Raw genomic sequence first — 118,378 nt, 5'->3', positions numbered from 1 at the left:
TAAATGCTAATTATCTACCCTACGGAAGGAGTTATGGGAAAAATTTCTACAGACAGCTTTCCAAAAGTCATATGTGTAGATTTCAAATATGCCCTTGGAATTGACCTTTGACCTTTATTTCAAGGTCAAACAGGCCAAAATTTTCAAAAAAATGAAATTTTTTACGAAAAAAAATTTTTTTGCCCTGTTATTCAGACACCACATAGACTTTACCAATGATATTATTGGAAAGTGTTACCCTTCGGGTCATCTTTCATCTCCGTGAATTTGGGGTCAATCGGTGCATTTTCACGGGAGTAGCGGCCATAAAGTACCTAAACTGAAAACTGTCTCTAATTTGGGAACCGTTAATGCTAGAGACCCATTCTTTTTTGCATTTTGTAGAGCATGTAAAGCCCAACACTGGAGGTGGTCTCCGTTTTTTTGTATTCCATACGGTTTTCAAGTTACGCTGTATAAAAAAGTACATATTGGTGGTGAAAGCAAAATGTGCAGTACGGTAATGGATAATAAATTTTGAACTCTGGAAAAATAATACAAAAGGCTTGGCAAAGCAGACAACTTGTGGTCAAAAATGACATTATTTAATCAAATTTGAACTTCTGGAACTTCAGAGCACCTCTTATTTTAAGAATTTTGACCAAAGTGATGTTTTCTTTATTTTAATTAATTTTTTTCTGTAGGAAATTTATGGCACATTATGGTAACTCCAAAATTATAACAATTAGTCCCTTATATCTCCAAAACTGGCAGAGATAGGTCCATAGTTACTATTGAAGTTGAATAGGAAGTCATATAGTGGCAATCTTACTGTGACCTTGAAATTGACCTTTGACCTACTTTTCACCATGAACTGAACTTTGCAAATTTTGCTTCCCTTTTATCTCCAAAACTGGCAGAGATAGGTCCATAGTTACTATTGAACTTGAATAGGAAGTCATATACTGGCAATCCAAATGTGACCTTGAAATTGACCTTTGACCTACTTTTCACCATGAACTGAACTTTGCAAATTTTGCTTCCCTTTTATCTCCAAAACTGGCAGAGATAAGTCCATAGTTACTATTGAAGTTGAATGGGAAGTCATATACTGGCAATCTAAATGTGACCTTAAAATTGACCTTTGACCTACTTTTCACCATGAACTGAACTTTGCAAATTTTGCTTCCCTTTTATCTCCAAAACTGGCAGAGATAGGTCCATAGTTTCTATTGAACTTGAATGGGAAGTCATATACTGGCAATCTAAATGTGACCTTAAAATTGACCTTTGACCTACTTTTCACCATGAACTGAACTTTGCAAATTTTGCTTCCCTTTTATCCCCAAAACGGGCAGAGATAGGTCCATGGTTACTATTGAACTTGAATAGGAAGTCATATACTGGCAATCTAAATGTGACCGTAAAATTGACCTTTGACCTACTTTTCACCATGAACTGAACTTTGCAAATTTTGCTTCCCTTTTATCTCCAAAACTGGCAGAGATAGGTCCATAGTTACTATTGAACTTGAATGGGAAGTCATATACTGGCAATCTAAATGTGACCTTAAAATTGACCTTTGACCTACTTTTCACCATGAACTGGACTTTGCAAATTTTGCTTCCCTTTTATCTCCAAAACTGGCAGAGATAGGTCCAAAGTTACTATTGAACTTGAATAGGAAGTCATATACTGGCAATCTTAATGTGACCTTAAAATTGACCTTTGACCTACTTTTCACTATGAACTGAACTTTGCAAATTTTGCTTCCCTTTTATCTCTAAAGTTACGCTGTATCAAAAAATACATATTGGTGGTGAAAGCAAAATGTGCAGTACGGTAATGGATAATAAATTTTGAACTCCGGAAAAATAATTCATTAGGCTTGGCAAAGCAGACAACTTGTGGTCAAAAATGACATTATTTCATGAAATTTGAACACCTGGAACTTCAGAGCATCTCCCATTCCAAATATTTTGACCAAAATGACCTTTTCTTTATTTTAATTAATTTTTTTCTGTAGGAAATTTATGGCACATTATGGTAACTCCAAAATTATAACATTTAGTCCCTTTTATCTGCAAAACTGGCAGAGATAGGTCCATAGTTACTATTGAACTTGAATAGAAAGTCATATGCTGGCAATCTTACTGTGACCTTGAAATTGACATTTGACCTATTTTTCACCATGAACTGAACTTTGCAAATTTTGCTTCCCTTTTATCTCCAAAACTGGCAGAGATAGGTCCATAGTTACTATTGAACTTGAATAGGAAGTCAAATACTGGCAATCTTACTGTGACCTTGAAATTGACCTTTGACTTACTTTTCACCATGAACTGAACTTTGCAAATTTTGCTTCCCTTTTATCTCCAAAACTGGCAGAGATAGGTCCATAGTTTCTATTGAACTTGAATGGGAAGTCATATACTGGCAATCTAAATGTGACCTTAAAATTGACCTTTGACCTACTTTTCACCATGAACTGAACTTTGCAAATTTTGCTTCCCTTTTATCCCCAAAACGGGCAGAGATAGGTCCATGGTTACTATTGAACTTGAATAGGAAGTCATATACTGGCAATCTAAATGTGACCGTAAAATTGACCTTTGACCTACTTTTCACCATGAACTGAACTTTGCAAATTTTGCTTCCCTTTTATCTCCAAAACTGGCAGAGATAGGTCCATAGTTACTATTGAACTTGAATGGGAAGTCATATACTGGCAATCTAAATGTGACCTTAAAATTGACCTTTGACCTACTTTTCACCATGAACTGGACTTTGCAAATTTTGCTTCCCTTTTATCTCCAAAACTGGCAGAGATAGGTCCAAAGTTACTATTGAACTTGAATAGGAAGTCATATACTGGCAATCTTAATGTGACCTTAAAATTGACCTTTGACCTACTTTTCACTATGAACTGAACTTTGCAAATTTTGCTTCCCTTTTATCTCTAAAGTTACGCTGTATCAAAAAATACATATTGGTGGTGAAAGCAAAATGTGCAGTACGGTAATGGATAATAAATTTTGAACTCCGGAAAAATAATTCATTAGGCTTGGCAAAGCAGACAACTTGTGGTCAAAAATGACATTATTTCATGAAATTTGAACACCTGGAACTTCAGAGCATCTCCCATTCCAAATATTTTGACCAAAATGACCTTTTCTTTATTTTAATTAATTTTTTTCTGTAGGAAATTTATGGCACATTATGGTAACTCCAAAATTATAACATTTAGTCCCTTTTATCTGCAAAACTGGCAGAGATAGGTCCATAGTTACTATTGAACTTGAATAGAAAGTCATATGCTGGCAATCTTACTGTGACCTTGAAATTGACATTTGACCTATTTTTCACCATGAACTGAACTTTGCAAATTTTGCTTCCCTTTTATCTCCAAAACTGGCAGAGATAGGTCCATAGTTACTATTGAACTTGAATAGGAAGTCAAATACTGGCAATCTTACTGTGACCTTGAAATTGACCTTTGACTTACTTTTCACCATGAACTGAATTTTGCAAATTTTGCTTCCCTTTTATCTCTAAAACTGGCAGAGATGGGTCCATAGTTATTATTGAACTTGAATAGGAAGTCATATACTGGCAATCTAAGTGTGACCTTGAAATTGACCTTTGACCTACTTTTCACCATGAACTGAACTTTGCAAATTTTGCTTCCCTTTTATCTCCAAAACTAGCGAGATAGGTCCATAGTTACTATTGAAATTGAATAGGAAGTCATATACTGGCAATCTAAGTGTGACCTTGAAATTGACCTTTGATCTACTGATTATCATGAACTGAACTCTGCTAATTTCTTTCTCTTTTAACTCCAAACCTGGCAGAGATAGGTCCATAGTTACTATTGAACTTGAGTAGGAAGTCATATACTGGCAATTTACTGTGACCTTGAAAATGAGCTTTCACCTACCTTACAATGAACTTAAATTTGATTGTACCATTTTTAGTTTCATATATTTTTTGCATATATTGAAAATTCTTGTTGATTGCATGTTTACAGCTTGTCAAGCACAAGACTGGGGGCTGTGTCCCTTATTTTGTGTATGTGGGGTCTATACGAATGCGCTTGCTCCAGCTGGTGGTACAATATTCGGAGGCGGTATCGCCTCTCTGATCCTCTAGTTTGATATTCAAATGCATTTGGAACCTTGCTTTTCTGAAGTAAAGCCATGATGTTAAAAAAAAAAAACACTTAGGCCTATCAGCAAAAAAGTAATGTGCATAGCAACATACAAGCAATCTTATTTAGGCCACTGAGAGCCAGTCAATCTTGCCATCTTGAACTATGTTGACTTGACAGGTGTTGCACATTAAGCATAATTACTGTACATGAAGTCTTGCAACAGTGAGCACTCTTGGCAACCCACACTTTCATGTTTCATTTTCTATAATTAAACATAAAGCAGAGTTTTTTTTTCTAATTTTAAAATACTAAAATGGGATATTTACTAAAAAGACCTCATTTTGCAGTTAGTGGAGAGGATCACCAATAAGAAGTATTCTATGCAAATGTCATCTCTTAGGTGTCTAACAACTAAACTATTTACAGATTATCATAACACAAAGGGATTTTTAAAATCCAGTTTATTTGTAACATAATGGAAGACTTACAAGAAAAGAATAAATCATATTGTGCCATATTGTTATCACAGACATACAAAATTATCCCTAAATATATGTGAAATCATAGGGTAACTGTTTCCTCTCTTCAATTAAACAATACTAAGATGTATAAACTTGGCATTAGTGACATGAACATTATACTTGGTCCAGTGTAAAAAAAATGTTGCCTTAACTGGAATTATTACAGGAGCTCGCAAGTCAAAAAATATATTATCTTTCTCCTGACAGTAACAATAAAATAACAGTACTGAAATGAAGACTATTAGATAATTTATCACAGATGATGCAAAGGATTTTGTTATTTGGTCAATTGTATATCTTTACTCAACTAAACAGAACACAAATGATCAAATGCATGAGAGGGAAAAGGCCACCTGGCAACATCTTAAATATTCTACACATTTTACGTTAAGGGCGCATTCCCATAGATTTTAGAGCGATCTATCCCCGTGGGGAGTCTCACTAGATTACTGTCAGATAATCAGGCTGAAATATCCGTCCCGCCTACTACAAGCTGTAAGGGGGTAATTTAACTTTCATGCCCGCTCGGCTGACAGCTATTTAGCGTGAACCCCCAGGTCGATCTAGTCGGATCGATCTAATCTCTGGGAATGGGGTCTTAGCAATATAACATGTTAATTCAACTTAATTCAACTTTAACCCAGTATTTGAAAATGCAATTTTAACAAAAAGTTAAATTTTCCATATTTAGTGAACAGCCTTTGGTGAAGAATTCTAACAAATATCACAGAAGTTAAATATTTATCAGTGTTGAATATATGTATAATTATAAGGTCAACTCATTTTGTCAGTATATCCATTACCAACTCTTGTAATCTTGCACTTACCTCCTCTGTGCATGACATCAATGGGACCTTCTATAAAAATAAGATCAACACAAATCTGGATTTCAATACATCGGATTGCCATCATAACTCTTCCCTTTTTTCTTTTAGAGATATTCTAGCACTATGTCTAAAGGCATGCTGCACCACCATCCAACAACGTAACAACTTACATATTTAAAGGACCACCCTTTGGGATTTGCCTGCCAAAAATGAATTGTTGGAGGTTGTCTCCAAGCATTTGAAAACGTCCCACAGTCATATTCTTCCTGTAAAGCTTCTTGTATTTCCCAATGCACATTCCAGAGACAATAAAACCTTTTAAATAAAAGTTGAACTGGAGTGTATAATTATCTTCTCAGACTCCTTGGGTAGACATTGCCAGCTTGCAACGTCTGCATTATACAGGCACAGGGCAACAATACAAAACATTTTCTTGTGTGAAAATGAGGCAATGTGCATGACAGCAGATGTCATTTATAATATTAAACTTGAGTATTAAATTAAAATTGGAATAGAACAGCGAATCCAAGTGCAAGTACAGAGCAAGCGTTTATTCCTGATTAGGAGAAAAATTGCTCTTTACCCTGGAAAATTCATTTTTGGCAAGGAAATTCGCATAGAGTGACCCTTTAAGTAAAGTGAAAATGCATAGAATTGTTCACGCAGCATAAGCCACATAAAGAATTTTGTGGTCTTAAAAATGCATATTTGTAGGAAAGTTGTAAGTCTGGAACTCTAAAGAGAGATGGTCTGTATCTACTAGAAAATTGAATTAGGCCCTTGAATTCTGTAAGTTATTCGTATTTTCTAACACAATTAACCCACACAGAGTCCCTATAAAGAAATGTTTCATATTATAACACATCATTCAGATTAAATATATTTCAGCACCTATCTGAATTGCGACTGTTCATACAATAAAGGGTGTCAAAGATTATGAACCAATACATGTACTAATATCAAATTTCTTTGATGGCTATGTGGATAACTCTGTGTGGATAACGCTATACCTTTGAATCAATCCACAGCAGCTACAATATTAATAAGGCCTTCAATTACAAGTTATTTTGAGAAAACTGACAGTGCAATTAAGAGAGACCATTTTTTATAGAAAATTCTTTGAAGGTAATTAACCCTGTGTTTAAAGCAAAATGCTGATCATCATCTACATTCTGTGGTATGTACCAAGGGTGCGGTTGCAGTTTGGACAAAAGTGACGTGCATCCTTTAAATCTTGTATGCAGAATGGGATCAAACAACACCCAAGCCAGCATCTTAAATAAATGAACAAAAATATATTAAGTACAGAGATAAATAAATAATGTAATGATTATAGTTTGCCTTGATATGTATCAATTAATAAGATATACACCCAGCTGTTGCATCAAACATCTCTCTCAAAATCAGTTATAATGTATTTCCACTTAGTTTTTATTCTATTTAACTTTTTTTTTTCAATTATCATAAGCCAATTCTGCACCATACAAAATGTTAAATTAAATGATAGGCAAGCTTACAAGACAAAGTCAGATCTTTAAAGAACCTACCCAACAAAAAGGGTAATTCCAGCAACCAGCCAGGTAGCCCCTCCAGAATAATATTCCACTGAAGTAGTGACATGTGCCTGGCAGTATGGACACTGCATCTGCTTGGAATTGGGCCCAAATGCAGGCGCATTCACATATACCACAGTTGTTGGCTGGGCCACCACTGGAGCTGAAAAAGAGTTTTATATCTATATATCTGCAGTACTAGTATATCATAATTGCTTATAGTAGCAGGTACTAAATATCTTCCTTTCACCATAAGACTTAAGACTACCAAAGCAATATAAATATCATGCTTGAACCTGGATATCAATGGATTGACTGGATAAATGCTAGAATGCATATATAAATATTCGTTAAACAATTCTAAATAGACTGACTGGCATGACGATAAACCAAAAAGTCTCAGGGTCATGGAATAAATGCATTTTAAATGAGTCATTTCAAAGATATGAAATTGTTACCAGTAGCTTTCTCTTACCAGCTTGTGGTGGATAAGTCCCCTGCTGATATCCTGCATATCCATCCTGCTGGGGTGGGTATCCTGCCCCCTTAGGAGGCTCATACTGGGGAGGCGGCTCTGCAGGGTAGTTTCCAGAGGCTGGGGCATTTGTCCCATAATTTTGTTTTTCTGACATGGTCAACAATGGATAGCCTTTGAAGGACCTGTAATTTTTATTCTTTTAATTTTCCTTCTGTAAAATGAGACTTTGTTACATCGTGTATGTGTAACCTCTTTTGGGGTATTTCCATCAGTACATACTACCAGCGTCTTGAATTCCTATTTACATTTATTTATTTATTTATTTATTTATTTATTTATTTATTTATTTATTTTTTATTTTTTTAATATAAAAAACAGGTGTTGTGTTATTTGTGCTAACATCTGAATGTGGAATTGTCAGTGCCCAAAAAAATTAGTACCCCTGTATATAACTCAACCTAATCGGAATCAGCATGTTGCAATTCCTAGATAGAGAGATTCTACCACTTCTTTGTAGGTACCAGTTTGTTCAAGCCTTGAATCAAGGAAGTGAACTTTGTCACTGCGTAAAATAATCGTAGATCTAAATACCATGTGTGCTAATGCTTCCAGTCAGGTCAAACGAAAGATACTTTTCTCATTACTTTAATGAAAGCATCTTAAATATAAAGTTTATCAAAATTTCATTTTTTACCTTTAAGTTACTATTTTCGCAAATTTCTTGAGATGGATTTCTCTTGTAGACGACGCACAATCTTCTTCGGCCTCGTTTTGGTAAACCTTTAACATGAATCCAATCAGCAGATTCAAGGAGAAACAGTTTCATAAAATGGGTAGAAGACTGATGTTTTTGGCGAATACAAATTCTATACAAGCAAAATAAAAAAGAATAAATTTAAGTTAAAAATAAATATTAAGTTAAAAAATACTAATTAATACAAACGATTGGAAAATACGGTGTCAGCCTAAAACAGAAAAAATATAAATACAGACTTGGGCTAGCAACGTACCCTAAGGTGAAAGGCCGTGAAGATGAAATCGGTCATGGAACCTGTAAATGCGTAGTTAAAGCATCAGATCGATGCTGTTCCATGTTTGATCCTAGACGTCTCCACCCATACCTGCTGGCTTCTGGTGTGACTCGTTTCCTTGCATCACTCTTTTCTACTAAGAGCGGTTCTTGGAACCCGAACAGTAATACTGCAGGTTTGTGCTCAACACAAATAAACTACCGGTACATGTACTTAAAAACAGTAGTAGTGTAGTCTGCAGGTCGCAATAGCCCTATCAGTAAGAAAATGGAAATTTAGAATCGCCCATCACCTACTACAGGTAGTGAGCACAACATTTTCAGAATTGTCATTTATTGAGGGTAGTGACAAAATTTTTCAAGCTGCACTCCCACACCTACACTGTACATGAATGATGAATATTGCCTCATGCAGTTACCGCTGGTAAGGGTACCGTGAGCAAGTACGGCAACAGAGGCAAACATGAATATCACCTCCTAAAATAAGTATAGTCAATCGTAATACTTTTTTCACATATCATGTCTTATGCCAAGAAGGATTTGAAACTTGTATTGGTCATACTAATACAGTCACCCATTGATTGTTTACTTTTAATTATTAGTCTTTTGAATGTCTCAGTTATCTATAAACCATAGTGATTATTTGACAGCTGTGTTTATCAATAAACAATCAATTGACAACTGAAACTGTAATATTTATTCCAGGTACCAAAATGATGGCAAATCCTGAGAAACTTATTCGGGTGTTCATGGTCGGAGACGTGATGCTTGGAAGAGGAATAGACATGATATTGCCTCATCATTGCGACCCTAAGCTGTATGAAGGCTATGTAACAGATGCCAGAGATTATGTTAAGTTGTCTGTGGATCAGAGTGGGGCTTTACCAACTGAGCGAGGAATGAGATATGTATGGGGAGACGCCCTGGAAATCCTGGAGGAGAAGAAGCCAGATATAAGGCTGATAAACTTAGAAACTTCCATTACAACCAGTGAGACTCCCTGGCTTGGAAAGGGTATCAACTATCGTATGCATCCTGGTAATGTGGAGACTTTGAAAGAAGCCAAAATAGACTGTTGTGTGCTCAGTAATAACCATGTCCTGGACTGGGGATACCCTGGGCTGGAGGAAACACTGTCCACCCTGAGGAGTGCTAACATTACCTATGTGGGTGCTGGCAAGGACATCTCAGAAGCACAACAACCAGCTGTGTTTGACCTTCCCAACAAAGGCAGGGTGCTCATCTTTGCAGGAGGTCATAGGTCGAGTGGAGTTTTTGATGAGTGGCAGGCAAGGAAGGGCAAATCTGGGGTAAATATCCTTAACATTGACCAGCTGTCGCATACAGTTCATGAGCTGTCCCAGCAAGTCAAAAAAACAAAAAAGCCTGGAGACATTGTCATCCTTTCTATCCACTGGGGTGGAAACTGGGGTTTTAAAGTCCCAGACATGTTTCAGCGCTTTGCCCACAGTGCTATTGACAGCGCAGGTGTAGATGTCATCCACGGGCACTCTTCTCATCATGTGAAAGGGGTGGAGGTCTACAAAGGAAAACTGATCATTTATGGCTGTGGAGACTTTCTCAACGATTATGAAGGGATTTTTCATCCCGACCATGTACCATATCGATCTGAGCTGAGTCTGATGTACTTGGTTGACCTTGACCCAGAAACAGGCGACCTTGTCAACCTGCTGATGGTTCCCACCATGACCAAAAAGATGTGCGTGAGGAGAGCTGAGGAGGAGGGGGTCAAGTGGTTACATGAAACTATGCACATGGAGTGTAAGAAACTAGGAGGAGGGGTGAAGAGAACTGGAAATGAGCTCCATCTTTTGTTGCATGATGATGATAAGTAGCTGTGATCAGATGACTACTGTACTGTTTTTTACATTTATTGCTTTTTCCACTATGCAAGCTTGTAAATGCCATTAAAATATAAAGCTGCAGTTTTCATTTTTGTACAACTTTCATTTTTTGGTTTATATCTTGAAAATACTTTGTTGCTTTTTCATTATTTTTCTTTTGTATTAGTTGAGCAAGTGATGAAGCTATATAATGGCTAAGGCTAAATGTAATAGAAAGCATAAACAGTCATATTTGTGATTGGATTATGTTTCTTCCAATACTTCCAAAGGATTTAACTGTGATTTTTTTTATCTCACAAGTTTCAGTAATAATTGAATTGATGATTTTACCATATTAGAAAAGTTCCTTTTGTAATAATTCAGTGAGACCTGTAACAATATTGTGGCATTTCAATATCCTGTTGTAACTGCCAAAAATTAAGTCACACACACACACACACACACACACTTGTTTGAACCCAAGCAATAACTTATTGTTTAAAAAATAAATAATCCCATTTGCTGTAAAAAGGCATGGTTTGTTTGTTCGTTGGTTGACAATTTGGTTACATAAAGGTTTTTGAATTTTTATGCCCATGATCAACAAATGGTGGAGTCTGGGCAATTTTGCTGTCCACAGCTTATATGTTTATTAAGATTTTTTTCACTGAATCCCATTTGTGCACTATTAGCTAGGTGTATGTAATTCCTTTTCAGTGACAAGATGTTGAATTGCTATTGTTAATTGATTTTACCAAATTACGAAAATAATCTTTTTATTTTCCTTGTTATATTATTTCCATGAACGTGATTGCATTGCATGTTATGGTAATGATCATAAGAGCTGATGCTGTAATGAAATTTAGTGATATTTAAAAATGCATGTTCTTTTAAAAAGGAAACTCTCATGCAGCATTTCACGCTGTACCACTCAGGTCCCAGGTGCTGCAAAACCCCCACATAAAAGAAATAGTAAACAAACTAAGCTATTGTGATATTGAACTCTGTTCAAACAAACGTGCCTCAGGCCCAAGCTGCATATATCATATCAGTAGTCTTTTACACTAAACCACCAGACTGGTTGAGAACAGGTCAGGAGAAGAGCACCCAACTGACTTTTTTTAATACCAGCACTTATTGTTATAACAATATTTTAGGTCGCAGACTTATCAATTAAATCAATATCCACATTACTATGTTTATTTTGAAGACATTAAAGGCCTACTGCGCTCTAGGAACACATAGCGTTCACTGCTTTTTTTACAGTATAAAAACTATAAATCCACGTCAAAAAATTGTTCTTTTTAAGTTTTAGAGAGAAAAGATGAGATTTAGATGAGAAAATTCTGATTGGTCAGTTTCTAGTGACGTAACCCGTGGAGTAGCTTCCCACAGCTGTACTAGTAATAGTATATACTATGCAGTAGGCGACTAAACATCCAGGTGTCAGAAAAACAAATGCCGCAAAGTTGTGTTGCTCCCGGGTGCCGTAATGTAGGTTACAATAAGAAAGACATCTGCTATTATATCCTGCCTGCGGATGCCGCTAAACGTAAAATTTGGCTCAATTCTCTGAAGTTAAAAAATCCCAGCACTGTGTCAAAACACGCGGGGATCTGTAGCGACCACTTCGAGCCGGAATGCTTCGTACGTGACCTGCGAGCTGAATTGTGCGGTGGAAAAGCACGGAGAAAACTAAAAGATGATGCTGTACCCAGTATATTCGATTTTTCGGAGTACCAAAATGCGACAGTAAATGCCAGAGCGCTGCCGACGAGAGTCTTACCTGTAGGATGTGTGCATGATGCGGCCGTCGAAAGGAAGAAGAGAGCAGCTTCTAGAGCCCAAAAAATAGTTCGTAGCAGAATTACGTTGTCGAATTTTTTGGTTATGTTAGTGAAAACGTTAATATTAACATGATAGTGGAATCAAATTTTTACTCGACATACTGCTGCACTGATCACGTGTAAGGCAGAAGTAGCGAGGTAAGTTGCAGAGGTGTGAAATGTAGTGTCCGATGCGATCAGTCCGATATCTTTGGCCTTTTGTCCACTGACCTGGCTCTCCCGGAATGACACTGGTAAACTGCACGGGTGTGAAAAATAATGTTAGCTGTCACACCTGCATGTATTAGGTAACTTTCTCTTATCAGTCGGGATAAGAACGTTCAGCCGACGCGACAGATGGGCAATGTGTGAAAAACTGTGTTCGCTGCCCTGCTTCCAAACCTTTACTGTTAACATAGTTTTGGTGTATTTTGTTGGTTAATAAATGATAACCACGTGGGGAATTAATCTTCTTTTGTGTATCTATCTTCAAAAGTTTGAATTTATAAATGATCATGTAGTGATCAATTGCGTGTATCGTTTTAGTTTGCACTGCTAGCAAGCGGATAGCTGAATCGAATATGGCTTTCTGAGCCTTGACGCTAGTGACGTCACTCGCCTTAAAGCGCCACCACGCGGGAGTATCATAAACTACATTCACACCTGCATAAAATCGGCTTTAAAAACTAAATAAACGTAAGAACTTTTTTTTCATTACTCAAAAATGACTTTTGGGCACCTAACGGATAGTTTTAACCCGTTTTTTCATCACAGTATACCTTTAAAACATCAATAACTGGTGAATATTAATATTTTTATGCAAAATTAGTTCTGATATTATTTGGAGATTGCAAAAAATATGGAAGGAACTTTAACAAGAAATAAATCAACGGCAATTTTCACTAACTTATAAAGATGTAACAAGTAGCAGATTAAGTCCACTGCACATATCACTTAATGATATTTACATTCCCATGAAGTAATTCAAACCATTTTACTACAAATTATAACCTTAGTCTCACCATGCTATCCCAAAATATGGTATTTCCAAATTTCAAGGACAAAAAAAGTTGCCCCATGTATGAATTCAAACTTTGATGGACTTGAAGCCTAAGGCTCCATTCAGAATAGAAGACTAAATAGTCCGAGGGTCAAATATGGCGACCCACTACAAAGCTTGCCGTCTAATCCGCTAATACCGCTAATAGACACTGAATAGATAGCCCGTGGGGAAGTATTCAAGTGGGCCGGCCATTTTTGAACTTCGGACTAGTTGGTCCCCTATTCTGAATGGGGCCTTAGGGACCATTCCCACAGATATTTGGATTGATCTAACTCCCTGTAGAGTCTCAATAAATTACTATCAACCTAACCGGCTTAAATGTCTGTCACGCCTAGTAAAGCTGTTAGGGAGTAATTATCTTTACCCTAGCTGATTCGGTAGGCATGACACATTTAAGCTGGTTAAGCTGATAGCAATTTAGTGAGACTCCCCAGCAGGGAGTTAGACCGGTCCACATCTAGGCATGGGAACCCAATCTTAGGCTACTACTGTAGTAGGTACTTACTCTGAATGTGCTTGTTAACTTTGGTAAAATGTGGTGGTGATAATACTGTTAAGTATACAAAACACCAGCTTTTATCATATTTTAATCTGGTCACAACAATAACTAGACAAGGCAGCAAAGCTGCCAAATGTACAAGAAAAAAGCAGAAAATAAAGAATCTGATGCAGAAAATAGGTTAATTTGTCAATTTTGATGCAATAATAAATAATTATGGAATAACAGCACAGTCAATCAACACTGAATTTTAAGCATACACAACAGGTAATATGGTCAATAAGATTACAGTTTCAGGACCATGAGATTTCAAATACACATAATGAAAATCTCAATATGTGAAAAATGATGACAGTGCACAAAAACATATTACATAATGTTTAAAGACAAACACCAATACGACTGCTTATTTAGAATACAGAAATTGTAGTTCAGGTGGATGGGAGTAAAAACTCACACCTTGAAAATGCCAGTGTTTGAAAAATAAAAATTAAAAAAAAAACATAACAAAAAATAATCCAGTAAAGCTGCTATTCAAACTTTAAATCTAACTGTATTAACATGATATTAATAGCCCCACTGAGTTTGAAGATAATGAGGCACTGTTAAGTGTTATTCATCTATATAGCATTTATGTTGGCATTACACAAAAAAAAATTCTGTTGTAGCTTATTTGCAATATTAAAAAAACATTTACCTGCATAATTATCACCTATTCCTAATTTTCTGATACTGTTAATTTAAACTTTTACAACTGTATCTAACCGTATCTTGTTACTTTGTACCCCTGTGGACAGTTTCTGAAAATTTCATTAAAATCTGTCCAAACTTTCCCCATTATGTTCTTAACAGACAAATGGAGTCAAAAACGATCTACTTTGCGGAGGTACATGTAATACCCTGGTACATGTAAATGGCAATGCACCGTAAAATCTGATCAAGTGCTCTAATGTAAAAATTTGCATAGCTACACTGTACGCCACAAATAACGATTATTATGCACAAAATTGCAAACACATAAACACTAATTTTAATTAAAATTCTTTATGCAGTTTTATTGTAAACCACTTCATATTACATACATTTTACATAAACATTTTACATTTTACATTTCAATTGCTTATTTCCTATACAGTCTAATTCTAAACTTTAGTCTTTAGAAAGTTTGAAAGCACAATTTCACCGATTTCTGAGTCCAAAACTGCAGACAATTCTCTCTATAGTGTGCCTCTCATACACTAGAAGGGTGCCGTGCTCCCGTGAGAAATCTGGAATCCTGACCCATCTTATTGTCTTTCATATCGCTCTGCATTTTCTTGGCAGTCCCAAAGTCACCAAAAACCAAACAAAATAAATAAACTAAGCAATAGTTATAAGCAAAACACTGTCACACGATCTGAATAAAAAGCATAGTATAATACGAACAGTTTTCTTACAAGCTTTCTTTGCAGCACGGCACAACATTGTCAAACATTCGACGAATAACTTCTCATTTTAGCCAACCTTTTAAATTGAATATACACCGTTAGGCACCATTCAGACATTAAAACTGTTCAGATCGTACATTAGAGGTTATAGTATATGGCATCACACCATTCATGCCTAAGATAGGTTCAGACTTGCTTCGACAAAAGCACTGGCAGCAAAACAAGACCATGGAGAGCACCAAACAAAATTACCATGAACATGAGTTTGAAAAACGCTCTGAAAATATACACAGACAATGCACTTAAGGCCAGCACACCTAGTATCGTGGACAGAGCCCCCTGAAGAATTGAAAAACCAAGGGAAAACAGGGAGGAAGAAAGTTTTTTTTCTCGGTGCAACCGTTGGCGCTAATATATGCATATGCAATGTGTGCTGAAAAATCAACAGAAAACCCAATACACATAATCAGATTAATCATAGAGACAGAATCCAGATTAACATCCCACCACACCATGTAACCCACAACACCTGCCTCTATTGATGCCACCGACAAAGTAACCCATAGTGAACAGATAGGATTGGGGATCAAAAGTAGTGAAATAACTACCATTGAACCAAGAGCAATGCCGATATTTTGTAGAGTATTGGGTATGATCGCTACGTATTGATCGTACGAAAGGAAGGCAGGATGGAAGACAGTAACACACACGAACTGACTTGACCATTGTCAGCAAGGCACATGGCAAGTAGAACCAGTTCCTTTTCTCTAGACGCATCAATTGGTGATTCGAAGCCATTATATTATCTGTGGTATTATCTATGTGTATATCTAATGAAAACTTTTCATTCCTAGGCAAAAACTCACGTTTTAGCACATTAACAAAATTGGTTTCATTAACTGTCAAGTTGTACTGCTCTACAAAACTTGAAAAGTCTTGCAGCCAAAATACCGTTGTGTCTTCCAATAAAAACCATGCTGGCAGCGAAAAAGGTTATTTGGAAAAAGAAGTCAAAGAGCACAGCAACACCTAAAAGAATAAATAGTTAAACTGACGGATATACAATTGAAAATAAATAACACTAACGAAGTGTATAATAATGGTTTCGCGAACATCGTTTCAGTAAAATGAAAATTAATGCAATGCCTCTATTTATCAAAATATTCCATGGATTTATGAAGTATTTCGAAAGCGTTCTGCACATGGCAGCCATAAATTCTATCAAAAATGAATTCATATTGAAATAATTGAAACATTGAAATTGTATACGTATAACCACAAGAACTGTTCATTTCACCCAGAAAGAGCGAAAGATCGAAAAGTAAAAAAGGCTTATGGCACTCTTCAACTTGTGAATAAAACTTTAATCGCCAGTTGATCCTACCTGTGTTTAGACAAAATAATCTGATAGTAGGAAAATCAGCAATGGCGCCAATACCAAAAGAAAGACCGTCCGTAAGCGTAGTGATTGTGATAGAGATAGCTGCTTCTGAAAATGTCTCCCCCATGCGTTTTTGAACGGTGTCTCGTGGATTGGTCTGCCGCCATGCGGCTATCATAATAAACATATCGTCAACTCCGATTGCTGCAAACAATAAAAACTACTTCATTCAAAATTGCAGAAATGTTTCATATATGATAAGAAAAAAAACGCATTTAACCAAAGCAAATCAAGTTTGGATTTTATGAGATCATGCAGTTTTTAACCTGTAAATTCTGACCTGTAAATTAGAAAGCTTATTACGCTAAAATTCAGTAAACAATGCATTGCATCCAATCGGGATAGGGCACAGACAGATTTTGAATCTACCTGAATTTGGACTTGGCTTGCGACATCTTTAAACCGAAATGAAAGCCATAACAAACACGATGGCCCCACTTTCCTTGACCTCCACTCCACATTAGCCGTTTTGAACAGCGGAAGTTCGATAGAGGGTGGGTGGGGAGGTGATGACATAACACTTGTAGCATCATTCTATAATGTAGTTGCCGTGTTAGATACTGAAACATTGAATTGGTAATAACTAGCTTTGTAAACTTTATCATGACAAGTATAAAACGGTGTCCTCAAAGACAACACAACGTACAGTAAATCACACAGCACAGCACAGACAGTTTTTTCCAGGCAAAGGAAGCCTTCCATGTATACTTCCCAGCAAAAAAAAAGTGTCACCCCTAACGTAATGCGTAAAGTGATACAGATAATCACGTCATGAACCAATGCTCTTTATTCAACTTCTAAAAGAAAATTTACGTATTTTGTACAGCTGTAGAAATGATTGATGAACGAATTAAAAAAAACAAAAAAGTAATGCACAATAGACGGTTAGAGTTGTGCATAAAAGATCTGAGCAAAATGGCTGGCCCCGTAACTTTAATATTGTTGCAAATCAAAATTTTCCAAGGGAGAGTAACTTTTGAGGATACGGGGTTTAAGGCGCAAACAAAAGGCCCAAAATAACCGTAACTTTCTGTCCTAACATGGCAATGCTCCACCTCACCGTACTGGCAAAACACAAATTCTACAATGACCAGGAAATTGAGCAAGTAGTTTGGCCTCCTTTTTTCCCTAAGAACACTGTTGGGATACTCAATCCTACGCTGTAAAGAGGAGAGAGTCCCAGTTGCCGAGTACACTGTTTGAGCTGAGACAGGTTCTTGTCGAGCGGTGGGCTAAACTGAGCCAGAGATACACCAGTAAACTGGTTAAGTCAGTGCCTTGAAGAATAGCCTGAACGGATGAAGCCAGCCGGGCTTGCAATCCCTGCTTCATTGAATCTGACATTTGCTTTTTTCTTTAAATTGCCAATTATTTACAAAAAGGAATCCAAATGTAAGAAAAAAACAACGAAATTTACTGCAATTCAAAGGTAGAAAATGAAATTATAATTAAACACTAAATAGTTTGTTGGTTGAATAATAGAATTTGTCTTAGAACGTACATTCTGTTGGGATAATATTCCATTATATTGAGCAAGAGTATAAGTGAAATATGGACTTAGTCTGGAAATACAAAAACACTTACAAATGTGTAGTTAAAATAAAACCACTAAGACAATTAAACACACAATAAGACAAACTCAACTCCAAATTGGCTCCCAAGAAGACATTGCAATGCCATGGTTCCCTTGATGACACAGAATGCAAAAGGATTGATCTTGTCAAGGCTATCACCTTACCATTAACTTACAGTCTTTATTCCTATAGCTTTATTTCCTCAAAATCCTTGAATGTATACCTTTCAGTACTCTTAACAAAATCTCCTACCACTTTTTATAAAACTGGAATATTCACAATCGCTAGGTGCATGGGAGCCGCTGTATTCTTTTATTAATTTATTATTAAAGTCGCTATTGGGAAATCTGCCCTAATTGTCAGGGCACTGGAAAGCTAGCTTACTATCTATTCATAACATTTTATGGAATAGCTTTACCAGTTTGGCTGATATGGGTTATGTGTAAAATCAAGATCGAGCTGACATAACTGAAATCTAGAACCTAGGGTAGGGAAATCAGGCCTTGACGTAAATGTAAGCCCTGACGAGCGCAAAATAGCATAAATATCAGGTGAGGGCAGACTGATTCTCTTTGAGAGAGTCGAGTGGCAAACACGAAAAAAAAATAGTAACTTGTCTACAGCTGGTTTTTTACAGCCATAAAACATTTAGACCGCCCCTTTCTTTAAAATTTTGGTCAGAAATTAAACCTACTTATGTGATCTACTTTTTTTTTTGTCTCCTGTATATACAGGATAGTAAGCTAGCAGAAAAATCCATTCAAATATCATTTTCGGTTAAACAGTGTATTTTGGCAATTCTCTAAATTATACTGTTTGAAACTACACACAATGGACAATGGAAGTGTCACCCCCTGAATCAGAGTAATCAAATAATAATCAAGTAATCAAAGTAGGCAGATCTTGAGTAGTTATAATGCCTGGTCTACAATTTGTGTGTGTGTGTGTGTGTGTGTGTGAAATTTGATGTTAATAAAATGATACCAGGAGCGTATCATTCCACAGTCATTTATCTCCCCAAAGAAATGGTTCAGTAGTGGTGACACTTCTATTGTCCATTGTGTATATATATGCTGGTATTTGGTTGGTTTTTGTGGCAAAAATGACTTTGTATGCATCTTTAATAGGCCTATTTTAAATAAGCACATCCCAGACCCCACAGGAAGGTCACAATTGACTGCATTCACACATCCCTTCATCTTTTGTAGAGATAAATCATCCCTTGATTTATCTCTACAAAAGACTCCTTGGCTCATTATGAAAACAACAACAACAGTGCCAAGGGGTGAGACAGTAGGTACCGTTTATTAAAGACTGATATGTCCCCGGTCGTGTTTCAACCCACGTCCTACCGCTCCAAAGGCTGACACTCTAACCACAAGGCCATCCGGTCGCAATTGGTTTGCAAATAACAATAACAAACATTCTGTATATCTGGTAATAAAAAGCATGACACACACACACACACACATACACACACACACACACACACACACATATATATATATATCAATGAGTGAGCAAACCTCCCCAGTGAAATGCATTGGCGGGTCAAACCTACAATCTGGAAACAAAATTTGCTGACCTGTATAGCAACATATCACATAAAGGGTGTGGGCAACTGAAAGCCCGGGCCAGTAATAAGTGCACGAGTTCTGCATGCAGAAACACACAGAACTTGTTCATGCATTTAACCAACTATGGCCAATAATGTAATATTCATACTGTCAAAGGATGATGAAAACTGTTCTCTCCTCGCCGACTGCTCACTGCCATCACAAGTACTGAAACGAGGCTTACTCAGTTACTGTCCAGCGAGCGAAAAGAGTCGGTGAAAGGGCCAGCCAGACACTGGCCCCCGGTAACTTGACTCTGATTTTAGAGTCAGATTGACTCCATGAAGGCCAGGGGGTGATTGACTCTGATAAGAGTGTCTAAAGACTCTGCTAGTGGGGTAATTTGACCCTTATATAGTAATCTAATTAACTGCATGAGGGTCAAGGGGTGCTGGACTCTGACTAGAGAGTCAAATGAATCCAATTTTATTCTCAATGTTCCTACGTTACAATGGAAATGTTTTATTGTATTATGAGACACATTAAAGAAATATTAGCGTGCACAAACATTGATGCAAGTTCCTCTGTTTTCAAGGTTATGTATTATTTAATCAGCAATCTCCTAGATGTTCTTGATCATTAAGATACCAGAAGATACCAGACCGATACATATGGTACCAATATAGCAGAAAATAAGCGCAAAACCAATGGGATTACTTTTTAAATGTTAGCTCTGTATAGTAAAACGTGTTTATTGGGTGCCACTGTTTCAAATGGAAACGACTTGTCCTTTTGAAACAATCTGTTCAAGTCACTTGTGAATCAATCTGTATAATAGGTAGCTGCTCATTCCCTTGGTTCTGTAAGTAATCTGCTATTAAAAGTGCTCTGTGTGAACCGGCAATCTCACCGTGCAACCTAAAATTGTTCCTAAGGTGCCCCCTATCAATGGTCTAGTGGTTCCCAGATTATTTCTTTATTTGATTTGGTTCAGGTTTTCGTCGATGACTACCATCGGTGTTTTGGCACCAATGTGGCATCAACTCCATATACTGACGCTGTTAATGACCTTAGTCACTTTAGACGAGGCACACGCTTCGTCGTTAACCTCTTCTGGATGTCTATAAAATCTGTTTTGACTAGTTGAGCGGTACAGATGAAATCTGACCTCAATAAAGAAAGCCACGAGGTTTCAGTGTTCAACCCAGAAACGGTCAAGGTCCCCAATTCATTAGAGAAACATACAACGATGGTTTGCTGTTTACAGTGGGTTCCTCGGAGGTCGTCTGGTATTCTAAACTGCTAAAACCAGGTTGGTGTTCGCTAAGGGCCTTGAAAAATGCGTTTTGGTGGCAATTGACCCCTCATTCTGAACGGACTGGGTGGTTTTTGTTTAGTTGCAACAGCATATCCCGACAGTGGGTCCTGTACCCTGGTGGTAAGATTTCAATACATTGGGTGTGGCCTCTGTGTAGGTACATCAGTCTGGGCATTACTCTGTAAAACTGTGCGGACCGTTTCGTTTGGCGCAATTATCTCTCTGGCAATGTCTGTCTTTTTCGCGCCATTCTGCCACAGATTAACAAATTTGTAAAGCACTGCATAGCTCATTATTCAAACTGCAAAACCGACCACTTGCATGCAAAATTTCAAATTACTCTATGCAGTAGTTGCCGACATATGGATACTTTTTTGACAGAACCATGCTTTGCCAAAGCCAAGCTTTGACCTGCCCAAAGGAGCTCTACCCAATTAAATCACTGCATATTACATAATTCAGCAGCGCAACAAACCTGGTATTCAGTTAATTGGAAGCGATGCACCTGGCTACACACTTCTCCATTCACATATCATATATGAGATTTGAGTTTTTTGAAAAAAGAACGCACATTTACCTAGGCATACCTTCGAAACTGAAATATTCCATATTAAATGTCAAGTCTGTATATAGCTTGCGTTTACTTTAGAGGAGTCGCCGGGTTTTTAACAACTGAAAAAAAAATCGTTACGGCCAATGGCGCAAACCATTATTTTTTGCTGCTTGATGTTTTTTTTGCTTTTGAGCCATTAAAAAAATCTTCAACTCAGTTGCATCCATGATTAGCTTGACGAAATGGTGGCAGGACACAGTTGCTTGTTTTATTCTTCAGAGATCGTGAAATTGGGACAAAAGTTTTGAGCTGTTCAAAATTTTGGTCACACTGCTGAAAGGACTATGTCAGGAAGGGGTATTGTTTTCCCTCACTCCAAGTTCACGTGGTATTCCAGTTTGAAACTTTTTCGTCATTGGCTGAGCCTCAGATATTTTTATAACGTTACTCCTAGTCGGCTATTTAAAATTCTTTTATAAAAACCTGTTTTCTACTTCCAGCTTGTCACTTTTTTATAAAAACCTGTTTACTAACTTCACCTCAGACAGACGGGCTTGGTTAATCGTAGCCGTATCTGAATCAGTCAAACTCAAGGTAAGTTTTATAACTTAAAGTCTTACAGATAAATGGTCTGAACCTGTTAAATTTTCTATAAAACAGCATGTAAAAGATGGTATTCTCTGTGCCAACTTAAACGTGGGAAACTGCCCCCATCAAATTTTGTTCAGGGATATCATAGAACTCTGCAACTCATTCTTCGGGGAAATGAAATACGTCAAAGACCAGCTGAATTGCCTTTTAACCTGCAAACAGAATAGAAAACTAAGGCATAGCCAATCAAATTTTAGTGACCAAAATTCAGAAACCAAAACGTTTTAAAAACACCTTTATCCCTTTTCTGTATCAACATTTAAGTGGTCTGTGTTCGTTTTTTTTTAAACTCATCTTGGTGTTTATTGTATATTCTTTTTTTATCCCCGTTTCTTTTATCAAACATTTAGAGGTTTGTGCTTTATTTATTTATTTGCGAACTCATTTTGATCTTAATGTATACATTCTATTTTATGTAAATATTTTATGAATGTGAATTTGTTAATTTTAGTCTAATCAGTTTATGTGCAATCTAAGCAACGTTTTCGTGTTAGAAAGGGTATTAAAAGCTTTGAATATGTTTCATTGTTCTATTACCGTTATTTTACTGGATGACGGACATGTCAAAGCTAAAACAGGTCAATAAACATGAATTCCATCGTTCATTCTATCGCCATTGCATATAGTAGGTAAATGGTTTTGGGCAGCAATAAGTCACATTCAACCCTTATTTACTTTAGTCTATTTTCCTGTTGCTTCATTTACTCCAACGATTGAGTATCTGTCAGCTTAATAAAATCCCTTTCTAGCCTTTTTCCTATAAAAAGCCTTCAACTGGAACTTTCACAATCGCTAAATTTAATGGGCGCCGCCCTATTTTGTTTTTTATTCTAGGTCGCTAAATATTATGAAATCAGGTCGTGACGTAAATGTTAGCCTTGGCAAGCGCAAAATAAAACCAGTAAAAATATTGCGTGATCGTAATAGAAATAATGATGATAAATTTATTTTGAGTCTAAAATCTAATATAACATGTTCAGAAGACTTTACATATACATGAAACAATTACTTAAGAAATAAATTATTAGGAATTGATAAATAAAAATTACAGAGCTTAACGACAAAAATTTAAGAGTATTCTAGATAGAACATAGGGATTTTCACATAAAAGCACATACAGTAAATTACTAAACTATGTTTGTAAAGCTGCAGATAGGTCTTAATAAGACTAAAAGAATCATTGAGTGTTCATCGACTCCACACAGGAGATCACCTTTTATTCTTAGCAATGTATCAATGTCTAGAGATGGCTTTTTAGTAGGGGTTGAACCACAGCTTTCTTGAGTTGATCAGGGAAAGAAACAGATGCAAAGCTAGTGTTGATGATGTGCGTTATCAGGTTGATGACAGCAGGGAGTATCTGAACCTTGATGATGTGCGTTATCAGGTTGATGACAGCAGGGAGTATCTGAACCATGAGCGCTGTCAACATTGGATCAAGCTTGTACGTAGAATGATTCTCTTTGAGAGTCGAGTTTCAAACACAAAAAAGGTAGTAACTTGTTTCACAGGTGCGGAACCATTTCTTCAAGCTGTTCTTTAGGGACCTTTAATTTCGTACTGAGGACGGAGTTAGTATTATAGTCCAGTAAACGAACGAAATTTGCCCATTGAAGTTAAACAAATATGTTAACACAAGTTTCTCAACAGAGGCCGAGTATACAAGGTCAAACCTAAAAATATCGTGTAATACACATCACTCTATTTTTTTTTACAAAAATATACACTCTTTATAAAATGATTGAATTTTCCAACAGAACTACATCCGTGATTTCAATAAGGTTTCAGTATGGTTTCAACAAGTAAGACAGATGCAACATTCAACCAGACCATTAGTGTTTTTATTATAATTATCATTATTTCATATTTTAAATTCAAGTAACGGTATTTTTGTTGAACTTTTTCCGTTTGAGTTCCTTTTGGCGATCAACTGTTCATTAATCACCAATTTCTCAAAAAAGTAATTGTGCAGAATCCCAGTGTCACCAATGCAGAGTTACATGTCGATGTCGTAAACCATATCAGGACTCACCGACAAAAGGTTAATGATGGTGGATCCTTATCAAAGGCCACCGACAAAGAACAATAGTAGTTGTGTTAGGGAAACGGTAGGGTCGGCTCCTTAAAGGATAATCAGGCTCAGATATCGATTTGATGATCGTAATCGCTAAGATATCTTAAAGAGTATCAAGGAGAAATGTCCAGAAAGGACGTTTTGGCAGACACACAGTCGCCAATAGTTTAGCGGTCTTTACGACATCAAACGTATCGAAGTCTGATGAAACTTTAACGAGCTCTCCCCCATCAAGTATAAAAGGTCGTCTCATTGCTGGATAAGACAGATTGAGAGGGAGAAAGGACATACGAAGCCGACAGAGTCCCTAGATCAGCGAGCGACTGTAAGGCCGACGCTCAGGCCGCCTCTAACCTGCATAATAAACGATCAGAGTAACCATCTCGGTTGTTGCGTTTTGAGTCCGTCTCCGGCGAAGGCGCACGACACCAAAGCCTTCACGAACCTCACGAGGGATAGAAATACCTTTAACTTGAGGGTTACACATAGAATAGGCAATGTGTTTTTGTTTGCTTCTCTGGCGAATTCCATTAATGAACTGATGTCAAAATGACATCAAAGAGATAATTCAAATTTATTAAAACACGATTTTAAGCCTTGTTTTCATTAATCAGTCAGCAAAATAGGAAAGAATTGATGAAAAATGATTTGGAAAAAATATTCCAAATTAAATGTCAAGTCTGTATGTTCCTAGGCCAAAAATTGATGGAAATATGAAATGTTATATATTTTGGTACCTAATTTGCCTAATCTATGCTAATTTATACTTCGATAGAGGGTGTCTCTACGCATAAAAAAATCTTTTGGCCCAAGGAACATTCATGCCAAGTTATACATTTGTACTATAAAATGCAGCGTTTGACCCATTAACAAGCCTACTACAGTTCCCAGCAGTCAAACCAACTACTGTTGCTGCATTCGAATCCCTGCTTGTTCGCTGACAATTTCACAGAGCATGATCAATATAATGAACAGTGGATACACGCACAGTTACTTGCAGAGCAATTTTGGCAGAGGTGGATTAAAGAATGCTTATCAGTGCTTCAAGATCGTCAGAAATGGCTCTGACCAGCAAAAAAACTTTCAAAAATAAAATGCCTCATGTACCAATTGCTGTAGTTGAATTCCGAAATACGCTATAAATTAAAGGGATAATAACTCTTCGTTTTGGCCAAAAAAATGAATTTTCCTGGAGTAAACAACAATTTTCCCATACTTACCAATGGTTAATGAATCCATTTTTACATTCAAAGTTAGTCCCTGGTTTTTTTCTAAAAGGTTTCGTTTTTTTGTTAAAATCTCTTAAAAGAGATAATAACAGAGTATAGCCATCAATGGAGGTCACGTGATCTAAAGACAAGCTCAGATATCAGAATAATAGCTATAACTGCTGTTTTTGTCGTAAAACAGAATATATTATATTTCTATGAGTTATTCACAATGTTTTTATTGTGAAATATAGATCTCATACGAAGAGTTATTATCCCTTTAAAGGAAAACAAAAATGCTTGTGTGACAACAAGTTGAACGAATATATTACCCCCTCTGTGTTAACATTACAGAGTTAATACATTATATGGAATATTATTTTTTTACGAGTAAATTTTCTACAAAACATTTATTTTAAATCTGAAACTGAGGTGCCACTCCCTGTGTAGCCAGGTGTGTTGCCTTATTACCACAAAACACTTGAAATAATTGATGCATGCAGTTGCATGTTCTGTGGTCAGAAATGTGAGAGGTGGTCTTTTCGGCAATTTCTGTCTTTGTATAAAAACGCATTACATGGGTTTGGTCAATCTTTGGAGTACGTGTTTTTCAAGAAGCAACAAAGGGATCGCCCTGAAATTAGACAGGTATCTTAGAGAAGATGTGGTTTGACTGCTAAGCAACGCAGCTTACTAATACTATGGGATTCTTGCCCTCAGAGAAAGTGGCATAAACATTGCCTGGCTATTCAACATTTAAGCCTCGGTCACAACCGTCCGCACGAATTTTAAGACCCCACGTCTCCTACGAAGTTTGGGTGTAGTGGAGGCCGTGTAGTCCGTAGAGCTACAGGAAAGGTTTTAATGGAAAGGCGCAAGTCTGCCTTACGATGTCATTGCAAAGAGGGACGCTAATTGCACGGTGCGAGGGAAGGGAAAATTGTATCCATTTCTTGAGTTAAACCCCCTTTACACTGGACGGCGTCCTTTCTGCGTCCTTTGTGCGACCATGAAACTGGTATCGCTTTAGTTGCAAAATGAATACTGAGTGGTCGGCCAGTTGTCGACACGTAAAATTTTATTGTTTTTTAACTCCCAAACAGGGCCGTACAACGGGATGCAGAAAGGACGACGCCCAGTGTAAAGGGGGCTTTAGTTTTGCTACCTGTGTACGTGGCAAGCACTCACCACTTACAAAGAGAATGCTACGCACGGCGAAAGTAATTTCCTTTTGCTTCACACTTGCCTCACACACTTGTAATAGCGTACTGACCGCGTACGTCAGTTTTGAGTCTTGTGCTCCCCTTCTTTCTTCTTCCTCCTCCCTTTTTTCTGTTCTCTAAGCTTCTTTCTCTTGCCTTTTGGAGTCACATTATAAGTTTTTGAAGTTTTTGAAAATTGTTGTACACGTTGCACAATCGACGTTCATTTTCGAGACACGAGCGTGCGTCGTGAGCACCTTTTATATTGCAGGCGTGGGAGTGCTCAACACAAAAGGCACTTGCTCCTTCATTGTTTGCGATATGCCTCTTGGACCACGCACGTCTCACTTGCAAACTCTTTACGAATAGAGCAAGTTACGCTTGCGGCCTTGCTGTTCGCAGATTATTCGTAGAATCTTTTGGACATGTCCAATATCCTCCGTACGTGCTTACGGGCTGTCTGAGAACTCGAAATTTCGTGAGAAGAACTTGCGTGGGACGTGACATTCTGCTTAATTATGTTTAATTTTTCTGTAGATATGCCTCGAGGACGCAAAAAAGAACCAGGCCAAAAGCCTAATTGGCTACCTGAAAACAAGAAAATTGCAATCGTTGGAATCGGCTGTCGTTTCCCAGGGGAAATTAATAACGTCAAGGACTTTTGGGAGGTATGTGTATTTTTTTTTAGGCATTAACTAGGTTTCTAATATGCAACAATAGTTCCAAAAAGTGAGTAAAGTTTGAAATATCATATCTTCTAACTGTCCTTTGAAAATAATTACAACATATGGGAAAATTAAAAGTGCAATAATAGACATCAAAATAGGGAGCCGCGACTGCTGGAGTGAGCTATTTTCATTAACACCTGCAGCAATTAAGTGCCCTTGCACGCACTGCTACATGTAACAAAGGCGTCAGAGACTTCTTACTACACGATTTTTTTTTTCTATTTATTGACAACTATGATATAAACCATGGTCATGATGGCAAATAAACAATTTTATGGCACGTGTAAATGGACCTCGGCTCCTGGTTATTTCTAAATCATTTTTCTTTGATTTGTTCCTACTTTTCCGACTTATAAATGAAAACAAGGGTTTAAATAATTTTTGATACACTTTTCTAACCTAATTATGACTTCAGTTCTTTAATTGAATTTTCACCATTAAGCAAAGAAAAATACATGCCTGAATCTAAGTCAAACAACAACCATTAAAAGCGTTATTATGGTCTGCATATTTTCCAAATTATCATCTGTGAAAGAGTTAAATGCTCCACATCATTATCGAGTCACAGCAATGGTTAGTGGTGCATCTGGCCTCATACTACGTAATTGGTGTCCACAGGGTATAAAGTCCCATGAAATTGTGTCCAGGGGGATGTGTTTCTGAGAATAGGAGACGTAGGACATACAACTTATTATGACAATGCATACCCGGATACTGGCCTAGTATGTATTTAGTCCAGGGTTTCGAAAAGTGCAAATAGATGATCTACACGACGATAAGTTTGCCTGAACTAAATTAAGCTTTTTAACTTAATTTTTCCTTTTTGTATGGAAGGTGCTTCTTAAAGGCATTGACTGTACCAGACCACTACCAGATGACAGATTTGATGTCAATCATTTTTATCATCCTACACCGAAGACTCCAGGCAAGCTGTACGTGAGAGGAGGGGGCTACCTAGAGCAAGACCTACTGTCCTTTGATAGACTGTTTTTTAAGATGTCTCCAGGTAAATTTTGATATTGCAATTTTGTATAAAGATATTTTACAAACTTTTTAAGATACATGTATATGAGTCGTTTGAGGGTCAAACATACCACATAATGCAAAGGGATAACAGCTCTTCATTTGGGCATGAAAAGCAGAATACAGGGGAGAAACCACCAAAAAATTTCCCATTGACGACCATTTTAAGAAATGCCTGCAAACCTGCATAAAGAAAATTACTCTGTGAAACATTCCCCATCTCCATGGACAGCAGACACACTGACATAACTCCCAATGGCAAAAAATACACTGTCATCAAGTCCACTGTCTTACCGGCATCACTTGAACATGTGCACCCCTCTGTTTGTAAACAAACCACTGCACCACTCACAGTCAGTAGCCCCTTCCGCCAGAGGTCTCACGACTGCACCTGTGCCTGGTCCTGAAAAAAAAAAAAAAAAAAAACAGGCAGTAGTTTACACCCTAGTCTGCTAGTTGATACCAAAATAAACCCTAGCAACACACAAGAAATGCCAGGAACAAAAATGGAAAAAACACTCATTTTCTCTCACTGAACTACATTCTGATTGGTTGATTTAGTGGTTTCTGCCCTTTAAAACAGATGTTCCTGGTATGAATATCGATCTTCCCATACAGGGTAATTACCAATGATTAATGAAATCGTTACATCAAAAAAAAAAAAAAAAAAAAATACTGTAGTGACTACTAAATCCACTGCGGTCACTCTTCTCTTGGTGTGGTTTTCTACACTCAGACTTGCCCAAGTAATTTTGCCTGTGTGCCTGTTTGGAATGATCCCCTACGAAATTTTGTCTCATGTAACGTTTACTTATGGTTTTCAATCTATTCTAGAACATTTGGTGTATTTTTTTACAGTTCTAATGTTGTTCTGTAATGAATGTAACAGCTCTGTTTTGGGAAGCCCTTCAGAATGTTCCAGAACATTTTTCATTAAAAGAAAAAACATGTTCAAGTGTGTTTCAGCATTAGTTCAAACCTTTCCAATGTCTTGATTGAATGTTGTTACATTGTCTTTTAGTTTGTTTAGCCAACAGAACAATAATTATACCTTTAACCAGTATTTATTATCAGATATATTATCAGTATTATAGCTAACCAATTTTCCTTTACATAATCTTCGATGTCTTATCTGCTTATATTTTGGAAACTGGACCTACACAGAAAAAGATGTACTTGAAGCATTTAACAAGAATAATAAAAGATTTAAATGCTTGAGCATAAGATTGTGTATGTTTTTTAGTGTTACACTACATTTAAACAGATAAGTAGACTGACAAAATTCAATATATATACACTGAAATTCAATGAACTGTTTTCAGATGAAGCAAATCACATGGATCCTCAAGTCCGTCTCCTCTTAGAAGTGGTGTGGGAGGCCTTTGAAGATGGTGGAATTCCAGCAAGGTCCATCAGAGGGACTAACTGCGGTTCGTATAGTAAACATTTTCAAAGCACCTGTACTGGAACCCTAAACTGTCTTTCCACAGTAAATGCTCGATTGAACCAGACCCCTCACTAAGACAACATGTTAATCCATTCTTATTCTTCACTGCATGTGCTTGATTTGTTTTGATCACTGTGCCTGCCCATTCCATCTCCATTACCATCCAACACACCTGTGTTGAACATGTAACATGTATGATAAGGTTTATTTGGGTGCAAAGCTGAGTACTGTGGACTCTTGACTGCTCGCTTGCAGTAAGGAATGTTTGGTTGGCTGCGGTGTACCTGTACTTGGGTAGGATGGTGACTGCAAAGTTCTGTCATTGAAGTTGCTGTTGCCCATGTCAGCTGTGGATTTATTTTAACAGCTTTGTCTTCACAGATGTGTCTGTACAGGTACATATAGCCATCAGCTGCGTCTGTCATCGCTGTGCACTTTCACCAAAAACACAATAAGTGGAAAATGATTTCATTTTCTGGCTTGAAACTTACAGAACTGATGAATATTCATAATATACAGGTCAAGTTTAAAAATCAGCATGAGCGGGCCGTTTTTATCTAAGTTATGCTTTTTTTTCACTTTTTTCAGCATTTATGCAACACCGATAACTTGATAAGTGAAAAAACATTTTACTTTTTTGCTTGAAACTTACAGAACTGATGTTTATTCACAAAACACAGGTCAAGTTCAATAATTAGCATGATTGGGCCATTTTCATAAAAGTTATGTTTTTTTTTTCACCTTTTTCAGCATATATGCAACACTGATAACACAATGTGAAAAACCGTTTTACCTTTTGGCTTGAAACTAACAGAACTGATGGATATTTATAATACGCAGACCATTTTTTCAAAAGTTATGCTGTTTTTTTTTTTTTTTTTTTTGCTTTCTTCAGCATATATGCAACACTGATAACGGATTTCAAGGAAAACTGATAATCCTATTGTTTTGTTACTCACAGGAGTGATCAATCTTACTAAAATACAGGTCGAGTTTTAAAATCAGCTTGATTGGTTCAGGTTTGATGAAGTTATGCCTTTTTTGTATAAAAGTGTTTTTTCCTCAGATTTAATTTTTAGGCATGTTAACAGTCTCATTTTTAACTAATTAGATATGTAAAGGTGTTCTGTTGACATTTTCTGCATCTTAACAATATTGTTAGTTGATTATATAAAAATGATGGTAAACCTGCTATTGTGTATTGTGTAATTAAATATCAGAAAAGGAAATCAACTCATATCTTTACAGTTTTTCAGATTCAATCATTCACCACATTCAGAATCTCAGAATGGAGCAAATTGGACATTTGACATTGTTCTATTGATGATTTTCCTATGTCAACAATTTTCTTAGTGGATCATTTAAAAAAGACAGTAAATTGATTATTCTGTTTTATGTAAAAAAGGTGCTGAAAATGGAAAGGAAACCATTTCAGTACAGTTGTCTTTTGTTTACATTTTGGCATTTTGAAGGTGTGACTCTGAACTTCCTTCCCAGCGGGCAAATTATGTTGTTTTAACGTTGAAACAACATTGAACCATAACATTGATAAGACATTGGATAAACGTTGGATTTGAAAGTTGGATCAACGTCAGATAACAACGTTGTATCAATGTCAGATAACAACATTGTATCAACCCCAGTTGTTAGACAACATTCTTGCATGAAAAGACATTAAAATGACCTGAAATGTTTTTAATTTTGGTACAAAAAACAGGTACACAATTGTAACGTACATTGTAAAAACATGTTAACCTAAGCTTGGTACACCCTTTTAGCCTGGTTGTGTTTAGCAGTAGGACATGTTTGATGGCTAAATATATGTAGGGTATATATGTATGGCCTTTAAGTTAGGATTTCCAGGGTTTAGTTTTATATACTTATATATATATATAGTTATTTTCTTATATAATATATATGGCTGGATCAATGTTGATTTTATGTTGAATTTAGGTAGATCAACGGCAATTCAATGTCCCAACCTGTTTTCAACATTGATCCAACATCACTATGCCTGCTGGGATGGCCTTGAAGACTTTAACATCTCTCATTTTCTTAATATCCATGATACTTTAATTTTATTATTAAAAATTGATGGTCATTTTGCTGTAAAGCATTATGTAATTTTGCATCAAAATTACAGACAACCTTATTTTGGGCACTGCCTCCATAGTGACCCTTAAAGGAAAACCATGTCACTTACCCTTCCCAAACTTTTACTTTATTATTAAAAATTGATGGTCATTATGCTGTTAAGCATTATGTTATTGCATAAAAGTTGAAGAAAACCCTATTTTGGACAGTGCTGCCAGGATGACCATTAAGGGAAAACCACATTACTTATGATACTCAAACTTACTGAAAAGTTTCATAGGACTGAAGTGCAGCTTCATGTTAATACAGCTAGATTAAAAGTTTGAATGATGGCTTTATTGGAATTTTTGGTTATGTTTTATTTTAATTTTTTTTAAATTATTTTTCAAACACTAGCATCTTCAAGATGTGACTTTTAACTCCCATCCACCAGAAGCTCTGTGCATTTTCTGTATTTCCACATAAGCAATTGTATTGTGTTTATGTCTTTAAACATAATGTAATATTATTTTATGCACTGTCATAATTTTTCGCATAGTGGGATATTCATTATTTGAATTTGAACTTTCACTTATGGTCCTGAAACTGTAATCTTATTGACCATGTAAGCTGTTGTGCATGATTAAATTTTAGTGTTAATTGACTATGCTGTTATAAGCATTATTTATTGTATCAAAATTGACAAATTTTTCTGCATCTTCATTTTCTGCTTTTTGTCTGTACATTTGACAGCTTTGCTGCCTTGATCCCTTTTGTGGTCTTGTCTTCTGACATCTCTCTTAAGGACTGGTGGGTACAGGAGGTTATTTCCTCAAAAAATTAATTTTTACTTGTACTTTTGTCTAAATTGTACCTATCTATTTTTACCAGCTCCATGTTATATTCAGATTGTATTTATAGATTTAGATTGTATTTACAGTTATTGTAATTATACAATTTGCAAAGTAATGAGATGTTGAATGTGTGATTTCAGGTGTTTACATGGGGGTGACAGCTAGCGAATACACAACCTTAACATCTGGAAGATGTGACACTATCAGTCAATACTCAAACTCTGGCACTAACAGTTGTATGGTTTCCAACCGTATATCATACGAGTTTGATCTCCATGGACCTAGTTTATCCATTGACACAGCTTGTTCCTCTTCATTGTATGCTGTTCATCTAGCTTCAGAAGCCATCCGAAACGGTGACTGCAACATGGCAGTGGCAGGGGGGGTCAATCTTATAATGATGCCAGACACCACTATTGGATTTTGTCAAGCTGGTATGCTGGCACCTGATGGTAGGAGCAAGAGCTTTGATTCCTCTGCTGATGGGTACTGTCGAAGTGAAGGGGCTGGAGCAATTATCTTGAAGTCACTGGACAAAGCTGTTGAAGATGGAGACCGGATTTATGCAGTCATCCGCGGTGGTGCACTCAGCAATGATGGCAGAACTCCGGGCATTACCAGCCCAAGCTATTTTGCACAAGTCAATCTTGTATATCGTGCATGCCGTCATGCTATGATAAACCCACAAGATATACAATATATGGAAGCCCATGGGACTGGTACACAAGTAGGTGATACTACCGAAGCAAGTGCTCTTGGAGAAACTATTGGTCAAATTAAAGATGCAAAGACTCCACTTTATATTGGTTCAGTTAAGTCAAACATTGGTCACTGTGAAGGGGCATCAGGCATTGCTGGGGTCATCAAGGTTGCTCTTATGATGCACAATGAGTTGATACCCCCAGTAGTTCATTTCAGGTTGGGCAGTCCAAATATAAAGTTCAAAGAACTGAATATCAAGGTACCAAAGGAATTGATAATTTGGCCTTATGAAGAAGAAATGCCTTTGATTGCTGGTTGCAGTTCATTTGGTTTTGGAGGTGCAAATGCCCACATCATATTTGAAGCCCCCCCTTCCATCAACGATGCACCACTGCAAATACATGAATCAGGACCACCAGTTAAGGTAAAGATGAAAACATTCATCATATAGTGGGTGGCTAGATTAAATTATATATTTTATTATATATCACATAGCCTAGTGGTTATTATTAAACACAATTTTTCTTTGTATGGCATGGATTCTGGCACATCAAATCTTATGAAATAAGTTACGCCATGTGGCATCTAATGCAAAAATGCTTGGCCAATTATTCATTGTCAGTATTTAACACTTTAATGTCTGCTGGATAATGTAACCTAGCTTCCCTAATGGTACGTAATGCACTATATGCTGTATCTTTCTAATTTACAGCATTCCATTAAGAAAAAATGTTAAGGATAGCTTTCCTTGTATTTAAATTGGAAAATGATTTTGTTTTCTTTTGTAAACAGGTTGTGTTGATATCTGCAGCAACATCTACAGCATTGTTGTCACGCGTTGAGGACTTCATTGAGTTGTTTCGCAAGATACAGGATCAAGAACCAGAGAAGTTCTATGATGTGGCAGCTACTACTTGCCTGCGCTCACATCATCATCAGCATCGCCTTGGTGTTCTTGGGAGAGAAGCATCTGAAATTTTGCATTCTTTGGAGACTTTCAAGACACAGAAAGTGGCTGCTGGTTTTGTTTCAGGTGAAGCTGTGGATTCCATTACACAAACACCATTGGTTTTTGTTTTCAATGGCATGGGAACACAGTGGTGGGGAATGGGCCGACAGCTTGTTCACCAAGAACCAACATTCGCCAAAACAATCCAGGTATGATATGAATTATTTAGTTCCATTTATGAAATATTAATCATGTCACTATAATATCTTGCTGGACACAGCCAGTGTAAAAACTTGACACTGAACGTTGAATAATTGTTTTCCAAATAATTTTTCTTCAATTTTTCCCTATTTTTCTGATGGATAAATGAAACAAACGTTCAAATCATGTTCTAGAAACTTTCTAACTATCTCTTTAGTGTCATTGTGGCATCACTTACATAACTTAATAACCCTATAGCTAAACAGACAAAAAAACATGGCTGATTTCTAGTCATACAACAAACATCAACATTGTTAGTGGATCTTCGTACATTCTAAATGATCATCTTTGAAAGAATAGCATGCCCCACAAAGGTTGCTAATATCAGTGTTTAGTCCAAGGTTTGCCAAAGGTGCTTCTGGTCTCATCTGGCTGCTGCCAGGTCTCTTAAGCAGAAAGGCATGCACATTCCTTCTGACAGGTTTTCTAGAGTTTCATCAGGAAGAACTTTCCAGGTATTGGAAAAAATTCAGTTTGGTTCAGATTTGTTGTAGGACCAGTAGACCATTGATTTGGCAAATATTGACAACCCACAGATTGTATTTGGCTCAAATCAGGCCCCTGGTCTTGCAAATAAAATTGTTCCTGAGGTGCCTTCTAGCAAATGGTAAGCAGGAGATTCCCAGAAAAGCCAAATATTTGACATGGTTCAGGTTTCCATGGATGACTGCTAATTGGAATTTTACTACAAATACCAATGCTGTCCAGTAACTCTAAGTCATACTTTGTTGTATTAGAAAAACACTTACTAGTTGCAATCTGGCCCTCATGCTGAAGTGAACAGTTGCATTTGTTTGTTACAAGGAGCAAAACCATAAGAACAATGGGTCCTGTTTGCTGGTGGTAAGATGTGGATACCTCTGCTTAGGTAAACCCTTCTGGGCATTACTCTGCAAAACTGTACAGACAGTTTCTTGTGACACAACATTTTGTATGGCAATGTTGGCAGTGTTTTGGACCATTCTGATAGAGTTACAGTGCTGTGAAACACTGCTTCGCTCAATACATCCACAGTTTGGCCAAATTCACAACAGAAGTTGATCTATGGACTGACTGATTTGCAGATCAAATTTTGATGACCCATTTGAAAGCTTACCACCTAGCCCCATGGGGATTCTATCCAGTGTTTATTAGGGGATTATACTGCAAGCTCTTAAGTGGGTTGCCCATATTTGATCCATGTATCTGTTAGTCCGCAAATCAACTTGTTCTGAATGCTCCCTTTAACTGACTAATTGTATGCAAAATTTCAAAATTATCTGTGAAGGTATTATCAAAATATGGAGACTTTTTCAAATAGAACCATGATCTCTCGTACTCATATAAAGGCCAGTCAAGAGTACCTCTCAAAAAAACTATTGTATATTATGTAATGTTACAGACAAGGCAGTTAATTAATAAATTTAGTACTTCTGACACACCTTAATACCACACATTTATATATTCACATATCTCATAATGAAATAAAAGTTTTTAAAAACAGTATGTTTTATACCAAGACATACCTATTGAACTGAAATATTCCATGTTTACAATGTCAAGTCTGCACGTATTGTTTTGCTCAGTGATACTTTTTAAATAAAATTATGTGGTTGGTAGTACTGGGGTGGAGCCCATTGCCAATGACAAGTTCTAATTATTATTAGCCCATAAGAGTCCCAACTTGGCCTTTTTTCTTATTACAGGAGGGAGACTATTGTTTAATCAAAAATGGAATCAGTGAAATTATTATTGTCTTCTGTAAAAGTAGGACCTAAATTGGTATTCATAATTATAAGTGATTTTTAGTAATATTAATCTTCCAAATGCTAAATACCTCAACATCAATAGAGGTATTTTAATTATAAAAGCCAATAACTTTCTCTATTCAGAACTTTGATATCTGCTTGAAAAGGTGTGGAGCAAAGTGGTCAATGCAGTGGCTACTAATGAACAATCAGGATGAAGATTTGATAAATCAAACTGGTAAATATACCATATATCTGACAATTTGTTTTCATTTTGTGGCCAATATGTGTAAATCTAGCTTACAGAGTACAAAAGAGATATCATGAAGACACCAAGAAGAGGTCTCATGGCTTCAAGCTTTTGTCTCTTTAGCAGTAGGCCACTCCAACTTTTGTTGCTTGTGATGATCACCTGTTAAATTTGTCCACTATAAATATATAAATACAATATAATACTTAAGAATTCCAGAAGACTACAAGCACTTTTATTACAGAATATGCCCAGCCTGCTATCTGTGCCATTCAGATAGGTCTTGTTGAAGTCTTGCGGAAATTTGGTGTCCGGCCAGATGCTGTGGTAGGTCACAGTGTAGGAGAGGTGGCTGCAGCTTATGCATCAGGTATGCTATCATTTGACAGTGCTGTGCTGATTATTTACAACCGTGGCAAGCTACTGAAGAAAACCAGTGGCAGTGGGAAAATGCTAGCTGTGTTACACAATACAGATGCAGCTCAAGAAAAACTGAATGAAAGCAAGCATTCTGTATATGTTGATGTGGCAGCCATTAACAGTCCTTCACAAATAGTTTTCTCAGGCTCAGCATCCTCAGTCGATGCCCTAGCTGAAATGTTTAACCAAGAAGGGATTCGAGCTGTTCAGTTGAAAGTAAACAATGCATTTCATAGCTACCAACAAGAGCCACTGAAAGAGAGATTTCTCCAAAAGATGAAACCACTAGCAAAACAAGAAGTGGTCGATGCTGTCCAAGTTCCCATGATTTCCACTGTTACCAACAATTACAACCATTGTGCAGATGTAAATGATGGCATGTATTGGTGGAAGAATGTTCGACAACAAGTGAAATTTCAAAGTGCTGTGGACACTCTTCTTGATGAAGGCTATTCCATTTTTGTTGAGATTGGTGCTCATCCAGCTCTTAGAGGTCCAATGAAAGATATCATTGGAGCAAGAGCAGAGCCAGTGAAAGTAGTGGTATTAGAGACACTTAAAAGACCTAGAGCTTCATCACCAGTCTTAGAAGATTTGAAAAATGTTGTGAAGACCCTGACTGCCCTCCACTGTGAAGGATACCCTGTCCACTATGAAGCCATGTTTCCATCTGCTTACAAAGTGATGCATTTACCCCTCTACCCTTGGGAACGTATCACTTGCAGTGGAATAACAGATTTTGTGAGAAGAGAATACCTTTTTCCTGTCCATAGCCATCCATTACTGGGAGAAATGCAAGAAGATATCAGCATGTATATCAATGAACCCCCCTTCAAATTCCACTGGAAAAGCAAGATTTCAAGAATAACTACACCTTGGGTGAGTCACCACATCATCCAAAGCAGTGTCATCCTCCCTGGAACAGCCCACATAGAAACAGCACTGGAAGCTGTCAATGCAGTGCGCCAAAAAAGAGAAACTATCACATTGGAAGAAGTGGACTTTAAACGCTTTCTCTTTCCCAAGAATGGAGAAGCAACTATACATACAATCTTTCAAGGAAATGATCAGACAACAAATATCAAAATATGTAGTGGTGACCAGAACAACTACACAGAGCACATCAGCTGTAAAGCCGTGGCTTTGGAAGAAGATGATTTGAAGTCTCAAGAGGATATTGTGAGAGAAGCATTTACTCTTCCCCAAGGAAAACTGGAACATATACAAGACTCTCTTGATTTACACGTTAGTTCTGAAGAATTTTACAGCAATCTGGCTGTGGGTGAAATCCAACTAGGATCATCCTTCAAAGCAGTTCAACAGGCATCCTTTAACAAAAGCTTCACAAAGTGCCTAATTCAGACAGAAGCACCAGATGAAATTTGGAAAGAATTTATGCTGTACAACATTCATCCAGCTTTCCTTGATTGCGTGATGCAGAGCTTTGGTGTTCTCCACTTGCTCCGTACTAATTCTCCAGCACTCCCATCTTCACTAAAGCGCTTTACTTACTATAGCAAGAAAACACCCAAAAGGGTAGCTATATACATCAAAATGCTGAGTGCCACTGATGAGGATCAAAATGAGGTTTTGGCAATTGATGCAGATTCTGGAATTGTATGCTGTAGGATAGACAACCTGTCCTTTCAGTCATTGGAAGGGGAGCATTCTAAGGATCCAATGAAGGTGTGGAGCATCTTCTGGGTTGAAGCGGCATTACCCAAACAGAATGATAAGAAAGAAGAGACATCCCCGGTATTCTACTTAACCAGTGACAACAAGGAAGATTTGACTGTTCTTCAGAGTTCACTGACAAAGCTACATGGAATGGTGAAAATACTTGACCTCCAAGAAGAAAGAAAACCAAAAGTGGATGATATTGTCCTGATACTCATTTCCCAAAATGAGAGTCATATTTCTGGGCCAACAATTACAACAAAAGAAGATGTGTGGAAGCTTATAAAAAGCAGTTCATCATTTGCAAGGGATGTTATCCTCAGCATTTTAAAACTTGGAGATGCATTGCCAAAGCTATGGATCATGACTGTCAAGGGTTTTCAGGTATCACAAGGAGATCAAGTATCACCTTTCACTGCCTCTACCTTTGCAGTTGGTTTGAGTACACTCCATGAGTACCCTAGTGCCAGGATTTATATGGTAGATATTTCGAGCTTGAGTGACATCTCAACACCAGAAAATGAGCTCATGAACCTACTCCGTTCTCCACCTTTTGGGGAAAATGAGTTTGCACTTCGCCATAAAACAGCACAAACACTACAGTTATTTGTGAGAAGAGCAAAGTTCCAATCACCTTTGACTAGAAGACATCCCATTGTTGCTCACCAGTTCAGGCTGCATCAAAACAAGGCAAAGCAGGTAAAATTTGTGTATGAAGCAGATACAGTCACAGATGTTCAACCTGATAACTGTTTCAAGATATCCATTGAGCACTTTCTTGCAGATGGCTGCTTTGATGACCCACACTTCATTTGCACAGGGCATGTAATACAAGGTGAAGGCAGCAGAGGTAATTTACAAGATGGGCAAACTGTTATTGCAGTTTTTAAGGGATGCCTCAAATCTGAAATTTTGATCCCTCAAGAAAATGTCATGCCACTGGGAAATTTTGAAACTTCTTGCAGTACATTACTCTCTCTGGTGAATGATGCTTTAGCAAGTGTAATTATGGTCTACTCTGCCAAATCTGTCCAAGAAGATGATAGAGTGCTGGTTTGTACTTGTGAAAAATCCAGGAAAGGATTGGTCACTGCACAGATTCTCAAAACCTCAGGGTGTAATGTTACCATTTTAAGCTACTGTTGCAATAATGACTGCCCAGATCATGAAAAACTGCCATCTGGACAGAAAATCAGTGATTTTGTGAAAGATCAAGAGGTTCTCCGAGAGGATGCTTTGCAGAATATTGGAAAGTTCAGTGCTGTTGTTGCAACTGGCCAGTATCTGATAAACAAGAAGGGATTTTTCCAGTGCCTTGATTGCCTCTCAGATTTTGGTGTGTTTGTTGTTTTCACTCAGACCCCATTAAAGCTCAGGAATTTTAATGGCATTCGTGAAAACATCCAGTTACTACCAATTAGTGCCAGGGTGAAACTACTCCTCAAAACACCACAATATCTTGCTGAGATACTGAAGTTTGTTGATGCATTACCTAACAGGTTGTGTTATTTACCAACCATAGGCTGTGCTATGCTAGCTTCGAAAATTGAAAATAAGAACCTGCAGGAATGCATGGGTAGGGTGATTCATCTTGATAGACCTAGCATGGGAATGATTTCTACCTTTTCAGAAGACACTTATGAGCCTAATCCAGAAATGACACAGTGTATCACTGGAGGTGCAAAGGGTATGGGTCTGGAAGTTGTGAGATGGCTTATCAGAAGAGGGTCAAAACATGTTGTCATACTTACTCGAAGCAATCCAACAACTGCAAATCAAAGTGTCCTTGATCAGCTTGGTAAAAATGCAGACATTAAGCTGTATATTTGTGATGTCAGCGATGCCAGTGCTGTAGATGTTGTGTTTTCAGAGATAGTGGAAACTCAACCCCCAGTGGAAAACATTTTTCACTGCGCAACAGTTTACTTGGATAATTGGATGACCAACATGTCTGAGAAAGACTGGGAGGCAGTAATATTACCAAAGGCATATGGAGCTGTTTTATTACATCAAATTTCATTGAAATATGTCATACCTCTGGCAAATTTTGTGATGATGTCATCTCTAGTGGCTTTGATAGGAAATGCTGGACAAAGCAACTATGCCACAGCAAACTCCGTGTTGGTGTCATTAGTAGAGATGCGAAGAAGTATGGGACTGCCTGGGACTGCAGCAAGTTTTGGAGTAATATCAGAGGCAGGGTTTGCAGCTGACAACAATTTAGTGTCAGTATGGAAGGAGAAAGGCCTAGGAAACATTTCTCCATCCCAAACAACAGCAGCTTTGGGAACAATGCTTGAGCTTCAGTGCAGTCACTTAGGTGTCACCGGTCATTTTGACGAAGCATTGTATGCACGTAAACATCGTTCAGTCATCACAAAAGGTGCAGTAGAAGGTGATGTAACATTATCAAGGTTGCAAAACTTTTTTAGCACGAAAACATTGCAAGAACTCGCTGTTGGCAAATATTCAAGATCACACCAAACAGAGAGTAGCATTAAAGAAAAGCTTGAAAATTATCTGTTGCAGACCTTAGGTATAGTTGACATCAGTGAAGACACATCTCCAGTTGAAATGGGACTGGACTCCTTGATGGCTACAGAGTTAAGAGCATTCATTGATAATGAATTCAATGTATCAATTCCACCAGTAGACCTTCTGAACAGCAGCACGACAGTTGCGCAGCTAGTTTCCACAATCTACATGCAACTGCATTCCAAAGGAGATAATGCATCAACAGAGGTTGTCAAGGGTTCTGACCAATCCAAAGAGGCAAAAACTTCTCTCTTCATCACAGAGAAAATTCTGGAAAATACGCAGTTCCAGCTTTTTTGTTTCCCTCCATCAGGTGGGGGACTGACATCATTTAATGGGTGGCAAAAATATTTTTCAAAATTTCACACTCAGGTCTATGTGGCTCAACTGCCTGGCTGGGAAGGAAGACGCTTGGAAGAACCTATGAAGAATATGTCAGAAGTCATTGGTATATTGGCCTGTGAAATGAGACCACTTTTGATGCATGGAAAGTTTGCCTTCTATGGTCATAGTTTTGGAGCCCTTTTGTCCTTTGAACTGGCATACTTTTTGAGTGAGCAAGGGGTTCTTCCAGCACACCTTTTCATGGGAGCATGGTTTGCACCACAAATACCATACAAAGAAATACCTACTTTCAGAAATAAAATCCTAGACAGCAACATGGACAATGAGGATTTTGTGAAAGAGGCACAGCAGCTGACATTTTTGGATGGAAAAATCATCAACAATCCTATGACCCTTCGACAGTTTGTTCCTGTTCTCAGAGCAACTCATGAAATGAGCAAAAAATATGAATATACACACTCAGCCAAACTCCCCTGCCCCATGAAGATATATGGTGGGAAGAAGGATGCATTTGTTGCAAGGGAAAAGCTAATTGCTTGGGAAGATATACGGCACAAGGATTTCAGCTTTGGTATAAGAATGTTCAACAGTGGACATTTATTTCTCCATGACATTCATATCCGAGCTGTACTTACCCAAGACATTGCAAAAACATTGAACCTTGTTTGATGCACTTTGTTGCTCACATGTCGAACTTGTATAAATTTGACCTATACATACAGTAATATTTGCAACTGAAGTGAAACATAAATAGCCTACAACCTATAGAGCTTCTGGCAATGTTACTAAAAGTCAGGGAACTCTATGTCAGATTGTATCATTTACAGGAACATAGGCTGGGGCATGTAGTTAGCATCTAGATTAGTACCAAAGACTAAAGAAATAACCTGCTTGCATGCATATTGTACATCGTATATGGCCTTTAACTGCCCCCTCCCCCAGAATTATTCTTAGCCCACGGCTATGATTTAAAACAATTTCCAAATCAATTCTGCCTGATAATAGCTATATAATAGCTATATTTTGAAATTATTATCGATTGAAGTAAATCACTGTATTTTTAATGACAAAGATTATAGCATACCCTGTCCTAAATGGGCATTTGTGCTGTAACTGTAGGCCTAGGGGTTGGAAATATTATGTGGCATTTCTAGTGGATGTCTTGGTTTGAGTCATTGCTACCCAATGTATTAAATGGCAAATTTGGATACATCCCAACGTAATGAATTGATCTTTTCAATGGGCAAAATTATTAAACTTTCCAAAACATAAATTTATAATCACTAAAGTATATATTTCTATATAGCCAGTGTTTGCCTCTTAGGAAAATTAATTGCTGGACCAAACACTAGTGGGCCTGATTTGATCTTAAAGTGCAATTTCAGTCTAACACTAGACTGAGCCGGTCTTAAAAATCAAGGAGGGACTCTTAATTTAGTCTTAAGACTAAAAACAAACTTAAACTGCAGTGAGTAAGACTATAATTGGTCTAAATTCAACTGAAGTGGCAAAGCAATTATCTCCCCACACACATTCAGACCAGACTTGGACTTATTCTCCAGCCAGACAGGTGAAGATAGCAATCAGGTAGAGGGCCATTGTGTGAGTAGCAAAGGGTGGTCTCTTGGCAAGTAAGCGCTAATTGACTAATTGATAAGGGTGATTCAGATACTGTCTCAGATAATTTCTAAGGCAAGGAAAGACTTGGTTGTGGAAGTACTAGTGCAGCATACTTTTAAAATTGTTTTGAAGGAAGTCTTCCTTTCTTTGTTTTCTCTTTCTTTGATTTTGATTTATATCTAAAGGATGAATCAGATACTACCTCAGATAATTTCTAAAGCAGGGAAAATGTAGCATACATTTAACAATTTTTCTTTATTAAAAGGTTTTGACATTAAGTATTTGTTATTGTCCCAAGAAATGTGAATGCAAGGCAGTGAAAAACAAGGTACAGTTATTTTAATTGTAAAGCAAGTTTCCTTTTATTTGTACCAAATACTCATATACAATTCACAAAAAAAAAAATTGAAATACAAAATTACTTTTTTACTTTTAAAACATGGTAACACTTTAATTACAGGCACATCAGTATTCACAATTATAAATGAAATCGTATCAATTTCACATTTATCTTGTTTGTGACAAATAAAAGGCCATGTCTAATTTTAAAATAAATGTACCTTGTTTGTTAATGCTATATTCCTAAGCTCTCCTGTCAAAACATTAAAAGTATGCTGCACTAGTACTTCCACAACCAAGTCTTTCCTTGCTTTAGAAATTATCTGAGACAGTATCTGAATCACCCTTATCAATTAGGTAATTAGCACTTACTTGCCAAGAGACCAGATAAGACATGCCTCTCTTATCTAATGCATCATGTAGAATATTTCACTTTTATAATGATATACTTTGATATGTCATTGTTTATTTCTATAATACCTAATGTGCTTATCTTATCTAATCAGATTTTATTTATTATAATCAAAATTTAACCTAGGCACATGCATTAAGACTAAAGGATATGGTAAGGGTTTATTATCATCCATACACCGAAATGAGTTTTTCCTGCACTAAATTATTCAATAATGCATGTACCTTTGTAATGATTTACAACAATATAAATCCCCTAAAAAATTTCAAAAATCAGCGTTTATATTTCTCATTGCTATGTATTTGCAACTCAAAGGCTTTTATCATCAATTATTTAACACATTATTTTGATGTGAGATAGTAATGGGTATGGGACATAACTCCATCCCTAAACAAAGATTTTATCACATAAACTGACACAGCTAACCATAAGTGCATGGGCTTCAATACCATCGATGTCATTTTGGTTTAAATGTTTTTATTATGGAGTTGTGAGCCCCTAATTATAGATTTTTATTAATCAAATGTGTATTTTGCTTTATCAATGATAAAATCTGAACTAAGGCATTTAGGAAAATTGCTGGCAGGATTTTGGAGTACTAAATGGTCTCATTAAATTGGCATTAAAAATGATGTTCTCATGTGCTCCTGTAAAAGAGAAATTTGACAAAATGATTTTTCCATTTTTACTCCTAAATCACAACTATGATGTCACCCTGAATACTAAATATTTATCTGCTATATGCAAAGGAATGAATGTAAGGAAGTAGATAAAGAGTTTTTGGCAAACGCTTGTAGTATCCTTAAGAGTGGATTTATGGCTGCATAGTGATAACATACATGCAAATTATACTAGTACATGGGATTTTATAATTAAATTGTTTGTTAGTACTATATAATCATTTTTGCACTACAAGTTATCTAAAGCTTTCAAAGGTTGTATGATTCAATAGATTTAGTACCTATGTAAAGGTAGTTACAAAGAAAGATGCAATGAAATCAAAATCTGATGGACCTTTTTGCTAAATAAGTAGTTTGTAGGTACAGCCTGTTGTAAACATAATTAATGCATGTATTAATCAAGAGGATCATGTACTGACAACCATCCAGGCAGGTGCACAATGTCCATCATTACCAAATTTGGAAACTTAGTAAGCAAACGAAAAGTTTTTGATTTGTAAAACTGTACATTTATGAAAGATATCTTAGACAAGATTGCAAATATACCTGGATTAGGTGGATGCTATAAGATGCAAAACAGAGAATTTATGAATAATTCTTTTCACTAAGAAATTGTCAAATTATTACTTTTGCAATACAGGAAGAAAATTCAAATCTGGGTCAAGCCAATATATTATGAAGGCTGTTTTAGTATTTCATCTGCTTGATTATGTTGATGTTCTTTCATAATGTGGCAGCACTCGTAAGGAAAATAATACTTTAGAGTGGAATGGCCTCACATTAAATAAGACATGCATGAATAACTATGCAACTTTCCCTTAATAAATATAGTTGGTTTTAATGCATCATTTTAAACAGTTTTATAATATACAGTCGACCAAAAAGAGAAATATAAAGTTGTTTTTCAATAATAAAACACTATGTAAATTAGTGGGAAAACGGTCAGTGTATATAAAAAAGTAATGATTGGTGGGTGCATTATTCATCAAAATTTGGTTAAAAATTTACTTTTGCTCAATATGGTTATTTTATAATTATCAAAAATAACATTTCCAAACTTTTTTGGTCGAGTGTACAGATCAACAGTACAGTATGTCTAATTGTTTTGTTTTTTTTTTATTTTTGGGTATCTTAAGGGGATAACAACTCTTCATCTTGGCAGGAAAAGTGACATAAAAATTTTCCTTGGGTAAACATATGTATATTCCTATACTTACTAATGGTTATTGAATCCATGCTGACATTTGAAGTTAGTCAGTGTTTTTTTTTTAAATCTTTTAAGAGATAATCACAGAGGGTAGCCATCTACAAAAGTCCGTGTGATCCAAAGGCAAGCATATATTTCAGAATAATTGCGATAAGTGCCATTTTGGTGTTAAAATGAAATTTAGTGGACTAATATCTGTGTTGTTTCCAATGTATTTATTGTGGAATTTTGAATCTGATATAAAGAGTTGTTATCTCTTTAATTTGCACTTTATAAAATGATTATACAAGTCATTACACTGATTACACATTTCGGTTTCTTGATTAAGGATTTTTCTAGTGAAGTGTGTATTTTCTGTTAGCAGCAATAAAAGTTTGTCTTGAAATAATGGAATTTCTGTACTTGCTGGCAATTGCTCTACCACTACTTTTATTTTAGACACTTTTTTCTGCATAAATAAATAAATAATACTGCAGTTTTCACTAACTTATAAAGATGTAACCAGTAGCAGATTAATTCCACTGCACCTAACACTTAACGATATTTACATTCCCATGAAGAAATTCAAAACATTTTACAACAAATTATAATATCAGTCTCACCATGCTATCTCAAAATATGGTATTTCTGAATTTCAAAAAAGTTGCCCTATGTATAAATTTTAACTGTTATGGATTTGAAGCCTTATGCTACTACCATGGTAGGTACTTACTCTGAATGTGCTTGTTAACTTTGGTAAAATGTGGTGGTGATAATGCTGTTAAGCAAACAAATCACCACCTTTTAATATATTTTAATCTGGTCACAACACTAACTGGAAAAGCACTCCAAGAACGCAGGCCTCTGCAATGCCAGGCCTTTTCTCAGCAATTTTTACTAACTAATGAATGGCCACCAATGTTTTATCACTTGTTACTTTGTTCCCCTGTGGACAGTTTCTGAAAATTTCATTAAAATCTGTCCAAAACTTTCCCCATTATGTTGCTAACAGATAAATGGAATCAAAAACTATTTACTTTGCGGAGGTGATAAATGGCAATGCATCGTAAGATCTGATGAAGTGCTTTATTGAAAAATTTGGCATAGCTACTGTACGGCACAAATAACGATTATTATGCACAAAATTGAAAACACATAGACAGTAATTAATTTTCTATGCAGTTTTATTGTAAACCAGTTCCTATTACACACATTTTACATAAACCTTAACATATTAATACCCTATACAGTTAAATTCTAAACTTTAGTTCGTAGAAAGATTGAAAGCATAATTTCACCGTTTTCTGAATCCCAAACTACAGACAATCCTCTCTATAGTGTTCCTGTCATACACAAGAAGGGTGTCGTGCTCCCGTGAGAATTCTGAAATCCTGAGCTACATGTATCTTATTGTCTTGCAAACTCACCAAAAATCAAACAAAATAAACTAAGCAATAGTTATTAGCATAACATTGTCACACGATCTGAATATGAAATATAATATTTTACCAACAAAATTTTACTACAAGCTTACTTTGCAGCACGGCACAAAATTGTCAAACATGCAACTAATAATTTCTCATTTTTAGCCAACCTTTCAAATGGAAAATATACCATTAGGCATGGCCTTCATAATTTTGCAAATCTTCACCATTCAGCCATTAAAACTGTTCAGATCGTACATTTAAGGTTATAGTATATGGCATCGCACCATTCATGCCTAAGATAGGTTCAGACTTGTTTCTTGTCTCACAACTATGGCCATTTGTAACTCCATATAAACTAGGCCGGCTGACCTCGTTCATCCACTTTCTTAATGTGGGTGAGAAATCACCTTTACTTCTTTGAAACTCCTTTTTTTGTTTTGAATTTGACTGTGAAATATTAGGCGCCCTTTTGGTGCCAGGCATTACTATCGACAAAAGCACTGGAAGCAAAACAAGACCATGGAAAGCACCAAACAAAATCACCATGAACATTATTTTGAAAAACGTTCTGAAAATATACACGGACGATGCACATAAAGCTAGCACACCTAGTATCGTGGACAGAGCCCCCTGAAGAATGGGAAAACCAAGGGAAAACAGAGAGGAAGAAAGTTTTTTCTCGGTGCAACCGTTGGCGCTAATATATGCATATGCAATGTGTGCTGAAAAATCAACAGAAAACCCAATACACATTATCAGATTGATCATAGAGACCGAATCCAGATTAACATCCCACCACACCATATAACCCACAACACCTGCCTCTATTGATGCCACCGACAAAGCAACCCATAGTGAACAGATAGGATTGGGGATCAAAAGTAGTGAAATAACTACCATTGCACCAAGAGCAATGCCAATATTTTGTAGAGTATTGGGTATGATCGCTACGTATTGATCGTAGAAAACGAAGGCAGGATGGAAGACAGTGACACTCAAATCGACATGAGCATTATCAGCCAGGCGCCTGGCAAGTAGAACCAGTTCCTTTTCTTTAGACGCTGTGGTGGTTTGAACTGATTGTACCAGAAATCGGGAGGCCACTATATTATCTGTGGTATTATCCATGTGTATATCTAATGAAAACTTTTCATTCCTAGGCAAAAACTCGCGTTTTAGCACATTAACAAAATTGGTTTCATTAACTGTCAAGCTGTACTGCTCTATAAAACTTAAAAAGTCTCTCAGCCAAAATTCCGTCGTGTAATTGTCAAATATATTCCTTTCATCCTCAAAAGATTTTATTAAATGAAACAGTTCTGTTTGTACGGTACCATCCCAATAATCCAACTTCCCTTCTAAGATAACCGATATTTTTGGACCAAACTCTTTGAAGTATTTTTCCTCTAGGTTGTAGAAAGAACTGGCATAAGAAGCATCATCGGCCAGGTTTTTTAGTTTGAGGCCTTCTTTCATTCCTGTGATTCCCCAAATAGCTATGCCTAAGTAAGAACCGTATACTAAAATCACAGAAACTTTGGTCGGAATTTTATTTAGAAAAGGGCCATAATAATCTCGAAAGAATTCCATCATGACATGCTGATTCAAATCTTCACCCTCTTTCTTCTTTGACGGCGTTCCACCGGTGCAAAATATTCTGAATATTTTGGAACGATTTTCTGAAATGTCAATGTGAAGCATTTGCATGTATTTGTACACATAATTTGGCTTTTTTTATTGAAGGTGTTTATTGCACTGCATGTCCTTTTATATAAAAAATATATCCGCTTCTAATGAATAGAGGGCCTATACGTATTTGTGCTAGACAAATAAAAATAAATATAATAAAAATTAAATAGTTAATAATAAAATAAAGGCTTTTAAATTTATATAAATAAATATCTTCAAATGTTTGATTTGTAAAAGGCTTACTTTCAAAAATATGTTTTTCGATTAGGTCGACCTTTGCGGAGTCTCATAGGTACAAAATAAAAATAAAATGTGCACAGAGTACCTAGCATTTTTCAATGGAAAAATATATTACATAGCAATGTAGCAACCTATACCTGCTTCATCCGTGGGTATAACCTTTGTACACACCATGCAATGCCTATTTGCCGCCTCGCGCCTTCCAATAAAAACCATGCTGGCAGCGAAAAAGGTTATTTGGAAAAAGAAGTCAAAGAGCACAGCAACACCTAAATGAATAAATAAATAAATAAACTTACGGATATACCAATGAAAAAATTACAGTAATGAAGTGTATAATAATGGTTTCGTGACCACCGTTCCAGTAAAATGAAGAAAATTCCTGCAATGCCTGTATTTATCAAAATATTCCATAAAATTTATGAAGTGAGTATTTCGAAAGAGTTCTGCACACGGCAGCCATAAATTCTATCAAAAATGAATTCATATTGCAATAATTCAAACATTGAAATCGTATACGTATAATCACAAGAACTGTTCATTTCACGCAGAAAGAGCGAAAGATCGAAAAGTAAAAAAGGCTTATGGCACTCTTCAACTTTAGATAAAACTGTAATCGCCAGTTGATCCTACCTGTGTATAGACAAAATATTCTGACAGAAGGAAAATCAGTAATGGCGCCAATACCAAAAGACAAACCATCCGTAAGCGTAGTGATGGTAATGGAAACGGCTGCTTCAGATAATGTCTCCCCCATGCGTTTTTCAACGGTGTCGCGTGGATTGGTCTGCCGCCATGCGGCTATCATAATAAACATATCGTCAACTCCGATTGCTGCAAACGATAAAATGTACATATGATCAAAAACCTTTTCATTCAACATTTGAGGAAATGTTTCATATGTTCTAAGAAAATAAACTCATTTAACCAAAGCATAATTAGGCCTAGTCTGTATTATGTATGCAGCATTTAACTGAGTTTTTACCAGAAACTGTTTTATAATCCAACCAAAGCTTGTTTGTAAATAAAATATTTTTCCTACCACTCATTCTCTTTGACATGACGAAAAATGAGACAATGTGTATTTTAATATCTTTAAATGACGACAGATATATGTATCTAATTTTTTTATTTAGGAAATGACAATTTAAATGCAAACAAACTAATAGAAAAACAGAAACGTTCTTTATTTTAAAAAATACTATGATCATCATGATGTGAGTTTTCAATGAACGGAAATCCCCAAATCTGGATTCTACGGAAAGAGATATTGACAGTACTCAATAAGTTTGACCCACAGAGCAAAAGTAATTTTTCCTGTAGATTTCAAAAAGTTCATCTCAATCACCAAGATATATCATGGCCCTATCATGCAATAACTGTCTAGTTTTTTTAAGTTTCTGAGTCACTCTTGTAATAGAAGTACTCTTGATTGTTACGAATAAGATATGTAAACTCGAAAATGGGTTTATATATTGTAATTTTCTCATCATTTTTGGAAAAGTTATACCGAGTAGGTTTGCTGTAATCTCCAGGAAAATTCCCTTTTTTTCTATTGAAGTCTAACGTGCATTTTATGCCTTTAAGCGAGTTATTCTCTAGTTTCCTTATTCAAAACTCATAGCAAAATACTTCCCAAATGCCAATCTGAACATGAAGAAAGATAAGCCTCGATGATGACATTGAAGTACAGTTACTTTAACAAATCTGTTATCTTTAGATTTAAGTTTATTCACTTAAGTTGCTTGGGCATTACTTCAAACAGCTTAAAGATAGAACTCACCTAGAATAAGAAAGGGCGTTGAAGCTACTATGTCAATAAAGGGCACCCCTGCATGAAGCATAAGTCCAAATGAAGACACTATGGCTAAACCTGCGGAAACAACGCCTATTTGACCCAACCATGGCTTACTTCGTACCCAGTCCTTCATGATACAAGTAATGACGGAGAAAGTTATCATCACTGTAAATGTTACACTGAATAAAGGTATGATTGACTTGGCGTTTGCCCCAAGTTCTTTCTCCAAGGTCTGGGAGGAGTAATATGCCACTATTATGTCTTTGAAATCCATGTTTTTCATTGTATCCAAGAACGACGATTCCCACATTTCTGCCAATAGTTCATTTTGTGAATCTAAATAATATACTAAATTAATAGCATTTGCGGAGATTATCAGATTTGATTCGTCAACGATGACGCCACCGATAGAACCTCCAAGGAAAATGGAGGTTAATATTTGCGTCGGTAGACCATTTGCTCCCATCGTGTGTGTTATCACTTCTGTAGTCGGATATGTAATGTTCAAACCAGCTATTTTTGAAGCATTATTTCCTAGTAAGAAAAAAAGAGGGTTAGCTATTGCGCAAGAGTCCTGCCACGTGGCACAGACGTCGGCATACGTGTATGCTCCCCCCTTATCATCATTCACCGACATTTCTAGCACACGGTTGTGCAAATCAATTATTTCTGTGAGATAACTGAATTGCAGAATGTTCTCTCCATCTAAGGATGGCACGATGATTAACCGTCCATATTTTCCCAGCGTGGTCATTCTTGTGGCATCAAATGCTCCGGAATCATTGGTCGAAAATAACCTCTTAGTTGTACGTTGCTCCTCTTTCGCTCTTCCGTGTTCTGGCGTAAAAAGATATTCCACATCTGACATTTTTAAGGAATCGAGTCGATACATTCCTGAACCCAGTGTAGCAGCCATTAAAATAGGAATCAGCAGGAAAGGATGTGGGTACCTTGCTACAAACCTCCCATACCGACCAAAAGCCCTGCTCAATGGTCTTTCGATACAGTTCCAAAGGCACCTCATTTCTGGAACAACTGGAAGAACGAAAACCTTCGTTAAAATTATTTGTATTCAAATACATCCCATAACATCTACCCGCTGTGTGTGTTTTACTTGCAGATTCTATTAGGTAAATGTGCGCATTTGCAAAATTGTATGTCATACACAAAACAGGTTTATGATATTCGCCATTTTTCAATATCGCAAATCAATTTTTTCGGTATCTTTGAAGGGTGGGAACGCCTAGTCCTAAGGCCCAAGGGAGAGTGACTTTTGAGGATACGGGTTTTAAGGCGCAAACAAAAGGAAAGACAAAAACACAAACAAACGTGCAGTTAAGACAAAATCACTAAGACAATTGAACATACAATAAGACAAACTCAACTCAATATTGGCTTCCAAGGTTCCCTCGCGGACAGAGTGCAAAAAGGATTGCTCTTGTCAAGGTTATCACATATCAGTCGCTGTTGGGAAATCAGGTCGTGTTACTTAAATAACTAACAGTCTATTTTCATGTAGCTTTATATACTCAAAAGCCATGAATGAATACCTATCAGCACTCTTAACAAAATCTCCTCCTACTGCTTTTTATATAAAAAAGCCTTCATCTGGAAAATTCACAATCGCTAAGTGCATGGGCGCCGCCGTATTCTTTTATTGATTAATTCTAGGTCGCTGTTGAGAAAACAGGTCGTGACGTAAATGTAAGCCCTGGGGAGCGCAAAATAGCATAAATATCAGGTGAGAGCCGACTGATTCTCTTTGAGAGAGTCGAGTTGCAAACAAACAAAAAAAAAAAAAAAAGCTAGTGACTTGTCTCACGGTGTGGGACCATTTCTTCAAACTGTGTTGATATAGATACCTTTACTCGGGCTGAGTTGAGTTTGGGAGAGTTGAGTTTCAAACACAAAAAACTAGTAACTTGTTTCACAGGTGTGGGACCATTACTTCATCTTGTTGATAGGGACCTTTTTTCGTGCTGAGAAAGGGTAAAGTATAATTATTTAATACGCTATCCACTTAGCATTGTACTATATTGTATTGTATTTTATATGTACCTATTCACGTCGACAGCTACGTGAAAACGTCGATAGCTTGCGTCTACTGTACTTTCGATGAGTCGCCGGGTTTTAAACAATTGAAAAGAAAAAACAACTTCGTAACGTCTTATGGCGCAAGTCATCATGTTTTGCTGTTTAATGTTTTCGTTATTTTTTAGCCATTACAAAAATCTTCAGTTGAGTTGCATCCATGATTAGCTTGACGATATGGTGGCAGGGCACAGTTGTATGTTTTATTCTTGAGAGATCGTGAAATCAGGACAAAAGTTTTGAGCTGTTCAAAATGCAAAAAATCTTGGCTAATTAACAGGTCCTGGGTACATTCTTAGATGATTCCTAGTACATTGTTAACCATTCTTATGTATTCACTGAGAATTGTTAAGCATTCGTCAGCTGACTACGATTTGGCTATGAAAAGCAGGGGTGAAAGTTTTTGTATACCTGTCTTAAGGGAATATTCCTCTAAATTTCAAGAATAGTTAAAATCACATTTACAGAATGGTCCATTAAAACGACCAACTTCCATTCACCCAATTGCGCCATAAGAATTTTATTTTTTTATATTCTGCAGAAATTGGAAACCTTTAAGGTAGTCAAATTTCAAAATGCTTCCTCTATAAAGACAATGAGCGACGGTAAATTGAAATTGCAATTAGCTAAGCGGTTTGGCTCTGTTGAGGGGTCTCACATGTCCTTTCCTTACCTGTCAGATCTTCACATCGCACACTGCTGAAAGGCCAATTTTACCGTCGATAGCGCTGTGAATAAGGTAGGAGACAGACTTTTATCTGGTCTTCTTGTTATACAGCGCCATGAAAACACACACCCGTTGCTCGTTATTATTAATTGATCGGTATCAGAATGCAAGTTATGTCAGGAAGGGGTATTGTTTTCTGCATTCAAAGATCACGTGATATTCCAGTTTGGCAATAACTTTTTCGTGATTGGCTGAGCCTCAGATATTTTTATGCCGTTACTTCCTAGTCGGCTATTCAATTCGTTTCTAAAAAAACTGTTTTCTATTTTCAGCTTGTCACTTTTTTATGAAAACCTGTTTTCTAGCTTCATCTCAAACGGACGGGCTGGGTTAATCGTAGCCGAATCTGAATCAGTTAAACTCAAGGTAAGTTTTATCACTTACTGTCATACTGGTCTAAACATGTTGACATCTGTCGGTTATATTTACCCAGTTACGTTTTTGAAAATGTTAAAAAAGATAACCCATTAAAAGCTATGAAAAAACTTTGGTTAAACATACATCTAAGCAACGTTTTTGTGTTAGCAGGGGTATTAAAGGCTTTGAACAGGGGCGGATTTAGGCCGTCTTCTGGGTCTTCCGGAAGACGGTCAGATTTTCAAGTTTACATTGAAGGGTATCTAATTTTTTTCTGTCGGAAGACGGTCAAAAATGGAAAATAGATAACCAAATATAATATGGAAGACTGTCAGGAAATATTTCTGGATCCGCCCCTGTTGAATATGTTTCATTGTTCTATTACTGATAGGGTCTAAAACGCTAAAAAGGCATCAAGTCTATCTTGATTAAAACCATAGCAAACTGAAGAAAACAATTATGATTGGTGTCCATTTTCATGCCAGTAAAGCTATTAATTGCTCATTTCAATGGTCGTACCTATTGAGTGATTACCCTAGAAGTTTGCACTCATTGAAACTATAGGCCTAGGCCTATATATTTTTTATTTCTTACTGGATGATGGACATGTGAAAGCTAAAACAGGTCAATAAATTGTTTATTCTCTCGCCATTGCATGTAGTAGGTAAATAGGCCTAGTTTTGTTCATCCTGACATCTCACTCAGAAATACTGATATATATATATATATATATATATTTAACAAGATTACAAAAACAGCGAAACACAACAGTAGCCTAAGTCAAATTTAACCCTTATTTACTGAAATACCTTATAGTCTGTTTTCCTGTTGCTTCATTTACTCCAAAGCAACGATTGAGTATCTGTCAGCTCAATACAATCCCTTTCTAGCCTTTTTTCTGGAACATTCACAATCGCTAGATTTAGGTGCATGGGCGCCGCCATATTTTGTTTTTTATTCGCTATTATGAAATCGGGTCGTGACGTAAATGTTAGCCTTGGCAAGCGCAAAATAAAACCAGTACAAATATCGGGTGATCGCAGACTGATTCTCTTTGAGAGTCGAGTGTCAAACACAAAAAAAGCTAGTAACTTGCTTCACAGGTGCGGGGCATTTCTTCAAACTCTTGTTGTTTAGGGACAAATATTAACACAGTTAAAACAGGTTTCTCAACAGAGACCGATTATACAAGGCCAAACCTAAAAATAGCGTGGAATACACATCACTCTACATTTTTACAAAAATACACTCTTTATAAAATGATTGAATATTCCAACAGAACATTACATCCGTGATTTCAGTAGCCTAAGGTTTCAGTATGGTTTCAACTTGGACATAAAAAGATCTTATTATGTCCAAGGTTTCAATAAGTAAGACGGATGCAACATTCAACCAGACCATTAGTGTTTTTATTATAATCATTATTATTTCATGTTCTAACTTTAAGTGACAGTATTTTTGTTGAACGTTTACCGTTTGAGTTCCTTTTGGCGATCAATTGTTCATTAATCACCATTTTCTCAAATAAATAAATAAATAAATAAATAAATAAATAAATAAAAGAGGAGTTGTGCTGAATCCCAGTGTCACCCTATTATTCTCCAGTGCAGACTTACATGAAGAATGTCGTGAAAGCCCTGCTCAAGTTCTAGAAGTACTGACTTAAACTGTACGATCGACCCGTTTTATTTTGGTGTGAAACATTGTGTGAAACATTGTCTAGGAGAAAGAGAAATCCTAAATTACATATAGGCCTACAAATGATAATTCACCATTTTACAATTTCTGCATTATCACTGGTCACGATCGACCCGTTCCTCAACAAACGCCTTTCTCAGTTTGTCCAATAGTTTTCTGTATCTCTCCTTTTCAAACACCCCAGTTTAGAGTATCCCAGCATTGCCCTATGGGACACAAATCAAGAGATTAAATAGGCCAGGCAATCCATTTGCTCAACTTCGTCTCAATAAAAAGTGGTTGTGAGCAATTGTTTTCACCACACAGTGTTCAGGAAACGTCGTACAAACATTACATTGAACACGGGGTTAGCCATCAAAACAACAAACTTCAAGAAGGAATCTCAATTTATCCGAAAATGAAGGAATTGACTGCAATTAAGTTGATGGACCCATTCTAAGCGCGGTTCTTTCTTTGCAGTGTCAAAAGAGAATTCTTGAACGCTGTGATTTACCCGGGGGCGTCTCGATAGTCCGAAGGTTCATTGGTCCGAAAAGTGGTAACATTTTCATCGATTTTTTAATCAAGGGTTCATTGGTCCGAAGGTTCTATAGTGAACATTCGGACCAATGAACCTTCGGACTATTGAACCTTCGGACTATCGCTACGGCCCCGATTTACCCTAGGCCATCACTTAACTGGGGAGTGTAGGGTTTAGTTTGCCTTTTATTGTGTTAGAGGAGCAGGCTAATACATCTAACACAAGAAGTTAATCATTTGCATATTTGATAACTTTTCAATCAGGGTGGTACCCCATTACCCTAGGTTCTAGATTCCGGTATTGCCAGCTCGATCTTGATTTCATATATAACCCATATCAGCAATACTAGTAAAAGCGACTCCATCACAATGTATATTTTACAAGCTAGCTTTTACGTTGCTCTGGGTATACCCCATGAGTTTGTAGGCTACATTATTTCATTTCCACCCAGCATTTCATTGCAACAGCAGCAAAGAGCATTGAAAGAGATCACACTCAATCAAGAAATGCCTAAACGTGAGTATTTGTATTTCAACAGTGATCCTGTATTATACCCAGTTTTCATCAGAAACTTTAAAACTAATAGAGAACAGACAGTACCAGACTTGAAGCCAATAATAATAATAATAATAATAATAAATAAATAAATAAATAAATAAAAAATAAATAAATAAAAATAAAAATAAATAAATAAATAAATAAATAAAAAAGCTATGTCATACTGGAACCAGAAGCAAGTTATTTCAAGGCTTGAAACTCATTACAGACTCATTTCGGACAAAAAAAAAAGAAATCATCAGAAAAAGATAACCATTGTTGCTGCTATTGAACAAATGTATCATCAAGTGGAAGTACATCCTGATGATCGTGATGCCCTACGATTCCTATGGTGGATGGCAGATCTCAGCAAACAACCAGAAGAATAACAAATGGCAGTGCACACGTTTGCCACTACTAATCTGCAAGTTGTACAGTCTACGCTCCCCCTCAAAATGCAGAAAGGGAGCATTGATGAAGCTGAGAAGATGATCATTCAGCTCACCACGCTACTGCATAAAGGTGTATTTCATCCATCAGTCAGAAACAAACATAGACAAACAGCCAATAGGACATGTATTAGGCATAAAGTGGAACATAGAAAATGAAAACATTTGGATACTTTGTCCGTGAGAGGGATGTAAAGGATACTCGAATAAGTATTTTGTCATTTATTGTATCAATTTATGACCCAATGGGCTTTGCAGCATCTAAATGCATGGGCACAGTGGAGAGAAGGTTTGGACAATTTACAATTGAAGTCGCAAGATGTTAGAAATCAACTTATTTAGCAGATATACAGTCCCTTGAGCCATTGCCTCATTATCTGGCTACATACAGCGTTGTTTTCTACCTGCTGTTTGTTGATATTAACCAGCAAGTATATTGCAACATAGTCTGTGGGAAATCACATGTATTGCCTCTGAAAACAGTGACTGTTCTATGAATGGAGCTGACAGCTGCAACATTGCCTGCGAAAGTTCACAAACAAATCTTGGAGGAGCTTCAAGTGCCCATTGATCATGATATTCATCGCGTTATTTTCTGGACAGATTCTATGATTGTTCTCCAGTTTATTCAGAATTCTGCGATCAGATTCCACGTTTTTGTGTTTGTTGCCAATCGTCTTTAAATGATACATGATGTTTCATGGACACCTTCGCAGTGATACCATGTTAATTCTGATCATAACCCAGAAGATTACCTTTCAAGGGGAATACAGCTCAGAAGTGACAGTGGTGAAGACATACAGCGTTGATTACATGGCCCAGCTTTTTGTACCAGCCCGAGTTATACTGGTCGAAAAAAAAAAAAAAAAAACAGATAATCTACCCACTACACGAACTTCCAGGAAATGATGGAGAAGTTATGAGTAAATCAGCTCAGGTACATGCCATTGCGTCTTTGGAAGTATTTGATGGTGTAGAGCAATTGTTACATCATTTCTTTATCACTTCTCCAACATTCAGTGGTATCTCAATTGCAAGCCATGTGCAAGCCATGCAGGTGGCGTATGGGAGCGTTCAATCAGACCAGTATGGAAAATTATGCGTTCTATCTTGGGAAATAAATTGGTGGATGATGAGACATGACTTATCGTGCTTGCTGAAATTGAGAAAATCGCAAATGATCGCCCATTGATACGCAAAGCAGACCATCACTACGACTTAGAAACCTTGTCACCCAACCAACTACTGTTGCTGCGTTTGAATCCCTCCTGCTTGTCTGCTGACAATTTCACAAAGCATGATCAATATAATGAACAGTGGAAACACGCACAGTTACTTGCAGACCAATTTTGGCAGAGGTGGATTAAAGAACAGCAAAAAAAAATTCAAAAATGAAATGCTTCATGTAAATTACTGGAGTTGAATTCCAAAATACAATAAAAAATCAAAGGAAAACAAAAGTGCTCTGTGTTACCTTTATGTTACCAATTTATTTAAAATTGTTTAGTATGGCACTCAATACTAGTATTTTGCCAGAAGCATGACTTGAGTGCACTATTATTCCAATCTATAAGAATAAAGGAAATATGAATGATCTGAGGAACTAACGACCAATTACTGTACTTAGTTGCCTGGGCAAAGTATTCACTCCATATTGTGTAAAAGATTAGCCGATTTCTCTAATAACTTTTTGACATATAAAAAGATAACCAAGGTTTCCGAGCCAACTATTCAACCATTGATCACATATTTACTCTAAAAACTTTGACATAGATATCTTGATCTCATTTAAATTTTTTTTGCTTTCATGGTAAGGCTGCCTTCGATAAAATATGGAGAATAGGGCTATGGTACAAACTAATGGATCATAATATAAAATTGAAACCTTCTTTGCAAATATATATATATATATATATATATATTCACGTGTATGCCCTTATCATTCTTAACTTTACTTAATTGGTCATTCCAAACGATGGCATGTGATGACCTATTGGTCCTAGGTCTGCAAGATAATGTCAGAAGGTCATTGATTACTATGGGGAAGATGGAAGCCAAGTGTTAACTTACATAGAGCTTAAAAAACCTATAAAATTCCTAAAAATTCAAATTTTTGGTGGTTTGACAATCATATTGCCTTTTTAAATGAGATTGTTTTTGCACTATGTTTTTTAATTGCCCACTTTCCAGGAAGGTCCAATAATGATTAATAACAATTGTGGACCAGACACTGCACCATAGGGTAGAAGAACTTGCAATGTGATCATGAATTGGATTATAATTAGGCAATTTTGAGTTTTGTTTCGTGCACCCAATGAGCCATGTGTAGGTACCCAGAGCAGAAATCTACTTTTGTATTTGTCACATTTTTCTCTAGATATGCCTCAAAGACGCAAAAAAGAACCATGTCAAATGCCTACTTGGCTACCTGAAAACAAGAAAGTTGCAATTGTTGGAATCGGTTGTCGTTTCCCAGGGGAAATTAATAACGTCAAGGACTTTTGGGAGGTAAGTGTATCTTTTTTAAAACATTAACCAGGTTCCGATAATGCAACAATAGTTCCAAAAAGTGAGTAAATTAAGTTTGTAATATCATATCTTTATCACAGCATGAACTGTCCTTTGAAGATAATTACAACATATGTGGAAAAATTAAATGTTCAATCCCTTACGAAAATTTCCTATAGGATTCCTATAGGAAATTTCCTATAGGATCCTATAGAATTTCCTATAGGTTCCTATAGGAAATTGGCCCAATTTCCTATAGGATCCTATAGAATATCCTATAGGATCCTATAGAATTTCCTATAGGTTCCTATAGAATTTCCTATAGGTTCCTATAGGAAATTGGCCCAATTTCCTATAGGATCCTATAAGATTTCCTATAGGATCCTATAGAATTTCCTATAGGTTCCTATAGGAAATTGGCCCAATTTCCTATAGGATCCTATAGGAAATCTTATAGGATCCTATAGGAAATCTTATAGGAACCTATAGAAATTTATATTAACTGTTTTGAATATTTTTACAGCTTTTTATATATTGTTGGAACTTAGGCAAAATTGGTTATAGGCACTGGTCCCTCAAAACAAAAGAGAGTATCATGTTTACATTCTTTATTCAATATATAAAAATGTATAAATGTACATATTCCACAGTATGCTATGCAACCAGCTTACTAGAGAATTGTTTCATAGATTTTTGCAAATTTAACGATGCTGCTACTGCTTTTGAATTATAAGTTCTATAAGTTATCACAAGGATCAAATATGTCTTGTCAAGCTGTGGCATCACTGTCTTTTTCTTGTGTGCGTTCGAACTCCTGCCAGAATGAGTGGCTAAAACCTCCCTTGGCCAGATTGTGTACATTGTCAGCATACTGCTTTAGTCACTTAATAATTGAAGAATTTTAGACAAAAGTCTTTTGCACATTGGTCAACTTTACTGTGATAGTCTTCTTAAACTCCGTCTAAGTTGTGTTGAACCATTTGCAGACACAATCTAAAAGAAAAACATTGTGAATTTCAATTAATTGTACATGTCTACAAAAATGCAAAATGATGAAGGAAAAATTTTCTAATGAGATCAATAATAATCATTGCACCAATTTTATTTTGAGCATTTCATAGCCTTTATTAGTTAACTGTTTTTTTCAAAGACAAGGTATTAAAGCTGGATAATTTGTAAAAAAAAATTTTTAAGAACTTGAACATATTTCATAGAACCAAGCCCACAGGAACAATCAGAAACGAATTTTAAAATGCAGAAATCAGCAGTGGAGAAAACTCTACTCTGGTTAAATATGCAATTGGGCCATTACAGAGCTGTCAGGGCCAAGGGCCAGGGCCAAGTCTCAAAAACTCATGGAAAACTAATTTCCGAGGGTAAACAGTAATTCCCTATATTCTGACCAGTCTTTGCTTGACTTAAATCATCAGTCCAAACCACAAAAAAAGCAACTCCAAGTTAAAATTTATAGCTTCCGTGTAAGCAAAATGGTCAGATTTTCACAATGCACATTTCATTTCCAATATGTATAGGTAAGCAAAAAATATTTTTAAACAAACTATGGTGTTTACCTCACATTTATGGTTGAAAAGAAATTAAATGAAAAGAAAACTTGGCAAATAAACAATCCTGAAGAACATGTGAGGTAATGAAATTTGCCCTGACAGCCTCTCTAACATGTTAATTGTATGTTATTTATTAGCATAGGTCTTTCTCAGTTATATATCATGATGGTTCCTTTGAGGCAGTTGTGGATAACATTAATAGATAATTTTTAATAAATCACAAACCAAAAGTTATATGAAATGTAATTTTTTTTTTAGATTCAACTGCATTTATAGAAATATTTTGATGAGCAATTGATCACAGTTTTATAAGAAATAAAGAGAATAAACAGTATTTCTTTGTTGGCTAAAAGGGAAGCTATATTTTATAAATTATAACTTGTTTAATGTAATATAGATATGATGTTTACAAGGTACACTACAAATTAGATCAATCATCTCATTTTCAATTTGATTAAATGCCCAAATGATCCAATGCATTACTGTTATACATACCTTCCTCAATCGATTTTTCTACACTCTGTACCCTTCCACTATGCTCCTGAATTTAAACTATAGCTGTACACTCATTTGCTGCTTGTCTCATATAAACAAAGACTTAGACAGGATACCACACATCTGATAACACCTAATAGGTGGTTACTGTTACTAGTGTAACAATAGCTACAGGAGTAGTGACCTAATAATAGGTGCCAAGCTAACAAAAGAAATTCACAGTTGTTGAATCTATGGTTATGGTTGGTGGAGTAGGGCATTCTCTAGCTAACATCAGTTGCAGGCCCGTAGCCAGCAATTTCAAAAGGGGGGTTCTTTTTCTGAAAAAGTGGACCTTTTCCCATAAAAATGTCATGTACCTGGATCAAATTTTACCCAGAGTGGACCTTTTTCCAGCATAAGGGGCGGTTCTTTCGAACCCCCCGAACCCCCCCCTGGCTACAGGCCTGAGTTGATTTCCTATAAGATTTCCTATAGGATCCAATAGGAATTTTTGTAATGGTCTGAACATAAATTAAAAATCAAAATCATATACTAATATTTAAACCAGATTCATTATTTTTCATTCAACCTGGCTTATAAAAATTCCCTAAATGAATTATATTAGCATAGGATTTTCTATAGGTTCCTATAGAAATTCCTATAAGATTTTTGTAATGGTCTGAACATGAATTAAAAAAAAATCAGCTTCAATGATTTGGTACAAAAACATTTCTAATGATAAAATATTTCTCTATAAAAGATTACTTTAAAATGATCAATTTTTTTCAAAAATTCTTTAAAAAAGAAATTAAAGAATTTCTATAGAATCCTATAGAAGACTATAAGATTGTGCATTATAAACAATAAAAAGCATTTTTGCTTTAATAGTGATATATAATTGACAATTCAACTGATAAAATGGACCTATATCAAATATCTATTGTTTAGAATGATATATGTTTATAAGATATGCATTTTTCTCAAGATTTTAACTTACAACAATTTCCTATAGGATCCTATAGGAAATCCTATAGGAAATGTGCCCTATAGGATCCTATAAGATTTCCTATAGGACCCTATAGGAATCCTATAGGATCCTATAGGAAATTTTCGTAAGGGATAATAGCCATCAAAACAGGGAGCCGTGACTACTGGGGTTATATATATATATATATTAAAACTTACAATGACAATGCATACCAGGATATTGGCCTAGTGTGTATTTGGTGCAAGCTTTCAAAAAGGGCAAAATCGATGATCTACACGATTATAACTTTGCAAGAACTAAATTTAGCTTTTTAACTTTGTTTTACTTTTTGTATCCAAGGTGCTTCTTAAAGGCATTGACTGTACCAGACCACTACCAGATGACAGATTTGATGTCAACCATTTTTATCATCCTACACCAAAGACTCCAGGCAAGCTGTACGTGAGAGGAGGGGGCTACCTAGAGCAAGATCTATTGTCCTTCGATAGACTGTTTTTTAAGATGCCTCCAGGTATATTTTTACATTGCAATTTTGTATGAAGAAAACATGTACTGAGGTTGAAACATACCACATATAATGTGCAATAATGCAAAGGGATAACACTCTTCATTTTGGCAGGGAAGGTGGAGTAAAACAGATGTTCGTGGTGTGAATATCTATCTAGAATACTTGCCAATGATTAATGAATCTTTTTCAAAATAAAAAAATATTGTAGTGACCACTAAATCCACCGCGGTCACTCTCTCTTTCTCATGGTGTGGTTTTCTTCAGTCGGTCTTGCCCAGGTAATTTTGCCTGTGTGCCTGTTTGGTAATGATGTTGTCCCATATGTCTCAAGTGCCTGTTTGGAATGATGGTATCCCTCTGAATGGCTCTCACGGAACATGGTCAAAACTACCCTCTTTATCAACCGCTTGGTAAGAAACGTATCCCTCTCACTTAGGAGCTGCATATTAAAAAATAATTGGTGTTGAAGTATTTCAATGTTTAAGCTAGGTAGGTCAATATGTTCTTCTACTGGCATCTCTAATTTACACAATGATCAGCTTCGTAATTGTTATGTAATAGTACAGTTAAAACTATGGGTACCCTTGTAGCCTGTTTTCTGGAAAATGTGACTTAAACAAGAGCATAACAGACATCTTCTCCCAATTTTCTCAGTGTTTAATTTATTCCGACCAATGAGAGAGCGGTAAATAGGCTCCATTTCCAGCCGTTACATCACCTTCACATGTATCTCCTACTTGGTTCACAAAAATAGCTACCTTGGTCCAATCTGCAGCAGCTTTGATCTTGCTACGTGAGAATTCGTTATCACTTATCGTCATGTGTTACATTTTCAAAGTAGGACTGACTTGGGTCACTTCCAAAGTTTTCTTATTTAATAATTTCTCATTATTTTTTTTCCTCAGTGCTTGTAGTTTCTTAAATTTGCTTTATACGATTTATGTTATTTCTTTTATATTATGAATATTAGGGAAGTGGTTCCTTTTAGTTCATTTTAAAATTTCTTTTAAGTATATTTTTCTATATTTTGTTTATATTTTGCTGTTTAATATTATATACTGGCAGGTTTTATCTGACCACATGGGACCCCGTTATCACTCGTCAATGCGTCGTACGTTTTCAAGGTGTTTTTAAATAAACCATCCTAAAACCCACATGTAAATGGTTTATATCTAAATGAGCTCGTGAACAATTAATGTAAGTTGTTGCTGATATACCTACAAGACCAAGAGTCAGTTGATAAACCAGACACTAAATCATACATCTTAGACCCCATTCCCATACCTAGATCAATCTAGGTATGGGAAGGGGGTCTTAGAAGTACAACAGTCCATTAGGCATGTTGTGTTAAGCAGACCTTGCTGATGATGTCTGATCTACTTTTATTTTGTAAAGTGGACATACACAGAATTAGAAGTACTTGAAACAGTTAAAGTCATAATAACACTTCGTTTTGGCCAAAAATTGGATTTTCCTGGCGTAAACGGCAATTTTCCCAAATTTACCAATGGTCAACGACCCCATTCCTGCATTCAAAGTTAGTCCAGGGTTTTTTTCCTAAACGCTTGGTTTTTTGTTAAAATCTCTTAAGAGATTTTAACTGACGGAGCCCTCTCTAACATAGCCTATCGAGCGGGGTTTTCTGATGACCTACTTAAAACCGTGGGAAAAGCAGACAACAACAACACTTTATTACAATAAAATAAGATTCATACGATATAATCGTCTTATTGCTCAGAATGCATTTATATCCACAACGTGTGCAGTTCTGGGCTATTCGTTATCCGACACACCGTACAAAAACTCGCAACTTACGTCTGAGAATTGTGCTATATCTCATCCCGCCACATGTTATTTTTGTCTCGAATGCACGCGAGAATCCGCGTGATGCGCCAAAATCCTTGGCAACGAATGCCTTGATGACCGGGAAGAAAGGCACCGAAAGCCCTATTGACAAGCACAGTTTTTAATTTTACTACAATAACAGCCGTTTTAGTGGTGAAATGCAATATAATATATTTCCGTGTGTTGTTTAGAATGTATTTCTTGTGGAATTTTGAATCTCAAAGGAAGAGTTATTATTGCTTTAACAAGAGTAATAAAGGGTTGAAACGCTTGAGCATTAGATTTTGCACCATTTTTAGTGTTACAGTACAATAATTTAAACAGATAAATAGACTGATAAAGTTCAATATTCAATGAAATTCAATGAAACTGCTTTCAGACGAAGCAAATCACATGGATCCTCAAGTCCGTCTCCTCTTAGAAGTGGTGTGGGAGGCCTTCGAAGATGGTGGAATTCCAGCAAGGTCCATCCGAGGGACTAACTGCGGTAGGTGTAGTAAACGTTGCGAAGGCCACTTGTACTGCTACCCTGAGCTGTCTTTGCCTTTCCAAAATAAATGTTTACAGGTGGAGTGGGTTGTACAGTTTGGTAAAATGTCAATATGGACTTAAGTGAATATCATAAACATTATCACTGCTGATCCAAAGGTGTTTCAGCATTAGTTCAAACCCCAACAGTGTCTTGATTGAATGTTGTGACGTTGGCTTTTAGTTTGTTTAGCCATCAGAACATGAATTATACCTTTAACCAGTATTTATTATCAGAATTATTGTCAGTGTTATAATCATAACTTACCAGATTTCCAGTATGTAATCTTCGAGACAAGAAAAAAAAATGGCTTGATTGAACCAGACCCCTCAACAAGACAACGTTTTAATCGATTCTTATTCTTTCAATTTTTAATACAGGCACTGTATGTGCTTGATTTGTTCTGATCACTGTGCCTGTCTGCTCCATCGCCATTACCATCCACCACACCTGTTGAACATGTTCACTGATAAACCATATTTTGTTTTACTAAAAAAAATAACTGGACAACTTTGATAAAAAATTTCCTTTCAAAAATCTGCATAAGTGGATTGCCTTTTTCAACACTAGTTTTTTTTGCGTTAATATTGATAACTTTCGCCAAAACTCAACATAAATTGTAAAGATACACGAGTTAACACATCCTTTAAGAATAATACCCCATCGATACACAATATGTAAGAGCCAGCTTTCTCAGATATTTTTAACAATGGCAATTCTTTTTTTCCCTTTTGTGGTCTTTTCTTCTGAGATTTTTCTTAAGGACTGGTGGGTACAGGTGGTTATTTCCTCTAAAATTTAATTTTTACTTCTACTTTTGTCTAAATTTTACCTATCTATTTTTACAAAGTGCATGTTACATTCTGATTGCGCTTATACATACAGCTAATGGAATTATATGACTTGCATTTGGTAATGAGATGTTGAATGTGTGCTTTCAGGTGTTTACATGGGGGTGACAGCTAGCGAATACACAACCTTAACATCTGCAAGATCTGACGCTATCAGTCAATACTCAAACTCTGGCACTAACAGTTGTATGGTTTCCAATCGTATATCATACGAGTTTGATCTCCGTGGACCTAGTTTCTCCATTGACACAGCTTGTTCCTCTTCACTGTATGCTGTTCATCTAGCTTCAGAAGCCATCCGAAACGGTGACTGCGACATGGCAGTGGCAGGGGGGGTCAATGTTATAATGATGCCAGAAATCACTATTGGATTTTGTCAAGCTGGCATGCTGGCACCTGATGGTAGGAGCAAAAGCTTTGATTCCTCTGCTGATGGGTACTGTCGAAGTGAAGGGGCTGGGGTAATTATTTTAAAATCATTGAACAAGGCTGTTGAAGATGGAGACCGGATTTATGCAGTCATCCGCGGTGGTGCACTCAGCAATGATGGCAGAACTCCGGGCATTGCCAACCCAAGCTATTCCGCACAAGTCAATCTTGTATATCGTGCTTGTCGTCACGCTATGATAAACCCACAAGATATACAATACGTGGAAGCCCATGGGACTGGTACACAAGTAGGTGATGCCACTGAAGCCAACGCTCTTGGAAAGACTATTGGTCAAATTAAAGATGCAAAAACCCCACTTTATATTGGCTCAGTTAAGTCAAACATTGGCCATTGTGAAGGGTCATCAGGCATTGCTGGGGTCATCAAGGTTGCTCTGATGATACACAATGAATTGATACCTCCAGTAGTACATTTCAAGTTGGGCAATCCAAAAATAAAGTTCAAAGAACTGAATATCAAGGTTCCAAAGGAATTGATAATTTGGCCTTATGTAGAAGAAATGCCTTTGATTGCTGGTTGCAGTTCATTTGGTTTTGGAGGTGCAAATGCCCATGTAATACTTGAAGCCCCTCCTTCCACCAATGATCTACTTCTGCCAGAACATGAATCAGGACCACAAATTAAGGTAAAGACAAAAAATTTCATAATATATTGGGTGGATAGATTATGTTTTCAATTTTATTATATATCACATAGACCAGGGGTTACTATTTAACCCAGCTTCTCTATGTATGGCATTTATTCTGGCATACCAAATCTGTGAAATAACTTATGCCATGTGGCATCTTATGCAAAAATGCATGGCCAACTATACAATGTCAGTATTAAAAACTAGTCTCCTGGATAACGTAAATCTTCTCTCATGCTTATACACCAAAGGCTATATCTGTTTGACTCCAACACCTTAACAAACAAACAAATAAACAAACAAACAAACAAAAACACACTTAGGACAGCTTTGTATTTAAATTGGAAAAAAATTTGTTTTCGCGTGAATAGGTTGTGTTGATATCTGCAGCAACACCTACAGCATTGTCATCACGCGTTGACGACTTCATTGAGTTGTTTCGCAAGATACAGGATCAAGAACCAGAGAGATTCTATGATGTGGCAGCTACTACTTGCCTGCGCTCACATCATCATCAACATCGCCTTGGTGTTCTTGGGAGAGATGCGTCCGAAATTTTGCATTCTTTGGAGACTTTCAAGACACAGAAAGTGGCTGCTGGTTTTGTTTCAGGTGAAGCTGTGGATTCAAATACGCAAACACCACTGGTATTTGTTTTCAATGGCATGGGAACACAGTGGTGGGGAATGGGCCGACAGCTTGTTCACCAGGAACCAACATTTGCCAAAACAATCCAGGTATGATATGAATTATTTATAAAATATTAATCTTGTCACTGTAATGCTATAGCTGTTGGACATATAGCTAGCATAAAAACTTGGCACTTACTGTTGAATATTTTTTCCAAATCATTTTTCTTCAATTTTTTCCTATTTTTCTGACGGATAAATGAAAAAAAAAAGGATTCAAATCATGTTCTAGAAACTTCTAACTATCTCTATAGTGTCATTGTGACATCACTTAAGTAACTTAATTACCCTTACTAAACAGACAAAATACATGGCTGATTTTTAGTCATACAACAACAATCAATAGTGTTAGTAGATCTTTGTACATTCTAGCTGACCCACCTGAAACATTATGACCTAGCCCTGCGGGGATTCTATCTAGTGTCTGTTAGGGTACATGTATATACACCAAGCTTTTAAGTGGGTTGGTCATATTTGATCCATGTATCTGTTAGTCTGCAAATCAACTTGTTCTGAATACTCCCTTTAACTGACTAATTGTATGCAAAATTTTTTAATAATCTGTGAAGGCATAATTGAAATATGAAGACTTTTTTTAACAGAACCATGATCTCTCATACTCATATAAAGGGCAGTCAAAGAGTACTTCTCAATGAAACTATTGCATATTATGTAATGTTACAGACAACACAGTCAATTAATTAATTTAGTACTACTGACACACCTGACTACACATTTATTTATTCACATATCTCATATGAAATAAATGTTTTTAAAAACAGTATGTTTTATACCAAGACATACCTAGTACCTATTAAACTGAAACATTCCATGTTTACAATGTCAAGTCTGTACATATTAGTTTGCTCAGTGATACTTTTTAAATACAATTATATGGTGGATAGTACTGTGGGTGCCAAGTTAAAGCTTTTTTTTAGAATAGTGAATTTGGGATCTGTGTGGAGCCCATTGCCAATGACACATTTTAATGTTTATTAGCCCATAGGAGTCCCAACTTGGCATTTTTTTCCATGTTACAGGAGGGAGACTAGTGTCTAATTAAAATGGAATCGGGGATTTTATTGTTGTCTTCTGTGAAAGTAGGACCTAATTTGCTATACATAATTATAAGTGATTTTTAGTAATATTAATCTAGGATATTTCCAAATGTTAAATATCTCAACATCAAAAAGGTATTTTACTTATAAAAGCCAATCATTTTCCCAATTCAGAACTTTGATACCTGCTTGAAAAGGTGTGGAGCAAAGTGGTCAATGCAGTGGCTACTAATGAACAATCAGGATGAAGATTTGATAAATCAAACAGGTAAATATCTGGCAATTTGTTTTTATTTTGTGGTTAATATATATGTGTAAATCTAGCTTACATAGTACAGAAGAGATATCATGAAGGCGAAGACATATCAAGAAGAGGTCTCATGGCTTCAAGCTTTTGTTTCTTTAGTAGTAGACTCCTCTAACTTTTGTTACTTGTGATGATCACCCACTCAATTTGTCTACTACAAATATATAAATACAATACAAGAACACCAGAAGACTACAAGCACTTTTATTACAGAATATGCCCAGCCTGCTATCTGTGCCGTTCAGATAGGTCTTGTTGAAGTCTTGCGGAAATTTGGTGTCCGGCCAGATGCTGTGGTAGGTCACAGTGTAGGAGAAGTGGCTGCAGCTTATGCATCAGGTATGCTATCATTTGACAGTGCTGTGCTGATTATTTACAACCGTGGCAAGCTATTGAAGAAAACCAGCGGCAGTGGGAAAATGCTAGCTGTGTTACACAATACAGATGCAGCTCAAGCAAAATTGAATGAAAGCAAGCATTCTGTATATATTGATGTGGCAGCCATCAACAGTCCTTCACAAGTAGTTTTCTCAGGCTCAGCATCCTCAGTCGATGCCCTAGCTGAAATGTTTAACCAAGAAGGGATTCGAGCTGTTCAGTTGAAAGTAAACAATGCATTTCATAGCTACCAACAAGAGCCACTGAAAGAGAAATTCCTCCAAAAGATGAAACCACTAGCAAAACAAGAGGTGGTCAATGCTGTCCAAGTTCCTATGATTTCCACTGTTACCAACAATTACAATCATTACGCAGATGTAAATGATGGCATGTATTGGTGGAAAAATGTTAGACAACAAGTCAAATTCCAAAGTGCTGTGGACACTCTTCTTGATGAAGGCTATTCCATTTTTGTTGAGATTGGTGCTCATCCGGCACTTAGAGGTCCAATAAAAGATATCATTGGAGCAAGAGCAGACAAGCCAGTGAAAGTAGTGGTATTAGAGACACTTAAAAGACCTACAGCTTCATCACCAATCTTAGAAGATTTGAAAAATGTTGTGAAGACCTTGACTTCCCTCCACTGTGAAGGATACCCTGTCCAATATGAAGCCATGTTTCCATCTGCTTACAAAGTGATGCATTTACCCCTCTACCCTTGGGAACGTATCACTTGCAGTGGAATAACAGATTTTGTGAGAAGAGAATACCTTTTTCCTGTCCATAGCCATCCATTATTGGGAGAAATGCAAGAAGATGTCAGCATGTATAACAATGACCCCCCCTTCCAATTCCACTGGAAAAGCAAGATTTCAAGAATAAACACACCCTGGGTGAGTCACCACATAATCCAAGGCAGCGTCATCCTCCCTGGTACAGCCTACATAGAAACAGCATTGGAAGCTGTCAATGCAGTGCGCCAAAAAAGAGAAACTATAACACTGGAAGATGTGGAATTGAAACGCTTTCTCTTCCCCAAAAATGGAGAAGCAACTATACATACGATCTTTCAAGAAAATGATCCGACAACAAATATCAAAATATGTAGTGGTGACCAGAGTGACTACATAGAGCATGTCAGCTGTAAAGTTGTGGCTTTGGAAGAAGATGAATTCAAGACTCAAGAGGTAGATATTGTGAGAGAAGCATTTACTCTTCCTCAAGGAAAACTGGAACATATACAAGACTCTCTTGAGTTACACTATAGTTCTGAAGAATTTTACAGCAATCTGGCTGTTGGTGAAATCCAACTAGGATCAGCCTTCAGAGCAATTCAACAGGCATCCTTTAACAAAAGCTTCACAAAGTGCCTAATTCATACAGAAGCACCAGATGAAATTTGGAAAGAATTCATGCTGTACAACTTTCATCCAGCTTTCCTTGATTGCATGATGCAGAGCTTTGCTGTTCTCCACTTGCTCCGTACTAATTCTCCAGCATTCCCATCTTCATTGAAGCGCTTTACTTACTATAGCAAGAAAACACCCAAAAGGGTAGCTGTATACATCAAAATGCTGAGTGCCACTGATGAGGATCAAAATGAGGTTTTGGCAATTGATGCAGATTCTGGAATTGTATGCTGTAGGATAGACAACCTGTCCTTTCAGTCATTAGAAGGGGAGCATTCTAAGGATCCAATGAAGGTGTGGAGCATCTTCTGGGTTGAAGCGGCATTACCCAAACAGAATGAAAAGAAAGGAGAGGCATCCCCGGTATTCTACTTAACCAGTGACAACAAGGAAGATTTGACTGTTCTACAGAGTTCACTGAAAAAGTTACACAGAGTAGTGAAAATACTTGACCTCCAAGATGAAAGAAAACTGAATGTGGATGATATTGTCCTGATACTCATTTCCCAAAATGAGAGTCATATTTCTGGGCCAACAATTACAACAAAAGAAGATGTGTGGAAGCTTATAAAGAGCAGTTCATCTTTTGCAAGAGATGTTATCCTTGGCATTTTAAATCTTGGAGATGTATTGCCAAAGCTATGGATCATTACTGTCAAGGGTTTTCAGGTATCAGAAGGAGATCAAGTATCACCTTTCACTGCCTCTACCTTTGCAGTTGGCCTGAGTACACTCCATGAGTACCCTAGTGCCAGGGTTTACATGGTAGATATTTCGAGCTTGAGTGACATCTCAACACCTGAAACTGAGCTCATGAACCTACTCTGTTTTCCGCCTTTCGGGGAAAATGAATTTGCGCTTCGCCCTAAAACAGCACACTCACTACAGTTATTTGTGAGAAGAACTAAGTTCCAATCACCTTTGACGAGAAGACATCCCATTGTTTCTCACCAGTTCAGGCTGCACCAAAACAAGGCAAAGCAGATAAAATATGTGTATGAAGGAGATACAATCACAGATGTACAACCTGATAACTCTTTCCGGATATCCATTGAGCACTTTATTGCAGATGGCTACTTTGATGATGACCCACACTTCATTTGCACAGGACATGTAATACAAAGCAAAGGCAGTGAAGCTAATTTACAAGATGGGCAAACTGTTATTGCAGTTTTTAAGGGATGTCTCAAATCTGAAACTTTGATCCCTCAAGAAAATGTCATGCCACTGGGAAATTTCGAGACCTCTCACGCTGCATTGCTCTCTCTAGTGAATGATGCTGTAGCAAGTGTAATTATGGTCTACTCTGCCAAATCTGTTCGAGAAGATGATAGAGTGCTGGTTTGTACTTGTGAAGAATCCAGAAAAGGATTGGTCACTGCACAGATTCTCAAAACCTTAGGGTGTAATGTTACCATTTTAAGCTACCAGTGTAATAATGACTGCCCAGATCATGAAAAACTGCCATGTGGACAAAAAATCAGCAATTTTATGGAAGATGAAGAGGTTCTCCAAGAAGATACTTTGCAGAATATTGGAAAGTTCAGTGCTGTTGTTGCAACTGGCCAGTATCTGATAAACAAGAAAGGATATTTCCAGTGCCTTGATTGCCTCTGCGATTTTGGTGTGTTTGTTGTTTTCACTCAGACCCCATTAAAGCTCAGGAATTTTAATGGCATTCGTGAAAACATCCAGTTTCTACCAATTAGTGCTGGGGTGAAACAACTCCTCAAAATACCACAATATCTTGCTGAGACATTGAAGTTTGTTGATGCATTATCTAACAAATTGTGTCATTTACCAACCATAGGCCATGCTTTGCCAGCTTCAAAAATTGAAAACAAATATCTGCAGGAATGCATGGGTAGGGTGATTCATCTTGATAGACCTAGTATGGGAATGGTATCTACCTTTTCAGAAGATACCTACAAGCCTAATCCAGAAATGACACAGTGTATCACTGGGGGTGCAAAGGGTATGGGTCTGAAAATTGTGAGATGGCTTATCAGAAGAGGGTCGAAACATGTTGTCATACTTACTCGAAGTAATCCAACAACTGCAAACCAAAGTGTCCTTGATCAGCTTGGTAAAAATGCAGACATTAAACTGTATATATGTGATGTCAGCGATGCCAGTGCTGTAGATGTTGTGTTTTCAGAGATAGTGGAAACTCAACCCCCAGTGGAAAACATTTTTCACTGTGCAACAGTTTACTTGGATAATTGGATGACCAACATGTCTGAGAAAGACTGGGAGGCAGTAATGTTACCAAAGGCATATGGAGCTGTTTTATTACATCAAATTTCATTGAAATATGTCCTACCTCTGGCAAATTTTGTGATGATGTCATCTTTAGTGGCTTTGATAGGAAATGCTGGACAAAGCAACTACGCCACAGCAAACTCTGTGTTGGTGTCATTAGTAGAGATGCGAAGAAGTATGGGACTGCCTGCCACTGCTGTAAGTTTTGGAGTAATATCAGAGGCAGGGTTTGCAGCTGACAACAATTTAGTGTCAGTATGGCAGGAGAAAGGCATAGGACACATTTCTCCATCCCAAACAACAGCAGTTTTAGGAACAATGCTTGAGCTTCAGTACAGTCACTTAGGTGTCACCGGTCATTTTGACGAAGCAGTATATGCACGTAAACATCGTTCATTTATCACAAAAGGTGCAGTAGAAGGTGATGTAACATTATCGAGGTTGCAAGACTTGTTTAGCAAGAAAACATTGCAAGAACTCGCAGTTGGCAAATATTCACGATCTCATCAAACAGAAAGTAGCATTAAGGAAAAGCTTGAAAATTATCTGTCGCAGACCTTAGGTATAGTTGACATCAGTGAAGACACATCTCCAGTTGAAATGGGACTTGACTCCTTGATGGCAACAGAGCTAAGAGCATTCATTGATAATGAATTCAATGTATCAATTCCACCAGTTGACCTTCTAAACAGCAGCACTACCGTTGCACAGTTAGTTTCCACAATCTGCAAGCAACTGCATTCCAAAGGAGATAATGCATCAACAGAGGTTGTCAAGGGTTCTGACCAATCCAAAGAGGCAAAAACTTCTTTCTTCATCACGGAGAAAATTCTGGAAAATCCAAAGTTCCAGCTTTTTTGTTTCCCTCCATCAGGTGGGGGACTGACATCATTTAATGGGTGGCAAAAATATTTTTCAAAATTTCACACTCAGGTCTATGTGGCCCAGCTGCCTGGCTGGGAAGGAAGACGCTTGGAGAAACCTATGAAGAATATGTCAGAGGTCATTGGTATATTAGCTCGTGAAATGAGACCACTTTTGAAGCATGGGAAGTTTGCCTTCTATGGTCATAGTTTTGGAGCCCTTTTGTCCTTTGAACTGGCACACTTTTTGAATGAGCAAGGGGTTCTTCCAGCACACCTTTTTATGGGAGCATGGATTGCACCACAAATACCATACAAAGAAACCCCTACTTTCAGAAATAAAATCCTAGACGGCAACATGGACAATGTGAATTTTGTGAAAGAGGCACAGCAGCTAACATTTTTGGATGGGAAAATCATCAACAATCCTATGATCCTTCGACAGTTTGTCCCTGTTCTCAGAGCAACTCATGAAATGAGCAAGAATTACGAATATGTACCCTCAGCCAAACTCCCCTGCCCCCTGAAGATATATGGTGGAAAAAATGATGCATTTGTTGCAAGGGAAAAGCTAACTGCTTGGGAAGATATACGTCACAAGGATTTCAGCTTTGGTATAAAAATGTTCAACAGCGGACATTTATTTCTCCATGACATTCACATTCGGGCTCTACTAACCAAAGACATTGCAAAAACACTGCACTTTGTTTAATACACCTAGTTTGTCACATGTAGGACTTGTGTAAATTTGAACTTCACATGAAGTATTATTTGGAAGAGAAGTATGAAGAGCTTACAAGTTTAAGAGCTTCTGGCAATGTTAATGAGAAGACGATGAACTCTGAGCTATGTCAGTATCATTTACAGGAATGTAGGCTGGGGGAGGAGGGGGGTACAGTTAGCATTGAGATAAGTGCCATAGGCTAAACAAATAACCTGTTTGCAGGTGTTGTACCTAGGCATTTAACTACCCCCTTCCCCTCCCCCAGTATTTTGTATTTTTTGTTTTTGTGATTTTCAGGTGTAATATAAGTAGCCAGGATCAAATTTGTATCATGTTTTTCTTCACTAAAAGATTACACGACTACAATATAATACAATTAGTGAAGTGTTTTACCTATAATATAGTAAGTGTATAATGTGGAAAGAAGAGTAGAGAAGAGAAAATGGTTGATAGATTATAATTATTATATATATACTTATAATAGGACATTTTACAACATCTAAATGTATAAACTTAAAGAGAGAACAATGTGTTAAAGATAGATTTATTACTCAGAGATTTGTTGGAATCCCTCAGGCTTAGTATGGAATATGACCTTTTTGCATATTGACACATGCATCACTGGATTACTTCTTGTGAGATTCGTTCCACTCCTCCAGGAGTACCTCCAGCTGGTGCCTGTTTATATAATTAGGAGATGGATTCCTTTACATGGTCTGTCTGCCCAAAAAGACCTGGTCCCTAGGTATTGCAGGCAGATGTGCATATCTTGGTGTAGGGTACATGTAGTTGGACTTGTGAATATGCTTAGGATTAGGCAATAAGCATTATCCTCTTTGAATCTGGGAACATTCTCAGCACTGTAACAGCAATGGTATGAGGACCCTTTTTTATGACCATCCTGACCCCCACAATAGATTAAATAACCCTTTATAATAAACCCCCCAGGAGTTGGGCACAATGGGCTCACGTCATTGAATAACTGTAAAACTGCTATGGAGATTCCCAGATTCTATGTCTTTTCTCTGTACACAGAAAAGAATGAAACAACTCCATGTTGTAACTGCGTTAAAAGTTACATGGTACAAGCATCATCCATTCTCAGCTTCAATCCAATCATATGAAGTGTATATAAAAAAGTAGCAATTAGTGGGTGCATTATCCATCAATATTTGGTTAAAATATTTACCTTAGCTCAAATGATTATTTTATATTTCTGAACTTTTTTGGCAAAGTGTACATATTAGCAATACGGCATGCCTGAATTTTTATATTTTGGGTATCTTAAAAAGACAATAACTCATCATTTTGGCAAGAAAAGCACGATAACTGCCATTTTGGTGGTATAATGGAATTTGTTAGACTATATTTCTATGGGTTGTTTACAATTTATTTATTGTGAAATTCTGAATCTCATATGAAGAATAAGTTTTCCTTTTAATTTGCATATTATAAAATAATGATACTCGATATCTTGATTAAGTGTACATTTTGTTGGCATGTCCTGTTGGCAGTAATAAAATTTTGTCTTGAAATAAAACAATGATTTTTTTTTGTACTTGATGGCAATCGCTTTATCATTTATTTTAAGATATCTACACATTAATTTCAGATGCTTTTTCTGCATAGTTTCATTACTTAGTTCTTGAACTATAAGTCTTCACACTGCACCATAGATAAGTATGCTTCAACACTCTTTCGTCTTTATATCACGCTCTTTACTAAAAAATTGACTTGCTCAAAAATGTCTAAAGCAATAAAGATAAAAACTTTTCACAGCATAACCAAAGTCACCTCTGCTATAATGGTGATTATGTAGTGTAAATATCGGAATGGTCTAATCTTTTATGAACAATCTAACATATTTGAATCAACTTTTTACATCCCACATCCTTAAGGTGTTAATTTAACTGATTGCATTCAGCAAGAGTCCCTGTGGAATTGGATTGATCTACATAGAAGGATAGATTCATTGGGAACGAGTCCTATACTCATCCTGTTTTTATATTGTGCTGAACACAACTTATTGTCTCTGTATCAGAGACTATCAAATATTAGACACAAAATGGAGGAAGAAACAAGGAAATGATAATGAAGCAAAATTATTTATAGTACATTCTTCATGGACTAAAAAAAATATGACCAGTTGGTCAATAGTTTACATATACTAATTCCCTGGGCAGTGTGTATGATTTGGCAAAGAAAAGAGGGAAAAGAGGAGGCAGGCTGGAATCTTACAATATTTATTATGAAAAGCTATTTAAATTAGCACACTATCCCAGTGTTTATTGTATTTTCAAATACTTTACAACATTTACATTCAAACAAAATAGATAAAGGCATTTCATACAACACGAGGCAACCAACATGAAGATTATATGTCTAACACAGTAAAAAAAAAAAAAGTATAAAAAGCTCTCATATTTAATTCTTCATCTTGAATAAGCATATAATACTATTAAATTCAAATTTCATAAACCAATCTTGTAACTTAAAATCAACAATTACTTAGTATCACTTTTTTGACATTATTATTAACTGTTAAATCAGTGGTATACTTATAGTCACATTATTATAAAAATCTACCACACCCAATTATCAAATCCATGGATCATTTTGTTTTATTCAGAGCATGAACTTTATAATGACTAAAATGTGGACAAGATAATTATCATCTTCAAGTAGTTGAACATGTAAATCGCTGTGACATAATTAACACTGAATTGTTTAAAACATCTAGATTATCAACAAAGTGCAATTATGAAAGTCGGGGATATTTAAGATTTTAAGCACTTCATATAAAATGTCCTTTTAACTGTTATACAATATATCTATGATATATGAATATGCCCAAATATTTTCCATATACTGTGCTCTACAAAGCAATTAAAACAAGGATATTTATTTTATGTTAATCATAACTGAAAAGAAACACATATCTTGAGTACTGTAATACAAGCAATTAAATGAAGACTGGCACACACCAACAATATACAATCAGCATGGAACACGACACATGGACAGACAGGGCATTTGACCTTATGAGAGTGAAAGAGAGAGAGAGAGTTCTTAACATTTTGTTCAGTGATATACGGATGATATTTGAAATCTAAAAAATTGTCAATTTATCATTTAAAAATAATAACTAACCATTTCAAAATGATAAACTGTAAGCATAGTGTATAGCAACATATTTAATGGGCAAAACTTTTTCCTAAAAATAATTATGGATGTATCTTGTACACAATACTAAACAGTTTAAGTTAAAACCACAGATTCCCCAATTTGAGAAATATATAGTGCCCATAAAACTCCAAATATGGTTTTCCTGAACACACGGACTTAGGGTCCAGATATCAATAGAAAGCATGTTCATTTTGATCAAATAATTATCAAAATACAGTAAAACAGTGACCTCTGCTGGTAGCTTCAACATGATTGGCAAACATCCCATTTGATTAAGCCAATATGAAAAAAAAAATTCGATACAAAAATTGATATGATTTGTATCACACTTATTCCTTAAAAACTCAACCTTGTAGTCCAGAGCTACAGCAAATTGAATACCAATACTCTTTATCACAAGCATGAAGGAACTTAATACACATTCACAACTTCTGAAGTTCTTTGGTTTGATTTATCGAGTATCCTTTAATTATCAATAGCTTCAGTCCCATAGAGATTTTTTCACATAATACTCCCAAGCCACTTCCTAGGACTTTTTCCTGAGCATGACTTTTCTCAGGGAAAAAAAAAACCTATGTCAACTTTTGAAATAATACATACACATGTTGAAATAAGTTCATCTGTCTGGTAACTGTAATAGATCTTGCATTTTGTTTTTTTCCTCTTTGTTATGTTTGTGGAAATAAAAAACCTATAATCCTTGCCCAGTGGCCAGCTTGCAGTTTCACACATACTGGTAGTTGTCTCTTGCTACATTAAACTTTGCTGTCCTTAAGGACTTTGGAGGGGCATTAGGAAGTTCAAACTGTTTCGACCAGTCTGTTGGATCAGGACGACACAGACCCATGCATCGCCATCCCATCACATCAATAAGGTTCTTGATGACACCGCGACTGAAGAGGGAAAAAAACAGCTTTTAGTAATTCTCATTTTCATTAATTAGAAATCCTCTGTAAATTAAGTCTTCTTACACTGCGAAATGAACAGTGGGAAAATATTTATAATAAAACATGAAAGGCAAAAATTGAATTTATTTGATGTCGAAAGGCATGGTCTATTATCTAAGTTTGGTTAAGACATTATATACTTTACAAAGATGATAAGTCACCTGCTGCATAAGGTAATTCATGCAAGAAGAGCTCGATGTAAAACAAGTCATGTCAAAACATCACCATCTTAATCCACATATCAAGGACAGAAAATATGGTGTTTACTGCAAATTCAACTTTCATGCAGCATTTCAAAATGTTTACAGTATTTAAGTAGAACTCATTCATTTTCATTACTTAGTGCATCAAACTATATTTGTTCACTAAAAGAAATATTCAGTGTAAATACCACTCAGCAATTATTGCCAAGCATAAAGTATCAAATAAACATAATAAAAGAAGCAAAAAAACAAACATGATATCTACATGACACATTATAAAAACAATAATGACCTTGCAAACTAAGCCCCATAATTCATATACTATGAAAAGTAAAGAATGGCATTGATCATTTGCAAATCAATACCAAAATTCTCACAAATTCCTAAAAGTACAAATTCTTTTTTTAGAATGAGAACTAGAATATTTCCAAAGATTATTGCCTAAGTGTAATTAGTGATCTTCTGAGTTGTGGTTCAAGTTAAGAAATATTCCTTGTATTTCTTTACACAAACCCACTACTTCTTCACAAATTAGCAATTAGTACGACTATGCCCCAGCAGACTGACCCTTTGTTAGAAATTCATATCCAGATGCCATCTTAATATGAACAAAGCAACAAAAAAAGTACAAAATATGTTGCCTCTTAAACCCACCAATGATTTAACATCACAGTCTAGATAGGACAATCCAGTAAGTGAGTAGTCTTTTTTAAGGCATGTTTACAACGTATTGTTTAGAATTTTAAAGGTCAAGTGTCTCAGATTATGAAATTGATCAAGTATGTGTATTCTCTATTTTTTCTTTAAAAAAATTCAGGGGCACCATCTCAAAAAAAAAAAAAATAATAAATAAAATGTTGAGTGGGAGGATGGGGTTACGTTGTTTTTTTAAATTACTTGCCTTTTTCTTTTTGTACATTTCAATAGTATAACAATATAGCACTGTCACTTCTAATGATCATACTACAATTTCATTAACAATTTTTCATTACAATTAAGCAAATTTAAACTGATTTATTTCACAATGGTTTTCTACATTCCAACATATCATTACTGTATAAAAGCATGAAAACTTATAAGAAATATTTAAAACATGTTCCAAAATGAAATGATATGTATCAAAATCAAATGCACAGACGTACTATGGTCCAACATGCATGTCAGGTTGAGAATGTCCTCAAATAAGTTCTTACATGCATGGAAATGTGACAATGCAACAATGTTTTCCTAACTGAAACTGTGCATAGTGCATTGTACATTATGGAATGGAATGGAATGGAATGGAATCAATTTCATTACAGTTAGAATATTAGTTAAAACTACAACATGACCAACATTACACAATACAAATTAACTGCCACATAGGGATCTAAATAAAGCCAATTTTTTTATTTATGCCTGACTTGTATCACTAGAGATCAAAACAGTTACAATCATGCTTAATGAAGAGGAGAACTATTTGTCGATTATTGTGGAGCACTGAAACAGGAGTCTGACCAAAGGAAAAGAGGGAGGTTCCATGAGTTTTGGAAATTTTAACTTGTACTCAGTCAGTGTAAGCCAGGTTGCATAGTGGACAACAAAATTTTAGGAGGGTACACATAAATGACACACTTAACCAGTTTCATTAAAAAAAATGTGCACAGACTTCATATAAACTTACTCTAACCTCTGTCTCTGACAATGCAACATCTGCTCAAAGCAATCTGAGCAGAGCAGCCTCAGACACAAGGTAGCATTTTGTTTACCTGTCCATCTTTATTTCATTTTTCAATTTAAACTGTATATTTCATGTGTAATTAGAGGAACATCACATAAGTTGGGTATGTCAAAATACCTCCCAGGAATTTTTTGGGTCGTCCACCTGCACTGGCAAATCAAGCCATCACATCCCCAAAATTTAGTACCATTAAGTGAGTAAGCTGTCTAGCCATCATAAAAAATGAGTTTCCTGAGGAAACTGGCCGTCCAAATGATGACTGGAAAGCTCTTCAGGGAAAGCCTTACATTACATCTAACTTGTCAATTGCCTCGTTTGAGAAAAAAGGGACATTTTGAACAAGTGTTTGGTTGAGTCTGACAGTATTGTTTGTGTTTCTATTCTTGTATAGCCCAACAAACACACATGGTTAGGAAGCAGTTAATAATTACCGCGGTGGCTTGTAAACAAATGAATCCTCCTCATCCTCATCCTCATCACTGTAGAAACATTCAGTCAAGAGAATTAAATCCTTGGATCATAATTTCTAATTACTCTTACATCAGAACAGAACTGAGCTGCTGAGATCTGTGAAATTTGTGCATATTAAGCTTAAGTTGAAGATGAAATATAAAAAATACAGAGAATGACAAAAGAGGGTTGGAAGAAAACTGACACATCTAAAGCCAAGAGAGTTAAATTAAGACAAAACCTAAAGAGACAAAATATATAAGAAAGCTGAAATAATCAAATGAAAAACCTGACGGGTAGTATTGTACTTACTCGAACGGGCTGACAAACTGTCCTTTCTTTTCTGTATGGAAATGTTTATACCTATTGATATTTAGTCTTTCATTGGTTGTTTCACCCAGCCAAACGGCCTGAAAAAAAATCCACAAATTGGGATCATTTTTTCTGATATCCATCAAATCAACATTCTATATAATTATAACTGATATAAAACCAGTCTCCAATTTTACAATTACTGGAGAGTTTTTAAAATGTCACTTTAATTTTGACAGTTACATGTACACGCAGATTTAAATTTCGGAATGGAACAGGTTCCTCATTAAGATATCAATTTAGCATGTTGCAAGACTCTTATATCTTACTTTCTCCCTTGTAAGAAACAAATAAACATATTCTCCTGTACATTCCCTCTAGATCTACCTGGTAGAGCTGGCATATCAGCAGCATCCCAACCCAGAGTACATGAAACATTGCATTCATAGCTATCCAGAACACCCAGGGAGACGCCTTCATCAGTTTCCAGGCTATACCAGTAATCCCATCATCTTCCCAGCTGTACTTCACATTGTGATGCCAGTCTAAAAACATCCAAGTTAGGAATTTAATACACAGGCATTGTATATAAATTTTCACAATGAATAAAATCAAAATTTTACTGAGAGCAGTTTCGGTATGATTCTTGTTGGTTGACAAATGATTCGGAGTGTTCATAAGTGTTACAGGTTACAGGAAGTTACAATTGAAAATATGGGTTTCCTTAATCAAAAGCATGGTGAATGGTAGTTAAAAATGTAGTATAAATGATACTTACAGAGTCCACAGCCAAACAAACACCAGGAGATCATCCCCACGAGAAAGAAGAGATAAGAGATAAAATACTTGTGGTTTCTTTCACCTGGAATAAATTCAAAATAAAAAAATTAACAAGACAATACAAACTTTGAGGAAAATAGTAGATAATTTCTAAATGTGACTGCAAAGTTTATTTCTTCCAATAATTGTTCTGATTTTATATTCATCATCAAGGAGAATATTCAGCATTTGTCAAGTTAGGACAGATATAAGACACTCATAATTAACAGTGTACATGAAGTTCACAACATCAGCAGTATCAATTCAGGGCTAAGCACAGATCACACCAACAGATATTTCTTGCTGTTGTATTTTTAACAAATGACTCAATTTTCACCGATTAAATAACCAACTTTTAAAACAAAAATCACATTTACTTCTTTCACTTCCTTTAGATACAGTAAAACATGTAAAAGCATGCACTAAAATGTCATTCGGTAGTAAGTACTTGACAGAAAAATGAGTAAATGATATTAATCATATCACAATATACAATCACAGTATACATACCAACACAGTTGTATATCCAAGGGCAGTGGTGGTCAAATTTGCTGACACATTTATCACATATAGAGCAGTGTTTTGATCTTATTGGCCGCCTCTGTATACATGTGGCACAAAACTGATTCAAATCAAAGGCCTGCAGCTCAGAATATTCTAATATTACCTGAAGAGTAACAGGTATTTAATATATTTGTTAGTAAATAAATATCATTAATATTCATAAATATTACAGATCATTTTAAAAAACACAATGTAGCTATAGATCTTATGCAAAAATAAATATTTATCATAGATACATATGTTTAAATGCATTCAAAGGAATTATGATAGAAAATGATGCAAATCAGACTTTAGCTTCCAAATTGTTTGTAATCCTTTCAAACAGAATAAGACACCTTGGTATTCAAATATAATTTAAAAAAATTTATGACAACACAGATTTTTTATCATTACCCTGATCCTTTCTTCCCTGGTTGACTTAATAATGCCTGGGTCTGTCCTTACTGCTTTCCAGAAGTAGTATGTCAGAGCCAGTGTATTACAGGTGAACATAACTTGTATTGTGAACCTGTTCACATGTGCGAAAGGTTAAGAAAATTGATGCATTTTCATTCATTCATTACCTTTTGTGATGTTACAGTATATAAGATTTCTAGCACATTTTTAAGTAAATCATTTGTGGAAAGAGACGTATTGTTCAAATTTATTGTTTCCTGTTATCTTAATTTTTTTATTTATTTACATGCTGTACGTCTAATATATGATCTACAAGTACTTTTACACCGGTAAATATGGTCAATTATTCTATATCCAGGGCATCATGTTAAAATATACCTTCAGATAAAAGGGAAATGGGAAATTAAAGGAAAAAATAGAAAGGAGAAAATAAAAAATTTTCTTGTTTAAGTACAGCAAAGTTATGAATTATCTTGTAACAAAGATGGCCTGGCAACAAAGGATGGATTAAACAGAACATTCTCCCTCTCATTTAAAATGCACACTTTCCATGTAAATATACCTTAGTCCTTACAAAGCAGTTTAGAATAATACAGTAACCACTGTACATAGTAAATATCTTAACACAAAGGATATATGGCCAGAAGTAGACAAACCACGTGACATGCATCCACAGCTTGGTTGCTAAGTAGACAGCAACAGGTGCTTCTATTGTCCATGCACGGTCATCAAAGAACAGGCTGAAATACAGAAAGATGGTTGTTCAGGCAAAACTTTGCTGTAAGAGTCAGTGACATAGTCTTGATCAAGTAGTAATGCATGTATCATTCTTCAAATAAATACAACTATTCTGTGAATTTTTTTGTCCTTTGTTTTTCTCCAGTCAAGGCTCAGATGCTTACAGCCATCACAAATTCCATATTCAGATAAATTTTCATATCATCTCATTTACTTTCAAACATCAAGTTAAAATTTTCTTTGAAAAAAAAAAAGAAAGAAAATGAAAGTCGATTCATATGCTACAGTAGGCCGTGTTCAAGTTATATACATACCTAGTTACGCCTTTATAAAACAGAAATGTAAGTATGCAGAAACCCAGTTTCAACCACCACGAACAGTCCAGTTCAAATATGGCACCTCCAAGGAAGAGCATGATGAAAGGGAATGTCCAGATCACACGTCTTCTTGTAGCCTGAAATTCACAGATTAAAAAAAATAGAGCATTATCTTCATGCCTTGAACTTCAGATCCCTGCACAAAACCTAGATAATAAAATAGCTGCTGGCAACAACTGCTGATGAAATGATTTGTAATTAAAGCAATAAAATTGACTGAAGGATTGGTGAAATTAATAAAGTGTGAAATATAATGAAGTTTAAAAAGGATTAGACTCTGTATTTTTACAGCTTTTGTTTTTTTCAGTCATCTCTCCTGACAACATCTACTTAAATCTCACCTTATCATGAACATATGTCTGTATACAATTTGATTTATCATATCCTCTTTCTATTCTTGCCTTACGAAGATTCTTCACCAGCCAGTGGTTCTTTTTGGTAATTGCAATGTCTAAAGCTGTTTCTCCCTTCAAAAAAGCAGTATTTACCTTTAATTTTTAATCATACAGTATCTTAAAGCAAAACATTGGGTAATCTTTATTACACACATTCACAAGTTTGAGCTATGTCTTTCCTTAACCCTTGTCACATATTAACAGGTATGATTTTAAAAAAGTCAAGCTTTGGTAGTTCATGACACATAAATTTATAATTATCAAAACATCCTATTTCAAACCTTAGCATTGACTGCATCTAGATTAATCCCAGCCTCTACAAGGTGGTTCACCACCACATTGTTGCCTATCATGACTGCCCAATGGAGGGCAGTGTTGTGGTGAAACTTGTCTGTTTTATTCACAGACGCATCAAACTTGAGCAGTAGCCTAGTGGGATCAGGCCTGAAATGAAGGACATTAATTTGCATCGTTTATGTTTTTTCATGATATTTACTTCATCAATACTAATTTTTTTCCAACACGGTGAAATATTCTTATAAATCATAAAAGATATAAAAATTTAACTTCCAAACAATACTTAAATAGCTACTTATTAAAAAGACCAAAAAAATTTTTACACATTTTGTTTAGCAACTGATCATGACATCGGTGTATAATATCAAGCACTATAGTGTTTAAACCATCATATTGCACCATTATAGCCTCATGCCCATCTTGGCTCATAAGGAAAATATTTCATTAAAAAAATAAAGTTCATTCCACTATTATAATAACTATTTTCTTTCACTTACCCAATAACTCTGTAGGCTGCCCACATTAAAGCTGTCATTCCATTCTTATCTAACATGTCCACATCCTGACCCTTGGCTAGCAAGTAGGCAACTAGACTGCTGTGACCAAACTGGGCAGCTAAATGTATACAGCTACAGCCTGAAATAAATCATTTACAATCATGTAAAAATTCATTCCATCTAGCATATTCATGAACAAGATGGCAAAGCATAAAAAAAACACTAGTAAGACAAAAAGAAATGAAAGCCCTATAGGCTTAAAAGCCCTTATCACTGCATTGCAATTGCGGTCCTTTTCCAAACACTAAAAGTTGTTTTTACTTCTTATAACTTTTATCGACTGTTTTTAAAGTTCCACATCTCTACACACCTTCTCCATCCCTAAGAGATGGGTCTGCGCCATATGACATCAATTGCACCATCATGGGAAGATGACCCTGTCTAAAAGAGAGAGATTAATTTTTTTCATTTTTTTAACTTAAACTTTATTATATGGCAGTAAAAACATGGTAAATATAAAACTTATCTTCCCCATAACTCTCATAAATTGTTGGTAAAGTTAAAATATATTCAAATTTTGATAATTGCTCTCCAGATATTATGTGAATATAATTTATAAATAATAAAGCAGTCTAACTACAATCTTAGCGAATATATAGTTTTATCCCACTTCACCAAAAAATATTACAGGCTATAATTTTGATGTTTCAATCTCACTACTATATCTTCATTCCCATCTCACCTTGTGGCCCAGTGTAGGGGAGTAGAGTTCAGATCACCACCAAATTTATCAATGATGCACCCTTTGGAGATATAATATCTGAAAAGGTCACATGAATAATATCTTGAAATGTAATTCCTATGCATAAATGTTCATACTTAATCCTTAAAGGTGTTAGCTGACAAGCAAACTGAAGTATAAATCCAAGATCGTCACTATTATGAGGTGGGCCCAGACTTCAATCTAGTCAGTACCATGAAGAAATTTTGTAGTGCTCTCTCGCAAATTAAATCTACCATATTATAAACACCCATCTACTATGATCTACATACTTGGCGAGTTCCTGTCTATTGTTGATTGCTGCCCAGTGCAGGAGAGACACGTTCTCCCTGTCCATTTGATTGACATCAAACCCTGCCTCCACCAGCTCCTTGCATCTCTCTATCACACCATACTGGGTTGCCTTGACGATGTCATATTTCATCATCTCATCCATGGTGGGTTCTGCTTTAGGGGGTACACTGGGCATACTGGGTGCCGCCGCCCCCATGTCTGGTTGGGTGGGATATGGCTTGAATTCATCTTCATCATCTACCTGAAAATATACAAGGGGTACATTGTTATGGACATGAACAGAACATGAAACAGCTAATCAATGTACACCAGCAATAACCAATAAAGATCCCCATATTTGAATCATCATTTTCCAAAATATCAAAGTCAACTCTTTTCTGGTAAGTTAATTTATATTAAATATCAATGCAATCAAAACAGGAGGGATATTTAATCATTGTGTGTGTAGGCGGAATAGTCACCATATTCATTTCTATACATCTGAGATAAGTCTACAAGAAAACTGCAGTACATTATAATCAATCTACCAGTCCCGATACTCCATTAGGCTCTGCATTGATCCACAGGATTATGCATCCTGCCAGTTGGTGCCACTGCAGGGGCTTAGATAACATGTGATGCACAAGAAGTCTTAATAATTAAAGCCTGGTAATGCAATTGAACAAAATCTTTTGACTTTTCTTTGTAAACCTGTTTTTGTTATGACATTGTTCTTTTTCAAACTGATTCATTTCCTAGGGGAGGATACAATCCAAGCTGCACCACACACTGTACAGTGATTGTGATGTTCATATTTTAGCACTACAGTTAATTAGAGACCAGAGGCAAAAACTTTGAAGCATTTTGGAATTTTGGGAGTGGATTGATCAGGAATGAATTTAATAAATTACACACATCCAGTTTGAGGCCGATTTATTCACAAGCCATTGATGTCGTTCAAAGGTCTTAACTGAAGTGAGTTACTAGGGGTACAGCGTTATCTTGATAACAGGCAACACCCATATCCTGGGACTAAATGAGCCACACCAGCACAGTGTAAACATTGACATTGCTCAATCTACCCCCATGACGATTCACCTTACCCGGCAAATAGATCAATCTGGCTGATCTAATATAAACCATGATTTTTTTAACGAAGGATAATTGAAGAATACTTTAAATTCTTTAATCAAAATCTTAATTAGTCGACGCCTCATACCTGTTGAAGAAGCGGCTCCACAGGATTACAACTTGGTTCCCTCTCGTCCATGGCTAAATGATGTTGTAATCACGCAGAAACGAATACAATCCAAATCCTATTGGTTCGTGTGGGGACATCCAATATAATGCCCTGAAATGATCTCTGTTACAAAGTAATTATATAGTACAATACTGGAGAATACGAGATTCATGATTTCACGTTAGTTGCTATGATAATTGCATTCATTTTACAGAGAAAACTAAAGCACCTCTAATTAAACACATCCGGGTGTTCCGAGAAGCGCACCTGCTGCAATGATAACGGTGTCACAGTCAAAATCAATAGACCGCGGCCACAGCTGTAGTTGACGAGATTTTGAGTTGACGTAGACTTGGAAGTGAATGCAAGCAGATCTCGGTAAGTGGGCGCTGCAGCTGACATGAATTATTTGCTGCAGTGAGTTACTTGTGTCCATGCAATTTAGATATGTAAGAATAAGGGGAATAACCTGAAATACAAACTAGTCATTATAATTGCTAAATGCTTGTGTCGGAAGTGACAAATTGAAAAAGGAACGCAAAAATTCCATAACAATGAAAGTTGAACAAGACAAACACTGCACAGCCAGGATTGCGTTCCAGTTCAACTGACAGCTCTTTGCGTTGTGGTGATTTAGTCCTAGGACCATTGACGTTGTCTAACGATAGAAATTAGAAATACACATAAATCATATCAGTTTCCCCTCGTCACATCGACGGATTCATTCTTTGTAACAGCATGAATCTGAATTCCTTTCTATATTTTGTGAGGTACTGCCAACATCCAGCTTTGTGCCAGATAGGTGGGATACTGATATATGGGATTTTTGCCAATGGCAGTACATCCATCTTGCTGTAGGAAGTATCTAGTTTATCTTGCTATAACCGTGATACATGGGGATCAGCAGATATTGCACCGAGACAAATAAGATACTTTATTAAAATTTATTTCCTGAATATTTACATGTTAGCAGTTATTTAATTAGAATTAGTCATTGCCTGTACCTCTGGTGTCTCTTAACTAATAAACCTCTTCCCAAGTATCTGAAGACCCATTTGAAATTATTCACTTTATTACTACCATATACATTTGATGATGAATGTTTTTTATTATTATTTAATTATTATTATTAAAGAAATATCTATTTTAGGAAGAATAAATGGAAAGCTCTGATTTCTTTAGTTGGAGGCCTTGAATTATGAATATAAACATCATCAGCAGTGGTTTACCCATGGCATTTCTTGAGCATTAATCAGCATCAGATAAATAGAATTACTAAACAATTGGTATAAGTTGTGTGAAACCACAATGAATGTAACTACGTACTAAGCATGTGTTTGGATGGCTACTGTCAGAGTGCAGGGAAAGGTTGACTGGTCATATGGTATGCAAGTTTGTCTCCAAGTGCATCTTCATTTGAGTTACACATATAGAGCAGATTAATGTGAAGAATAATAGCAGATTAATGTGAAATATATAGCAGATTAATGTGACAATAATGTTTTGAACAGTTACTTCTTAACAAATTAATACTTCGATGGTCCTGAAAGTGGCATATTATGTCAGTGTTAACTTTGAGTTAAAATCAGATTTAAAATAGAAAATGAATATACTGGGACATTGAAATAAAATAGAAGAAAATCAATCCATCTGACTTTATCAATAGAAGACATTAAGCTTATGAGAGAAGGTACTGTGAGCAAAGACCAAAGAGTTCAACACCCTCTGAAAAATCATTAGTGGATTCTGAAAACATATCACCAGCCAATCATTCAGTTTAAAATCAAATTACGCTGTGTACCCAGCAAGTGAATAATGGGCCCTTTAAGTGTCCAAAACATTGGTTGACACCTTGTTGGTTATCATTGACATATCTCAGATTACAGCTGTCATGGAATGTGTCCTTTAGCTTGACGTCACCTGGGGGGCTGACGAGCTGCGGGGGTGAAGGCAGCACAGATAGTGTCTAACATACCTATATATGGTAGAGGGAGGAGAAAAAAACACTCGAAAACCGGTAGCTGTGCCTGCCTATTGACCTGAGTAAACAAGACTTGACGGAACACCCGTATTGATTTGAATAGGATACTTGTTTGAATATTTCCTCCATGATTTAGTCACTTAGCTTAAGGTTGAGAATATATCAGGTTAGTATTGAGTGCGTAGTGTGCCTCATAGATAATAGAGGTATTCTTTGCCCGGACCTATCTCACGTAAGGTAAGGTCTTGATATTTGTCTCCATTTATGTGTTGAATTCCCAGGGGTTTTGTTGACATTTTGTTGAAAGATATGAATTTGGGTTTATGTTTGCAGTGTCCTAGTTTTTATATAGGTCTGTACACACTGACTGAGTGATTATGGCGGTAGGTATTGAAAACTTTTATTGTCCCCGAGACTCAAGTATTTATGGAATCTCATGATCACCAATTTCATCTTTGTGTTTGTATCATACAAATACTAGTATGGTGATGAATAGAAAAAAATGTACAAGTTCAAGTCGTATAGGATGTATGGACAGGTGGATTATAGGATAGTTTTAACTCAAAGCATTTAGACAAGGTACCTGTACACTGTGAGTAAAACTTGATTCCTGGACTTGATTCCTGGACTGGCACTTGTAATGTTTTTTTTTCTCTTTTGAAATCCATTTGTAAGATTTTCTTCTTTGAGACATCAGATTGATGTCTCATCAATAGTATCTTATATAGGTGATGTCATGATGCATATTTTCTCAGGTGAGAAATGTGACAGGTTTATGCTGGTAGAAATATTTGCTATCATAGGAATTTTTCATGTGTAAAGTCGGTGTTTACTTTAGTTACACCTAGCATTGGACATCCATTCATTTTTTTTGTATAAACTGTAACACCTGGTTTTCTAGAGATTGGAAATGTCTCATTGTGAAGCACTGATCATTCTGACAGCACTGGTTCATAAAAAAGAAAGAATTTAGCTCAATCTGAATAACATCCACTGTATGTTCTCTTGGTTATAGCTTGTGAAATAAACTGATACTTCAGTCAATATATATTGCATCTAATGGTCAAAGTTTATCAGGGAATGGGGCTGTGATAGGTGTGACAACTTGATGTGCACTTTAAGTCATGTGCCCCCCCTCCCCTCTGCCTTAAGGACTTACACCCCATTTCCATAGATTTTTAGATCGATCTATCCCTGTGGGGAGTCTCACTAGATTACTGTCAGCTTGGCCGGCTTAAGCGTCTGTCCCGCCTACTAAAAGCTGTAAGGGGGTAATTAACTATGGTGCCCGCTCGGCTGACTGCAATTTAGCGTGAACCCCCAGGGAGTTAGGTCGATCTAAAACCTAATCTTTAGATCGATCTAAATCTCTGGGAAAGCACCCTTATTCAGTTCTGTAAAAATTGCATAAGTGATGAAATGTTTCAATGATATGCTTCTAAGTTAAATACAATTTTTCTATGCAAGTAGTGAATGCCAAAGATAGCAGTCTCCAGTGACATGTTGGCACACAGATACATGCAAATATGCACGCTCACCAAATTGCATGTTCTTAATCATATGTTAGATTAGTCTCTTTAAAAGATAAATGACAGTTTAACAAAGTATCGGGTACATGCAAAAACAAGTACCAGATCACTATATACAGATATGCTGTGATAGGGGAAGCCTGTAATCCTTTGATCTTTCCAGGGTACAATCAGCTTTTTGTTTAATACATCCTTCTGTCTACTTAATTCATTGATAATTATATATGGTTTTCTTAAAGTGACTGCTAAAGATGTACAGGACCATAGGGCATTTCCACTGGTCTTGGCTGATACTGCTGCATATCATGGTTAAGTAGGGGTTTTAAAGAGCATGCACCTGTATTAGGGTGTAATTAGAGGGTTACAGTGTGAAGGTGAGCAAGGCAACAAATTATATAGCTATTTGGATTTAAATTACACAGCTGTTTTACTGTCAGGGACTTGTAGGACAGCTGCTTTATCAGATCATTTTGTACATGTTCCAAGTTGGCACAAGTTCTGTCATTAGCCAGGACCAAAGTTCTGAGGTATGTAGGAGTTTTGTTTTGAGTCAGTTAAAGATATGTGTGATTTATCACCATCTTTCCCATAGAAAGGGACATGACCAATTATAATTTTATTTACAGAAGGGACTTACCTGTTGACAAATAGTTTGAAAGTTTGTCTTTCAATATATTGAGTAAGCAACAGAAAGAAATCATTAAAAAGGATTATATTTTTATTTGTAATTAAATTGATATATTTATTTCCCAAACGAACTGAAGTACATCATCATGTACATCAGTTTATATTTATATTGATTATGATTATCATGATAATGATGATTCAAACAATAAACAATGCCAAATATAAACAAATAGTCATGCACTTTGAAACAAATCTTATAATTACAAAAGTTAAGCATAAGATCATTGAAGCACATGTTCTGATGATGTGCAAGATATAAATTTTCTATTTGATAAGATGTCCTACAGAAAAGCAAATGCTTTTGTATTGAAATGCTCTAGATTCCATTCATTTCTTCTTGGTGTTCCCCCTACACAGTGCCATCCAGTGGCCTGTTGCACAAAAAGTCTGAAGTTCTTAGCTAAGAACAAAAAGTCTCAAGCTTAGATAAAATTGGATAGTCTGCTATGCAAAGTCAATTCCGCAGTATTGGTTTACTAGTAATAGCTTTTTAAGAATGATTGGGTCACTGTAAATATATTTGACATACCTAGCTACCAGTAAGTGTGCTACTTTCATCGCTGAGAGCAAACACTTTTATCAATACCATCACAATTTGCTCAAGGGACCAAGTAAAAAATGAATGCAAAAACAAGGTACTAGTAAGCAAACATTTAGATTCTTTCTGAAATGCAATTATGTCAACTATGTTTTAGTAGGCCAAGATTTTAGCCCCAAAACTAACTTTACACTTTTTGTGAAACAGCCTCTAGGGTTAGTGGAGCTGTGTTGTAAACAGATTCCACATTTTTAAAGGTGTGTGTGTGTGTGTGGGGGGGGGGGGGGGGGGGGGGGGGATAGAATCAATGTTTTAGGCATTACAAAAAAGCCATGTTTAAATATGATAGAGGTGGTAAGTTATGCAGTAGTCAAATAAAACCTTGGAACCTGGTGATCTTCTTTAGTAGATAATATTGGATCATACTGAAATATCCTGAAACCACTTTTCTAATGATTAGCACTAGCATTCAGTATCATTTTCGTGTTTACTTTTCACAGAGGTATACCTGTTTGATAGAATGATTAAGCTGATAAAGCGAAGTTTTAAATAGTCTTGTTTTGACATTCAGGTTATAAATTTAGAAGCTTACATTTTCTGAAAACAAAATTCACTAAATGTTTTTGAGTCCATGACAAAAAAGTTACTAGTTAATTATTCATTACACATGATGATATGATGTTAGTGTCATACAGACTTGTTTATAGTGTTTTAATCAGGAGAGCATGCAATCTATATATAGGTTGATATTTTTTATAGTTAATGTGTTTGCTGTTTCTACTCTGTATAACATCAGAGAAGCATGATAAGGGCCTAGGTATGTGAGATCAGATTGCGGTTTTATCGGGCATGACTTTGAAGTTGTAGACCATAATGGAGATCATAACCTTCTGAAATCCATAGGTTAATGAATAGTGCATCTATTATTCTCTTTTTATTGCTGTGGCATGGAGCATTGGAAAACTGTAGGTTCACCTGCTACTGTTGGGTCATACGATAAGATAACTTATTAGCGAAATTACTGCATAATTTTAGACGTAATCAAAATTTTGAACTGTGTCAGTTATGAATTTGGCTTTCCCTAGCAAAGTAAAGACCTGCTTACCATTTGTCTTGAATTTACTTTGCTAGAGCAAATTTACCCAGAGAATTCTGTAGTACATACTTGGCTTGGATGTACTAGTATATAGAAATTTGCATATGTGTTGTTAGTGTTGTTGCCAATGATTTTGATTTGCCTCACAGGCAGATCTATTTCTTTTCAAATCCATTTTCTCTGACCTTCTGAATAATTCTCACCTGAGACTGAGAAAAAAATTGTATAGGAAAGTATTGGGTTTCATGTATTATCATTCTTCACAGGCGTTTGCATGCAGCACATTTCTCAGTCATTGTGTATCCCCTATCGCTGTAGTTGCTGAGCTATGTTCCATCTTGTGTCACTGTGTGACAGCTTATAGTAAGTGGGAGGGTTGTCAGTCCGGTACATCCCTGACAGGGATTTTACATTATTTATCATCTGTCTTAATGCCCTTGTTACCTTATCAAATTATGCACTTTGTATGGCTGATAGCATACATTTTCAGAAATTAGACAAATGGAATTTACAAAAATAACAACCAGAGGGACATCTGTGATTAAAAAAAAAACTAAGTGAAGTAACCCGTTTAACTGGATTGGACTCAGATTCCAGTTGTAAGGCCTTGCGGCTATGACACATACACTCTGGACTGATACATGATGGGATGCATCAAGTCTAGTTCACCCAACACCAAAATATTGTCAGATCTCACGCTTAATAAAGCCACAGGTGCTCTGATGCTGTCCCAACATTAAGTAAGTGCAAAAAGACCTTATGGAGGAAGGATACAGTCAGTTGTCTGATAAATCACCCGACGTGTATTTATGCATTTAAGATTGACACTTACAATTGCGGAATGGGATTTTAATGGGATATTAATGTTTTATGGAGATTGTGCAATACAGAGGTTAATGTGACTTAGCAGAGATCGGTGGGAAAAGAGTGTGAAGGCTCAGTGGTGACGGTCATCTCTTTTGTTACCATTCCGTCTGGCATATGACATAAACTTACTGAGCACTTTCTAACTGTCAAGGTAAGTGATGTATGAAAAACACCAACCTTGTATGATGCACAAGATGCTTCATATTCAAATATATTTCAGTCTCACCAAACTTAGTGGTGTATGGTTTCAAAATTATACAGTGGCGTAAAAGATGATAATAATAATTTGAAGTTATTAGTAAGGTGATACAGAACAGTTCAGACATAAGGTTTCAGAGCGAGAGACGACTGGTAGGGGAATACATGATTTTTATCCTTCTGCCTGTATACATTTGAATCGATATTGTTACACTATAATGGGTAATATATATAGTTCCAGGCCATCACCAGAAGCTGATCTGTTATGTTAATTCCCAGTGCTGCAGGCTGCAAAACAATTGAAGAAAAGTGATTGATGGGACTGTTTGTCATGTTTCCCATAGTGATTGTGTAATAAAACATATACTAGGAGTTGGAAGTACTACTGTATTCAACTAACTCTATTCCCTCTTGACAAACCACATCTTAAGGCCAAATGGTTGATTTTGTAGTTTCAAGGGGTGCCCTGTTGGCTTTTGTTTCAAAATGTTATCTTTTTTGTGTGAAATATATTATTTAAGCATATTTATCTTGTCATCAACATGACATTAAGATTTACAGGTGTATCCGTAAATGAATGAGAAGGTAACAATTAAAGTGTATATATAAATTGCATTGTCCCTGGCAGCAAACAATTATTTTTGCTTTTAAATGTTTTTATATGATTTTATATTGAAAAAAATTTATATCAGCAAAAAAGAAAAAAAATTCTAGAAGTATATTTTAGATTGTTTTGTATCTGATTATACTTTCCATCTGCTTATCTGACAGGTAAATCTGACGTATGATAATACCCAGCCTCTAATCATGCAGGGTCTTTCCTTTCTCTTTAATACATGTACCATGCACACAAAAGCATGGGGCATAATTTCCATCTTGATTTCTTTTTCCCATTTCCCCCTCTTATCAGAGTGCCCACGCCACTTTGTTATGGAAAAAACTCTGTGATAGCCATAGCCATAGCACAAGACAAGGCCCCTGCTTTCAGAGTAAGTAGTTCGTAAAATCATAGTAAACTCCAGGAGAAGGTGATTAGATTGGCAAAACTGTCCAAAGGGATTTGAATCTCAAGGTAAGGATTGGTTGAGGCTGTGTGGAAGAGGCTATATATCTGCTTGAATACATAGCTAATGGTGGTCATCTTTCATTATCCTCAGGTATACCACGTGGATAACTTGATTTAGTAGCTACTGAGTCTGATTTTGCAGTATTATTGCTGTCCCTGCAACTGTATTGCTGTTACATATAGGTACAAGGCGCTGACAAGGATTTTATCATGTTGACTTCAATTTTTTGCATGTGACCTTAGAAATGTGATAAAGAGGAAATTAAATTTGGAATTTTTGCTCTTGGCAGCAGTGGGTATATATATAACTGAGAGCACTTGATGTGACAGCAGTGATATGATTAGAACATTTTTTTGTTGTTTTAAGGCTTATAGTCTTAATAATCGTGAAGGATTATCATTTTGGCTATGGTATCATATTTGTTGATTATCAAGCCATTGTTTCAAAGTCTTAAAGTCCTATACTAGTACAAAAACAGCTATAGAAATGAAAGTTTGAAGACATTAAGCATGACTATATCTTTGATCAGTTTTGGATATTGGCCTGAATAATTTGTACTGAAGAAAGCTTTATTGAAGCAGGAAAAATTATAGTTATTCCCTTCTAGATCATTGCTACTGGCAGTTGGAAATCTTGATTGTTGTTCGGTTACTATCTGTCCTTTGCATTAGGGGTAATCTTGATATAGTCAAGCAGTAAGAAAATCTATACACGGATCAATGGGTAATTAATAAGCATTGATTAGTTCTGTGCAATTTTTAGACACGAAAGGGCTTTGTTCTGATAATTCTCTGCTCTTGCAGCAGAATAATTTGGGGTCTTATTATGTGGTGTGTGATTTTTTATGTACAGACACAGATGTGTCTGTACATATAGCCATCATCTGCGTCTGTCGTCGCTGTCGTCGCCGCCGTCGCCGTGCACTTTTACCGATAACACGATAAGTGGAACACCATTTTGCCTTTTGATTTGAAACTTACAGAACTGATGAATATTCATAATACGCAGGTCGAGTTCGAAAATCAGCATGATTGGGTCACTTTTAGGGAATTTATGCTGTTTTTTCACTTTTTCAGCATATATGCAGCACCGATAACACAATAAGTGGAAAACCATTTTACCTTTTGGCTTGAAACTTACAGAACTGATGAAAATTCTTAATACGCAGGTCAAGTTCGAAAATCAGCATGATTGGGCCATTTTTAGGGAATTTATGCTGTTTTTTCACTTTTTCAGCATATATGCAGCACCGATAACACAATAAGTGGAAAACTATTTTACCTTTTGGCTTGAAACTTACAGAACTGATGAATATTCATAATACGCAGGCCAAGTTCGAAAATCAGCACGATCGGGTCACTTATAGGGAATTTATGCTGTTTTTTTTCACTTTTTTCAGTATATATGCAACACTGATAACACAATATAAGAAAAACAGATTGGCCAATTGTCATTATACTCACAGGAGGGGCCAATCTTACTAAAACGCAGGTTGAGTTTGAAAATCAGCATAATCAGTCCATTATTTTAGAAGTTATGCTGTTTTTTCACATTTCCTCACATTCAATTCTTAGGCATGTTAACAGTCTCATTATTGAACTAATAAGATACATAAAAGTGTTTGTTTGACATTTCCTGCATCTTTACAACATTGTTAGTTGATTTTGTAAAAATGATGGTAAACTTGTTATCATGTATTGTGTAATAAAGTGTCAAAAATGGAAATAAACTCATATCATTGCAGTTTGTCAGATGCATTCATCCACTATGTTCAGAATCTCAGAATGGAGGAAGTTGGACATTTAACACTGTTCTATTGATACTTTTCCCATCTCATCAATTTTCTTCATTGGTCATAAAAAAAATGGCAGTAAACTGTTTATTTTGTTTTATGTTAAAAAAGTGTTAAAAATGGAAATAAACCCATTTCAGAACAGTGCTGTCTTGTTTACATTTTGGCATTTTCAATATGTGACTTTGAAGTTCCATGGGCCTGAAGACTTTTGCTAGTTACATTTTCTGAATAACCATGATACTAATATTTTATAATTAAAAATGGATGGTCATTATGCTGTAAAACGTTATGTAATATTGCATCAAAATTTGAAGAAACCCCTATTTTGGGCACTGCTCTCATGATGACCATTTAAGGAAAATCATGTCACTTACTGTTCTCAAACTTACAGGAAAGAAACATGGGACTAAAATACAGCTTCAGTAGGCAATGCAGTCTGTTTGGTAAATTTTTCTGGCAATGAAACAGTTTTTTGTGAAAATTTAATTTTTCACATATTGGCATTTCCAAGGTGTGACTTAGAACCTCCATGGGCTTGAAGACCCATGCTAGTCACATTTTCTGAAAATCCATGACACTTATATTTTATTTTTAAAAATCGATGGTCAGTATGCTTTTAAGCATTATGTAATGTTGCATCAAAATAGAAGAAAACACAATTTTTGGTGCTGCTGCCTTGATGACCATTATGGGAAAACCGTGTTACTTATGACTGTCAAACTTTCAAAAAAGAAACACAGGACTAAAATGCAGCCTGAGTTAGAAAAGCAGTCAAATTGGCTTCTTTTTCTGGAAGTTATACATTTTAGTGTAATATTCATTATCTTTTTGGCATATTCATTGTGGGACTCGGAGCTCCCATGGACATGAAGCCAAATGGTAATCATATTTTCTACATGTCCATCCTATTTATAGTCAATAAACAAAAATTGGTGATAATTATTCTCTAATTTATTATGTAATGTTACATCAAAATTGACAACAATCTTTTTGCACTGCTACTGCAAACATTATGAAAAGAAAACTGTGCTACTTATTATAATTTTAAACTTACAAGTACGATTTTTAGGATTGGCCTTTCTCCTGATTGTTTCAATGTCATTCTAATGATGACAGTTTGAAGATAGCAGGTTGAGGAGATGGACATGCAAGGCGATATTTAAGACTATGTTATATAGTCTTAACTATCGCCTATTATTTGTTACCCAGAGCTTTAGAGGTACTTGTTCACCTTGTTCATTCTCAAGCATTAGCCATTTTGCCCAATTAGGAAAATAGACCTTTTTGCCAAAACTGTTCACATATTTTGTTATAACTTTTTCAAGTAATTAACATATTTTTGATACAAAAAAGTTATTTAGAAAGCAAAGTCTTACTTTTGTTTTATTTCTGTTAAGGGTGGTTATTTATTAGTGCATGGATAATTGGCATGTTAACAACATCACACCCTCTACATGCCCATTTTTTTGGAGCCAACAGATAATAAAACGTCCAATTGGACGATGATTGGTGTGGTCATATTGCTTAATACCATAATTAAGCTCTGATGAAGCTGGCGCGTGCCTTAGCTAGCTGGCAGTTGCCAATATTATCATCGAGAGTCTGAAGCTCAGATGCAATAATTTGTGAGATTAACTTTATTTCATCCCGGAATATAATTTCCTCAAATCCGATTTGAAGACAGATGCTTCTAGTATGTGGTTTTTTAGGTTGATTAGAACTTTACCTAATCAAGCAATAAATGAGCAAATCTCTTGTGTGTTTTTAGCATTTATCAAGGGCCACAGAAACAATCATCACCGCAGAAATTATACGTTTATTGACAGATGGGAGAACTGCTTTGTTTCCAGTTAATGCAATCCTGGAAACCTACTGGTTTTTGCATGAGGTAAAAACAAAGGTTCTTGTTTCTTATATTCTCACAGTGTAAAAATACAATACTTTGTATGTGTAACAGTACCTATATTATTAATTGAAACAATGGGGAAGTGAATCATGCGAGTGTTTACTGACGCCAAGAAAATTAGCAGTTTGAGTGGAAAAGTAAGAGGATATGAGGTTTAGCACAATGCTTATTTAGGTGCATAACATTAATAGAATGGGGCCTCTGAGGTGGACATTTACCATGATTTGTGTTACATTGTGAAGTACTGTTCCCCAGCTCTGCTTCCATCAGCTTTGTATTGAGCTATGAATCAATGGTAAGATTTTCCTAATGTGCCTTGCATGTATTTCCTTATTCACATGCGGTGCCTGCTGTCAGAGCAGCCTAGAACACATCTTGGGGATTTTCTGGAAGAAGGTAATAGATTGAATTAATGCATTCATGGTCTCAGTCTGTATGTGAATGTAGCGCATATTTAAAGCAATATGTTGTGTTAAAAGCAGCAGCTGAGGTATATCCATTACCAAAACTCTATGTGGTTTTAAAAAAAGGCATTGCGTGAGGACTTGAATCTTACTTTATGTATGGAAATGGTGTTTTCTTATATTAATTTAGTTTAGATCTGGGTGATAACTTGTGACATGTACTAGTACTTGGCAAGAGTTTTATGATAAAAATCATGGCTGCACTCAGCTGGGGTGATGCAGGTTCAAAATTTCCTTCGACTATCATTTCACCAGAAAGGTGGTCCCAGAAGAATTGTCTGGTCTCTGAAACCACCCTCATCACTTTATAATTGCCTGTTATGGACCTAATAATAAGATATTTTTATACCCATCATTTCAAAGTGCTGATCAAGTTAGAACTACACTGTAATTTTTTATTCTCTAAAATATGGCTGACATGCAACATTGTCCTTAAATATCTTGGGAAACTTTCAAGGGCAGGTTACATTGGAAGTGGAATTATAAGGCCGACAATATCTTTGTAAGGATTTGAATATTTGATAAGTTTATTTTTCCATTGGTAGAATGCACAGGATGACGTTGTTTTAATAATTAAAGAACATCCTCTATATTTTCTGTAGGAAATGAATAATTAAAGGGACAGCACCACTGCACTGAGTGCTGCATCTGATTTAGCTGATGAAAAGCACCCAGTATCTCTTGGTTTTACATGTCTGTATTTTGAGTGTTTCTTTGTCTGAGGGGGCGGATATGAATTTCTGCCTTGATTTTGTCACACATTTTTGTGGTTCATCCAGTGCTCCTAAATTTCTATGTTCTTCACAACATTATGTATGTTGCCCGTCAAAGGAGATCCCAGTTCAGATATTACACAATCAATTGTGCTGTATATGGTGGTGTTATTAGGTGCTACAATGCCAATCATATGCTTTATTGCATATCCTTAAATATATTATGTTGAGTGCATATAGATAGCATGTTTAACTTAATACATTAAGTCTTAATGATAGCTCTATACTAAACTCAGTATTCCTTTTTTTTTTTATTTATAGGATTAACACACTCTCTAACTGTTTGTTATTTTTTTATCTGGATCCTATTCATAAATGTGGATTTCTGTCATCTATAAATGGCAGAAATTCAAATAATGATCCGATAATGTGTTTAGATACAGTTTTTTGAATAAATCAGTAGGTTAATGTTGACATTCAGGGTGAAGTATCTAAAGCACATCAAATTTCTGTTTTGTAGTGTAACATGCACCAGTTTTTTTTACTCCTTTGCCTTAAAGGAAAAAATATAATACTGATTTCCTGATGTTTTGGAGAGGAAGGAAGATTAAAGAGGGATCCACTTACATTTAGTTTTATAGACTCATTAATCTTAATTTTACTTCCTCATCAGACTCATCACTTAGTATATTTTCCCTTTAAAATATTTCAGATATAAGCCTGTGAGTGTATCAAAGAGACAGTGAAGATGAGTTGCCCCAGATGTGGAAAGGCTGTGTACTTTGGAGAGGAGGCCAAAGCACTTGGCAAGAAATGGCACAAGACTTGTATGAACTGTGGTAAGCACTCATAATAGAATTACACATATGTTTGACCTCACAGTGTCTTCACATTGTGTCAGAATGTCAGAAAGTCAGTTTACAATAACCCAAAAATGTCTGTTGTTACATATTCACAGTGATAAATATTGTAATACTGTGTAATTGGTTTTTCATTGTCTCTTCTGTTGTGAGGATAGAAAATTAAAATCGCTTTTTAAAAGTGTTTTCTACCTCTGAGGCTTGACTTTTGGGTAGAAAACCACTTTAGTCTCTTTAAAAATAATTCAATTTTTAATCATAATTATGGCAATGATAAAATACTGATTTTTCTTAATGCTGAAGTATTGTCTAGATTTTATCATCAGTCAATATGAACTTTAACTTTATTTTCTTTTTCCTTGCAGCACAGTGTAACAAGAAGTTAGATAGTTTTACCATCAATGAACACGAGGGAGACATCTATTGTCGAGGATGCAGTGCGAGGCTGTTTGGCACCAGTCCTCCATTGAATAATTCCTCCAGTCTCTACACTAATGGAAGGTAGGCAGTTGTGTGATGGAGAAAGTGTGGGGAAAGCACAATCTCCTCATGTGATTGTGTTAGTGAAGCACTATGCTGCTCTGTTGCAATAAGGGTCTGCATACTGTTTTCCTGCAGTTAAATATTTGCCTTCAAGATATACTGTGATACCTGGGACCTCTTCAAAAAGAGTTTTAACATATTAGGCTTAACTTAGCCTACTTAACTCAGTTAGCTAGCTCTGTAAGTGAAGGCAGTGCTGGCGCAATTTAGGGTAATTTGAAGCATATATAAATTGCTCAGTCTGTGGACCTCATAGTTTTCCCCTCGTGAGAAAAGAGGGAGGGAGCTGGATCTGACATTATTATGAAAAGAGAGGAAATGAATCTGGCATCGGTTTATACTTTTAAATTATATATAAATATTTAAAAACTTGATCCTCATAACAATTCTACGAGAAACTTCTTCATTTTTTTAAAGTGAATATTTTCTTTGTTGAAAATTTTGAGGTAATGTGTATGTGTCAAAGCATCTCATTTCCAATGTATTTTATAATCATGTTTCGATACTGATATATTGGCTGTGCCACAAACAATTCAAAACTTTTGAATACTATGCATTCAGTAATGGCCATGTTTGTCAAGTTTAGCAGCTATTCTGCTCTTCAACTGTGACAAACAAACATAGTTAAATCAGATGGTAATATATTCTGACACAGAGTCATGTCCTTTAATCCAAATATAGCAGTGTCCTCGTTGATTCCACTTTTAACTGTTTGTGGAAAACACATTGAGTCTGCATGAGTCACATATTGTGTCCTCACCTTAAGGGGGAGGAAGAGGGGAGATTTTTAATTGCAATGAATCAAAGGCTAATAAGCTGTACATTTTTTGTTACAATATTCATTAAAAATATTCATTACTGAAAAACTTAATAATCTTTGGATAAATAAGACCACACAGGTGACAACCCTGGTCTCAAAAATATAAACCTAATAAAATTTGTCAACCCCCCTTCATTAGCCTCACTAAGGCATTGCTATGTGGGCTGCAAGTAGCTATATAGTATGTATGTGTAGCAGTAGATATCAGAGACTCGCTGGTGAACCACTGCTACTGAAGTCTAGCAGACCCTGACAGCATTAGACACCTTTTAACTGTTAAATAGGATAGAGGAGTGTTTTATGTAAGTATTAAGAGACATTAATTAGGAAGATTTTGTTTATGTTAGACAAGGTGAGTTAGTTGTCTAGGCAATGGGCACAAGGTTGTAGCAACAGGTGGAAAAGCTTTCTACATCATTTCTACATTCCAGAATTCAATCATGATAATATTCAGTTCAGAACATTGATTTCAGATCATAATATCTTGGTGTGTTGAAGTATCCCAATGAGAAATCATTGTATATGTTGAACTGAACATAGCCAACAGAAGGGGGAACTTATCATTGAAATACTTTAATACTTGCTAGTACGGGCATTTTGCTCACACAGGATTTAGCATCATGGTCAGGTTAGGTCATCACATATTTACGCAGATGGCAGGGGTGTAATGACATTGTTATGGAGTTGTGATTTAGATCACCATTAAAGTATCCAGTCACTCCACCCACCATATTAATGTGGTTGGCATTGGGTGTCTGTTTTAACAGCAATATACAGGCAGTATTCTTCTCACATACGTAGGCTTGTTATTTGTGTCACCATACGCTTTGCCTGTAGGCAGACCACAGCAGTCTGATACAGTTATTGTGAAAAGTTTAGGATGTTTCCCTGAAAAAAATATAAAGATCTTGTCTACAAGTGCACTGAATTTATGCAGCTTTTGCTGTAGTATGCAGTGTTTTGTTACTAGAGGTAATTTATGTATATAAACATATGCTGAAGCAAACTACTTCCAAGAGAAATAATGTACATTTAATGTAGGTATGTATGGGAAGTTTTTAGATGATTGGCAACCTATTACATCAAGCTGGCTCAGTTAGATGTCAGACAAAGGCTGGTTTGATATGGACAGGGGTGTGCGTCTGAGATGTATATATTTTAAAGAGATCACAGTTATATTTAGCTAAAAGTATATTTAAGTCCCAAAATACAATTGCTTAGATGAGGTTATTCCTTGTGTAAACCATACTAATTTAAAAGCATTTCTACCATCTTGACTTCTTAATCGAATGAGAGAGAAATAGCAAAAAAAAAAGGATGACATTTTATACTTAGAAATTCAAGGCCATTTTCTCCATAAATATTTTCCTCTCTCCCTTTGAAAAAGAAAGAGAAGATAGACAATTATGCCTCAATAGAACTCTCTTGACCTTTACTGATAGGAATAGAACTGCCAATCGTTTCATGAAGGATAAACTTCCTAGTGTTGATGATTATGCTATATGCACTGTGGTGAGTCTATCTGGACAAACAAGATTATGATGGTTTCATTTTCAGTTCTGAAGACGGGTTCTTTATTGTTTGTCAGAAAAAAGGTCAAATGCCCAGGATTACATGATACAAATTTATACTGATAGGAAAACACCAGTGGTATGTCATCCATAAGATACGAAATTCTGCATTGTGTGAGTCAGAATCTTCATTCAGTCCAGACTAAAACCTAGAAAAATACAGTTAAAGTACCACTGTAATTCATAGTCACAGGGCCTAGAATATATTTGCTTATGAGTTGTGATATTATATCCTTCTACCATGTTATGTTAGGTGTGACTGTGTGTCAGGTAAGACATCTGTGACATTGTATCAGGTGAGGCATTAGTGACATTTATCATACTGCTTGTGTAGAATTTAGTGTTGGTATTCCCCTGATTTTGATTTTATTTCTCTTTTCTTCCAGTGGCGGCCACGTGACCAGTCCTCCTGTCAAGATGAACATAGGTGGTGGTGACCGCTGCCCGCGCTGTGGTAAGGCAGTCTACCATGCAGAGAAAGTGGTGGCCAATGGCAACTCGTGGCACAAGCTCTGTTTGACATGTGGTAAGTTTTACAGACTTTGAACATGTTATGTCCCCACAGATCTGAAGACACCATCATAGAAATCTGTGTTGGATGCTACATTCTCAGAATACTAAGTGACCATCTTCTCTTTGAAAATGGATCCTTAACAAAAGAAGGGCTGAAAATGACTATGAGGCTGAATCAGATCTTTATTCTGAAAATTTCAAAGTATTTATAATAAATTATTATTAATGGAAGGCAGATTTTAGTCTACCTATATAAGCACAGTGTGTTATTGTGAAATTGTCAAAGGCATATATGTCAGTATACAGGATGGATCCTACTGTGAATAGGCAAGGCTGAGGCAAGGTATGCACCTTGAGAGATAGCCATCATTACAGTAACACCAGTGGCAGATAATTTCCGAAGGACTCATTGTATATTAGCTCACAAGTTAATGGTTTGGGGATAGTTTGAGATATGTTAATACTGGTTTCATTGTGTGTAGGCTGTCTGACAAAGTACCTATAAATTGGACATATTTAATGTGTAGACAACTGTGTAGACTGTGAGCCGCTAGCTCCACGGTGCTTTAACTGTCTCTTATTGCTTGGATATAAAAGTAACCAGATGCCTCAGATCTTCCCAATCAGATGATCAGATTTCTTTTGTGTTTGTCTAGAAATAAGCAAGGGAAGTGGAATGTTATAATAGCACATACTGGTACATCCCGTCTCCTACAGCACAAGCCAAATTGAAAAAGTGTCTGGAAATGTCTTCAGACAAAAAAGCTTTCTTATTTTTTCTTTTGTTAAGTTGACTTTTATTAATTCCACTGAATGTGCTGGTCTACATTTGTAGTAAATTTGGTATTATCAATTGCGCTTTTTAGCTAATTGGGTATGCAATAAATTTCTCAGCCCAGCCTAGTATTGCCAAAGATTCTTACCATTTTAGCATTGGTCCATTTGTCAGTTTGCCTCAGTCTTATGGAAATGTTCATGAAGCTTACTCTATGGCCATTGTTTTGTTTTTATGTATGGCACACTACAGACATAGTATCCTGTTATAAAACCCATTGAGCTTCATATAGTGGTCATAAAAGATGGTGTGTTTAATGTGATATGTCCTAGATCTAATAAAAACCTCATTTGTATTCTGTGAAAGATAAGTTGTAGCAGGACATTTGTCACTTATGATCAGTGCTTTAGGTAACAAGTTTATACTGTCAGTGAAGTGCATGTGGAGACATTCTGATTGTTAAGAGAAAAGTTAAATCAGTTGTAAAGTTGATGAGATGTAATGAATTTAGACCCATTCTGTTACTTCAGTACTAAGAAAATTTGAAATTTGGAATTGTTTATTTTACTTGCATCACATAGTTCAAGGAAAATATCAAAATTGCTGTAATGAAACACTCCTACTAACACTCCATAAATGCTGTTACTTACTGTTCTTCAGCTAAGTGTAAGAAGCTTCTCGATAGCACCACTTTGACTGAGCGTGAAGGGGAGGCCTATTGTAAGAACTGCCATGGAAAGCTGTTTGGACCCAAGGGTTATGGCTATGGTGGTGGTGCAGGTACCCTGTCCATGGATACTGGAGAACGTACTTATGAACCAACCAGGAGGTGAGTTTATAAACACAGTGGTGAGAAAATATCTTTTAACTTGACTTTTGCCTACTTTGCTCTGAAATACTGCACATAGATGTTTGTAGGCATCCTTCACCACCCTTTCCCCCTATAAAACTACGAGTATGTCACTGAAAAAGAAGGGAATATTGGGATTAAAGAGCCTGTAAAAACTTCTGCATTGGAAATAAGTGGACTTATAAACTTATCTCCTGTCATATGAAATTGACTGTTTTCAACTATAAAACATGAACATATGGCCTTACACTGTGCCATATATCTTATATCATCAACATATCACATCATATAGTACATCATATCCTGAGCTTCTACTATTTCTTCCCTAGCAATGTTCCTGCCACTGCTGAGGCCTACAATGCCCCAAGAAGACTGAGTACTGGTCAGCCTCCCAGCAACGGTGGAGGAATGAAGTTTGGCGGAGCTGACAAGTGCCCTAGATGTGGACAGAGCGTGTACGCTGCAGAGAAAATGATTGGAGCTGGATCGGTATGTGGCTGATGTTTCTTGAAGATGTTAAACTGTGATAAAAATTGACTGTTTTTGGTCTGTGGGTTTTCTAAATTTAATATCTGAAATATTGTGACATATTTAGAACATTATTTTGAATTGGTATTTGTTTAGTCTGAACAGATACAATAACCCTAAAAGTTGTTAGTATGGTAAAGACTTGAAAATTTTGTCGGTAGACTATTTTCCGCCGATGTAATTCGAACTTGAAAATGTAGAAGAAAGTATTTATCAAGAAGCAAGTATTTATTTGGCATTTTTCATTTCAGTCCTGGCATAAGAGTTGCTTCAACTGTGCCAGCTGTAAGAAGAAGTTGGACTCCAGCAGCTTGTCAGATAAGGATGGGGAGATCTACTGCAAAGGTAAACACTATTGCTAGTGAGTTCATTGGCTGTAAATTAGTTCCCAATTTCATCACATAATAAGTCCAGGTACCTATTGTGATGTTGCATTGCCAGTAATTGAATGTAGTGCTCCAACAGCTAAAGAATATAAGTTTTGTAAAATGAAAAAAAATACCCTAAATTCAGTTACTTTATCATCAAATGCTATTCCCAAAATTTGTCAATTTGGTATTAAATTTTATTCTTCTTACAGCTTGCTATGGAAAACACTTTGGGCCCAAAGGTATTGGTTATGGCATTGGAGCAGGAACATTACAGACATAGACATCATTTTGAAGTGATTTCTGAAGAAATGGATTGGATTACTTGTTTATAATGACATAACCATGGAATCATAGAAACCTGATGAGTGTTTCAGTAGGACTGTATTCATCCATTTATATGGACTTTTGTACACAGTACTATTGACAAAAATAAGTTAAAGAGAAATTATATTCTTGTTACAGCTGATGAATTGACCTAAAGGAAAAGATGTTACTTTAATGATTTAAGTCCACTTCATGAGCATTTTGGTAAGACTGAGACTGATTAAACTGTAAGGGTTACTAGTACATACATATGCACACAAATACACGTGCCCATTCACACACACCAAACAGTTTTCTTCATTATTTCCACTGCAGTTTTCACATACATGTGCAAGGGCGCGTGTGCGCGCGCACACACACACACACACACACACACACACACACACACTGCAATATAATAATGATATTTTATTTATGTTAAACCAAATGCACTTTTGTTTATTTCCACTGCTTATATTCTATTCTTATATTGAACAGTAGGCATAAATACAACTTTATCAAATACATTTTTTTTTTTGCAAGCATAAGATTGCCAACGTTAACCGAAAAAGTACATATTATAAAAGTACATACGAAACAAAGAAAAAAATGCACCAGCTCTTGCAAATAATCATTTTGAAGATTATGGCTTAAAGAAAACAATGTATATATTGTATTGTATGGTACATAAGACCTGGTCAAGATGCTTTTGAAGCAAATGTCATACTATGTATTTCCTATTGCAATCATGCTGTTGTTATTATTTTTATTAGAGAGGTGACACCAAGAAATCGGTACTTTAGGTTTTAAAATTTCACATCTTGGTGATATTTAGTTATGCTTATGCAGCATAGCATTAGCAGTGTAGTCAAATATTCATTTGCAGCTTTATTTGCTCAGTAGCCCATGACACTTCTAAGTTGTAATATGGCATATATTATATTTATTTAATTACATTTATATATTTTTTCTATAGAAGAATGATCGTTTTGTCTGTGTTACATTTTCCAGTAGAAATATTGCTTTTGAAATACTTTGCAGAATGTTTTACTTTATTTGACAGGAATTGGTACATTCTAAGTTGTGTTGTATTTATGTTTTTTGTACTGATGGTGTGGTATTTGGCAGACTAGTAATTCACCTCACTTGCAGAGTATGTATTATGGCACAATTCTAGGAACAAGTGCCTGCTTTACAAAGATCTATCTAATTTTGTAGACTTATTGAAGCATAGATCACGAGGTATGCTTAGTTTTCTGGTAATTTGCAGATAAAGGAGAGATCATTCCAACTTAAATTTATTCCATTTACTTTTTCATTTCCATGAACATTATTTGCATTGAGATATTTGTTCAATTGATATAATAATTGTTTCCTTAAAAAGTAGACTCATTCCATTCTGAACTTCAAATGATTTAATGGTTATTTTGTGTGTAATGTATGGTAAGACTTGTATGTTTATTCTATTTTACTACTTCAATGTCGAAAAAAACCTAACCCTCAGATGTTTACAATCAAGTGTTTGTATTACACGTTTTTCTCTTTCTGGCACAAAAAGATTATATTTATCAGATTTCTAGTAATTGTACCTGCTGAGTGTTGTGGAATGTTATAAACAGTTTATCATAGGCTTTCACGTATATTAATAAAATTATAAACTAGTGACTTTTTGTTTCTTTTTTACTTACACACAGATATCTGATTGAATTATTTTAATTTGAAAGATGTAATTATTTCCTTGTGAGTACTATTTCATTTTCATTTTGTGCTCTATGTTTAATTTTCAGGTTCTCAAGAGAAAGTGTTAAATGGGGAAAACTTCTTTCTGGAACAGCCCTTGATAAAGTATGTAGTTTCATTGGTTAATAACAAAGTGAAATATATTGTAAAGGATCTAAAATTGACTGGATATTTATGTATTTCACATTGCTATTGACTAAATAACCTGAATGCTTGACTATGAATTCAATATTTACACAAAATATGAAATCACAGTAGTGATACATTGATTTGCAAAACGAAATTACATTAAGATGTCTACCCAACTAAGCAATACTTATCAATTGATTTTTTTCATTGTAGTAAAAAGTCTAAATATCACAAATATCTGAAATCAAATATTCTTATGTTATATATTATGCTATAACTTTAAAGTAATTTATCTTCAATATTTTTTCGGGGGGGGGGGGGATGGTTCAAGAAGGGCTCAAGCTTGTGGCCACCAATTTCAAAGAAGTTTTTTTTCTTTTAAAATGGACCTTTTTATCCCCTTAGTTGACACAACACAAGAAGTCAAATTTTGGTTCCGACCCCCCCCCCCCCCCCCCCCCCCCCCCCCCCACACACACACACACACCTACAGGTCTGAATGTGTTGTCTAACGTTTTTTTTTCTTTTTTTTGAGCTAAAAAGGCAATTAACTATTTCGTGGCATCCCAAACAACGCCCTAGTGCATGCTTTCAAACCTCTTTTGAGTTCCAAATGCCATTTTTTCGAGCAGAGGTATCATTTACATTATTTTAATTGGATGTAAGATGCCTTTGGGATAAAAGTACAGGCTAATTACCTAGAGGGTTTGGGCAACCCTTACGCGTTTATGGCTCGTATTTAGACAGCACAAGATGCATTAACGCGTTCTACAGTGCTGCCTTTTCATTGAGAGACGTAAATGGGGGTGGGGGGATAAATATTAGGGGTTCAATTTTCTTTTATTTCAAATAACAAAAGGACGGCGAATGGCGTGAAGTACATTGTGTACGCACAGTCCCAAGACGACACACCTTTCCCGTGCACCCTTTGGGCAGTATAGGAAAGGATTCGTTTGTGAAAAAAGGGTTTTTTTATCTTGATTCTAGATTTTTTTTTTATATATATATTCCAATTCTACAGTCCAGACTTCTTAAGACGTAAGGAACTCTGAAACAAGATAAACTTCACTCCGTGTGGTTCTTAAACAAATGCCTTCATACCAATTTTTAAAGAATCTTCAGGACCAAAATGGATTTTGAAAAAGGAAAACAGGATAAAAAACCAATGTGAATGCCAAAGTCACATTTTGTGCCTTAGTATCTTGCACAGCTTTTTTTACCCGTACAGACGCCTTGGGCAGTAACTGTGTTGTGATGAAAAGCACATCAAGTCGCAATACGGACTAGATGCATTGACAACATTCACACCTACAGCAATCGATCGCTCAAACTCCGTTACGTTCATGAATTTTTTTTTTCTTATTTTTGATCAGTCCATAGACAACTAACGTAACGCAAAGAAAACATTTTCCCTCTGCAAATAGCGTCCCTACTAGGTTAAGGCTAATTTAAAACGCGTGTATCTGTGACCCACTTAGAGTGTTACGATTTTAACTCGGGATAATAAGAGGAGAGGCAAGTTCAGTTCCAGCGGGGCTGCGGCTATTTACAGGCTTCAGTTACACTGCTCAACCAGGTGGCGTTCACTCTTCTCTATGTCCATATACAGAATGAGGGAACAAGCAGTGTGCAAAAATAACTCAAATACCTGACCGAATAGCGGCGCACTGCTGTCTTTCAGGCAAGACAGACAAAGAAAAAAGCGAAGGAGTTTCATCTTGCATCTTTGAAGGTATGTTTGAACTTTCTAATAAAAGTAAGGGCTATTTCTGTTAAAACAGTGGACATCAATAGGAATTATCTTATTAATACCGGCTGGAATCGGCTTCTTACGCACTTGTGTTGGTTGTGTTTGAGCATGGGAAATGCTTATTTTTAAGTATTCAAATGTGTTTGTGCTGCAGTCATACAGCGTGATTTTATCTTTATTCTTCTAGTTTATGATAGAAAATCGTTAATACTAGTTGTCCAACCCATGTTCATAATATCTTGCTATAATCTTTAGTCATCCAACCGGAACAATTTATTTATTAACATTATTATAAAAGCTTGTAGTTCATTGTCTACTTCAGAGCCTAAAAGCTGTCAGTTTAAACAATCATGTTTCGAGCAAAAATGATCGTTAGCTTGGTATTATAATTGTAATATATGATAGTGATGTTTCATTTGAATTTTCAGCTGTACTGTGAACCTTGAAGATTTAGGCTTTACATGGGTTATTATTTATTTGCCAAAGTGCCTGAACTGGCTCCATGAGTAAAATTTTGTTTAACAAAAATCTCTTTTTGTCTGTATGGAAAACAATTTGATTACTGCTAGTTTTGTGCTGAATTTGGGCTATATGGTTCACACAGCCAACACCCTAAATTATAGATAAAATTAGTCATCTTGCCATGCTTCAGACTAACTTCATTTACTCATAAATTTGTTATAAAAATATTTACTGGAAAAGTGGGATGGAACTTTTACACCTGGCCCTTGGAATATAGTATGCAGACTATTTGTCATGTCAGTGTTAATTGAAGTGATGGAAATATCAAATAGCAAACTGGCTTAGCTGCATTTTAGATGATCCATGGAATGGCACATAAGAAACAGACATTATCTGTTTGGATAGTGTGAAAGATGTGTTCAGATGTGAATATTTGCAAGCCTGATAGCATTCTTGGTAACTGACTGTATGCAGGATACGTGACTCATTGTGTAGACAGACATTTTAAAATGTAACATTTCTAGATGAATTTGTGCTTTTAATTCCGAATCATTGTCAGCACTGAGTTGAAGCAAAATTCGGTGAAAACTTTATAAGCATTAGAACATGAACTGTAAAGAGCGATATATGAAAATAATTCTCATCTAGCTGACAGGTAGATCAGTTAGTCAAGGTTTATTTTTGACAGCTGTTTTATCTATCCAGCATTGAACAGCTGAGGTGATGGTAAAAGGGCAGGGGCACTTGGTTATTGAGGCATTTATCTTGGAAAAATGTTTTGACTTATGATTAAGTATTATGGGTTCATTAGAGTGCAAGAAAAAAGACAAAAAATATATGTGAAGAATTATCTTAAGAAATGTGGTTAGCATATTGAATAAAATAATTGCAGGGTAACTAAACATTTTTGGTTTTTTTCTTCTTATTTTGTAGCTTCAAAAAGAATTTAAACGTGATATCATGGGAATAGTATTTTTATTCTCTTTTTTTTTTTCAGATTCCACCATGTTTAAACCTGTAGCTGCTCCAAAGTGTAGAGCATGTGAGAAATCTGTATATGCTGCTGAGGAAAAAAGCGGAGCTGGATTTAAATGGCATAAAGCATGTTATCGCTGTGGTAGGTTGAGGTTGTTTTCATATTAATTTACTCCTATAGGTGTTCCCAATATGTGTACTGAGAAATTATTCCTGTACTGTTTACAGGAGTATGTGCAGCGTGATTGGGGGGTGGGTGGGTGGGTGGGGGGGGGGGGGGGGGGTTTAAGGGGGTTTGGGCAAAGCTTCCTTGATCAGGTTCTCAAAAATAAATAAATAGATAAATACTATTGGAAACCTGATTATTTTAATGTACAGTATGCACAGGAGATGCTGCACTGGTAAAAGGATTTAAAAAAACAAAACCCTCTCTGCAAAATGTTGGACGCTTCCATCAGGTCCATGTACAATTGGCTGTATCATGTAAAATGTACATAATTTGGTTGTTACTATAACATAATTTATATTGTTGTTAATGTGATGTAACTAATGCAGTTGTATACATGAAATAAATCTATAATGCAAGTGTTTTTTTTTTTTTTTTTTTTTTGCTATTCAAAAGGCTTATCAAATTGTTTCAGGGTAATGGCAGTTTATCTTGGGCCATGTTTTCTTTTTCTAGTAAGTTGGATTGGCGATCCACCTTTATTTTCACAATCACCTAGCTTTTGTGTTTCATCCACTGCATTGTGAAAAAAATCTACTTTTATTCCATGATCCTTTTTCTGTCAAGTTTTTTCTATTTGTCAATTTGGTCTTGTCCTGTATTTGTTGTAAATCTGCTTACAATGCAGGAAAAATTTGAAGCTCAAGTTTTCAACCTCAGACTATTTTCTTGCCTTAATGGTCTTTTATTATTGTACTTATTTCTACAGTTTACCTGTTTTGATTGTTGTGCTAATATTGGGATATGATAAGACCATTCATATCCAAGGAATATTATAATATTTACTCAATATGTTGATCAAATATCATAGAACTCTATGAGTGAACATGGTATAAATACACCATAAAAAGAATATGAATGAAGAAATATGTTCGAAATGTTTTTTGTTTGAGACAATACTAAGCACAGACATTCGAACAGTTTTGCAGAATTAACATAAGTCAGAAGTTGTTCTACAGTCAAAGTCCAAAACATTTAGTCTTCTTTGATTACTTTGATCCAAGATAAAAAATTGATTTTACAAAAGTAAAAAGTTGGCAATCTTTTAGACTGGTAGTTGCTATATTTTAGCAGGCTTCTACAAATTTATCCTAAAATAGCCCAAAATCAAATCTTGACCTATTAGTACTTTAAGGGCAACTTAATGGGATTTTCCTGTCAAAATGAATTTTACTGGGGAAATAAGCAGTTTTCTCTTTCTCATGAATCATTTATCTATTCCTCTCTACACAAGGATTTGACCTTTAATTAAATTTATAAAGGTTGACTTAGTTTGAACCAGCGACCATGTCCCTATAAGGTCTTATGTAAATTTCATCATCTGGTATACTCTAGAAAAATTATTTAAAAGGGGTTAAATCATTTTGATGGTGTAAGTTTTTATAAGAATCTGTGGATGGTAAAAATAACCATTTGGTGGATTTTTAGACCCATAGAGTGTACCTTTATGTGAAACTGTGTCACAAAAAAAGCTTATAGTGTTTTGTATAAAGTCACTGAAGTTAGTAACTTGTGTTTTTGCTCATTATGACACCATCTACTTTTCAGGCATGTGCAGTACATCACTAGATACCAGCACAATGCATGCTCAGGATGGGTGGATATGGTGTAAAACATGCCATGCCAAAAAATTTGGCACAAAGAAGTAAGATTGGTTTGTATGGAGACCTATGTGCCCTCTGCTGTGTGTATAAACTGTGCCCTGCCGACAATTCCCCTTTTCTCTCCAGATCATGACATTTTCAGGTGTAGAAACCCACCATTCATTTATCACTACTCTTGTTTCTTTTATAGGACTCTTACCTTTTGATTTCTCTTTATCATTAAAGTAGCAGCTAATTTACATTTGTGAATATATGCTACTTCTTGGTTAACATAGTGAAAGCATTGGTACCTTGGCTACTGGCTTCTGAATGTTCATAAGTTGTTGAGGCTATAAAATTTGATTAAGACATTTTTGAATTTGGTGAAATAACTTACTGCATTCTCCATACAATCTAGCTGCTCAGCTTCAGCATTTATTATCCAGTATCCATGGCAACTGGCTTTAAGAACTCAAACCTAGCTCATGCACACCTTAACACTAACCTTGCTTGGGTCATGCACCAAAAGGATAAGTTTTATTTTTTTCTAGGACTCTTTTTGTGACAGTGTTGCCGCTAGGCCATTGCTTGTTTATTGTACTGCTCCTGATGTCTTTTCTACTTTAAACTTCTTATTTTTCAGCTTTCTTTTACACTTTTCATCTTTTATTATCCTACTGTGCTGTATTATTTGTTTTGTTTTGTTACTCGATTTCCTAACATTATGGTTATGGTTTTATAAGTCAATGAAAAAACTTGGTTTAGCAATTTTTTGTGACCTGATGAAAAAGAAAAATTTTTTGCTGAACAGAATGCAAAATGGATGACAAATTTGACTACAAAATCTCTCTGATGTTCTAGTTGACATGATGTGCTTTCTCTTGATCCTCATCAAGCCTTCGTGTCAAACCTTGTTGTCATGGCAACTGTATCTGTGGTGACTAACACATGCATGTTGCTTTCCTTATATAGGCATGTGTAAGACCAACTTGGACAGCAACAACTTGGCATGCCATGATGGCTGGATCTTCTGTAAAAAGTGTTATGCCCGACAGTTTGGTCCCAAGGGGTGCGGCTTTGGCGCGGGGGCAGGGGCACTCCATACAGATGATGGGGCCCAGTTCTCAGGGTCCCGTAACCAAGGTGGAATGGGCTCTAACTTCTAATTAGGTACCACAACTTTTTCTTGAATGTGAAATGAATGAAATTTATTTTGAAGAAAATTTAAAAAACAGAAATAATCAGCTATGTTGGAAACCAATATTTAGACATTAATTCATCCGAAATGTCAAGTGGTTACAATAATATTTCTTCTTTTTAATATTTTCCCCAGAGTTCTTTTCTTTTTTGTATTATTTCCATGTACACTCATTGGGCCATATCTTAGGGGCATACCACTATTTATGAGGAGCAAATGTGTTTCAACTTATTGCAATAAAATATTAGAAAAAATTAGTAGCTTGGGAATTAGAAATTAGAAAAAAATTAGTAACTTCTTGTAAAAAAGTCACATTTAAGAAAATTAATATAAAGCTTTGGTACATTTCTTATTAATTTAGCTGGGTATTTTCTAACCTGATTCATGATTTATCAATAGATTTTTAAAAACCTAATTTTATCTTATAGACTCTGTAGCAATCTTATTTGATCATTATTTTTTCTCATTTCAGAATGACATAGCCTTACATAACACTGGCAGATACACCAAGGCTCAATTTTCCTACTTTTGTGAATGATTTAACAACTTGCAGAAAAAAAAAACTTAGACCAAGATGAAGCATCATGCACAGTGGTTATAGTGAATTTCGTCCGTTTTGCAGAGAAGTTGAAATAGTGTTGCAGATATGCTAAAAAAAAGAGCATTGATCAAGTAGTTGGAGGTTGACAGTGAAGGAGGAGCATGTATTTCGACTCTTGTCTTACCACTTGCCAGCATGATGTAGTTAATTATTGGACTATCCTGTGGCAGCAATATTTGTACATACTAATATTTCCCACTTCCTTCTACAGGGAGTAGCTTTTAGACCAACTGGAACTAATAAGAATAAAAGATTTTATTGTCTTAATTACAGAAATTATCTTTAAGAGTCATATCTGATAATTATAGAATACAAGCTGAAATACTTTCATATCGTTTTTGTCTTAATTACATAAATTATCTTTAAGAGTCATATCTGATAATTATAAAATACAAGCTGAAATACTTTCATATCGTTATTGTGTGGCCAACCTATGAGCCAACTACCAAGCTAAAGAACTTTTTTGCATGCCTTTAAGAGTCATTTAAATATTTCTAGATGCTTGCCTTTTATGAGTACAAGTCTGTTGTGAAGCATTTTTTCTCATATTGAGGAAAGGATTTCATAAAACTAATTAAGATCATAATTTTGACCCAATTTTTATGAAACTATCTCTTCTAATTTTGAGAATAGGGGTTATCAAGATGCCAAATGATGAAATGTCAAAAACACCTTTTCCTGATCATGTGAAAGTGTTATTTTATATCTCACAACTTACTGTTTTATTTTCTACATATTTTTTGTGTAAATGAGGATAATAATTCATCAATATGATTGTCATGACCAATCTTATTTTTTAAATAATCCTTAAATTTTTCTGTAACAGCATATCTTGCAAGTTAAAAAGGGGCAAACTGTAATGTATTCTTACAATTTTTTCAAAAGTTAGTTATGAAATTATCTGGACTGTAGATTTTCTTTTAAGTTGGCATCCATGATATGACGTTTTTGAAAACAATAAAGGTA

The 118,378-nt window shown here is 35.9% G+C and overlaps 7 protein-coding genes and 1 long non-coding RNA gene across 12 annotated transcripts; 4 read left to right on the top strand and 4 right to left on the bottom strand.

Annotated features, from left to right (window-relative positions):
- Positions 1 to 4,576: 4,576 nt before the first annotated feature.
- LOC106164438 (lipopolysaccharide-induced tumor necrosis factor-alpha factor homolog) lies at positions 4,577 to 8,291 on the bottom strand. The gene is made up of 4 exons (XM_013542338.3): positions 8,206 to 8,291; positions 7,509 to 7,693; positions 7,028 to 7,196; positions 4,577 to 6,754 (listed from the first exon to the last, which is right to left on the bottom strand). The coding sequence occupies exons 2-4, from the start codon at positions 7,663 to 7,665 to the stop codon at positions 6,646 to 6,648; spliced, it is 435 nt and encodes a 144-aa protein (XP_013397792.1). The 5' UTR covers positions 7,666 to 7,693; positions 8,206 to 8,291; the 3' UTR covers positions 4,577 to 6,645.
- Positions 8,292 to 8,503: 212 nt separating this feature from the next.
- LOC106164428 (uncharacterized) lies at positions 8,504 to 12,675 on the top strand. Its single transcript, XM_013542327.2, has 2 exons — positions 8,504 to 8,717; positions 9,247 to 12,675. The coding sequence occupies exons 1-2, from the start codon at positions 8,603 to 8,605 to the stop codon at positions 10,395 to 10,397; spliced, it is 1,266 nt and encodes a 421-aa protein (XP_013397781.2). The 5' UTR covers positions 8,504 to 8,602; the 3' UTR covers positions 10,398 to 12,675.
- A 14,234-nt stretch (positions 12,676 to 26,909) lies between these two features.
- On the top strand, positions 26,910 to 42,663 carry LOC106168599 (uncharacterized). The gene is made up of 7 exons (XM_087010033.1): positions 26,910 to 27,445; positions 28,340 to 28,511; positions 29,851 to 29,958; positions 33,043 to 34,028; positions 34,397 to 34,762; positions 36,686 to 36,779; positions 37,036 to 42,663. Exons 1-7 carry the CDS (start codon positions 27,317 to 27,319, stop codon positions 42,435 to 42,437), a joined length of 7,257 nt encoding a protein of 2,418 aa, XP_086866159.1. The 5' UTR covers positions 26,910 to 27,316; the 3' UTR covers positions 42,438 to 42,663.
- A 4,508-nt stretch (positions 42,664 to 47,171) lies between these two features.
- Positions 47,172 to 55,235, bottom strand: LOC106168616 (patched domain-containing protein 3). 3 transcript variants are annotated; one of them, XM_024075662.2, is made up of 5 exons: positions 55,144 to 55,235; positions 51,145 to 52,194; positions 49,995 to 50,195; positions 49,499 to 49,630; positions 47,172 to 49,111 (listed from the first exon to the last, which is right to left on the bottom strand). In XM_024075662.2, the coding sequence occupies exons 2-5, from the start codon at positions 52,181 to 52,183 to the stop codon at positions 47,667 to 47,669; spliced, it is 2,817 nt and encodes a 938-aa protein (XP_023931430.2). In that variant the 5' UTR covers positions 52,184 to 52,194; positions 55,144 to 55,235; the 3' UTR covers positions 47,172 to 47,666. The 3 variants fall into 3 exon arrangements, with proteins under 3 accessions (XP_023931430.2, XP_013403203.2, XP_023931431.2); XM_013547749.3 differs by lacking the exon at positions 55,144 to 55,235 and adding an exon at positions 53,924 to 54,077; XM_024075663.2 differs by lacking the exon at positions 55,144 to 55,235 and adding an exon at positions 52,545 to 52,789.
- Positions 54,189 to 79,380, top strand: LOC106168614 (uncharacterized). Of its 2 annotated transcripts, none has more exons than XM_087007470.1 (8): positions 54,189 to 54,343; positions 59,916 to 60,046; positions 63,416 to 63,587; positions 65,809 to 65,916; positions 66,900 to 67,885; positions 68,260 to 68,625; positions 69,810 to 69,903; positions 70,156 to 79,380. In XM_087007470.1, exons 2-8 carry the CDS (start codon positions 59,918 to 59,920, stop codon positions 75,564 to 75,566), a joined length of 7,266 nt encoding a protein of 2,421 aa, XP_086863596.1. In that variant the 5' UTR covers positions 54,189 to 54,343; positions 59,916 to 59,917; the 3' UTR covers positions 75,567 to 79,380. The 2 variants fall into 2 exon arrangements, with proteins under 2 accessions (XP_086863596.1, XP_086863589.1); XM_087007463.1 differs by lacking the exon at positions 54,189 to 54,343 and adding an exon at positions 56,706 to 57,068.
- Positions 60,640 to 62,695, bottom strand: LOC147764313 (uncharacterized). The gene is made up of 2 exons (XR_015333322.1): positions 62,107 to 62,695; positions 60,640 to 61,039 (listed from the first exon to the last, which is right to left on the bottom strand). It is a non-coding gene; the product is annotated as an uncharacterized LOC147764313 (long non-coding RNA).
- LOC106168602 (palmitoyltransferase ZDHHC17) lies at positions 77,806 to 88,937 on the bottom strand. 2 transcript variants are annotated; one of them, XM_013547728.3, is made up of 16 exons: positions 88,753 to 88,937; positions 87,533 to 87,795; positions 87,222 to 87,299; positions 86,850 to 86,920; positions 86,480 to 86,618; positions 85,967 to 86,129; positions 85,632 to 85,757; positions 85,228 to 85,367; positions 84,812 to 84,915; positions 84,173 to 84,297; positions 83,726 to 83,882; positions 83,175 to 83,258; positions 82,784 to 82,941; positions 82,397 to 82,494; positions 82,066 to 82,113; positions 77,806 to 79,657 (listed from the first exon to the last, which is right to left on the bottom strand). In XM_013547728.3, the coding sequence occupies exons 1-16, from the start codon at positions 88,801 to 88,803 to the stop codon at positions 79,489 to 79,491; spliced, it is 1,974 nt and encodes a 657-aa protein (XP_013403182.2). In that variant the 5' UTR covers positions 88,804 to 88,937; the 3' UTR covers positions 77,806 to 79,488. The 2 variants fall into 2 exon arrangements, with proteins under 2 accessions (XP_013403182.2, XP_013403183.2); XM_013547729.3 differs by lacking the exon at positions 82,066 to 82,113.
- A 49-nt stretch (positions 88,938 to 88,986) lies between these two features.
- Positions 88,987 to 117,453, top strand: LOC106168603 (muscle LIM protein Mlp84B). The gene is made up of 13 exons (XM_087009958.1): positions 88,987 to 89,151; positions 102,327 to 102,453; positions 102,840 to 102,975; positions 105,795 to 105,934; positions 107,357 to 107,525; positions 107,876 to 108,035; positions 108,326 to 108,419; positions 108,655 to 108,723; positions 110,536 to 110,593; positions 112,231 to 112,349; positions 113,827 to 113,946; positions 116,586 to 116,783; positions 117,284 to 117,453. The coding sequence occupies exons 2-12, from the start codon at positions 102,363 to 102,365 to the stop codon at positions 116,777 to 116,779; spliced, it is 1,350 nt and encodes a 449-aa protein (XP_086866084.1). The 5' UTR covers positions 88,987 to 89,151; positions 102,327 to 102,362; the 3' UTR covers positions 116,780 to 116,783; positions 117,284 to 117,453.
- The last annotated feature ends 925 nt before the right edge of the window (positions 117,454 to 118,378 follow it).

This window comes from Lingula anatina, chromosome 1 (assembly GCF_051362555.1).
Source record: "Lingula anatina isolate TDL-2025a chromosome 1, LinAna3.0, whole genome shotgun sequence".
In the NCBI taxonomy this organism is placed as follows: domain Eukaryota; kingdom Metazoa; phylum Brachiopoda; class Lingulata; order Lingulida; family Lingulidae; genus Lingula; species Lingula anatina.
The sequence above is the reverse complement of the archived record's forward strand: the minus strand, read 5'-3'. Positions and strand labels throughout refer to the sequence as shown.

Bases quoted from the DNA above. Each gene is read 5' to 3' on its own strand.
- LOC106164438 (XM_013542338.3), bottom strand. From the start codon at position 7,665: ATGTCAGAAAAACAAAATTATGGGACAAATGCCCCAGCCTCTGGAAAC. The intron at 7,197-7,508 runs GTAAGAGAAAGC...ACTCTTTTTCAG, and splicing joins GACTTATCCACCACAAGCTG to CTCCAGTGGTGGCCCAGCCA. The intron at 6,755-7,027 runs GTAGGTTCTTTA...CATTTATTTAAG, and splicing joins GGAATTACCCTTTTTGTTGG to ATGCTGGCTTGGGTGTTGTT.
- LOC106164428 (XM_013542327.2), top strand. From the start codon at position 8,603: ATGTTTGATCCTAGACGTCTCCACCCATACCTGCTGGCTTCTGGTGTG. The intron at 8,718-9,246 runs GTTTGTGCTCAA...TATTTATTCCAG, and splicing joins CCCGAACAGTAATACTGCAG to GTACCAAAATGATGGCAAAT.
- LOC106168599 (XM_087010033.1), top strand. From the start codon at position 27,317: ATGCCTCGAGGACGCAAAAAAGAACCAGGCCAAAAGCCTAATTGGCTA. The intron at 27,446-28,339 runs GTATGTGTATTT...TTTGTATGGAAG, and splicing joins ACGTCAAGGACTTTTGGGAG to GTGCTTCTTAAAGGCATTGA. The intron at 36,780-37,035 runs GTAAATATACCA...CTTTTATTACAG, and splicing joins AGATTTGATAAATCAAACTG to AATATGCCCAGCCTGCTATC.
- LOC106168616 (XM_024075662.2), bottom strand. From the start codon at position 52,183: ATGAGGTGCCTTTGGAACTGTATCGAAAGACCATTGAGCAGGGCTTTT. The intron at 49,631-49,994 runs GTAGGATCAACT...TTATTCATTTAG, and splicing joins AATATTTTGTCTATACACAG to GTGTTGCTGTGCTCTTTGAC. The intron at 49,112-49,498 runs GTATAGGTTGCT...TTGACATTTCAG, and splicing joins TATACCCACGGATGAAGCAG to AAAATCGTTCCAAAATATTC.
- LOC106168614 (XM_087007463.1), top strand. From the start codon at position 56,921: ATGTATATTTTACAAGCTAGCTTTTACGTTGCTCTGGGTATACCCCAT. The intron at 60,047-63,415 runs GTAAGTGTATCT...TTTGTATCCAAG, and splicing joins ACGTCAAGGACTTTTGGGAG to GTGCTTCTTAAAGGCATTGA. The intron at 63,588-65,808 runs GTATATTTTTAC...AACTGCTTTCAG, and splicing joins GTTTTTTAAGATGCCTCCAG to ACGAAGCAAATCACATGGAT.
- LOC106168602 (XM_013547728.3), bottom strand. From the start codon at position 88,803: ATGGACGAGAGGGAACCAAGTTGTAATCCTGTGGAGCCGCTTCTTCAA. The intron at 83,883-84,172 runs GTAATGATAAAA...GTTACTCTTCAG, and splicing joins CCAGGGAAGAAAGGATCAGG to GTAATATTAGAATATTCTGA. The intron at 82,942-83,174 runs GTAAGTATCATT...GGATGTTTTTAG, and splicing joins TTTGTTTGGCTGTGGACTCT to ACTGGCATCACAATGTGAAG.
- LOC106168603 (XM_087009958.1), top strand. From the start codon at position 102,363: ATGAGTTGCCCCAGATGTGGAAAGGCTGTGTACTTTGGAGAGGAGGCC. The intron at 105,935-107,356 runs GTAAGTTTTACA...ACTGTTCTTCAG, and splicing joins CAAGCTCTGTTTGACATGTG to CTAAGTGTAAGAAGCTTCTC. The intron at 107,526-107,875 runs GTGAGTTTATAA...TTTCTTCCCTAG, and splicing joins ACTTATGAACCAACCAGGAG to CAATGTTCCTGCCACTGCTG.